We start from the raw sequence: 144,179 nt of genomic DNA, 5'->3' as shown, positions 1-144,179 counted from the left end.
TTTTGTTCTTTGAGTTTGTTTATGTAGTGGATTGTATTGATGGATTTCCGTATATTGAACCAACCCTGCATTCCCGGGATAAAGCCTACTTGATCATGGTGGATGATCATTTTGATGTGTTCTTGGATTCGGTTGGCAAGAATTTTATTGAGTATTTTTGCATCGATGTTCATAAGGGAAATTGGTCTGAAGTTCTCTTTCTTTATTGGATCTTTGTGTGGCTTTGGTATCAGCGTAATTGTGGCTTCGTAGAAGGAATTGGGTAGTGTTCCTTCTGTTTCTATTTTGTGGAATAGTTTGAAGAGTATTGGTGTTAACTCTTCTTTGAAGGTCTGATAGAATTCTGCATTGAAACCTTCTGGTCCTGTGCTTTTTTTGGTTGGAAGACTTTCTATGACTCCTTCTATTTCTTTAGGCATTATGGGACTGTTTAGATGGTCTAGTTGGTCCTGATTTAATTTTGGTATTTGGTATCTGTCAAGGAAATTGTCCATTTCCTCCAGATCCTCCAGTTTTGTTGAGTACAGGCTCTTGTAGTAGGATCTGATGATTTTTTGGATTTCCTCAGTTTCCGTTGTTATGTCTCCCTTTTCATTTCTAAGTTTGTTAATTTGGATACTTTCTCTGTGCCCTTTGGTCAGTCTGGCTAAGGGTTTATCTATCTTGTTGATTTTCTCAAAGAACCAGCTTCTGGTTTTGTTGATTTTTTGTATGGTTCTCTTTGTTTCTACTTGATTGATTTCGGCCCTGAGTTTGATGATTTCCTGCCTTCTACTCCTCCTGGGTGAAATAGCTTCTTTTTGTTCTAGGGCTTTCAGGTGTGTCATTAAGTTGGTAATGTATGCTCTCTCCATTTTCTTTTTGGAGGCACTCAGGGGTATGAGTTTTCCTCTTAGCACTGCTTTCATTGTATCCCATAGATTTGGGTATGTTGTGTTTTCATTTTCATTGTGTTCTGAAAAGTCTTTAATTTCTTTCTTTATTTCTTCCTTGACCAAGGTATCATTGAGTAGAGTATTGTTCAATTTCCACGTGTATGTGGGTTTTCTATTGTTTCTGTTGCTATTGAAGACCACTTTTATTCCATAGTGATCAGATAGGAGGCATGGGATTAGTTCGATCTTCTTATATTTGTTGAGGTCTGTCTTGTGACCAATTATATGGTCGATTTTGGAGAAGGTACCATGAGGTGCTGAAAAAAAGGTATATTCTTTTGTTTTAGGATAGAATGTTCTATATATATCGGTTAAATCTAATTGGTCCAAAGCTTCAATTAGTTTCATTGTGTCCATGTTTAGTTTCTGTTTTCCTGATCGGTCCATTGAGGAAAGTGCAGTGTTGAAGTCACCCACAATTATTGTGTTAGGTGCAATGTGTGCTTTGAGTTTTAATAAAGTTTCTTTTATGAAAGAGGGTGCCCTTGCATTTGGAGCATAGATGTTCAGGATTGAGAGTTCTTCTTGTTGTATTTTTCCTTTGACCAGCAAGAAGTGTCCCTCAGAGTCTCTTTTGATGACTTTGGGTTGAAGTCAATTTTATCTGATATTAAAATGGCTACTCCAGCTTGTTTCCTGAGACCATTTGCTTGTAAAATTGTCTTCCAGCCTTTTACTCTAAGGTAGTGTTTGTCTTTGACCCTGAGGTGTGTTTCCTGTAAGCAGCAAAATGTAGGGTCCTGTTTACGTATCCAGTCAGTTAGTCTGTGTCTTTTTATTGGGGCATTGAGTCCATTGATGTTAAGAGATATTAAGGAATAGTGATTGTTACTTCCTATCATTTTTGACGTTATTTTTTAAATTTGATTGCTTAACTTCTTTTGGGTTTGATGAAAGGTTACTATCTTGCTTTTTTCTGGGTGAAGTTTCCCTCCTTGTATTGGTGTTGTCCTCCTATTATCCTTTTTAGGGCTGGGTTTGTGGATAGATATTGGGTGAACTTGGTTTTGTCGTGAAATATCTTAGTTTCTCCATCTATGGTGATTGAGAGTTTTGCTGGATATAGTAGTTTTGGTTGGCATTTGTGTTCTCTTAGAGTCTGCATGAGATCTGCCCAGGACCTTCTAGCCTTCATAGTCTCAGGTGAAAAGTCTGCTGTGATTCTGATAGGTCTTCCTTTATATGTTACTTGGCCTTTTTCTCTTACTGCCTTTAATATTCTTTCTTTGTTTAGAACATTTGGTGTTTTGATTATTATGTGACGGGAAGTATTTCTGTTCTGGTCCAGTCTGTTTGGAGTTCTGTAGGCTTCTTGTATATTCATGGGCATCTCTCTCTTTAGGTTAGGGAAGTTTTCTTCCATAATTTTATTGAAGATATTTGCTGGCCCTTTAAGTTGTAAATCTTCACTCTCATCTATGCCTATAATCCTTAGGTTTGGTCTTCTCATTGTGTCCTGGATTTCCTGGATATTTTGGGTTACAAGCTTTTTGCATTTTGCATTTTCTTTAACTGTTGAGTCCATGGTTTCTATGGAATCTTCAGCATCTGAGATTCTTTCTTCTATTTCTTGTATTCTGTTGTTGATATTTGCATCTCTGTCCCCAGATTTCTTCCCAAGGCTTTCTATCTCCAAAGTTGTCTCCTTTTGAGTTTTCTTAGTTGTTTCTACTTCTGATTTTAGATCCTGGATGGTTTTGCTTAGTTCCTTCACTTGCTTGTTTGTGCTTTCCTGTAATTCTTTAAGAGATTTTTGTGTTTTGTCTTTCATGACCTCAACCTGTTGACCAAAGTTCTCCTGTATTTCTTTAAGTGTTTTTTGCATTTCCTCCTTGTTGGCTTTTGTATTCTCCTGGATTTCTTTCAATGATTTTTGTGTTTCCCTTGCAAGGGCTTCTAACTTTTGATCCATTTTCTCCTGAATTTCTTTAAGTATGTCCTTCATGTGTTCCTGTACCAGCATCATGACCAGTGATTTTAAATCCAAATCTTGTTTTACTGGTGTGATGGGGGTATCCAGGACATGCTGGTAGAGGAGAATTGGGTTCAGATGTTGCCATATTGCCTTGATTTCTGTTAGTGACGTTCCTGCGTTTGCCTTTTGCCATCTAGCTCTCACTGGTGTTACTTGGTCTTGTCAGTGCTGGACTCACCAGTGCAAGCTGCCCCTTCCCCGTTGGCCTCTGGTGCACAGCTTACACCCTGCACTGCCTGTAGACAGGGTGCTGCTGTCCAGGCTGTTCAGATCCCGAAGCAGGCACCTGAAGGCTCCCGCTGGGGCCCGCAGGATTTATTGGAGCACACCGACTTCTCCCACCTGGCCGCCCGGAAACCCCCATTAGCCTCTTGAGGGACCTGGAGATGTGGTGCGGCCACCCAGGCTGATCTGAAGGGGAGAGAGTTGACCTGAGGGCTTCTGCCTGAGGCCTTGCCCCAGATTGTGTCTGTGGACCAGATGGAACCCGTGTGCACCCCCAGGGAGCTCCGAAGGTGTATGCTGCTGTGACCTCCCCTGTGTTCCGCTCACTCCGCTGGGCAGCCGATTTCCCCAACAGTGCTGGCGCACACTAGGTTAGCCTTGTCGCCCAGGCCCTGAGACCAGGCAAAAGCCTGGGAGGCCAAGGTCCGAGCAAAGTTCCCCTAGGGCTATGACTGTTAATTGGGTCTGCCAGGTGACCCGGATGGCAGGCGTGCGCGTCCGCGCTCCCCGAAAGCACCGGGAGAGTCTGTTGTGCTAATAACCTCCTGGGCGGGTTGACACACAGATGGCCCACCAAGCCGCCCAGTTCTTGGGGTCAGTCTTGTGCCTTTTGGGGCATAGACCCCCGTTTTGTTAGCCTCAGGCTACGCTTGTTAGCAGTCTCTGCCCTCCCGAGCACTCTGGGTCCTGTAGGCAAAATGGCGGCGCGTGCGCTGGCCAGGGCAAAAAAAAAAAAAAAAAAAAAACTCCTGGCTGGGTTGGCGCCCCGATGGCCACTCGAACAGCCCAGGGCCTGGGTGCAGGCCAACGCCCGTCAGGCTCAGACCCCTGCGGTGTTGGGCCTAGGATTATGTTTGTGTACCTCAGTCTGTCCGATCTCTGGAGCCAGGAATCAAGATGGAGGTGAGTCTCTCCTGACTGGCGGGAAGCCGAGTTCTGAAGTGGCTTCCGTGCAGCGAAAGGCTCCGCAGAACCGCAGCTACTTGCCGCCCGGCTGGTCTGTGAAGGTCAGTGGTCGTGGGCGCAGGGCCTAACTGGACCCTGTGTCGCCTTGGTTCCACCGCTGATGGCCCTTCAGCTGGACCAGCTACTGCTGCTGCCGCCGCCGCCTCGCAAGAAAAATCCTGAATTTCTTTAAGTATGTCCTTCATGTGTTCCTGTACCAGCATCATGACCAGTGATTTTAAATCCAAATCTTGTTTTTCTGGTGTGTTGGGGTGTCCAGGACTTGCTAATGTTGTAGAATTGGGTTCAGATGCTGCCATAATGCCTTGGTTTCTGTTATTAACGTTCCTACGTTTGCCTTTAGCCATCTTGTTCTCCCAGGTGTTAGATGGTCTTATTGTCTCTGGCTGGAGCTTCAACCTATTGTGGATCTTTAAGGTTATTTCTGCAACACTGGATGACTGGGTTTCTTCTGGCACAGATTACTGATATGCTCCCTTCCTGTTTTGTGCCTTTGGAGCCCTTCTCTCTCTTGCCTCAAGCAACATTATACTTAGGTTGTCAAGGTCAACCAGTTGTTCTCTGTCTGCTCTATTATGGAGCTAAGATGTTGTGGTGGGGGTCACTCCCTCTGCTGATTCTCACATAGGACACAGGTCCTGCAATGGACTGGCTTGCAGATGAACCGCCTATGTGCTTAGTTCCTGAGTGCAGGCAGACCCCTGGCAGTTTGCACCACCAGAAATCTAAAGCTCAGGGTGATATAGTACCTAGTGATCCTTTTCTGTCCCGGCAGGCAGCAAATATGGTTGTGGGGCTTCTCCCCTTCCGCAGCTCCCTGGGCAGGACACGGGCCCCAAGCCTGGTGGGCTGGCAGCCAAAACCCGCCTATGTGCTCAGTTCCTGAGTGCAGGCAGACCCCTGGCGGTTTGCACCACCAGAAATCTAAAGCTCAGGGTGGTACAGTACCTAGTGATCCTTTGCCGTCCCCAGCAGGCAGCAAATATGTCTCCTGTATTTCGTTACGTAATTTTTGCATTTCCTCCTTATTGGCTTCTATCTTTTGACCCATATTCTCCTGAATTTCTTTTAATGATTTTTGTGTTTCCCTTGTAAGGGCTTCTAACTTTTGATCCATTTCCTCCTGTATTTCTTTAAGAGATTTATTTATGTCCTTCTTATGTTCCTCTAACTGCATAATGACCAGTGATTTTAAATCCAAATCTTGTTTTTCTGGTGTGTGGGTGTATCCTTGTAAGGGCTTCTAACTTTTGATCCATTTCCTCCTGTATTTCTTTAAGAGATTTATTTATGTCCTTCTTATGTTCCTTTAACTGCATAATGACCAGTGATTTTAAATCCAAATCTTGTTTTTCTGGTGTGTGGGTGTATCCAGGACTTGCTGTTGTTGGAAAATTCGGTTCAGATACTGCCATATTGCCTTGATTTCTGTTAGCAACATTCCTACATTTGCCTTTTGCCCTCCAGTTCTCACTGGTGTTAACTGGTCTTGTTGTCACTGGCTGGTACTTCAACCTCCTTTGAGCCTATAAGGCTATTTTCACAACACTGGATGACTGGGTTTCCCCTGGCACAGATTGCTGATGTGCTGCCCTCCTCTTGGGCGCTGTTGGTGCCCTGGTGCGTCCTGCCCCAAGCAATGTTATACTTGGGTTGTCTCTGTGCACCAAACCTGGTGCTGCCCGTCTGCTCTGTCAGGGAGTGAAGATGGCAGCGGGGATCCCACAGGGCACAGGCCCCACACCTGGCTGGCACACAGATGAACCACTGCTCTGCCCAGGTCCTAGGCACAGGCGGCAGTCAGCAGCTCGGCGGTCTGGGTTCCCAGAGGTCTTGGACTCAGGATATCTCAGTACCTGGGGTCGCCTGTTCCGACCAAGTGAGGACAAAAAAAGCAAACTTTTTACTTTAAATGATAACATAGACATCTTATTCAAATAAATGTTTATATTTGGACTAATACAAAGGGTGTTTTGTACCATTAAATCCAAGCATTTTATGCAACTGAAGACTCATGTTAAAACCAAACAAATCACATATTTTTAGTTAAGTCACAATAGTCTTACTATGCAAATGATGACTGTACATAAACAATCACAGTATTCTCCATTTAATCACTGTCATGATTAGACATTTTCTGAAAATGAAGGCTTGTATTTGGACCAATTATATTTCTCCCTTTTTAACCTCTAATAAGATACCTATTATGAAATTAAGGACTGTGTTTAGTACTGACATGGGATCTTATCCAAATGAGGTTTCTATTTGGAACAAGGTGAGAAGTATAAGATTTGTATAACCAAACTTCTTATGCATATGAAGCCTTGTGCTTGATCCAATTCAGGCACTCACTTTTCCAGCAGTCACTATAGTCCTAGTATGCAAATGAAGGACTGTATTTGTAGCAATCACAACATTTTCCATGTGGTCACTGAGAGATTGAGCATTTTATGCAAATGAAGTCTTGAGTTTGATTCAATCACAATATTCACTATTATATCAGTCACAAAAGAATATCTATGTAAATGACGGATCATATTTTCACCAATCATTGCATTATTCACTTTTTATTGTTGATTTAGACATCTAATTTATATTAAGGTTTATGAAGTTCTTCCTCAATCAGCCTATCCTTTTTTGAACTTGAAGCACCAGTCAAGATATGTGGTAACATCCATGGTTAGTACTATAATTTGCTCTGTCTGTTTGAATTTGGTGGCTCCCCTCAGGGACTATGTGGACAGGAGCAAACAGTCACTAAAGATGATCTGCCTCTTGCTGGCCTACAAAATCAAGTATCTGGAGATCTCTTTCTTCTCAGAGGCAACCATGAGTGTGCCAGCATCAATGGAATTTATGGATTTTATGATGACTGTAAAAGAAGTTACAACATTAAGGTGTGGAAAGCATTCACAGACTGTTTTATTTTATTCGATATATTTTTTTATTTACATTTCAAATGATTTCCCCTTTTCTAGCCCCCCACTCCCCGAAAGCCCCATAAGCCCTCTTCTCTCCCCCTGTCCTCCCACGCACCCCTTCCCACTTCCCCGTTATGGTTTTGCCGAATACTGCTTCACTGAGTCTTTCCAGAACAAGGGGCCACTCCTCCTTTCTTCTTGTACCTCATTTGATATGTGGATTATGTTTTGAGTATTCCAGTTTTCTAGGTTAATAACCACTTATTAGTGAGTGCATACCATGATTCACCTTTTGAGTCTGGGTTACCTCACTTAGTATGATGTTCTCTAGCTCCATCCATTTGCCTAAGAATTTCATGAATTCATTGTTTCTAATGGCTGAATAGTACTCCATTGTGTAGATATACCACATTTTTTGCATCCACTCTTCTGTTGAGGGATACCTGGGTTCTTTCCAGCTTCTGGCAATTATAAATAGGGCTGCTATGAACATAGTAGAGCATGTATCCTTATTACATGGTGGGGAATCCTCTGGGTATATGCCCAGGAGTGGTATAGCAGGATCTTCTGGAAGTGAGGTGCCCAGTTTTCAGAGGAACCGCCAGACTGATTTCCAGAGTGGTTGTACCAATTTGCAACCCCACCAGCAGTGGAGGAGTGTTCCTCTTTCTCCACACCCTCTCCAACACCTGCTGTCTCCTGAATTTTTAATCTTAGCCATTCTGACTGGTGTAAGGTGAAATCTTAGGGTTGTTTTGATTTGCATTTCCCTAATGACCAATGAAGTTGAGCATTTTTTAAGATATTTCTCCGCCATCCGAAGTTCTTCAGGTGAGAATTCTTTGTTTAGATCTGTACCCCATTTTTTAATAGGGTTGTTTGGTTTTCTGGAGTCTAACTTCTTGAGTTCTTTATATATATTGGATATTAGCCCTCTATCTGATGTAGGATTGGTGAAGATCTTTTCCCAATTTGTTGGTTGCCGATTTGTCCTCTTGATGGTGTCCTTTGCCTTACAGAAACTTTGTAATTTTATGAGGTCCCATTTGTCAATTCTTGATATTAGAACATACGCTATTGGTGTTCTGTTCAGAAACTTTCTCCCTGTACCGATGTCCTCAAGGGTCTTCCCCAGTTTCTTTTCTATTAGCTTCAGAGTGTCTGGCTTTAAGTGGAGGTCCTTGATCCATTTGGAGTTGAGCTTAGTACAAGGAGACAAGGATGGATCAATTCTCATTCTTCTGCATGCTGACCTCCAGTTGAACCAGCACCATTTATTGAAAAGGCTATCTTTTTTCCATTGGATGTTTTCAGCCTCTTTGTCGAGGATCAAGTGGCCATAGGTGTGTGGGTTCATTTCTGGATCTTCAATCCTGTTCCATTGATCCTCCTGCCTGTCACTGTACCAATACCATGCAGTTTTTAACACTATTGCTCTGTAGTATTGCTTGAGGTCAGGGATACTGATTCCCCCGACTTTCTTTTGTTGCTGAGAATAGTTTTAGCTATCCTGGGTTTTTTGTTATTCCAGATGAATTTGAGAATTGCTCTTTCTAACTCTGTGAAGAATTGAGTTGGGATTTTGATGGGTATTGCATTGAATCTGTATATTGCTTTTGGCAAAATGGCCATTTTAACTATATTGATTCTGCCGATCCATGAGCATTGGAGGTTTTCCCATTTTTTGAGGTCTTCTTCCATTTCCTTCTTCAGAGTCCTGAAGTTCTTGTCATACAGATCTTTCACATGTTTGGTAAGAGTCACCCCAAGATACTTTATACTGTTTGTGGCTATTGTGAAGGGTGTCATTTCCCTAATTTCTTTCTCAGCCTGCTTATCCTTTGAGTATAGGAAGGCAACTGATTTGCTTGAGTTGATTTTATAACCTGCCACTTTGCTGAAATTGTTTATCACCTGTAGGAGTTCTCTAGTGGAGTTTTTTGGGTCGCTTAGGTAGACTATCATGTCATCTGCAAATAATGATAGTTTGACTTCTTCCTTTCCAATTTGTATCCCTTTGACCTCCTTATGTTGTCGAATTGCCCGAGCTAGTACCTCAAGTACAATATTGAAAAGATAAGGAGAGACTAGGTACTGTAACACCCTGAGCCTTAGATTTCTGGTGGTGCAAACCGCCAGGGGTCTGCCTGCACTCAGGAACTGAGCACCTAGGCGGCTTTTGTCTGCCAGCCCGCCAAGCTCAGACCTTCAAAGAAGACTTAACACCGATGCAAAAATACTAAATAAAATTCTTGCCCACCGAATCCAAGAACACATCAAAACGATCATCCACCATGATCAAGTAGGCTTCATCCCAGGGATGCAGGGATGGTTCAATATACGGAAATCCATAAATGCTATCCACTACGTAAACAAACTCAAAGAAAAAAACCACATGATCATTTCATTAGATGCTAAAAAAGCATTTGACAAAATTCAACATCCTTTCATGCTAAAAGTCTTGGAAAGGACAGGAATTCAAGGCCCATATCTAAACATAGTAAAAGCAATATACAGCAAACCGGTAGCCAACATCAAACTAAATGGAGAGAAACTTGAAGCAATCCCACTAAAATCAGGGACTAGACAAGGCTGCCCCCTCTCTCCATATCTTTTCAATATAGTTCTTGAAGTCCTAGCTAGAGCAATTAGACAATAGAAGGAAGTCAAAGGGATACAAATTGGAAAGGAAGAAGTCAAATTATCACTATTTGCAGATGATATGATCGTATACTTAAGTGACCCTAAAAACTCTACTAGAGAACTCCTACAGCTGATAAACTACTTCAGCAAAGTGGCTGGCTACAAAATTAACGCAAGCAAATCAGTAGCCTTTATATATTCAAGGGATAAGCAGACTGAGAAAGAAATTAGGGAAATGACCCCTTTCACAATAGCTACAAACAACATAAAGTATCTTGGGGTGAATCTAATCAAACAAGTGAAAGACCTATATGACAAGAACTTCAGATCTCTGAAGAAGGAAATCGAAGAAGATCTCAGGAAATGGAAAAACCTTCCATGCTCATGGATTGGCAGGATTAATATAGTTAAAATGGCCATCTTGCCAAAGGCAATCTACAGATTCAATGCTATTCCCATAAAAATCCCAACCCATTTCTTCATAGAGCTAGAAAGAGCAATTCTCAAATTCATCTGGAATAACAAAAAACCCAGGATAGCTAAAACTATTCTCAACAGTAAAAGAACTTCAGGGGGATTCAATATTCCAGACTTTAAACTCTACTACAGAGCAATAGTGATAAAAACTGCATGTTATTGGTACAATATCAGGCAAGCTGATCAATGGAATAGGATTGAAGACCCAGAAATGAACCAACACACCTATGGTCACTTGGTCTTCGACAAAGGGGCTGAAAGCATCCAGTGGAAAAAAGATAGTCTTTTCAACAAATGGTGCTGGTTCAATTGGAGGTCAGCATGCAGACGAATGCACATCGATCCATTCTTATCTCCTTGTACCAAGCTTAACTCCAAATGGATCAAGGACCTCCACATAAAACCTGACACACTGAAACTAATTGAAAAAAAAAAAAACTGGGGAAGACTCTGGAGGACATGGGCACAGGGGAAATGTTCCTGAGTAGAACACCAATAGCTTATGCTCTAAGATCAAGAATTGACAAATGGGACCTCATAAAAGTACAAAGTTTCTGTAAGGCAAAGGACACCGTCAAAAGGACAAAATGTCAACCAACAGACTGGGAAAGAATCTTCTCCAACTCTAAATCCGACAGAGGGCTAATATCTAATATATACAAAGAACTCAAGAAAGTAGAACCCAGAGATACAAATAACCCCATTAAAAATGGGGTACGGAGCTAAACAAATAATTTTCACATGAAGAACTTCGTAGAGCTGAGAAACACCTTAAGAAATGTTCAACATCATTAATTATTAGGGAAATGCAAATCAAAACAACCCTGAGATTTCACCTCACACCAGTCAGAATGGCTAAGGTAAAAAATTCAGGAGACAGCAGGTGTTGGCAAGGATGTAGAGAAAGAGGAACACTCCTCCACTGCTGGTGGGATTGCAAGATGGTGCAACCACTTTGGAAATCAGTCTGGCGGTTCCTCAGAAAACTGGGCATGTCACTTCCTGAAGACCCTGTTATACCACTACTGGGCATATATCCAGAGGATTCTTCAGCATGCAATAAGGACACATGCTCCACTATGTTCATAGCAGCCCCTATTTGTAATAGCCAGAAGCTGGAAAGAACCTAGATGTCCTTCAACGGAGGAATGGATACAATAAATGTGGTATATTTATACAATGGAGTACTATTCAGCCATTAGAAACAATGAATTCATGAAATTCTTAGACAAATGGATGGAGCTGGAGAACATCATACTAAGTGAGGTAACCCAGTCTCAAAAGATCAATCATGGTATGCACTCACTGATAAGTGGATATTAGCCTAGAAACTTTGAACACCCAGGACATAATCCACAAATTAAATGATGTCCAAAAAGAATGGGGGAGTGGGCCCTGGTTCTGGAAAGACTCAGTGCAAGAGTATAGGGGAATTCCAGAACAGGGAAGTGGGAAGGGGTAGATGGAAGAATAGGGGGACGGAAGAGGGACTTGCGGGGAGTGGGGACCCAGAAAGGGGGAAATCATTTGCAATGTAAATAAAAATAAATAAATAAATAAATAAATAAATAAATAAATAAATAAATAAATAAATAATGGTTTGCGGAAAAGAACAGGCTGTATTTAGCATTAAGCCTGGTATGGTAATGTAATAGGTTACTGAACGATAGTTATGCTGAAAGAATCCCCAATAATGCTACAATTGTGAAACTAAGTTAGGTAAAAATTAGTCTGTGGTTATTAAGATCTATTAATGCCTATAGTAAACTGGTCACTCAGCCAGTTATACTTTCCTAAGGTAAACTGGTCTCTTTAAAAGCCATAAATTTCTAAACAGTGTTGCCCTGATCTAAAGGTTAACTGCCCAACAATTTAAGGCCTATCTCTCTGCTTTTGAAAACAATGGTTGCTTGTTGTGGATGTCCAGAGCTGCCTTTCTGTATATAATGCAATTATGCTTTTTCTCTTTAAAAAGTCAAGCAAACTGGATGTCAGAACTGTTTCCTAATATTCTGCATGGGACAGCTCGGTTGTTAACAATAAATTATAAAGAGTCCATATGATTTAAAAAAAATAATCAACTCACTCACATAGCATAACTTCTGAAATAAAAGTTATTTATTAGTGAGGAAAAAAAAAGATAAGGAGAAAGGGGGAAGCCCTATCTAGTCCCTGATTTTAGTGGGATTGCTTCAAGTTTCTCTCCATTTAGTTTGATGCTGGCTACCAGTTTGCTGTATATTGCTTTTACTATGTTTAGGTATGGGCCTTGAATTCCTGTTCTTTCCAAGACTTTAAGCATGAAAGGATGCTGAATTTTGTCAAATTCACAGACTGTTTTAACTGCTTAACAATAGCAGCCCTCATGGACGAGAAGATATTCTGCTGTCATGGAGATTTATCACCAAATCTTCAATCTATGGAGCAAATTATGAGACCAACTGATGTACCAGGTCAAGGTCTTCTTTGTGATCGAGGTCTAACCCTGATAAAGATGACTTAGACTAGGGTAAAAAATGACAGAGGAGTGTCCTTCACATTTGGTGCAGAAATGATTGCAAAATTTCTCCATAAGCATGACTTGGATCTTATATGTAGAGCCCATCAGGTGGTTGAAGATAGATATGAGTTTTTTTGCAAAGAAGCAGTTAATCACTCTGTTTTCTACACCCTACTACTGTGGCGAGTTTGACAATGCAGGCACCATGATGAGTGTGGATGAGACTCTCATGTGTTCTTTCCAGATTTCAAAGCCTGCAGAGCAAAAGAAGCCCAGAGGCATGAGACTTGTCACACTGCCACGGGGTATGATCACAAAGCAAGCAAAGAAATAGATGTCACTTGACACTGCCTGATTGCGACTTGTAACATACAGTACATAACCTTCCTTTTAAAACTGTGATGTGCTGGTCAGCTTGCCCAGGTAGACTTATCCTGTTAGGCTCTCCTCCATTTTGATCACTGCTGGCACTTGTGGGTTATAGCATTCTCAAGAAAGCATTTGTTGCAGGGCAGTGGTGGCACACGCCTTTAGTCCAAGCACTTGGGAGGCAGAGGCAGGTGGATTTTTGAGTTCAAGGCCAGCCTGGTCTACAGAGTGAGTTCCAGCACAGCCAAGGCTACACAGAGAAACCCTGTCTCAAACAAACAAACAAACAAACAAACAAAAAAGAAAGTGTTTTGTTTTGTTCATTTGTTTTTGTTTTTGTTTTTACCTCTGTTCCCTTTGTGAAAAACTCTGATGATGGTGTTAAGCTGTTCACCCTGGCAACGTATCCTGCCCAAGGTGAAAGTGTACAATTGATCTTTTAAAAATTTAGTATAAATCATAAATAATGTAAATGCTTGTTTTCTTTAGGATTTAAAGAGAGCCCTAGGGTACATGAGTTTGTACATGTAATTGCCATAAATGTATTCTGTTGACACAAACTACCACAAACAATTTTTTTCAAGTTTGTTTGAAAAGGACTGCTTTCCTTCATCGTCTTGGCATGTACAAAGAAGTATCTGCAGTCATTTGCAGCAGGAGTGATGTGCCCACTCTGCCCACACTATCTGAAGCACACTCCTTCCCACTGTACACTTGATGACGAATAAAGCTATTCTTTTCAATGTTTGTGATTCCTTCCTAAAGCCAATGTTTCTGTTGGACTGTATTGTCACACCCTGGACATGAGGTATCCAGGGCATTGAGGCTGCGTGCAGAGGCTCCCTCTGTGGGGACTCAGAAGCAGGTGATTTTAACTAGTAATAGTAGTGATATAATGCTAGATAAGCTGTTAATGATGGAATATGATGACACTTTGTCCAGTTCCCATGTAGTTTATTCACTAAGTAATCTTTTTACAGTTGGATCAGGCCTGAACCCATCCATTCAAATAGCTTCAAATTATAGAAACAGCACTGTCCTATATGAGTGACTGATAATGCTTTCTTTGACTATATTCTTTATTTTGCAGAGACAGTGAGGCTTATAAATCAAAAGGAACTAACGTACTGTTCACCAGTTTATACAGAACTCACAGTATCTATGACTTTTTAAAACTAGGACCTGTTAAAATGAGTCTGTTTCCACAGATGCCAGTGTACAATGCCATGTGCTAAAAATGATTTCAGACTTAATAAATATGACCTTGTTTTTTTTTTTTAAAAAAAAAATATTCCAGTACTGGCTGGGCTGCATGACAACCATCTGAGCATTGCAAAGCTGGATTGGTTGGCGCAAGCTGTATGGACAGAGCAGCTGCCTTGGCATCCGCCTGCTCAAGAACCTGTGTGTATATCCTGTCAGAAACAATGAGCTATAGGTAGCCATTTACATCAGAGGCAAGTGAAAGTTTCCTTACAAAAAAGTAAGGTTGGCATCACCACATTTCTACTAAGTTAGAAGACTTGAAAACCTTTCCTTTCTCTCTCAACTTTGAACAGATTTTGTTCAGATTGTGTCTTAGAAGGAGCTGAGAAATAGCTGCCAATGATATTTTTTACTATGGTGGTTCTTCTAGCAGAAGCTGAGCTGAACACAGTTACAGATTCATATTTCTTTGATGCTTATAAATCTACTGACAAAAAGACTGGAGAAATCATGAAGGAAGCCAAGGTACTTTGCCAAATAATGATCCATACCTCCATCTTTTACGATATCTAACAAAGAATATGTACATCCACCTTAAGAAAAATGTAATAAGGAATGGACATGCTGCCCACTTGTAAGTTTGTCTACTATGTCATGTTAACACATAGTGAGGGTCAACTAATCTTGTTTAAAACCATAATTTGTGCCAATAACAATACAATAAGGTATTTCCTGTCACACATATTGTGACAGGAACTCCACATTGTAGAGTTCTCTACCATCATACAAACTGCATGACGTGACACATGACAAGTATAGAATGTGTATTGTTTTTCTTGCAAATGAATTAAAGGCAATAACATAACAAGAAAAATTCCAGTACAAACTGTAACAGTCTTCTTCCTTATCAGCCATTTCAGTACAGTGTTTATTACTTACTATGAGCACCATGGAGACTTGATGTTTTTAATCTATTACCCAACTCAGGTGGAGTGAGAGCTATCAGGACTGGTTTCTCTACAGAGATAAAAGATCAGAATTAATAGTCCTTAATATTTCAGAAATATTGACTTCCTTTTACAGTGGAAACAACATATCAGCATTGATTGTGTTCCTAAAATTCCCCTGTATTGAGAGCTTTGTTTGGGTTCAATATTGCAACAGAAGCCAGTGAGGAGATTGATGTCAACAGAAAAAGGATTCAAGATGTCAAGCGTGAGTACTGTAAAGTAGTTTCACAGTATAACTTCTATTATATTGTATGACATTGGAAACTTTATTACCTATAACTCATTATCCTTCTGGCTATCATGTTCTGTAGTTAGACAAGAAATTTTGTCAGAATAAATTGCCATTCAAGTCTTCGCAGGAGGTGCTATTATAAAAAACAGGACCTCTGAAATCCAAGAGCAAGCTTAAATGGAAACTTTTTTTTTTTAAAATTTCCAAGGAAATTTTCTCTTATTTTGCCTTCAAGCAGAGAGTAAATGTACACTTTTTTGTGGCGGGTTATTACCTAGCTAAAAGCTGCTCTTTACTTGGAAGCATTGCCACTTTTGTCTATAATGTATTTCCCCATGTCTCACAAATGCACTGGGAAGTCTGGGGCTTTTTTCCTGCATGAAGTGTGGACCTGTCATTTCAGATAACAAAAGATAGTGTCATCTTATTTTCCAACCTACTCTGGGGGTTTCCATCAGTTCCTACTGCTTTGTGGCATAGATTAATCAGTGCTGCCTCTTTTCCCGGCAAGTGAGTGCTTACTTGCTAGGCCTCAGCTTTGGTTGCTTCCCAGCATGCCATGCCTTTATTTCAGGTAACTATGGCTCCTCATAATTTTCACACCTACCTTTCATGACCTCCAGTCTCACAGATGGAGAACCCTCATACTAATGGAGAAAAGCCATTTGACTAATTGACTAGCCATTGACATTGACTAATGTCAACATAGAGCCACATAATACCATAGCAGGGTAAGTTTCCTAGGGCTGATGCAGATCCTTTAATCAGTTATTGATGAGTGAAGGAACACAAACACCCCCTCTCTTGTACTTAGGGCTGTCCTTCTCTGGCATGTTCCCAATGCTACCTGGATGTTATGGTTTAGTTTATGTTGCTGTTGCAGTTATCCCAACAAAAAGCAGCAGCAGCAACAACAACAACAACAAAAAGATTTATTTGGCCTACAATTCCAGCTTACTACCCATCATTCCAGGAGAGTCAAGACAGCAACCCAGTTTAGGAATGTCACATTCACAGTCAAGAGCAAAAAGAGAAAGAATACATTCTGGATCTTTGACTGCTTGCCTTCATCTAGTTTTCCCAATTCTTACTCAGGTAATGCAGCTGCTTAGGTAATGCAGCTGGCCATGGTAAATTAGCTCATTCTACATAAGCCAACCAGTGTGCTGGTTATATTATATTATATTATATTATATTATATTATATTATATTATATTATATTATATTATATTATATTATATTTTTGGTTAGCTCTTTTTTGTTTGTTTTGTTTTGTCAAAGTAATACAAGGTAGGATCTTGGTAGAGGAATCTCAATAAAGAAAATAGTTCAATCACTTTGACATGTAAACAAATCTATGAAGCACTCTCCTGATTAATGCTTGGTGTAGAAAGGCCCCATTCACTCTGGGGCATGGAGCAGGTGGTCCTGCCTCGTATACAACAACAAGCTGAGAAAGACATGGTTTCAAGGAGGAAGCAATGTTCGCCCATGGTGTCTGCTTCAACTCCTTCCCTGGCCTCCTTTCATGGTGGACTGTGAGCTACAGGGGGAAATGAAGCCTTTTATTTGGCATTTGTGTCTATAAAACAGCAACAGAAAGCAAACTAGGACACCAATCAAAACCGTTTCCCACAAACATGCCCACAGGCCAATCTAGATAATGCCTTGTTGGAAACTCTTCGCTGGTGATTCTAGAACGTATCAAATTGACAGTTCCAACCCATTATCACTCTGGGACTGAGCAAAAGTTGTCCCCCCACTTTCAACTTGTTACACATTTTAAATGTTTTTTTCTTCCATATTCTTAGTGAAGACATTGGCATGAATTCTTGTTTTAAAGTCCTCAGAGAATTTAGAAAATATATTGTATTTACATACTTCCTGTTATCACTTTCCCATACAGTCATGTCCATACCTTGCTAAGCACATTCTACACAGGCCCTATCATATTTTGTTCACATTGCTTTCTCAATCCATTTAGACACAAAGTTTTTTCCTGTTGTACATATAGAATACATATCCACTACACATTCATCCATTGATATACACATGGCCTGGTTAGATTTTTTAGATATTATGGAAAGCATAACAATGAACAAGAGGGTACAAATGTCTGTTTGACACACTGTTTCTTTTCTTTTTCCATATAACCAATAAGACCATTGTTGAATCATATAGTAGTCCTATTTTTGATTAGCATCCATAGTACTATGTATGACAGTTGTATTAATTTATATTCCTAGTAACCATGTCCAATTATTCCCTTTTCTGTACATGTCCTTTGACAGTTGTAAATGTATCTTTCAAGTAGGAGCTATTCCAACAGTTCTGAGCATTAACTTCATGTGAATTTAATTTGTTCTTACCTAAGTATTGATAATATTTAACACTATTTATAAGCCTGTTGACCATCTGCATGTTTTCTTTGGAAAACATTGCCAATTCTTAACATTATCTGCTTTACTATTGAGTTGAGTTCTTTATATGGCTTGGTTACTTACGGCTTATTAGATGGAGATATTTTCTCCCATCACCTAGACTGTCTCCTTCACTGTTTGTTTCTATTGCTGTTCAGAGTGTTGATATTTTTGTGATCCCAGGTTATAAGATATGATCCCATATGTCTATTTTGGCTTTTGTTTCCTATACTATTGAGGTCATATCCTCTACCCCAAAATATGGTTAATAAATCAAGACCATTTAATTTTGCTATGAAAATGACAGACTGAGTATGTACCAATCATAGTATTCCTCCTTTAATCACAGACAAAAATAAGCATTTTATTTAAATGAAGGCTTGTATTTGGACCAATCAAAGCACATTTTTCAACGACTCACAATAGCCTTAATTTGCATATGAGGGGGCATGTTTTTATCAGTCACAGCTATATTTACTGTTACTGATGACATATGCATCATGTCCAAGTAAAGGTTTTTGTTTGGACCACTACAAAGAGTGTTTTGTACCAGTTTAAACCAATATTCTTATGCAAATGAAGGTTTGTGGTTAAACCAATCACAGCACTAATTTAAATTTTAATTTAACTTTTTTCCCCCTATCCCTGCTTGCCAACCCCCCTCCCACTCTCTTTTTTTTATTCAATATTTTTTCTTTTTTTTTTTTGGTTTTTTTTTATTTGATATATTTTTTATGTACATTTCAAATGATTTCCCCTTTTCTAGCCCCCCACTCCCCGAAAGTCCCATAAGCCCCCTTCTCTCCCCCTGTCCTCCCACCCACCCCTTCCCACTTCCCCGTTCTGGTTTTGCCGAATACTGCTTCACTGAGTCTTTCCAGAACAAGGGGCCACTCCTCCTTTCTTCTTGTACCTCATTTGATGTGTGGATTATGTTTTGGGTATTCCAGTTTTCTAGGTTAATAGCCACTTATTAGTGAGTGCATACCATGATTCACCTTTTGAGTCTGGGTTACCTCACTTAGTATGATGTTCTCTAGCTCCATCCATTTGCCTAAGAATTTCATGAATTCATTGTTTCTAATGGCTGAATAGCCATTGTGTAGATATACCACATTTTTTGCATCCACTCTTCTGTTGAGGGATACCTGGGTTCTTTCCAGCATCTGGCAATTGATTCCCATGAAGAAGGAAGAAGAGGGCCTAATCCTGGAAAGGCTTGATCCAGCATTGTAGGGGAGTACCAGGACAGAGAAAAGGGAGGGAGAAAGATAGGAGAATGGATGGGGAGAAGAGGACTTATGGGACATATGGGGGGGGGGGGGGCTGGGAAAGGGGAAGGCTTTTAGAATGTAAACAAAGAATATAGAAAATAAATTAAAAAATTTAAAAAAAAGAAAAAAAGAGTTCCATTTTCTACTACAGAAAAAAATTGAACCAATCAGAGTACTCACTTTTAAATCAGTCAAAATAACCTTACTATGCAAATGAAGGACTGTGTTTTACCAATGGTAGCAGTTTCATTTTACCTCTTTTGCTCTGAATTCTGCATATTGCTCTCCTAGTTTTTTGTTACCTTATAGTTTCTAAGTTATAATTATATTCTCTTTCTAATCTTGCTTTCTCCTCCTGCTCTGATGTCACAATAACACTCTTAATCTCAATGCTTTTTTGTTTGTTTGTTTGTTTGTTTTTTCCTAGACCAGGTTTTCTCTGTGTAGCCTTGGCTGTCCTGGAACTCACTATGTAGACCAGGCTGGCCTTGAACTCAGAAATCCTCCTACTTCTGCTTCCCAAGTGCTGGGATTAAAGGTGTGCACCACCACTGCAGCAATGCCTTTTATCCAAATGCTATGCCTATGCCTTTAAGTCTAAATTCTTGAGTTCAGTTCTGTCTAAAAAGTTCTCCTGTCTCCTATCTAAAAAGATTATCCTCCATTCTGTTCTAAAATGTTCTGCCCACATCTGTCTAAAAAGTGTTCTAACACGTTCTCAACTCAATTCTGTCTCTTCTCTTTGTCCCCAAAACTTATACATCTTTCAGGATACATGATCATATGGATAAAGTTCTTCACAAGTTTACACAAAAATTCAAATCATAAATTGAAATAGAAGTTTACAACAGAGAATGTTTCTATGCATATGTATTTGGAGTAACTATCTGGCTAAACATTCATCACCTGTTACAGCTCCACAGGTTCATGGAGAGTTAAAAACTATAACAACATTCCTAGTGAAGTTTTGTATAGATAAACCCAGTCAATATTTTATGTTCTGTCATAGCACTTATAATAAATCACCAGTTACCTTTTTATGGCTGTTGGTTAATGGTTTTACAACATTTTGGAATGTACTCTAAGTAGTAGAATGCCTGCTTACTATCTTAGAAGCAATTAACTTGTGTCACATAGAGACTGACAGAGTTCTCATTGCGGTTTTGACTATCAGAAAGGACCTAATAGCAGTACCACTATAAAAAGATCTAATTAAATACTGATATAATCTTAGGAATTCCTATAGGATCATCATGAAGAATTAAGAAGTCACCTATTTGTCTATATCACATCACTAAAAGACAACACATTTTCATAGGTCTACAGAGATCTGCTCAAAATAGTGGGCTAATACCTAGTGATTGTTACATATTTAATAATAACAAGAAAATTATATTAATAGTAGGAATCTTTTCTAAAAATGATTTTCTGCTGAGTTTTCTCCTGAGCCTTGACTATTGGAGCAAATCTGTAGTGATTTTTTAATACAATGTATACTGTCTCAGGAAAGTAAACTGCTAGGTATTAGCTTGTCCTATGATGGCTCCTGACATAAAAAGATTTCTATGCAAATTAAGGATGATATTTCAACAGCATTATCCATTTATACTGTTGATGTAGTTATCTTATGAAAATGAAGGTTTCTGTTTGGACCAATTTGATAAGTGAAAGTTTTGTATGAGGTACAAGCTTCTCATGCATATGAAGATTTCTGTTTGAACCAATCAATGCCATTACCTTTATACTGTAACAAAAGATCTCCTATGCAAATAAATGGCTGTGTTTGTACCAATCAGACCATTGTCCATTTTAACAGCAACCATTGGTGAGAATTTTTTTCCCTAATTACAAATACCAGGGACAGTAAAAGCAAACTGGTCATGGAATCACAGAGGTTCTTAGGATTGCATTGCTGACAGTGAATGAAAGAAGTTGAGAGAACAGCATAGGGGAGGAACTAAGGGGAGGCAAAGGAAAGAGCTGGCAGCCTCTGAAATTCCATTCTGCACAGCTAGGACTGCAGCAGTAAACAGGAAGTCTGTATCAGAATTTCCATACAAAGATGCTTAAAATGGACCACTAAGGATCCAACTTGTTTGTTTGTATTTTGTTTTTTGCCTTGTTTCTGGAAAATAACAAAAAATATCACAGGACTCCTAGTTATTATACCAGAAGGAAATATTAAAAGTTGATTGAGTTAATGATTACCATTTCTTAAGAACTAGAGCTTTTGTATACATTGGATATTAGCCCTCTATTGGATGTAGGGTTAGTAAAGATCTTTTCCCAATTTGTTGGTTGCCATTTTGTCCTATTCACAGTGTCCTTTGCCTTACAGAGCTTTGCAATTTTATGAGGTCCCATTTGTTGATTCTTGTTCTTAGAGCATAAGCCACTGGTGCTCTGTTCAGGAACTTTTCCCCTGTGCCCAAGTGTTCAATATTTGTCCCTACTTTCTCCTCTATAAGCTTCAGTATGTCTGGGTTTATGTGTAGATCCTTGATCCACTTGGACTTGAGCTTTGTACAAGGAGATAAGAATGGGTCAATTTGCATTTTTCTGCTTGCTGACCTCCAGTGATTCAGCACCATTTGTTAAAAATGCTTTTTTCCACTGGATGTTTTTAGCTCCTTTGTCAAATATCAAGTGACCATATGTGGGTTCTTTTCTGGGTCTTCAATTCTATTCCACTGATCTTGCTGCCTGTCTGCATACCAATAACAGTTTTTTATGTCACTATTGCTCTGTAGTAGAGCTTGAGGTCAGGGATGGTAATTCCCCCAGAAGATCTTTTGTTGTAGAGAATAGTTTTTACTATCCTGTTTTTTGTTTGTTTGTTTGTTTTGCTATTCCAGATGAATTTGAGAATTGCTCTTTCTAGATCTATGAAGAATTGATTTGGGATTTTGATGGGGATTGCATTGAATCAGTAGATTGCTTTCAGCAAGATGGCCATTTTTACAATATTGATCCTGCCAATCCATGAACATGGTAGATCTTTCCATCTTCTGAGAACTTCAATATTTTTTCTTCAGAATCTTGAAGTTCTTGTCATATAAATCTTTCACTTGCTTCGTTAGAGTCACACCTAGGTATGAAATATTATTTGGGACTATTATGAAGGGTGTCATTTCCCTAATTTATTTCTCATCTTGTTTATCCTTTGAGTATAGGAAGACTACTGATTTGCTTGAGTTAATTTTATATCCAGCTACTTTGCTGAAGTTGTTTATCAGCTTTAGGAGTTCTCTGGTGGAAGTCTTGGGGTTTCTTAAGTATACTATCATATCATCTGCAAATAGTGATATTTTGACTTCTTCCTTTCCAATTTGTATACCTTTGACTCCCTTTTGCTGCCTGATTGCTCTGGCTAGGACTTCAAGTACTATATTGAATAGATAGGGAGAGAGTAGGCAGCCTTGTCTGGTCCCTAATTTTAGTGGGATTGATTCAAGGTTCTCTCCATTTGGCTTGATGTTGGCTACCAGTTCAAGAAGTTAGTCTCCAGAGAATCAAATAACCCTATTAAAAATGGGGTACAGAGCTAAACAGGGAATTCTCACCTGAGGAAACTCAAATGGCTCTAAAACACTTAAAGAAATGTTCAGCATCCTTAGTTATCAGGGAAATGCAAATCAAAACAACCCTGAGATTCCACCTTATACCAGTCAGAATGGCTAAGATGAAAAACTCAGGAGACAGCAGATGCTGGAGAGGATGTGGGGAAAAAGGAACACTTCTCCATTGTTGGTGGGATTGCAAGCTTGTAAAACCACTCTGGAAATCAGTTTGGCAATTCCTCATAAAATTAAGACATAGTACTACCTGAGGACCCAGCTATACCACTCTTGGGCATATACCCAGAAGGTGCTCCTACATGTAATAAGGACACATGTTCCACTATGTTCATAGCTGCCTTATTTATAATAGCCAGAAGCTGGAAAGAACCCAGATGTCTCTCAACAGAGGAATGGATACAGAAACTGTGGTATATATCACAATGGAGTACTATTCAGCTATTAAAAACAATGAATTCATGAAATTCTTAGGCAAATGGATAGAACTAGAAAAGTGTCATCCTGAGCGAGGTAACCCAATCACAAAAGAACGCACATGGTATGCACTCACTAATAAGCAGATGTTAGTTCAAAAGCTCAGCATAAACAAGTTACAATTCACCCAGCAGAGGAAGCTCAAGAAGAAGGAGGACTTAAGGGAGAGTGCTTTGGTTCCTCTGAGAAAGGGAACAAAATACTCACAGGAGCAGTAAGGGAGATGATGTGTGGAACAGAGACTGAAGTAAAGGCCACCCAGAGACTGTCCTACCTGGGGATTTATCCTATAAACAGTCACAAAACCCTGACACTACAACAAGAAGCATATTACCAAAAGGACCATGCTATGGTTGTCTCTGGAGGGGCCGAGCCAGAGCCTTAGAAATACAGAGGCAGAAGTTAGCAACCAAATATTGGACTGGGCGTGGGGTCCCCAATGGTGGAGCTGGAGGGTTGTCTGGAGGAGCTGAAGGGGTTTACAGCCCCATGGGAAGAACAATGATTTTGGCCACCCAGATGCCCCAAGACTCCCAGGGACTGAACCATCAACCAAGGGGTACACATGGTTCCAGGCAAAAATGTGACAGAGGAAGGCCTTGTTGGGCATCAGTGAGAGGAGTGGTCTTGGTCAGGTAAAGGCTCAATAGAGGCCATAACAAAGGGAAATGGAGGGGGCAGAGGTGGGAGTGTGTCTGGTGGAGGGGCATTTATGTGGAGGCAGGGGGTGGGAGGACGGGTTGGCAGTCTTTGGGGAGGGGGGAAATCGGCAAAGGTTTTACCATTGTCAATGTAAATGAAGACGATATTAAAATTTAAAAAATGAACTAGAGCCTTGGGTTTTACTCTTACCTCCACCAGCTCACCATAGGACACATACATGCATTCACATGAGTACATGCAGATATTGAAGTAGAAAGTAATAATTTTAACAATGTTTGAAATGATAGAGAATAAATCCAAAAAATATAAAAACAAAACAAAACAAACAAAAAAGGAACTCATTCCAAAGCCAATGTTCCCAACTTTTCCTTTTTTTTTTTTTCTCGTAAAGTAGGCAGGACTGTGTAGGGGCCTGAACAAGCCATGTGTAAAAAACAGATGAGATTTCGAGAAGAGCAGCAGCAGCGGCGGTGGCAGCAGCAGCAGCAGCAGCAGCTGGTCCAGAGGAACGGCCATCAGCAGTAGAACCAAGTGGACAGGGTCCAGGCAGACCCTGCGCCCACGACCACTGGCCATCGCTGGCCAGCCAGGCTGCGAGCAGCAGAGGATTTACGGCGCCTTTCACCACACAGAAGCCACACCAGAACTCTGCCTCCTGCCAGTCAGATACGAGGCCTCCATATTGGTTCTCGGTCGCCAGAGAAATCAGACTGAGGTACGCAAATATAACCCGAGACCAACATCGCGGGGATCTAAGCCCGACGGGCGTTGGCCTGCACCCAGACCCTGGGCTGATCGGAGGCCACCAGGGTGCAAACCCGGCCAGGAGGTTCCCCCCTCCCCCTGCCAGCACGCGCGCACCACCGCCATTTTGCCTAAGGGAAGCCAGAGAGACCTAGCAGGCAAAACCAAACCAGCTAACAGGCATAGCCCGAGGCGGACATAGCAGGGGTCTCAGACGGTCAGGCCCTGGACTGCCCCCAGGCCCTGGGCTACTCGGTGGGCCACCTGTGTGCCGACCCGGCCAGGAGGTTGTTTATCCGGGCCGGTTTGCGCACCACCGCCATTTTGCCTACCGGAAGCCAGAGAGACCTAGCAGGCAAAACCAAACCAGCTAACAGGCATAGCCCGAGGCAGACATAGCAGGGGTCTCAGACAGTCAGGCCCTGGACTGCCCCCAGGCCCTGGGCTGCTCGGTGGGCCATTTGTGTGCTGACCCGGCCAGGAGGTTGTTAGCCCAGCAGGCTCTCCCAGCACTCTCAGGGAGCGCGCACACGCCACCATCCTAGCCACCTGACAGACCCAATTAACACTCACAGCTGAGGGGAACTTTGCTCAGACATTGGCTTGCCAGGCTTTTGCCTAGACTCAGGGCCTGAGCAGCTAGGCTAGCCTTGTGTGCACCAACCCGGTTGGGAGTTCTGCTGCCCAGCAGAGAGATCAGCACACAGAAAAGGTCCCTTCAGCATACAGCCTCAGCACTCCCTGAAGGAGCAAACAGGCACCTTCTGGCTCACAGACACAATCTGGGGCAAAGAACACTAGGGCTGCAAGGGCACCCAAGAGGAGGACAGCACATTAGCAATCTGCAACAGGGGAAACCCTGCCCTCCAGTGGTGCAGAAATAGCCCTAGAGCCTCTCAGGAGGCTGAAACACCAGCCAGAGACAAGACCAACCAGCTCCAGAGAAAAAGATGACAAAGGGCAAACGCAGGAACGCTACTAACAGAAATCTAGGCAATATGGCAGCATCTGAACCAAACTCTCCAACATCAGCAAGTCCTGGTTATGCCAACACACCAGAGAAACAAGATTTGGATTTAAAATCACTGTTCATGATGCTGCTAGAAGAACACAAAAAGGACATGAATGAATCTCTTAAAGAAATGCAGAGGAACATGAATAAGCTAGAAACCCGTATAATGGAAACACAAAAAACACTTAAAGAAATGCAGGAGAATAAGGCCCAAGAGATAGAAGCCAATGAAGAAGAAAAGCAAAAAAAAAACTTAAAGAAATGCAGGAGAACTTGAGTCAACAGGCAGAAGTCATGAAAGAGGAAACACAAAAATCTCTTAAAGAATTACAGGAAAACACAGACAAAAAAATGATGGAACTGAGAGAAACCATCCTGGACCTAAAAACAGAAGTAGAAACAACTAAGAAATCACAAAGGGAGACAGCTTTGGAGATAGAAAACCTTGAGAAGAAATCAAGGGCCATAGATGCAAATATAAACAACAGAATACAAGAGATGGAAGAAAGAATCTCAGATGCTGAAGATACCATAGAAACCATTGACTCAACTGTCAAAGAAAATACAAAATGCAAAAAGCTTGTATCCCAGAACATCCAGGAAATCCAGGATACAATGAGAAGACCAAACCTAAGGATTATAGGTATAGATGAGAGTGAAGATTTACAACAGAAAGGGCCAGCAAATATCTTCAACAAAATCATGGAAAAAAACTTTCCTAACTTAAAGAGAGAGATGCCTATGAATATACAAGAAGCTTACAGAACTCCAAACAGACTGGACCTGAGCAGAAATACCTCCCGTCACATAATAATCAAAACTCCAAATGCACTAAACAAAGAAAGAATATTAAAGGCAGTAAGAGAGAAAGGCCAAGTAACATATAAAGGAAGACCTATCAGAATCACACCAGACTTCTCACCAGAGACCATGAAAGCTAGACGATCCTGGGCAGATCTCATGCAGACTCTAAGAGAACACAAATGTCAGCCAAGACTACTATACCCAGCAAAACTCTCATTCACCATAGATGGAGAAACCAAGATATTCCATGACAAAACCAAATTTACACAATATCTTTCCACAAACCCAGCTCTACAAAGAATAATAGGTGGAAAACTCCAATACAAGGAGGGAAACTACACCCTGGAAAAAGCAAGATAGTTACCTTCCTTCATCAAACCCAAAAGAAGATAACCACTCAAATATAAAAAGAACATCAAAAATGACAGGAAGTAAAAATCACTATTCCCTAATATCTCTTAACATCAATGGTCTCAATTCCCCAATAAAAAGACATAGACTAACAGACTGGATAAGGAAACAGGACCCTACAATTTGCTGTATACAGGAGACACACCTCAGTGTCAAAGATAAAAGCTACCTTAGAGTAAAAGGCTGGATGACAATCTTACAAGCCAATGGTCACAGGAAATGAGCAGGAGTAGCCATTCTAATATCAGATAAAATTGACTTTCAACCTAAAGTCATCAAAAGAGACACAGAAGGACACTTCTTGCTGGTCAAAGGAAAAATCCACCAAGAACAACTTTCAATTCTGAACATCTATGCGCCAAATGCAAAGGCACCCTCATTCGTAAAAGAAACTTTACTAAAGCTCAAAGCACACATTGCACCTAACACAATAATTGTGGGGGACTTCAACACTCCACTTTCCTCAATGGACCGATCAGGAAAACAGAAACTAAACAGGGACACAGTAAAACTAATTGAAGCTTTGGACCAATTGGATTTGACTGATATTTATAGAACATTTCACCCTAAAGCAAAAGAATATACCTTTTTCTAAGCACCTCATGGTACCTTCTCCAAAATCGACCATATAATTGGTCACAAGGCAGACCTCAACAAATATAAGATGATCGAACTAATCCCATGCCTCCTATCAGATCACTATGGTGTAAGAGTGATTTTCAATAGCAACAAAAACAACAGAAAGCCCACATACACATGGAGGCTGAATAATACTCTACTCAATGACACCTTGACCAAAGAAGAAATAAAGAAAGAAATCAGAGACTTTTTAGAATTTAATGAAAATCAAGGCACAACATACCCAAATCTTTGGGACACAATGAAAGCAGTGCTAAGAGGTAAACTCATAGCCCTGAGTGCCTCCAAAAAGAAAATGGAGAGAGCATACACTAGCAGCTTAATGACACACCTGAAAGTCCTGGAACAAAAAGAAGCCAATTCACCCAGGAGGAGTAGAAGGCAGGAAATCATCAAACTCAGGGCTGAAATCAATCAATTGGAAACAAAGCGAACCGTACAAAGAATTAACGAATCGAGGAGCTGGTTCTTTGAGAAAATCAACAAGATAGATAAACCCTTAGCCAGACTGACCAAAGGGCACAGAGAAAGTATCCAAATTAACAAACTTAGAAACGAAAAGGGAGATATAACAACGGAAACTGAGGAAATCCAAAAAATCATCAGATCCTACTACAAGAGCCTGTACTCAACACAACTGGAGAATCTGGAGGAAATGGTCAATTTCCTTGACAGATACCAAATACCAAAATTAAATCAGGACCAAATAGATCATTTAAACAGTCCCATAACGCCTAAAGAAATAGAAGGAGTCATAGAAAGTCTTCCAACCAAAAAAAGCACAGGACCAGATGGTTTAAATGCAGAATTCTATCAGACCTTCAAAGAAGAGTTAACACCAATACTCTTCAAACTATTCCACAAAATAGAAACAGAAGGAACACTACCCAATTCCTTCTACGAAGCCACAATGACGCTGATACCAAAGCCACACAAAGATCCAACAAAGAAAGAGAACTTCAGACCAATTTTCCTTATGAACATCGATGCAAAAATACTCAATAAAATTCTTGCCAACCGAATCCAAGAACACATCAAAACGATCATCCACCATGATCAAGTAGGCTTTATCCCGGGAATGCAGGGTTGGTTTAATATACGGAAATCCATCAATGCAATCCACTACATAAACAAATTCAAAGAAAAAAACCACATGGTCATTTCATTGGATGCTGAAAAAGCATTTGACAAAATTCAGCATCCTTTCATGCTTAAAGTCTTGGAAAGAACGGGAATTCAAGGCCCATACCTAAACATAGTAAAAAGCAATATACAGCAAACCAGTAGCCAGCATCAAACTAAATGGAGAGAAACTTGAAGCAATCCCACTAAAATCAGGGACTAGACAGGGCTGCCCCCTCTCTCCTTATCTTTTCAATATTGTACTTGAGGTACTAGCTTGGGCAATTCGACAACATAAGGAGGTCAAAGGGATACAAATTGGAAAGGAAGAAGTCAAACTATCATTATTTGAAGATGACATGATAGTCTACCTAAGTGACCCAATAAACTCCACTAGAGAACTCCTACAGCTGATAAACAACTTCAGCAAAGTGGCAGGTTATAAAATCAACTCAAGCAAATCAGTGGCCTTCCTATACTCAAAGGATAAGCAGGCTGAGAAAAAAATTAGGGAAATGACCCCCTTCACAATAGCCACAAACAGTATAAAGTATCTTGGGGTGAATCTTACCAAACATGTGAAAGATCTGTATGACAAGAACTTCAAGACTCTGAAGAAAGAAATGGAAGAAGACCTCAAAAAATGGGAAAACCTCCCATGCTCATGGATCGGTAGAATCAATATAGTTAAAATGGCCATTTTGCCAAAAGCAATATACAGATTCAATGCAATACCCATCAAAATCCCAACTCAATTCTTCACAGAGTTAGAAAAAGCAATTAACAAATTCATCTGGAATAACAAAAAACCCAGGATAGCTAAAACTATTCTCAGCAACAAAAGAAATTCTGGGGGAATCAGTATCGCTGACCTCAAGCAATACTACAGAGCAATAGTGTTAAAAACTGCATGGTATTGGTACAGTGACAGGCAGGCAGATCAATGGAACAGGATTGAAGATCCAGAAATGAACCCACACACCTATGGCCACTTGATCCTCGACAAAGGGGCTGAAAACATCCAATGGAAAAAAGATAACCTTTTCAACAAATGGTGCTGGTTCAACTGGAGGTCAGCATGCAGAAGAATGCGAATTGATCCATCTTTATCGCCTTGTACTAAGCTCAAATACAAATGGATCAAGGACCTCCACATAAAGCCAGATACTCTGAAGCTAATAGAAAAGAAACTGGGGAAGACCCTTGAGGACATTGGTACATGGAGAAAATTTCTGAACAGAACACCAATAGCATATGCTCTAAGATCATGAATTGACAAATGGGACCTCATAAAATTACAAAGTTTCTGTACGGCAAAGGACACCATCAAAAGGACAAATTGGCAACCAACAAATTGGGAAAAGATCTTCACCAATCCTACATCAGATAGAGGGCTAATATCCAATATATATAAAGAACTTAAGAAGTTAGACTCCAGAAAACCAAACAACCCTATTAAAAAATGGGGTACAGAGTTAAACAGGGAATTCTCACCTGAAGAACTTCGGATGGCGGAGAAGCATCTTAAAAAATGCTCAACTTCATTAGTCATTAGGGAAATGCAAATCAAAACAACCCTGAGAGTTCACCTTAAGCCAGTCAGAATGGCTAAGATTAAAAATTCAGGAGACAGCAGGTGTTGTAGAGGATGTGGAGAAAGAGGAACACTCCTCCACTGCTGGTGGGGCTGCAAATTGGTACAACCACTCTGTAAAGCAATCTGGAGGTTCCTCCGAAAACTGGGCACCTCACTTCCAGAAGATCCTGCTATACCACTCCTGGGCATATACCCAGAGGATTCCCCACCATGTAATAAGGATACATGCTCTACTATGTTCATAGCAGCCCTATTTATAATTGCCAGATGCTGGAAAGAACCCAGGTATCCCTCAACAGAAGAGTGGATGCAAAAAATGTGGTATATCTTCACAATGGAGTACTATTCAGCCATTAGAAACAATGAATTCATGAAATTCTTAGGCAAATGGAGCTAGAAAACATCATACTAAGTGAGGTAACCCAGACTCAAAAGATGAATCATCGTATGCACTCACTAATAAGTGGATATTAACCTAGAAAACTGGCATACCCAAAACATAATCCACACATCAAATGAGGTACAAGAAGAAAGGAGGAGTGGCCCCTTGTTCTAGAAAGACTCAGTGAAGAAGTATAGGGCAAAACTAGATCGGGGAAGTGGGAAGGGGTGGGTGGGAGGACAGGGGGAGAAAAGGGGGCTTATGGGACTTTCGGGGAGTGGGGGGCTAGAAAAGGGGAAATCATTTGAAATGTAAATAAAAAATATATCGAATAAAAAAAAAACAGATGAAATCCTGAGTGAACAACATGGATTGTTTGGCATAGCTACAATCATGTCAAGGACTCCAATGCTTCCAAGGTAGTGGGCAAAGCCTTCTGCAGATAATACTCAGAGGGACAGCAAACTTTCCTCTGGTCTGAGTGTGAATGCTCACACTATGTACAAGTATGGGTGTTTTTGAATGATTGAGCAGTCTGTGCAAAAACTAGCCATTGCAGCTTCCTCCTCTCAAATGACTAAAACTGAAGACTGTTTTGCTAAGGAGACTGGCTAACTCCTTCTCCTGTGCTATGCATAATGAACATGCTGAGCTTCTGAACTGTGGAGTAGTAGGTGCCTCCATCAGAGTAAGCACATTCCACCTGATGCAAGCTTTTCTGTGTGTGTCTGCGTATCTGTCATGTCTTCATTCATTCATTGCCCCCGATGCCATCCCTGGTCAGATCAAGTCCTAGTCATACACTCCTGGGCATATACCCAAAAGATGCTCCACCACACCACAAGGACACGTGCTCCACTATGTTCATAGCAGCCTTATTTGTAATACCCAGAACCTGGAAACAATGCAGATGTCCCTCAACCAAAGAATAGATACAGAAAATGTGGTTCATTTACACAATGGAATACTACTTCATATTGTCTGTGGGGTTGTATCGTCAGTAGTCTGAGCTTTTGGAATAATATCCACTTATCAGTAAGTATATACCATGTATGTTCATTTTGGTCTGGGTTACCTTACTCCGGATGGTATTTTCTAGTTCCATCCATTTGCCTGCATTCATGAAGGTTAGGAAGAAGGAAGGGCCTCTTGAGTATGTTTCAATTCCACTTAGAAAGTGAACAAAATAATCATGGGAGGCAGAGGGGAGACTGTGTGAGAGAGGGGAGGGGGAAGGGAAAAGGGTGGCAAGATCAGGTATGGGGAGAAATAAGAGAGCAGCCCAGATGACTAGTAATTCCATCCAGTGACTGGCCAAACTTGGGATCCATCGCATGTGCAGGCAGCAAATCCTGACACTATTATTGATGCTATGTTGTGCTTGCAGACAGAAAGAAGACCAACATGTCTGTCCTTAGAGACACTATACTTGTAGCTGACTGAGACAGATGCAGATATGGCCAAGCATTGGACTGAAGTTGAGGATCCCTAAGGAAGAGTTAGGAGAAGGATTGAAGGAGCTGAAGGGGATGGCAACCCCATAGGAAGAACAACAGTATCAAATAACCAGGACCCCTCAGAGCTCCCAGAGACTAAGCCATAACCAAAGAGCATACATGGGCTGGTCTGTGGTCCCTGGCACATATGTATGAGAGGACTGCCTTGTATGACCTCAGTGAGAGAGAATGTGCCTAATCCTGTAGAGACTTGATCCCCCAGGGAAGAGGGATACTAGGGGATGGGGAAGAGGTAGGGGTAGGTGAGTGGGTGGGGGAGCATCCTCTCAGAGGAGGGGTGATGGGTGAAGAAATCTGGGAGGAGGGACTGGGAAGGGCAGGTCAACATTTAGAAGGTAAATAAATAAAATAATTTAATAAAAAGAAAGCTTTTCTATCAAAACTTCCAGTTGAACAATGTAATATTTATTGATATTTCTAATATGTGCTCTGAGACAAGCTCCATCAATTTTGCAGTTTTTAAAAATTGTATTTACTTATAAATATAATTTATATTTATAAATATAAATTATATACTTATATACTGGGCAGGTCATTGATATGCCAAGGCATAGCTGTGTAAGTTAAAAGATAACTTACAAGAATCATTCCTCTCCTTTCAACCTGTGAGAACACATGATTAAACTCTCTGGTTATTGGACTTGGTGAAATGCTCCTTTACCTGCTTAGACAGCTTACAGACCGATCTTATCTTGATGACCTATAACAAGTGGTTCAGGGACCAACAACAAATAGGATGATCAAATTGCAAGAAGCTTTTTTCTAGAGAGTCTTGGAACTCAGTGCTTTCAGAAGTCTATATTGCTGCCACCTAACATTTTCTCCCTTTCCAGTGTTCTAAAAAAGAGAGAGAGAGAAGTAAAAATTCCCCATGTGGGCTAAGCAGCAGTCCTATCCAGCATCCATCTCACTTCACCCCAAACAGTGGTTCCCACCACAGGCTACACATGAACATTCCATTGGAAGTTTTGTATATGGATGTGCTGTCTGCCTTTAGTATATGATATTGTCATCCCTGGGCATCAGTAGATTTCCAAGCATCTTGAGTCATTCCAATGAGCACCTAATGTTAACATAAAAAGGTATTGAGATGATTTCTAGGTCAAGGGGTTGTAGGTCTTGTGCCCACCTCTCTCTGTGGCAACACTTAGAGTGCTGCTATATTTCTTTTGCTTTAAATCACACTTCTAATGATGGTTAGAAAAAAGCAAGAAAATTTGAAGAGGAAATGTTCATAGTTTCTGATGCATTTTCACTATGTGTGCACTGTTAAGAGTTTAGATGTTTTGACAGTTTAAAAGAGTTCACACAGGCATGCTATCCATTTATGATCAATTTACTGAAGGGTGTAATAGGTGTCAAGAGATACAGAGAACAGGAACAGACACACCAAATTTGGAGGAATTTTCTCTTTCACTATGAATCTCTGCAGAACATCTAGCTACTAGGGATAGATTTTTCCAGTCTTCCCAGTTTTGATGGGGGAAATTCAAAGTTTTGTTCCAAATTTCTTTCCAATGTATCTTCACCACTACAGAACTGTGTGCACACTGTTGTGTAGTCTTAGAAGCCAATTTTTCTTCTGATACTTCAAACAAAATAAGTGCAGATTTTCTTCTCCTCTCTCCTCCTTCTCTTCCCCTCCTCCTCCCCTCCTCCCCTTCCTACTCTTATATATTCATTTATATTGCGAGATAAACAGTACTTCTATAAATGTACAGGAGTGATACATGCCCCCATCTAACATAACTAGATTTTATTTGAGTAGACAGACTTTTGAATACCAGTTCTCCGAGGACAGTTAATGGTGACCACGAGCAGGTATGATACATGAGCCTTTCAGAGATTTCCTTCTTTCACTGGCATACCTGATTTTACAATTGAATTCTTTTTTTTTTTTTTTTTTTTTTTGATTTGGATTTTTTCGAGACAGGGTTTCTCTGTATAGCCCTGGCTGTCCTGGAACTCACTCTGTAGACCAGGCTGGCCTCGAACTCAGAAATCCGCCTGCCTCTGCCTCCCAGAGTGCTGGGATTACAGGCGTGCGCCACCACCGCCCGGCTTACAATTGAATTTTTAAGCTCCGTCCCTCCCCAAATCTCTGTGTAAAGTTGGATATAATATACTTAAAAGGGATTTCAAGCATTGCTAAAAATGATTTAAACCCTCTTGCCATAGTGTCACCTATGAAGCCACACATGAACTCCACAACCTCCATCTTTGAAGCCAGACATCAAAGAGTCTTATAAATTAAAGTTAAAATGTTAACTGTCTCTCATTTTACATTCTTGTTTTGAAAGCATACTTCACCTTTCTCAAAAGTGTTATAAAGTAAAGATTTTCTGATTTCATCCCTACAGGCATTGTGTAAGCTTGGTTGCAGGCATTATTTTATCTATTTTGTTTCAAGTTATATTTTTATACATTGTTTTTATATATTTTGTTTCAATCCCAGGCTTAGTCTTTACTTTTGGGGGATGGACATTGATTTTCAGTGCATGCCTAATCTGTTCACCGAACCACTTTTACTTGACTTGAAATAAACTTTGAACTCTGTGTCTTTCTTTTTTTTTTCTTTTTTTTCTTTTTTTTTTCTTTTTCTTTTTTTCTTTTTTTTTATTCGATATAATTTATTTACATTTCAAATGATTTCCCCTTTTCTAGCCCCCCCACTCCCCGAAAGTCCCGTAAGCCCCTTCTCTACCCCTGTCCTCCCATCCACCCCTTCCCACTTCCCCGTTCTGGTTTTGCTGAATACTGTTTCACTGAGTCTTTCCAGAACCAGGGGCCACTCCTCCTTTCTTCTTGTACCTCATTTGATGTGTGGATTGTTTTGGGTATTCCAGTTTTCTAGGTTAATATCCACTTATTAGTGAGTGCATACCATGATTCACCTTTTGAGTCTGGGTTACCTCACTTAGTATGATATTCTCTAGCTCCATCCATTTGCCTAAGAATTTCATGAGTTCATTGTTTCTAATGGCTGAATAGTACTCCATTGTGTAGATATACCACATTTTTTGCATCCACTCTTCTGTTGAGGGATACCTGGGTTCTTTCCAGCATCTGGCAATTATAAATAGGGCTGCTATGAACATAGTAGAACATGTATCCTTATTACATGGTGGGGAGTCTTCTGGGTATATGCCCAGGAGTGGTATAGCAGGATCTTCTGGAAGTGAGGTGCCCAGTTTTCTGAGGAACCGCCAGACTGATTTCCAGAGTGGTTGTACCAATTTGCAACCCCACCAGCAGTGGAGGAGTGTTCCTCTTTCTCCACACCCTCTCCAACACCTGCTGTCTCCTGAATTTTTAATCTTAGCCATTCTGACTGGTGTAAGATGAAATCTTAGGGTTGTTTTGATTTGCATTTCCCTAATGACTAATGAAGTTGAGCATTTTTTAAGATGCTTCTCCGCCATCCGAAGTTCTTCAGGTGAGAATTCTTTGTTTAACTCTGTACCCCCATTTTTTAATAGGGTTGTTTGGTTTTTTGGAGTCTAACTTCTTGAGTTCTTTATATATATTGGATATTAACCCTCTATCTGATGTAGGATTGGTGAAGATCTTTTCCCAATTTGTTGGTTGCCGATTTGTCCTCTTGATGGTGTCCTTTGCCTTACAAAAACTTTGTAATTTTATGAGGTCCCATTTGTCAATTCTTGCTCTTAGAGCATACGCTATTGGTGTTCTGTTCAGAAACTTTCTCCCTGTACCGATGTCCTCAAGGGTCTGTGTCTTTCAACAATGAACAACTCCTGGATTCTGTACTGACTTCTTTGAGCCATCATTCCCCCCCCCCCAACCTTATCTATTTGGTGTCTCACTATTTGCTTGCATACCTTAAGAGTCACTTCAGGATATGAGTGGCATTTATATTCAGGCTTGGGCCCTCCTTATTCATGGACTATTCTATTTTTCTATCTTCATTTAAATTCTGAACATAACTGGCTACCCCATCTCTCCATCTTCTAATTACTCAACCCACTTAAGATTTCAAACTACTGTTGGAGTACCAGTGAGAACACTCAGTAAATGGAAGGGTCATCTGGTGAAACACCAAGTGAGCTTACTACAATGTGCTTTTATTTTCTTTCTTGGTAGTGATGCTGAGGATTGAACCCACAGCCTTGCACATGCTCAATAAATGTTCTACCACTGAGCAGGATCTTTAACTCTACACTTGCATTCTTTAAGTTCAAGAGTTCCTCTATTCTCTGCTTGCTTTTGATTGAACTCCAGTGCACTCAAATTATTTTATAAAATGTGGTTTTCAGGGATTATAATTGTTGTCTACAAGAGGATTTGAATACTACAGGTGTCCTTCTTTCTAAACGTTAAAGTTTGAAAGTTAATAGCAAGTCCATCCCAATTTTACACATACCTTTTGTCTTAGTCAGGATTTCTATTACTACACAAACATCATGACTAAGAAGCAAGTTGGGGAGGAAATGGTTTATTCAGCTTATATTTCCACATTGCTGTTCATCACCAAAGGAAGTCAGGACTGGAACTCAAGCAGGTCAGGAAGCAGGAACTGATGCAGGGGCCATGGAGGGATGTTTCTTACCGGCTTGCTTTCCCTGGCTTGCTCAGCCTGCTTTCTTATAGAACCCATGACTACCAGCCCAGGAATGGCACCACCCACAAGGGGCCCTCCTCCCTTGATCACTAATTGAGAAAATGCCCGGCCAGCTGAATCTCATGGAGGCATTTCCTCAACTGAAGTGATTTTCTCTGTGATAACTCCTGCCTGTGTCAAGTTGACACACAAAACCAGCCAGTACAATTGACCCCTTGTCATCTTGACACAGAAACACATCACTATTAAGCCTCAACCCTTACTTTTTATTCATCTCCAAGATCTAAATAACTTTAAAAGTCCCACAGTCTTTGCAAATTCTAACATATTAAAATTTCAATCACTTTAAATTATCCACTCTCTTTTAAAATGCAGTCTTTTTACAATTAAAATTCTCTTAACTGTGGGCTCCACTAGAATAGTTTCTTCCTTTAAAAGGGAAAGATCTCAGGGCACAGTCATAATCAAAAGTAAAATCAAACTCCAACTGTCCAATGTCTGGGATCCACTCATGATGTTCTGGGCTCCTCTGAGGGCTTGGGTCACTTCTCCAGCTCTGCCTGTTATAGGACATACCTTGTCTTCTAGGCTCCAGCTGCCTGTACTCAACTGCTGCTGCTGTTCTTGGTGGTCATCTCATGGTACTGTCATCTCCAAAACACTGCTGTCTTCCCCTATAACTAGGCTTCACCAATAGCCTCTCATAGGCTCTCTTCATGGTGCCAAGCCTTGACTCCTTTGTATGACCCCTCAGTCCTGTGTCATCAATTGCAACTAATGTCGCAACTTCACCAATGACCTTCTGCAGCCTCTCACGGTGCTGAGCCACAGCTGCAGTTCATGACCCCTTCATGCCTTCAAAACCAGTACCACCTGAGTGACTCTTACACATTAGCAAGTCCAGTCACAGCACAAGGTACAACCTTGGCTATCTCTAGAACACACCAACTATGCTCTTAGAAAACACTTCCCAGAAGATTTCACCTCAATGACGCTGGTCTCTTTTTAATCACCACTAGTTTCTAACCTCCAGCTAAACAGCATTAATAGTCCCCAGTAATGCAAAGTTTTTGCTTTAGTAGTTCTGGTATCTTGTTAATTCACAGCTGATTCTTCAGCCCCAGCTAGCCAAAACCACAGAATACGAGTCTTTAATCTTCCCTTTGAAATTTCACAAGCCAGGCAGTCCATCTTCTGCACTGTTCTCAACATTACCTGCCAAGCTCTTACACAGCATCCCATAGAGCTCTTAACACCAAGTGGATCTTCTAGCCCAAAGTTCCAAAGTCCTTCCACAGTCCTCCCCAAAACATGGTCAGATTGTCAAAGGAATACCACACTCCTGGTACCAATTTGTCTTAGTCAGGGTTTCTATTCCTGCACAAACATCATGACCAAGTTGGGGAGGAAAGGGTTTATTCAGCTTACATTTCCACATTGCTGTTCATCACTAAAGGAAGTCAAGACTCAAGCAGGTCAGGAAGCAGAGCTAATGCAGAGGCCCTGGAGGGATGTTAATTACTGGCTTGCTTCCCCTAGCTTGCTCAGATTCCTCTCTTATAGAACCCAAGACAACCAGCCCAGGGATGACACCACCCAAAATGGACCCTTTCCCCTTGATCGCTAATTGAGAAAATGCCCCACAGCTGCATCTCATGGAGGCATTTCCTCAACTGAAGCTCCTTTCCCTGTGGTAACTCCAGCCTGTGTCAAGTGGACACACCAAACCTACCAGTACACCTTTGTAATGTGTAGTTCTTTCCTTGTTCATGGAAAGCCTCTATTTTGATCATATGACTAATTTCCACTAGAAGAATCCAACTGTTGTGTTCTGAGATAACATACATTTTGTAATGAAGTCAATGTGGGCAAGATAAGAGGTACCTTCCAAAAATCAGTCATGTGATATCCACCATGGAAGTCGATCCCCCAGCCCAGCCAAGTCTTAAGACTGCCACAGCAGACAAAGTGACTGCAGCTTCATTACAGATTTCAATACAGACTTGGCAAGCTAAGTCTCCTATAAAAACTCTAGCCCACAGAAATTGTGAGATAATAAAGCGATAATTGCTTTAGGCCACTAACCTCAGGAGTAATGTAATTGCAATAATAAAGGACCAATCTGAATAGCTACACCCTGGACTTTGTCCAACAAGCTTTGAATGACTTTATTGCCTTTCTTCTCCATTATCCAGCAGTCTATGTTCAAATCCAATAGCTGAGGTTTGTAGTGGTCAAATCTGTAGTTCTGTGGCAATTACTGAGTTTCTCCACATCCTAAGTTCACTGTTCACTAACTTTCTGATAAAGGTTAAAAAAAAAAAACAAACTCCCATTTAACTAGTCTCCTATAGAAAATCACCATATTTGGATAAAAAAAATACAGCTTCTCAAAAGATTAAGGACTATCAAAAGATAGGCAAACTAGAAGATAGTCATCACTTATAAGATGCCAAAAATCAGATTTGGGGCCTTTACTTAAGGGCAAATTATCATACCTATGTGGGGTTAGAGGTGAGAGGAGGCTTAAATGAAGATATAAAATGTGTAGTCTTTTTACTTTAAAGGATGAAGAAGTCAGAAAAATCATAGCCAGATGGGGTGACCCAGATTCTGCAAACAAACTGTTTGCCTTTCACATTGATTGCTGAGACAGCAGGTGTGGTCTGTGAGTCATGACAGTTTCTAAACAGGCTGCTAACTTTAAGGAATTGAATTGGGATTTCAGCTGTCATCCACTAAGCAGATGCTGTTTTCTATTTGACCAGCTCATTTAACTTTCTAGTTGTTTTCCTGAACACATATGCTCAAGAGTGTATCTATGTGTCCTTTACCTCTCTGTCTCTGTTTCTGTCTCCGTCTCTGTCTCTCTCTCACACACACACAACATATGTACATGAGATAACATGTGACAACTAAATGTAAGGGGTGGGTGTGTTTGTAGATTCATGGTGTATGTTATTGTATACATGTAGATAAGTATCCCTGCATATGGAAAATAGAGGTTAAGAATTGTGCCTCTGCATAGATGCTGAAAGTTGAACTCAGATACTCAAGTTTACCAATTGATCTGATCTAACTCCCTTGTTCTAGCTGTTTCTTTCAAGGAGTTCAAAAAGTGTATAAAAAAAAAAAAACACTTGTGAACTGTTAATGGAGAAACCTGTATTCTAGAGATAGCAATTGATAATTTTGAAGTGTTTCCCCGTGCTTTCCTATAAAGTATTTAATTTTGAAACGTCACAGGTCATTCATACATCCATTTATCTTCAACTAATCTGTGTATTTTGGGTGGGGGTCAAAGTGCTCCAATAATTCAAAGTGACAAGAAAGAGTGCTTTGAATGAATTAGGTAAATTCCTTTAGTGCTATTATCCCGTGGGCACAGGGTAGTTTGTAAAGGTTATTATCACTTGACATTCCTCCTCCATTTGTGTTTTTTCCTTTAATCTGATACATATGAATGAAGCAGTAGTTAAAGAGTGGTTTTTACTATAAAAGAGGAAAACAGTAAATTTTTCTACATAGAATGTAAATCTATTTAAAGGTTGGCGTTTACTCTGTCTAAACTTCGATGAGAATATTGTTCACCCTACCTCCTGTTTTAAGGCACTACATGTTGGAACTTGAACTTACTATAATTTCCCTATTTTGTCTAAGAATAGATTATAGGCCAAAGTGATACCAAAAATGTTTAGAAATATTTGACTAGGAGGACAATCTAATTGTTTATTAAATGCCAAGGTGTGATTTTCTAGGCTCAGCCATTTAAAAATGCAAATGCAGGTCCCATAAGTAAAGCTGACCTCTCTGAAAAGGGATCTGATGTGAATCTCAGCCTCTCTGCATGGGGTGCAGTAAAGAATTCAGTCCTACTGGCCCATCATGCTTTTTCATTCATAAACTCAGGAATGATTGGTTCCAGGGCTCCATACATCATTCAACTTGTGATTTAAAAAAATAGAACAGTACTTACCTGTAATCTCTGTGCATCCCCTTTCATACTTTAAACCTCTCTGGATTACTTATAGTGCCTCATAAAAGGGAAGTGATTTGCAAATAGTTTTTGTATTACATTGGGGGAAAACTCCATACAATTTCAGCATGGACATCATGTAGCTTTGTCTGACTATTTTCAATTCGCTATTCTTCCACGTGGGAATGTAGCTCTCTCATCTTGGTTGATTCCTTGGACAGGATTACAGCTTCCTTTTCTTAAGATAAGCAAAGAATCATGGCTTGAAAACTAGTGATCATGCGCAGCAAAGCAGCCTGGTGCTTGATTACTTTTGAAAGGTGAGTTTTAGTAAGTTTGCTTCAAAATATTTTATTAACAAAAGACTTATATAAACAATAAAAGAAAAGGAAAACATGCTTCCCACTAAATAATATGCTGAGAGCATGGGCGTGGCTGTAGCTTCTAATTTCATCAGCAGCAATGGACTAAAGGGAGAGTTAGAATAGATATATTTGTATGTTTTTTTAAAAATGTTTCAAAGTTTAAAAAAAGTATTGTGCCAATGTGTAAGAGCAAAGAAAGCACATAATAAAATAGACTTTAAAAATTACAAATGAAAATCTGTACAACAAGGGTATTTTTAAGGCCATCCCACAGGCACTGTAGTATGCAATAAGAGATGAGGCACTGCCAGGAATGTAACAGCCCATCCATCAGGTGTGGCAAGTTTGGCCCATCTCAGCCTGCAGGACCATCTCTTCTTTTCTCAGCGGGAAAGTGTCAATGAGGTTAAAGAGTGCCATTGGTGTCACTAGGGAGACGTAACGTTCTTTATCCATGCCATGTTTATCCACTAGGACCATGCTGAAGGAGTAGAGTGGGATTCGAAGCAACAGCCTGGAAGAAACAAAAAGAAGACTTGTCTGTGTTCAACCCCAAATCCCAAGACATCAAGGGACCAAACATAGCCCTCTGAGAATACTATGCAGAGAAATACTTGATGCCATGAAGGACTGAATCATTTTTATGCCCTCACTCAAGCTACTCAAAGTGTAGACCTTGGACCCATAGTATCAGATGAGGACTTGCTCAGAAAGACACTTGCTCGCCGCATGCCTTTAATCCCAGCACTTGGGAGGCAGAGGCAGGCAGATTTCTGAGTACAAGGCCAACCTGGTCGAGAGAGTGAGTTCCAGGACAGCTGGGTCTACACAGAGAAACCCTGTCTCGAAAAACCAAAAGAAAGAAAGAAAGAAAGAAAGAAAGAAAGAAAGAAAGAAAGAAAGAAAGAAAGAAAGAAAGAAAGAAAGAAAGAAAGGAAGAAAGGAAGGAAGGAAGGAAGGAAGGAAGGAAGGAAGGAAGGAAGAAAGAAAGGAAGAAAGAAAGGAAGAAAGGGAAAGAAAGAAAGGAAAAGAAAGAAAGGAAAAGAAAGAAAGGAAAAGAAAAGAAAGGAAAAGAAAAGAAAGGAAAAGAAAAGAAAAACACTTGCTCATGTCTAACCTCTGACCTCATTACATAAAACAATCAGAATATGTAATATTAGTAATATCTCCAGATAATTGGCATTCAAAAGAAAGGCTGAGGCACTCTGCTTTACATTATTAAGGTCTGGAAGATCTCAGGCTGACTATGGTACTATAAACCAAAAGTGGTTATGAGGGGTCTAGAACAGTGATTATCATCAAGACTGTTCACCACTCAGAGGGCACACGTTTAGTTGTTATAAGAAGGGGCTAGATACTACTGGCATCTAACTGATTGATACTAGATATGTTGATATATTTATCCTACAATGTACAGGGCAACCTTGTAGCCAAACAATTTCAGCCCGAAATGTCAAAAGAGCCAAGGTAGAGGAAGCCTGGACAAGGTAAATTTGATTAAAGTAACATTCAAAAATGTATAGTGATGACCTATTCAGTGACTATTTCAGGAGTGTAATTAGAACTGTATGGGCTAGGTCTACAGTTAGACACTTTTACTTAATTTGCCTATAATTTGTACCACAAATAATTTTTAAAAATAGTCAGGTATGGTTTCAACTGTGTGGTGTTTTTTCTATATTTCAACATGTGGATTTAATCTATGCAGATGTTTTCTATCAATACCAGCATATTTAAATGAGAAAGCCAAGAGGAAAGTAAACAGACAGCTGAGCCCAGGGAAATAATAAGGCCACCCAATCTCCTCTCCTGGATTTTGTTCCTGTTGGAATGTCTCCAGGTTATATAAGAGGCACAACATGCACTGTTGTCTGAATTTAAAGTGTAAGTTTTCCTATCATGAATGATTGTGAGGTGGTTTGTTTGCATAAAAATGAGCTGGGCAGTCGTAGTGCATGCCTTTAATCCCAGCACTTAGGAGGCAAAGGAAGGTAGCTATCTGTGCGTTTGAGGAAAGACTGGTGTACAGAGAGAGTTCTAGGACAGCTACATACATAGAGGAGATCCTGTCTCGAAAAACAAAGGGGAGGTGCAGGTAGAACAAAAGAAACAAACAAACAAACAAAGATGGTGAGATGGGTAGGCCAGGGAAAGGTAGGGATGAATTAGAAGAATATATAATTTACATGTATGGAAATGCCATAAGGAAACCCACTCATTTTCATGCTAAGTTGAAAAACTAATAAAAATATCATTGCATAAAATAACAACCGAATACACATATTAAAAAGCAGTTTCATGGAAGGGAGGCGTAATTAATACTTTTCCCAGTGGTAAGCTGATGTGCTAATCCCTGTTAGTGACTAGAAGATGATTACACTGCCTCCATCAGGCAGCCACTGTCTAAGTGCTGGAGGTAAGTTCAACCTCAAGGGCTGCCCAGAAAAGTGGAGGAGTGAGAAACTAAGGAGGGTGGGAAGCAGAAAAGGGGCAAGGGATGCTGTGGCTGGAGCTTGCAGGTAAGGATAGCTAGATGAAGCAATGCAATAAGTGGTTCTATAACACTTATGAGGCCAGAATGATAACAGCCTGGAGGCTATTCTATATGTTCTTTGTGACTGTTGTACATTGACTAACACAGATTATACACACACACACACACACACACACACACACACACACACACACACACAAAAACCACCATGGAAAATAAGAAATGGTCACAACAGCAACAGCAACAGGAATGGGTCCCGCTGGAGCTGAGACTCTACAGACATCTCAGAGACAAGTGACAGGGCATCTCACAGATTGTGCTTTTGGCATGAGTGATGAGGATGGCAGTATTTCTGGGCTGCACAATGACTATCATCAGATTGCAGTTCTTCCTGAGTCACCTTCCTGGGAAGTCTAAGAATCATATCATTATTAAAGTGATGTTCTTCTTGGTCCCGGTCATCCTTAAGATAGAAAATTACTCTCAGTAGGGCATGACTTAACTTACACATTCAAATAGAAAAGAAGTGGGGGAAAAGAAGAAGGTGGGTGGTGACCTGGCAACAGCAGCCACCCAGCCTTTCATTTCTGTTAATTATCTTTAATACTATCTCAATGGCCTAACAAGTATTAGAAATCGTTACTCTAACTAGACTAGAAAATTTCTAGATTATCCAGGCATACTGATTCATTTTGCCTTTCTTCCTGTTTTCTATTCATTGAGTAAATCATGGCCCTTCATTTTTGTTGTAACACAAACAGAAAAATAGTATAACATCCATCTGCCAAGTACTTTGTGCCCCTCTGGAATGTCTTATGAAGATAACTGTAGCCGGACATGGAATTTACTAGGTGATAGAAGCTGCTCAGCAAACTTTTTTTTTTCAAAATTGACAATAAGCGAGTAGTTCTTGAAATGCAGTTCCTAGATAACTTGCCAGTTATACAAACTCTTAGGATCTACCTTAAACCTACCAAATCCAAAAACATAGGGAGCAAGCAAAAGAACAAAAATTTCACCCTGCAGAAAATCATGATGTCGGCTAAAATTTGATAACCATCACAAAATTCATTTAAGTAGCTCATTTGTAACAAATCATTATCAGCCTACAGAGCTCTATATTGGCCCCAATGTACAGGCTATAAAATAATAGATCTTTACCCTAATGTAGATTTCTCTGTTCTTCATTTTTAAACAGTTCAAAATTTCATCAAGACTTTATTAATGTTGTATCATATATCTGTGTATCTGTCTACCATCTTCTATTATCCTAAGAAAGTAATTTTACAAACTCTGAAGCAAGTGTGTATGTGGTACAGGTGTGTCTGTGTTTGTATGTGTGTACATATACCATACATGTTCAGGTACATGTGCATGTGTTGATGTCGCAGCCCAAGGTTGACATAAGGAGTCTGTCTCAATGACTTTCCATCTTATTTACCAAATTAGGATCTCTCAGTTCAACTCAGAGCTCACTGATAAGGCTAATCTTGATAGTCACCTTGCTCCAGAGATCCCTGCCTCTGTCTGCTAAGGCTGGAGTTACAGACAGGCCCATCATGTCTTCGTGACCTTTATTTGGGTTCTGAGCATCTGCTCTTATTTCATACTTATGAGGCAAGCATTTTATCTACTGAACCATCTTCTCAGTCCTCTGCAATAAGTTTTGGCTAAGTAACTGATAAATAGTATGATGGAAAAGGTTCTCTCTCTCCCTCCCTTCCTCCCTCCCTCCCTCCCTCCCTCCCTCCCTCTCTCCCTCTGTCTTTCTCTCTTCTCTCTTCTCTCTCTCTCTCTCTCTCTCTCTCTCTCTCTCTCTCTCTCTCTCTCTCTGTGTGTGTGTGTGTGTGTGTGATCTAGATCCAAGCTAGAATCATCCTAAAAAAGGTAACCTCAATAGAGAAAATGCATCCACCAGATCGGCTTGCCTGTGGGGGCAGTTTTTAAATTTATGACTGATGTGGGAAGGCCCAGGAGATTGACAGTAGTATCACCTTTGTGCCGGTGGTCCTGTATGTTATAAAAGTGCAAGCTGAGCAGGCCAGGGGTGACAGTCAAGAGTCAGTGCTCCACTATAGCCTCTGCTTTAGTTCCTGAATCCAGGTTTCATCTTGCCAAATGATGCTAGCTTGTAACTTGGTGGCATAAATCTAACCAGGGTATCTCACCATGATATACTCTTAGGAAATTTTTGTGAACTTTTTTGAACACATTGGGTGTTATTCACCAAATGCTATTTCATTGTTTTCATAAATATAAGTCACTGCATTTTACAAACTTCCTTGAAATTCAATTGTAATTATGTGATTAGTTCTGGCTAATGGACTGGTGGTATAGGTGATGTGCAACATTTCCAAGGATAGACACAAAAGATTAAGGTATAATTTGGGTGTAAATGTCCTCCAAAGGCCCATGTGTTGAAGTTTATTTCTTTACTACTGGGACACAGTACTGAGTACACTAGTGGCACTACTGGGATATGGTAGACTCTTTGAGAAATGAGGTCTACCATGACACTTTTAGGTCTTTTGGAGGCATCTTGAAAAGGATCATGAAACCCTGGTCTCCTTGTCTCGCTATCTCCTAGATCTTGATATAAACAATTTATGTGACTATGTGCTCCATACATGATGGGTAACCTTTACTGGAAACTCAAAGCAATTGGAATGGAGCTTCCCCATTTCCAATTATAGACTTTAGGATCATGACCAAAAGAAACATTTATATGAGTTACTTGTCTTGGGTATTCTGATAAAATAGCAAGAACCAGACTAACACCATTGTTTCCTTTTATTCTCTTTCTTCCTCATTTTAAGAAAATTGAAATGGCATGGGTGTCTCAGATGTTAATGTACAAGACAATGAACCCATATGGGAGTCTAAAGGATAATGAGGCATTTGGAACCTTGAAACCAGAGACTTGCTCTGTCTCCTGCATTGTACAAAAGAACAAAGTTATGCAGGAAAGGAAGATTTTAAGGAATGTTAGTTTGACTTAATTACCCATGTCACAGTGGTCAAGAGATACAAGAAAAAAAATGTTATTCTGAAATTGCCTTTTAACTATTGAATCTCACTTCAATACAACATTACTCAAGGTCTGGCTATTAGGGCTCTAGCGTTAGAAGTATGGCAGAAAAGAGATATAACTATTAAGACAGGGGTATGAATAAGTGCTCTGTATGGATGAAGCAAAAAGCCATTAAGCCCTGAACGGGCTGCTTAGTATCTGCCCTAATGCTAGAAGAAACTGGTGCTAAGTCATTTTATTTTCACATCCTCCTCTCCTTCTAAGTCACATACAAACACACACACACACACAAATACATATACAATATGCATACAGAAACACATACACACATATACACACATATACATATACCACATGACATACACACATACAGACACACATACACATACAAATATACTCTACACACATACCACAACATGTACACACATACAGACACACACAGTATACACACATGCCACACCACACATACAGCTATACACCACAAACAGGGATATATTTACACATACACACAGAGACATATACATACACACATATGCACACATACACACACATACCACACACTACACATACATACAGACTCAAATACACATACATATGCACACATACACCACACCACAATGCACATACAGAGACACACACATATGCACACACACACATATACCACATATACACAAATATACATGCATACTACACACCACACACATATACTCACATACACACACATCCTACACACCACACACATATACTTACATACACACACATCCTACACACCACATATACATATACACTCATACACACACATACCACACACATACACAGACACACACACACACACACCACCTACACACATACAGGCACCCATACATATACGTACATACATACACACATATGCGTGCATAATAATACACATACCACACAAGTATACACATATACATACATAAGCAAACATATACATACATACCACACACCACACACATACACACTTAAATCTACCACACACATATTATAGATAAGCATACAAACACAGACACACATATACATACACATACACATATACATACAAACACATACCACACACACATACATATGCACACAAACACATGCATACAGATATACTACACACATATAGATAAGCATACACACAGACACACATACATATACACACATACAAACACACACATACCACACCACACACACACATACAGACACACACACAACACCACATACACACACACATACAGACATACACCATACATGCATACATACCACACATTGAACCACACACATACACATACACACACACACACACAACACCACATACACACACACATACAGACATACACCATACATGCATACATACCATACATTGAACCACACACATACACACACACACACACACACACCACCACATACATACAGACATACACCATACATGCATACATACCACCCATTGAAACACACACACACACACACACATATTCACATATACCCGGCCACACACATACACACATATACCACACACCAGAGAGATAGGAAGAGGGAGAGGTAGAGGAAGAGGGAGGGTATGAGAGAGAGGAGAATAAATTTGTTAGAGGGGGAAGAAGAAAACACTAGCAATTTCCAGTTGCATAATTCAGTCAGACATGCAGGAACAGGCCAATTAGCATGATTATAATACTCCCAGAATAAAAGCAATTAAACACTGAAAGTTGCCTGAGCTAAATATTGAATAGAGAAAAAAAATCAGGAAAACTGACCAGCTACAAGAGCACCCATGGTGAGATGCAGACAATGAAATGTAAGGACAAAATGCTCCCTACCTGAGCTGCAGAGCTAGAGCTGGAGGCATAATCTTTGCTCTGATCCTGCCGATGAGGGTTGGGAAGACTCCTACCAGCTCCACCACGGTGACATGTCGGAGATCCAGGCCACACTGTGCTTGCTGAAGGAACAACAAACGGGAGGTATGAGTGGAACTAAGGAACTGCAGAGGCACCCCAGCAATGGGCTTCTTGTGGGTGCTTCTTTGCCAATGCCAAATTGTTCTGACAACAGTTGAGAAACTAAGGCTAAGTGAGTGCCTAGAAAACCTAAGTAACTTCCTAGAGGAATTATACAAAATAGCCTGGCAATGGGAGAGAATGTAGCAAGTCCTACAGTGTCTTGATGTGTATATGTGCTAGGGTGAGGGGAACGATAACCTGGGAGGGTTCCCCCTTCTCAGATAAGAAGGAGAGGGGGAATGGGAAAGGATCTGAGTGAGAGGGGACTGAGAAGAGAAGGGGCACTGATATTGGGATGTAAAGTGAATAAATAAATATATTTAAAGAAAACAATCTAGATCCAAAATACCATAACCAGCCAAATAATCAGCAATTTAGCAAGGGCCTGAGGAAGCTGGGATGGTCTAAGACTGAGGGCTACAAAAACTTCTCCAAAAGAGGCACATAATAAATAGTCATGTTCACAGTGATGCAATGGCTTTTAACCTAATGATTCAATTCTATCACTACAATCTATAAACAGATAAAAAACAAATGTACAGATGAATAAATGTTATTGTGGCTATTAAAATCTAACTTGCGGGCTGGAGAGATGGCTCAGCAGTTAAGAGCACTGACTGCTCTTCTGAAGGTCCTGAGTTCAAATACTAGCAACCACATAGTGGCTCACAACCATCAGTAATGGAGATCTGATGCCCTCTTCTGGGGTGTCTGAAGACAGCTACAGTGTACTTACATATAATAAATAAATAAATAAATAAATAAATAAATAAATAAATAAATAAATCTTAATAAAAAATCTAACTTGCAAAACACAGCAACAATAGGCCAATTTTGGTGCATGAGCCAAGGTTTACCTGTGTAGAAGAAAGGCAAGTTTCTTGGCTTATTCTTTTTGTACAGATAAAAAGAGCTCAAGAAATGTGTGGCCATGCCAGGCTGCTATGTTAAGGCCCATAAAACCAGGTAAACAAATACATTTGCATTTAATGAGGAGCAAGGTGGTTGTGCTGGATAGTTTCATCTCACCTTCACATAAGCTAAAGTCATCCGAGAGGAGGGAACCTCAATTGAAAAAAATGCCTCCATGAGATCCAGCTTTAGGGTATATTTTTAATTAGTGATTGATGGGAGAGGGCCCAGCCTATTGTAAGTGATGCCATGCCTGGCCTGGCAGTGCTGGGTTCTATAAGGGAGCAGGCTGAGCCAACCATGAGAAGCAAGTCAGTGAGCAGCATCTCCCATGGCCTCTGCGTCAGCTCCTGTCCCCAGGTTCCAGCCCTGCTTGAGTTCCATTCCTGACTTCCTTCAGTAATGGATTATGATCTTGAAGTGTAAGCCAAATAAACACTTTCCTTGCCAAATGGGTTTGGTCATGGTGTTTCATTAGATCAGTAGTGGCCCTAACTAAGACATAGGTATACAAGGGCATGTAGGGTGAAGGGGCTTTAGTAAACAGATTTAGTAAATTTGGTTCTTATCAAGGTAGCCCATACATTTCATATAATTCTTCCTAGTTCACGGGCAACCTGTTCAGATGACCAAAAAAAAGTGAAAGACTCATTATTCACTTTATTTATGCTGATGTGTGTAGTAAATCTCTGCCTTTGATTAAACCAAGAATGTTCTAACAGGAATAGAGATCCTACAAAAGAAGTAAGTGTAGCACATCCTGCTTCTTTGGTGTTTGGTAACATTGACCATTCATTGCTAAGCAACTTGAAGACTAAATCAGGCAACTTCTAGTGTGATGCTTACAGTTTCTACCCTTCCCTGACATGTAGCAACAAAATTCACCTCCATTTGAGTTGGGGATGTTCCCAGGAAGGGATATGGTGCCTAGAGGCCCTTGGATGCCTTTCATCTCCTTGGCCAGTCTACTAGGAAGATACTTGATGGATCACCTTCAGTCTATGAATGTGCTGGACAGGATCAGCAAAGACAATTGTTCTTTGGCTGGGCCTGGACAACATGTCAATTAAGCCTATTAGCAAAGACAGAGAAACCTCACTGGTTGGAGAATGATTAGGTTAGCTCTGGGAAGTCAATGTTAATAAGATTATGCACCAGCACCAGAAATGAATGACTGCCTCTAAAGTGCTGGTCCCTTCTGGCCTTTGCTTTTAGTGAAGTGCCTGTCTTCATCCTGTCAGAGGTTTCCCTCCCACCTTGGCTCTGCCTTCAGGTCTCACCTGTAGCATTCCCAGCTGCAGTCTGTAGAGGAGGTTTCGAGCTGTGGGTGTAGACACAATGAGGAGTCGCCTTTTCTCATAAAACTGATCCAGAAGTGCAGCTGCTGTTCTGACACCAACATTGACATTCATCGCTGTAATCAGAAATGGCCACATGAGTTCCAAAGCTCTCTCTAAGTTCTGGCTTGATCTAGCCAGTCCCATATGAAACCAAGTTATACCCTTAGATGAGACTTCAAAGGTAAGTACTTGATTTGAAAAGTGAATTTGTGAAGCTGGTGCAAAGGATGGGCAAATGTTGGGCACTAGTTTTCTCTTTCTGCTTTAACAAATTGTATTAAAGTTAGTGGCTTAACCTAACATAAATTCATTGTTCTTTCAATATGGCCATGGAGAACATGGGTTAAGGTGTTTTTTTTTAAATTATAGTTCTGACATATAAACTTATGATAAGCTCTCGGCTCCTCCCTGTTCCAGAGACAGACGCATCTTTTTGTGCAGTGCCAGCATCGTCCTGTAGACAAAATGGTGAAGGTCGGTGTGAACTGATTTGGCCGTACTGGGTGCCTGGTTACCAGGGCTATCTTCTGCTCTACATCTGGCAAAGTGGAGATTGTTGCCATCAATGACCCCTTCATTGACCTCAACTACATGGTCTACATGCTCCAGTCTGACTCCACCCATGGCAAAATTCAACAGCACAGTCAAGGCTGAGAATGGGAAGCTTGTCATTAACAGGAAGACCATCACCATCTTCCAGGAGCAAGATCCTGCTAACATAAAATGGGGTGATGCTTGTGCTGGGTACGTTGTGGTGTCTACTGGCATCTTCACCACCATGGAGAAGGCTGGGCCAACTTGAAGGGTGGGGACAAAAGGGTCATCATCTCTGCCCCTTCTGCCGATGCCCACATGTTCATGGTGGGTGTGAACCACGAGAAATATGACAACTCACTCAAGATTGTCAGCAATGCATCCTGCACCACCAACTGCTTAGCTCCCCTGGCCAAGGTCATCCATGGCAACTTTGGTATTGTGGAAGGTCTCATGACCACTGTCCATGCCATCACTGCCACTTAGAAGACTGTGGATGGCTCCTCTGGGAAGCTGTGGCATGATGGCCATGGGGCTGCCCAGAATATCATCTCTGCATCCACTGGTGCTGCCAAGGCTGTGGGCAAGGTCATCCCAGAGCTGAACAGGAAGCTCATTGGCATGGCCTTCTGTGTTCCTACCCTCAATGTGGATCTGGAGAAACCTGCCAAGTATGATGACATACTTGGTGGCGAAGCAGGCATCTGAGGGCCCACTGAAGGGCATCCTGGGCTACACTGAGGACCAGGTTGTCTCCTGTGACTTCAACAGCAACTCCCACTCTTCCACCTTTGATGCTTGGGATGGCATTGCTCTCAATGACAACTTTGTAAAGCTCATTTCCTGGCATGACAATGAATATGGCTACAGCAACAGGGTGGTGGACCTCATGGCCTCCATGGCCTCCAAGGAGTCAGAAGCCCTGGCCCGCCCACCCCAGCAAGAGAGCAAGAGAGAGGCCCTCGATTCTGAGGAGTCCCTGTCCCAACTGCGGCAGAGATTTACTTAGCACCTTTGTTCACTTTATGTACTTTACAACATAGAGGATCTAAAGCTGCTTTTGACCTGCCCTGGAATCAGGGGGGTTCCAAGTCTGCTCCTATCTGGAGAAAGAACTGCACACATACCTGCACAGCTGGGCTCTGTGCCAGACCAAGCCAGATTGGATTGGCATACTCGGGCAGGACTACCCTGAAGCTCATAGCCGCCAATACAGGAGAACTCACAGGTGGCTCCATAATTGTCACCATCGCTGGAACACTTCATGTAACCATTCTCTGGGGCATTGAGCTTGCCACAGCGTCTGACTGTAGGAAACACAAATCCAAAGTAACCCTGAGCATGCTTCCATAAAGTAACCAGAGAAGGTGAGGTCTCAACTTTGTTATGAAGTTATACATTGTCTAGTGAAATGAGTTCCAGGCAGTGATGGCTATTCTCTAATGCCCCATAATGGTCACAACCCATACCAATGAGACCTTTGAGATAGTGGCATTAGCTCCCTCATGACATAGATGAGGAGACTGGGCTCTGACTAATAAATTATACTGACAAGCTGCCTAAACCATGAAAAATAAAATTTTTTAAAATATTTTTCTCAAAAGATCTTCACCAATCCTACATCAGATAGAGGGCTAATATCCAATATACATAAAGAACTCAAGAAATTAGACTCCAGAAAACCAAACAACCCTATTAAAATATGGGGTACAGAGTTAAACAAAGAATTCTCACCTGAAGAACTTCGGATGGCGGAGAAGCATCTTAAAAAATGCTCAACTTCATTAGTCATTAGGGAAATGCAAATCAAAACAACCCTGAGATTTCACCTTACACCAGTCAGAATGGGTAAGATTAAATATTCAGGAGACAGCAGGTGTTGGAGAGGGTGTGGAGAAAGAGGAACACTCCTCCACTGCTGGTGGGGTTGCAAATTGGTACAACCACTCTGGAAATCAGTCTGGCGGTTCCTCCGAAAACTGGGCACCTCACTTCCAGAAGATCCTGCTATACCACTCCTGGGCATATACCCAGAGGATTCCCCACCATGTAATAAGGATACATGCTCTACTATGTTCATAGCAGCCCTATTTATAATTGCCAGATGCTGGAAAGAACCCAGGTATCCCTCAACAGAAGAGTGGATGCAAAAAATGTGGTATATCTACACAATGGAGTACTATTCAGCCATTAGAAACAATGAATCCATGAAATTCTTAGGCAAATGGATGGAGCTAGAGAACATCATACTAAGTGAGGTAACCCAGACTGAAAAGGTGAATCATGGTATGCACTCACTAATAAGTGGATATTAACCTAGAAAACTGGAATACCCAAAACATAATTCACACATCAAATGAGGTACAAGAAGAAAAGGAGGAGTGGCCCCTGGTTCTGGAAAGACTCGGTGAAGCAGTATTCGACAAAACCAGAACGGGGAAGTGGGAAGGGGTGGGTGGGAGGACAGGGGAAGAGAAGGGGGCTTATGGGACTTTCAGGGAGTAGGGGGCTAGAAAAGGGGAAATCATTTGAAATGTAAATAAATTATATCGAATAAAAAAAATTAAAAAAAAAGAAAAAAATATTTTTCTCAGGTAGACCAAAGGTTTGAAAGACAAAAAGCATGACCTTTAAGTGGCCTAAAGGAAGGGACTTCATACTACTCTGGTCATTGCCAGCAATTGAGCTATTATCTCAGTGATGGAAAAATCATTTTTCTTGAATAGGTAGCTATGGGCCCCTGTCAAACTAGTCCTATTCCCGACATAACCTACTCACATTGAAATCCAGGCGTTTAGATGGTTCAGCTTCATGAAAACCTAATTCATAGCAGGCAGTAGTCCTACTACTGGGGCATTCAGAGTGATCTGGCTTGAGAATCTATCCCCTCTCTCTTTTTGACTTTCCAGTAACTCAACAAGCATCAGGAAGCAGCAGTCTCACCTCTTACTTTAACTCGAAACTTGCAAGTTCCCTTGTTCTCGGCTCTGTCATAGACTGTATACTCAATCTTGTGGTCTCCTTCTGGAAAATTCGAGCCTGGAGGAAGGCCTTTCAGAATAACACTTGAGGAAGAAAGCAGAAATATCCAGGATTACGCTTGTGTACCTAACAAGTAGGTATTGAGTTCTGAGTCTATACAAGACAGAGAGGAGAGTTCTGATAAAGGGCGGCTTCTGGGCCCTTTAGCCAGAACAGAGGTCCTGAGAGGAATGGGGTCCCCTGTATCATGAGAACAATTTGTGGTCAGAAAAATAGAAGTCTTCAGCTAAGGGGCGATTCAATTTGTTTGTTTGTTTGTTTTATTCGTTTGTTGCTATGTCACAGAACAGAGGCCAAGGGCCCTTATTTCAAGCTGAGCCTGTATATTTTACCTGTTGGGCAGATAACTCAATGCTTTGTGAGGAAAATTACTTTGGAGTACATTTTCATTGGCCATTTGGCAATTTTGGCCTGTAACAGGTACTAGAGTGTTCTTTGCTTTAGCTCATCAGCATCAGTGATGACATTTCTGAGCAAATGGTAAAAAAGTCTCTCGGAACCCTTGACTATCCGAATACTGTAATAGTAAGAGCAAAATCTGTTGTTTGCTTTATATAAATCTCACACATGTCAGGCATGATTTTATTATTTATTATTTAATTTAATCCTCATGGAACTCCCTTTAGGTAGAAAAAAAGCCTCTGTCTCACAAATAAGGAAACTAAGCCAACAGAAGGCTAAAGGACTTGGCCAAAATTGCATAACAAGGGGTGACTATGGCATCTATCCTAGCAATTTGACAACAATCCCAGCAGATATAACATAATCAATGACAGCTTTTGGCTAATTTTTAAGATATAAAAAACTCCCCTTCCCATTCCTGTTCCTAGGAATTATGATATTTGATAATAATGGGCATGCAGAAGTATCATTGTCACCATTAAGGAAAACTATTCACATAGGTGTGACATGATTACAAGGCTTATGAACTCAGAAGTCCCACACTTTTGACTTTAATGGCCTTAAGATCCTTAGAGAGCAAAGGTAATTCAGATAAACCCAAAAAGAGTAATCACTCAAATATGAGTGGCTGCTAATTTCTCTGAGACTCCATTTCATTATGAAAATAACAGGAGTCACTAAGGGGACTGAAAAAGAAGCATCCATGATAGAGCTTGCCAGTACATCCTTCCCTTTGGAAGCAGACTATAGAAAGATGCTGAGGAGGAGAGTCCCAGAACATGTCCAGGAAAGCAAGGAGCCCAAGAATGAGTTAAACATGGGACATGTCAGCTTTCCCTGAACACATGCTATCACAGACTACATCTAAGCTGCTAAACAGAGGGTCAGGGGCCACCATGGTACTTTTGTTAAATGTCATCATTTGAACCCTAATAACAGGTCCTCTCCAAAACGGCAAAGGTTTTAGGTAAATGAAGAGTCATATGGTAACCTGACATTTTAGATTTTGAATTTATTATATAAGACTGCAACTGTTGTAGAAATCTAAGAACTGGTTATATTCCAGGGGCTGAGTCAGGATGTGTACAAGACTGTCACAAGTTAAGGATAAACAGCGGCTAACCCCTCCTCCATTTTGCCAACTCTGACTTGATTTTCTACATTTTATGTGTATGTGTGTGTGTATGAGTGTGTGTATGAGTGTGTATTATATTGTATAGGAATGTTGATGTGTGTATAGTGAGTTGCTTTATTCCTATGACTTATCTTTTAAACTCAATTCTATAAAGTTTCTCCTAGAGGTTTTATGATCTGTATATGTAGGAAGAGTAAATATTTTTAATGATTGAACTCTATCTCTGAGAAACTACAGTTGAAAAATATCCTAATCCTGTTATTTTAAGTAGATGACATGCTGGGGGGGGGATTGCTAGAGTGTGGGAATAAAATGTGAATAAGAGACTTAACTTCTCTACTAGTAAATGATATGCAATTGCTAATAATTGTGAACAAAACTCTTTTGTCTTGAGCCTCTCAAGGTTGACAAGATTCTAGAAACTGTCCCTGCCTCATGGCCCAAAATGATATAAGTCAGAAGCTTATTGTCTAGGTATGTGACCTGTGTCAGAAGATCTAAGCGAGCCGTGAACTTCAATTGATACATCGGCATGCTGACATGAAGTCGAGGTCTCCGGGGAAATAGTTAGGGTACAGGTCCAAATGGTATGTTAGAACAATGTGTGGGTAACTCACTAACTGTGACTACCCAGTTACTCAGCTGGACACTAAACTCTGAATGCAGTGGGACTGGAAAACAGACTTGGGGCAGGGAAGAAACCAAAGGACATCTTCACTTGGATAACAAGCATTTGATGTGCTCAAAAGGTTAAAAACAAAAGTGAAAAGTTTCGAAGCAGGAATAGACAATAGACACAGAACGGAAAAGTACTGCATCAAAGTCCAGCACTTGGCTTAGCATGGGATACACAGAAGCCTCACCAATATGTCTGAGGGCTTAGGAAGGCCTTGGGACATGAGAAGGAGCCCTTTTTATAAACAGCAGGAGAAAGTAGATCCTGGAATTAACCAGTTACCTTCTTTCTCATTTGCTTCCTTTCTTTCTTCCTTCCCTCTACCCCTTCTTACTTGTCTCCCTGTCTTCTATCAATAAATATTAGCTGAGTGCTATGTGCCAAGTCCAGTTCTTGCCTTTAGGAATGATACTGAAGACAGATAATAAAAATCATAGCAACAAACTTCATAGTACATTAGATGGTGACCAGAGGGTACTCTGTCTGAAACATAGATTGGCATAGATACATCCCGCTCTTGGTAGTAAGCATTTCATATTCAGGAAATGTTCTGACTTTCCTAAAAGACAACATAGGTTGGTGATGTAGCTCAGCACCAGTGCTTATCTAAAATGTATAAGGCTTCAAGGAGGGAGAGGGAGAAAGGGAGGGGGATACAGAGAGGGAAGGGAGGATGGAAAGGGAGAGGGAGAGGGAGAGGGAGGGAGAGAGGGAGAGAGAGAAAGGGAGAGGGAACATTCCAGATGCCAAGTTTCATGTTTAACTTACTCAGTAAGAATCCCATCTGCTGTATCTCTTCCCTCCGGGGTGTCCCAGGTCACCCGGACTGTCAGCTTATTGGGCTCAGCTATACGCTCTTTCACACTTGGGCACTTGATTCTAGGAGGTTCCATATCTTGAAAACATAACCCAATCAAGAAATATATTAAACTGGTGGCCTACACTCCCAGTCTAAAAAGCCGAGACCTCTAGATACTTGCCCTTTCTGAAGAGACAGTTCACTCTGGATTTCTCTTCTATCCTTTCATCCTGCCCTTTCTAGACTGCTGGGTTTTAAAGAACATTTAGGACTTACCTGCACAAACAGGCCTGCCATCCTATGCCCTTGCAACATGTACTGTGTGTACACTTCCTAACTCTGCACACTGAATTGGCAACAGCACAATTACTTAGCTAAAGCCAGAAGCCATTTAGCTTTAGGGACTGATTTAAAGATACTGTTGTAGAATAGCAGGCAAAGGCATTATCACCTGCTTAGATTCAATTGAGTGCAACAAATCTTTCATGAATGCCAACTTTATCCAAGTGTGTCATTCCAAATGCTGGCATTGGAGGTGGAAATGTATCTGATGCTAAAAACTTATCTGAGTTTATAGCGTATTTCATCATAAATCACATATAGCAGGAGACAGAACAGCACTGTTCTGGATGAGGCAAACTTGAATGGCATGAATTTTGTAATGGAGATCACCTCTCTCAGCTTATATATGTTCACACTGAGGCTCACCAGGGTTTAGGTGCTGTATTTGAGTTACTCCACCCCCTCCATAACAAGATGGGTTGATAATGAGGGCTGGGAATGACTGAGATGTTAATTATACATTGGGTTGTTGCCTGTAATCAAAGCTGAAGTGAAATCACAGGAGGAAATTATAAAGTTTGCCGCTCGGTCCTTGATGCCAAGAAGACAGGAATATATTTAAAGACAGTGAGCAGCAGTCAGTTTTGCATTGCCTCCAGATCACCCAATAATTATCTAAATGCTATTACAACCTGGGTGAAAGTTAAACGTCCCTTCTGATACGGAATCACTCGTCCCAGAGACTAAAGGCGTCGAGTAAATGTCTCCATATGCCTTCCTCGGTATCTTATCTACGGATTTCTCATTTTATGTAGTGTAAAAACACACTTATGAATATTGAATATTTTCTCAAACAGTTTTACCTTTACTTATTTCAGTTTGCTTTCACCCAATGTCATGCTTCAATGGACTATGAATTTTCAGCCTTATTACACTGATCTGAAACTAAGTAACTATCATATTTCATTGAATTTAAGTCATGATCAAGTATAAGAAGCATCCCAACACTAATGACATTAAAATGTGAAAGTTATAACTTACAAATTAATAAAATAATTATGTATGTGCTGAAATATATCTGAAGTATACATTTGCAGTTACTAGGTTCTTTATAATAATCCCTTTGGTTTTTTTTTTTTTTTACTATGCTAGGTAATACAAGGCATGCTTTCATAATTCAGGTGAGTGTTCCAAAGTCTTGGGTGAACCAGAAAAATAAGTGTTGAATGTCTGCTTCCCATTGGTCAGAGATAGCTGACAACTGCTTTCTAGAAAATATGTTTACGTAAAAGGTAAAATAGAGACAGGGAGGCTGAGGACAGGTTATTGATTTCCATGTGTAATTACATTGTGTTAGCATGTATGAGAGTGAAGAAAGCGTCTTGCTCTCTGCAGCAGGTAAAATAAATGTGACTGATACACTGTCTGTTTTCCCTGTGTCAACTAGGTGAAATGACAGTGCAAACAAATACACTCCAAAGTAGGTTATCTGGGGGAAGAATCTCAGAGGTTCCCAAAGACGGCTTGTGTCTGTTTAACAATGAACAGTCAAAAGGGACCTAGTTGTTTAGAAAGAGAGCTTCTCCAAACACAAAATAAATAAAAGCCACACCAGAGAGGAAGTAATTTTTTCTGAACCCTATGTGCCCAATCCATGCATCCAAAGTGCTCCTTTTACATCTGCTCATTGAATTTTCACACCTAATGTTAAGTCCAAGTAAACTACTAAAAACTATTATTAACATTCATATTTATACACTGGAAAGCATGTCTTCTCTTTTGGAATTTCCTTGGTCTGGCATTTAAATACACTATTCTACGTCTCAAAAGAAATTTAAGAACTCAAGTGCTCCTTCGTGTGTGTGTGTGTGTGTGTGTGTGTGTGTGTGTGTGTGTGTGTGTTGTGTGTGTGTGTTGTTGTTGTTGTTGTTGATGATGATGATGATGATGACTTGGTATTTGCATCCAACCTTTATGTGCATATACTTTTGAAATTACTTACCACAGCTTTCCTATAAGCCCTTAGAGAAATCAGAAAGGCTGGATTCTAAAGCCTCCTAAAACAACTGCCTTCTTTCTCAATTGATAGGACCAGCCCATGAAACAGTTGATGCTCCAGAGAGCTAAGGTTTTTATTCCCCAGTTACCCGTGGCCACCATAGCTTTTTTTAAGTTAGGATAGATTTCCATGCATGAAATAGAGAAAGTTACTATAGAAACATAATTACTATTCCCTTTGAAGTCCAGATGCGTGCAAAGACAGTTATTGTGTGGAAATCCTGAAGTCCCCGTGAAACTCATTCTCTGTTCTATGTCCCATTCATTGGAGATTTTTTGACAAATGATGTCCTGTCTCTGTAGTCCCCTTTCCTTTCTGAGTTAGAAAGTACAATAATCAAATACATTGTAGTGTATCAAACTTGGCAGCAGAACTATTTACCCAGGAATCTTTAACATGTTTAACCAGACAGGCACTTGCAATAGGGAAGAGCTTCTAGGGAATGTCTTGGTCAACAACTAACAATAAACTCAAAGATCCTCAGTCAGCCTCAGACCTAGGTTATTGTTACAGAATCTGGCAACTTTAGATTTCACAGGTTTAGAGGCAGTTGCTATGAAAAGCAATTCAAATGGTGTTAGTTCATGGAGGGAGGCAAGAAAACAGAGGGTTGTTGGGAGAGAAGAGGGAAAGATTGAAATTTAGTCAGACTCTAGTCAACTTTGCTTTCCTGAGTCAAAGTGCTTTATATGTTCAGGAAGGCTATCCTGCATCCCTTAGTCCCGTAATCATTATCACCTGAGCTATTATTATGACTAGCAGCGGGCAGCTGACCCCACAGAATGCTACCTAAATTTCTACCTCACAGTGTTTCTTTAATCAGTAAGTTAGCTGTATGAAATCACTAAGTTCTGGTCTGTTGCAAGGCAACAAACGAAGGAAACAAACATATGAGTTTGAGGGTGGGAGGGAAGAAAAGGAGAGGAAAATAATACAATTGCATTTTAATTAGAAGTATAGTTTTTTTTAAAAAAGAACTTGAGAGTGATGATGGGGGTCAGAGTCATCGATCTCCTGGGGCCACAAGGAGTGCCTGGCTGCCATAGACAAAACAAAACTTCTCTTTGAAAACTTGCCTAATTGTTTCCTTGCTCCAGCCAGAGGATAGTCCCTGCAGATGGCTCTGGGAAATGGCTCCGTTTCTTTGGCACTAAACGACCTCAAGGAACTTTCCAGAAACAACAAAAGAAACAAGAAGGGAAAGCAATGAGCAAGCACCACAATTAATGATGCCCAACCACAGAGTCATTAATATTAGAGTCAGCCACTCCAAGTTTGACTGTTCAGTTATAGTGGTAAGTCATGAGAAGCAGAAATGTGACCAGGATTTCCATCAATCAAATGGTTTTAAGCCTGAAATTAGATTCCTGATGGAATGTGTATTTGCAAGCCTGGAGAAAATTTATATAAGATCATCTGTAACAATGCACTTGTGCATTTATTCTTAGCTCTGCTAGTATTTGTAGCAATGAAAAATGAATCGTAGCCCAACAAAAATCCCCGTGGGGCACTGGTTAAACTGAGACATTAGACAGCCAAATGTCTGCCATAAATTTCAGTATCTTCTCTTTCAAAGATTTTTTTTTTTATTCCAGGATTTAACTTGCGATGCTGAATCCCTGACTACTTTACTCTGTAGGAAATAGTTTTTAAAAAGAGAGGAATTTCAACAACCAAATTGGTTTGTACATTGTCCTTTGTTAAAGAAAATAGGTACTCTCTTCACGCCAAAAGGCATTTGCTAATTTTTCTTTATCCACGTTTTTAAAACTGTCTTTAATTTTTTCTTCCTGTTTTGGAGTAGGAAAATGTTCCAGTTCACAGTAGAAAGGTGTGTCTACTTAAAATGTGGTCTTTAAATTAAGATTTGTGTTCATTCTTGCTGCCCATTGTTCTGTAGAACCAAATTAATGAAATTTGACAGAAATTAAAATGCCTTAAACAATGCTAGCTCCAGTCAGTGTGGGGAAGGTCTTCTCAACTTCTTCACCCCATTGTAGCTTACACTATGCCTTTCTTCCACCCACATGATCCTACTCACTTCTTATATGGCTGAATTTGACTTTAGTCTGAGTGAGAGAATTAATTTGACTTGTGGCACTTACAAATTAGCCAGACCTCAGAACTGAACATCTTGGAGTCAAAGTAAGCCCAGTGTCCTTATTCCTTCCCAGTTTGGAAGAGAACTGGGTTAACTTTCTCAGGACTCAGCACAGTTCTGGCCAAAATGTGCTGTTTAAGGTTGTGTGGAAACCTGGGAACAACTCAAGCACCATGTGTCAGCTCCTAAAATAGGCAAGCCTCTAAGTTATGCTCAAGGAAGCCTTGTTCCTGCCAGCACACAAGCAAACTTATTAATAAAGCCAAAGGAGTAAATGATAGCTTTGGAGTACAACTCTTTGGTGACAAACTCCAGCTTGTCTGTCACCAAAATCACATTGCCAGCATACGTCTTCTGTTTTTGTCATTTAGTGCAAAGCTCTTGGGTACCCGCACCCCCTTTCCATTTCCACCTTGTTGTTTACCCAATTTCCATTTCTGCCATATACTTGAACCTTGTCTCAGTAAATGGAAAGATAAATTGCCTGAAATTGGGGTTCATTTCTTCCTTTCTTCCCTCTCCCTCTGGGCAAGTTCCAGGGCCATCTGGTCTGGCTTTAGACATGCTTGCTGCTTTTTGAGAACAATCAGCATTTTCTTTCCATTGTTGTGCACAATCTGGAAATCTGAACAGTATGTCCCTGGAGTACCCTGCCAAAGCTTACTTAGCAGAAAGAGTTTGGGGCTTCTCCTCTCCAGCACCATAATCTCTGCTCCTTTCCTCCCAATATGAGGGAACCAAGATATGATTGGCTTCTTTTGGTTTGTTTTCAAGAGCTAGTTTGCACACAGGGAGCAAAGCACTGGGAGATACCAGAGGCAGCATCTGTGAAGTGCCCTTCTCCGCTGAACACATGGACTTAGTGGTGGGCATGTCTAGATCTCACCCCTCAGCATACTCTATCTATCCTCACTGAGCAGGGGTTCACAGGAAAGGTACACTAGGATTCAGGAGACACTGCCTAACCAGAGAAAGGTGATTCTGCCATTGTGTTGGCACTTAGCTTTGTCATATCATCCCCTTTAGGGTCAGGACTATATCTGAACACAATACTGTGTATATTCCTTTGCCAACTGGGTACCACATTGGTCTCACTGACATGAGAAAGAGAGCAGAAAGGCAGTAGAAGATATTGTATTTCTATAATGACCATAAATGAATATTTCCTGAGCTCTTCCTTCTCATCCATCGTGATGTTAAATCACTGGGGCATGAAGAGCTGTGGCCGACTCAACCATTTTACTATTACTCTTCTAGCCTGTACTAAATAGTGGATTCTGCCTGTAAAGAGCTGTCAATAATAACATTGCAATGGTCAATCTTGGCTGCCAAATCCAATAATTTGATAATTGACTAGGGAGTTGATGGGACACCCCACTGCTTATGCCTATGTGGGTATTTCCAATGGTGATTAACTATGGGAAAGAGACATCCTAAATATAGGTGGCCCCATCCCATACTCTGGAGCCTAGATGAAATAAAATGTGGAAAAGGAGAAATCTAACAAATGTACTAAGCCTTTCATTTTCCTCTTTCTCTCCCACACTCCCCTGTCTATGAGACTCTCTCCTAGATGCCCCCTCTCCTAGACACCATGAGGTGATCTCTGCCCTTCCCAGCATGATGAACTGAAGGTAGCCATGAGCCAAAATAGATCTTCCTGGGAGTTATCAAAGTCAAGTATTTTATCATAGTAATGAAAAACTGATACAGAATACAGTTGTGGCTTTACTCTTTCATTTTCATTAATGTACTTTTACTTTGAGTTTTTAAATTATTTTTTATAATTTTTATTATGTGTGTGTGTGTGTGTGTATTAAGTATGTATATGCCATGTGTATGTGGTTGCCATCAGAGGACAGAAAAGGACACCAGATCACCCTGGAGCAGAGTTGCAGGCAGATAAGCCTACCAACTTGGGTGCTGGGAACTAAATTCAAGTCTACTGTAAGAACAGTGTATGTACATATATTCTCAATCACTGAAGCATATCTCTTGCTTTTCTTATGCTTTTGTAACCAGGTCCCTCTGATATATTTCCTTGTGTTTGAAAAACTTAAAATGACTTTTGTCCTGACCATTGCCCAATAAAAAAAGTAAAAAATAATTTGGGTTTATTGTTTTCAAGTGGATTAAACTATGGTATAGGCTATAACAGTTAAAGCAGGGTATGGATTACATCTTCAACTGATTTCTTGTTATAACATCAGAGTAATAACAACATGTTACTAATAATGACAATGGACAGTGATAACATCATGGAAAACCTCCCAAGCTCCAGCCAGAGATGCTGTCTCATATTGGTTCCCAGAGGACATCATCAGATTCAAATCTTGATCTTGAAGTAACTACCCCTGCCTCCTAGAACATTGAGCAATCAAGGAATTGCTGTGTTAAAATATATTAGGAGACTGAACTAGTCCGTTTCCTGCAGAATGGGCAGACACAGGCAGGACAGGATGAAGGTTCCTATAGGCAGGACAGGATGCAGGTTCCTATAACCAGCTGCTTTTGGCATCCTAGGACCAAATCAATCCCTTGATTTAGCAACTTCAGCACAGAGAATTTGGGGACATAATCTCAGGCATGGCTCTGTGCAACCTCAAGCAAGTCAAGTGAGGTCTCAGCTTTCCTTCACAGAAAAGATGGGTGGGGAGGAGTTAGGGATGAATATGTTGAAAGTACATTGTATGAAAATTTCAAAGAATAGATAAAATTCTATTTTGAAACAATGTGAAGTTGGGTGTTAATGTTCCTTAAGAGCAGGGCCTGACATCTCTCACAGTGTAAGAGTAAATGACCCTCTGCAACAGTGGTGCCCAAGCACTTGCACAGGAACTTGAGAACAATATCAGTACTTCAGAGATTCAGGCTCTAGCATCTGTCAGTGCAGAATACACTGCCCTAGGTATGCTAGGTACCCCAATGTCTAAAGAGAGAGCAGAATTCAAAGGTACGATTTGGCTTTAGGTCTGCTGGATCTCATGGTTCTACCATCTAAGTATTTTCCTCCTAGTGCTGATGCTTCTGCTCTGAGAACAGTGGCTTTGAGTAAAAAGATACTACACTCCTTCCTATTTTAATTCCTGAATCCAGCTTTCCATCTTCAGCTCACTCCAGAATTACATCCCCTGTTTTTTATAGAAGTAGATTGTTGGGCTCAACTCTGGTGTTTCTAAGCTTGCCAGTCTCAGATCAGGCAGGAAATTTGTAATTTTGCTAATGCTGCTTCCAGACAGTGATCCTGGATCTCCAGCAGGAAAATCATCTGAGATGCTTTTAGAATTCTGTTGGCCTCCTCTAGATGCTTCTTTTTCCGGCTAGTTGAATCAGAATCTCTAAGGTAAGCTACTGAAAGGTATCCAGGTGGCAATTACACGTAGCTATGGTGAAGATGTACTGTCCCTAGGCAAGTGGTCATCAACAGAGGGGCTAATTTTCTTCCTCAGGGCCACTGAAAAATGCCTAAAGATATTTCTGATAGCTACAACTAGACTGGGGCCAGGGTGAGAAGATATTGTCGCTAAACACTCAGTGGGTAAAATCCAAGAACACTGTTAAAAATTGCAAAGGGTATAGGATCACAACAAAAATTATCTGGCCGCAAACATCTGTTGTGTCAATGTTCAGAAACCTTCTCTTATAGGATAAATACCCAGCCTCAATCCCAAAACCTGCTGAGTTCAAGTCTGTATTTTTCTCAAGGTCCCAGAGAAACTGAGAAAATTTGAAAGGCAGTACCTGAGGTTGGTGGCCTTGTATTTGAAGACTTTAAAATTCCCAGGGGGCCTATGGAGATGCAAAGTGCTAGGCTCCACTTCCAGGATTTTAAATTCAGGAAGCAGAGGGGATATGAGAATTCACAGTTCTAGTAAGGTCCCAAGAGAGGCAGAAGTGGGTCAAGAAACTGACAACAGTCAGCTGGAAGCTGGTTGCATTGAAGTCAGCTAAGATAGAGACTGAGGTCTAGGGCTATTGGATTTAGAACCTGAGGAGCTACTGAATGCAATGCTGTCTATTTAGGTTGTGAACGTAGGACAGTGTTGTTTCCTTTAATGTGTGTTATACTGACAAAGACCCATTGTTTCTCTCCAAAAATGGGGCCCCAGAAGACTGTGATATTTTCTTACCTACACAGGAGGCTGGACGGCCACTCCAGGCCTTGTTGTCCATACATGTGACTGTCCGTTCCCCTTTCAGTGTATATCCTGGTGAGCAATAGTACTCACATCGAGAGTTAAAGTAGGCACCATCGACACACTTAAACCCTCCATTTGCCGGCATGGTAAGTGTAGGACATCTCTTTTCTGTAAAGGATAGAATCAGACATCCAGTAATTCTTAATTTTTTTTGTCCAACAGTTCAAAAGCCAGATACTTGGAAGATATACAGTGAACAGTATGCTTCAATAAAATATGTGGCAATAAAAATATAGCATGTAGCATTACAGTATAACATGTGGCATCTGCCTATGTGCCACAAAGGAGACATGATGTTTCATATCACAATAGGTTACTTTGGCATTCCAGCCACAACAGTGTCCTAGACTGAATTGCCTGGAAGCAAACCGTGAGAGAAGGAAGAAAGGGTTGTCAGGGGGAGACCAGTAAAAAAAAGAGACAAAGAGGACAATGTTGATTAGAGCACCACCAAGGGGTGATGGAGAGCAGAGTCAGTTTCTGCTTGCTCCATCAAGAACACCCTGGAGGAAAGGTGACAATTCCGGTTCAAACTCCACACCCGGGTCCACCCTTTACCAAACTCATTGGACAGAACTGCCTATGGAAGAGCTTTTATATGGGGGGGGGGGGAAAGTTGGGCGAATGGTTCACATTTGTAATTCTAAGGTGCAGGAGACTGAGATAGGATTTCTTAGACTACAATAAACAAACGAAATAAAGAAGAAGTAGGTAGGGAAGCAGCAACAGGAAAGTTTTCTGAAAGAGGTTTTCTCCTTTCTCTGAAGAAAGCTGATGAGGGCAAGTGCGACCATATCTGGTGACACCAGCCTGCAATCCCAGCTACTTAGGAGACTGAGGCAGGAAGAAGGCAAGTTAAGAATCAGCATGGGCTACGAACTTAGTTTCCATGAGCCTTTTGACTTAGTGAGACCCTGCCTTAACATAAAGCTTTTGTTTTGTTTTTGTTCTTAAAGCTAGGAATACAAAAGATTTTCTCAGCATTTGCTGGGCCCTGGGCTCACATCCCAGTTCTATGGGAAAATGAAAACAAGAAATCCAACAACAAGGCCCTCAGACGATACCAGGAACTAGGAACAGGTCACAGGGAAATGTGACAAAACATTGCTAAGTGTGTACTACATAGATTCAGTTATATCATCTACATATTCTGGACCACATGCCTATAGTCCCGAGCAGCAGTTTGCCCAATCCTATCGATCATGTACTATGCAAAACTTGAATGTATGTTGAAGACTTAGAAAACATTGGGTGATCAATAAGGCGTGGCAACTTTGGATAATAAAGGTATGCAAAATAGGCTTCACCAATGCTATACCATCTACAGTCTTAATACAGGAGAACTTGCCATGAAGGAGAACATGTCATTAGTCTACCTGCTTCTGGAGTTAGCCAGCAAGCATGGAATTACACAGAGAAGCTTTGAGACATTGCCCCTGAAATGCACCATCAACTTCTTCCCAGGCCCACTCCATTACACAGACTTAGAATCACTTCTTCAGTGACTTCCCCTTGTATCCCTAAATCCTGCTCTTCAGGAGATCTATTTTTCGTGATTTTCTTTTTCTTTAGTCTCCTATCCAGGAGCCCCTAGTTTAGAGCCCTTCCTGTACTCATATCATATCTTTCACCTCTACCTACTTACCTGTACAAGCTCTGGAAGTTTATTTGCTACTAAATCACCAGCAACTCTTTGGAACCTTGTATTTACTGAACAAATATCACTGGTGTGCTGGAAAAACTATCTACTCTTTCCCCCAAACAGTATAGCATGCCCTTCTTTGGAAAAGGAACACACACCCACTCTCTTATATGATAGAAATTGACTGGCTTTAAATTACCGCTTGGTGAAAAGCTTCATCTCAAAGCAAGACAGTTTTGTCGTGAAGACTCAGCACAAGTCTAGTCTACTCACGTTTGCAGATGACCTTATCCGACCAGCGCTTGTTTGACTGGCAGATGAGTTGGGAAGAGCCATGAAGCTCATAGCCCTTCCTGCAGCGAATGTCACATCTGGTCCCCAAGGCTGTTTTGTAGTATCCCCCAGGAGGTGCCCTGCAGTACACATCCCCATACTTCACCTTGATAGGAGAGCACCATGGAGTGTCTACAGGCAGAAACAAAGGGAAAAATAAGAAGTGCAGGTTTAGATAATGCAGTCCTTCACGCTGCGCTCCCAGATTGGTTACATTCCAGATTCTGAACCTCCAATGCTGTCCTGTGTTTTAGGTACCTCTAGATAAGAAAGTTATGGCTATGAGACTGAGTACCAGACATAATTAAGTATGAATCCAAATTCCTTTAAATAGTTGTTTGATGTGGGCAAGCTACCTCAACTCTCTGAGTCAATACAGGCAAATGTTATAAGGGATAAAGACTGTATATCTGTCACCTAGCACAATGCAGAGGACAAAGTAAATATTCAATAAGCTTCTGTTCTTTCTAGTATTTCCCTTAATATGATATCCTGATCTATTGAGACTAATTGATGCCACAGTGAATTTTCACCCTAGCTGTCTATATATAACAGAGCCAATTAACTGTGTTTTCCTCCCAGCTACATGCATATTTCTCTCTAAAGAAAATCACAGTACTCTTGTTTACTAATTTCAACTAAGCTATACCAGTGTTCATGATAGAGTGTCATTTTGGCTTACACTCATGGAACAACTGCCCCAAGTAAGAAAACCATCCCCCTTTTCAGATGTCTGCAGTTATACCCCCATTTAGGTAAGAGTGATATGCCCTCAGATGGAAAACTTGATTTTGGTGTTATAGTTGCTATGTTGTCTAGTTTTTGTGACCTTGACACAAACTGGAGTCACCCAGAAAGATGAAACTTTAATTGAGGAATTGTCTCCATCAGATTGGCCTATGCGCACGTCTATAGGGTATTTTCTTGAATAATTATTGATGGCCCAAATAATGGATGCAGGTGGTGCCAACTCTGAGCAGGTGATCCTGGATGTTATGCTGGGCTTGCTGGGAGAACAAGCCAGTTAGCAGCATTCCCTGCAGCATCTCTGCTTGAGATCCTGCTTTGGCTTCCCCTCTTGGTGGACTATAATCTGGAAGCTCTCAAAAAGAGCCTTGTCCTCCCCTAGTTGTTTTGGTCAGTGCTTTATCATGGTGACAGAGAAGCCAACTAGGACAACTACCTAAAGCATACCTAGGATGTCACTAATAAAGCTGAACTTCTGCCCTAGCTTTGGAATACACCATGTAAAGGAACCTACCATGCAAAGGAAGGGCAAGACTACCTTCTTAGTGGAGGAGTTCCTGAAGCGGCCAGTCCATGCATCACTATGCTATCTAGGGGTAGGGACAAGTCCCCTGAAGTCGGGGCCGGGTGGGGGGTGAGTGTAGAGTTAATACATTGAACCAGAGCTATGGTCCTTCAGCTGCCCAGCAATTCCTTCCCCACCAGCACCTGTGCTACCAGTATATGGAGTAAGTTCGCCATCGTGTGGTCACAATGGAACACAGGCCTCCTTTCAAATCTCCCAGGAATGCTCTCCTAAGGATGTGCTCCCTTATCAGCCCTGCTGATAAGCAAAACCTGGTCATGTCCAGGTTTTGGCATTAGAACACTTTTTTACTCTGATGCTTCCAGGTTCCCTTTGGCTAGTACTTATATTATATAATGGCTTTCCGAAAGTTGTGAGTGGATTGGAAATTTATGACTCAAGTAACATGCCCTAGATGTCCTGGGTAGAGATGATAAGGATTCACCCTAGAGTTTATTTATTCACAGCCACCACGTGGATTCAGATGTGCAGAGCATACATCAGGCCTACAAGCCTTCCTGGAACACTTCCTTTCTGGAAGATTTTATACATGCAGTCTACACGTGCTATGTATATTTATGGTCGATGTGAATAATATTCGTGTGTGTTTTCATATATAACAAATTCACATATTTGAATGCAGCATGCAATTAGCAGATTTTATCCTTTATTTGGACTCTTCAAATTCTTCTGTCAGTGGTGACTACATATCCAAAAGCTGTGCTGTTGCCACCATGGGGAGGGAAAATCCTTATTTATTTGCAAAAGGCATTTCATTTATTTATTATCTTCCAAAACAACACTTTGGATGGTATTTGAACAGTTTATCAGTTCTTTAGTAAAGACGGTGGGAGTGGGAATGATTTGAATTTAAAGTGCAAAGGAGAAGCATGGGTGAGTCAAAGTGAATTAACAAAATGTTTAACATAGAGGCTTGCAGGAAGGAAGCTCTTGTACTGTTAAGACAAGGCTTGTCAAGTAGACATCCAAACTGATTAATCAGGAAAGCCTTTGCATCCCCCAGGGCCAATATGATAAGCACTCTAATTAAAGGGAGCCTGTGGAGCTGGCAGCATGGTGCAGCAGGCTAATGAGGAACTACTAGTGCATCATGGATGTGAGGCAACACCTGTTCAGACTCAAGTGCAGCCTGAGGGAGGACAAGGACGGGACTCACTCCCTACTCTCTCTAACTCTTGCTGTCTTCTTCTATAAACACAGGGTAATTCTGACACATCTCTATGTGCCCTCCCCTTCCCTCAAGTAGTGTGAATATACTATGGTATCCCAAGTAAAACCATCAACCTTTATTCTGTCGCAAGCCCTCAATAAGTAAACAAATACAATCAAATAAGTAAATAAGATGTCACATACTGGGAACTTAATGTATGTTATTTAATCTATCTTTCTCCTTTTAAATTTGACTCAGTTCAACTCAGTTATTGATAATATACAATATGCCAGATCCTTGGAGGTGCTTAATATTCCATAGCTAAAGTTGCAGTTAATCATGGTTGACCTCTAAATTTTAAAATGAATGACTCTTAAAAACTGAGGTGTAGCTCTTGAATAGAGCACTTGTCTTGCATGAATACGGCCCCAGGTTCAATCTTATCATAACAGCAATAACAAGAAGAAAAAGAAAGCCTTAACTCTCTATTGTAAACTTTTAAGGTATATAACATGTTTTGATATGTGTGTATGTACATATAAAATGTACAGTGTGGTGATTCCTTCAGGCAAGCCATCTATTTGACAAGAGAAATAATTTATCATGAAAAAAAGTATTCTTAGACATTCAGGTCAGGTTCTGGGATAGGCATACTTTTAGATATATTATTAACTTTCTAGCTTGTAAGGCTATGAGGTGAGGAGAGGACACCAAGCACTGTGAATTAAGGACACATGAGGTGACCACTACTGTATAGGAGTCTCTTTACACTGAATGTGTGTTAGGACTCCTTTTAAACTAGGGACTCACAAAGGGTTTTAAAAGATCTTCCAGGAGGTCTTATGAATCAGAGCATCTCCTTACCTCAAACATCTGAGTAGAAATTTGTGATTGGATTGCTTAATACCCATGACAATGAAGTAATGCCCACTACTGCATTCAGAAATCAAAGCAAATATGGGAACACACCTAGGCACAGGCACCAGTCATTGTTTAGAAAGACTCCCCGCCCCCCTTTCTTGGGAAAACAACTGAAGGACAGTCTTTAGGCAAAGGCTGACCAGAACTTTTCCAATTCTCTGATAGCTCAGAAACGTCACAACAGTCTGGGGTAGCATTTTCCTGCCAGAGTATGAATGCATTTCTTGGGCCAAATATCAAAATGAGATTTTACCAGACTGTTTTCCTTGAGTGTTTTCCTCTGCAGTGGGAGGAAGCTGTTCCAGACAAAACGCATTTAAATTTTCCTTCGTTTCTGTGCTGAGCTACCTGGCTCCCAGGGAAGCAGTCACAGGTGCAGTTGCCTTAGTAGACTTACCTGAGCCAGTATGGAAGCTTGTTCCTTAGGCTTTAGATACCTGCTGGGAGTGGATACTAGGGGAACTGTGGAGAGTTGGATTTTTGTTAAGTTAAAATTCATCTTAGCAACAGCACATTTTACTTATCATCTCAGGAGCCAGGCCAGGCTCAGAGAGAACATGGGCTAAGCGCATGAAAATCAAGGTTTCCCCTTCTCTGTGCAGTCAGTACATTAGCAGCACAGGGCGCAGCACCCACCTTGGACGGTTTGCTCTGCACACTTCTGGCTGTAATGTATGAATCAGGCTTGATTTTCACTATCATCAGCTACAGCTTGCCTTGGCAGAAGTGAGGACAGTAAAGAAATTTAGGAGAATAAAATGACCATGGGGTGCTGAAAGGCAGCACTCCTGACATTTCTTTTTTTCCTTCCCTTTGTTTTCCTATTGGAAGGATGAGTGACTATGCACATTTATTTTTAAATATTTATTTTCCTGGACAGGCAATTAGAATGCCAATGTGTTGTCTGGTCACTTTATTACAGTCTGCACTGCGAAGCTTTAAAGAACTATCTCCTGGCATCAGCAGGTCCTTGTCGGCACACAAGCAAAGCATTCACCTTTATAGAGAGAGTGTGAATACCAGACTCCATCGTCTTCTAGTGGTGAGTCTCCAGATCCTACAATAAAAAAAAAGAACAGAAACTGCAGCAAGAAAAGCCACACAGAATGGGCGCATATTTCAAAGCGTTGCTTTGGCATCATCCATGCAAGGGGTGCTATTAGATTGCAGAGCCAAGAGCAAAAGCTTCTGTGGCCATTCATGGAGGGACAGGGACCTCTCAGAGTGAACCTGGCTTGGCTGTAGTGTCTAGAGCCAATCAAAATGAGCCTCAGACTGTTTTTGGAATCATCACAGGGCCATATGAAATTCTGGAGTCGGGAAAGAGAACGAAAGTCAACTTCACTCTGAGACGATGCCAATGAATATGAAGCTCATGCCAGAGCAGACACCATAAAATGTGTGTGACTCAGACCCAACCCACAGTTCCTCCAGTAGACAAGGATAACCCAGTAGAACCAGTGTTTGTAATACCTAAAATAAGTCCATCTACTGAAATGAATTTGGATGGGAACCAAGAAGGGAAATCAAATGTCTTATCATAATGACAAAAGAAATATACAGCTGCCCTGGGAAATCTGTATTGAAATTGAGGACTTGGTGTTTATGCAGAGATCCTCACCTAGCTGAGGCCAAAGTGAAATTTCTCAAGCAGTCTTATTACCCTCAAATCCCATAGGCTGGGGGTAGGGAGAGACAGGATGATTTGAAATGAACTCATTCGGAAGTTAAAGTCATTTTGAGGATCTTAGATATGAATTCCCATGGGGGTGGTGGTGGACCTTTAACCCTTGAGGCAGTCAGCAAGTCTCAAGCTTCAACATAGCAATCCTAAATGCAGATATTTCATTCTGATCACCAACCATCAGCACCATTTAGGCAACAGATTTGCTTCCTAGGTACCTTCCACTGAAATCGAAAAGGAAAGGCTCTCCAATGAGCTTATTCAAACCTCCATCGGGGTAAGCTTATAATCAATGGCCCCCATTTCACTGATGTTCTTCAAGAGAGACGGAGGACACCGAAACAAAAAACAAGATGAGGAGAGCAGCTGCAATGTAGCCATTTGGAGAAATTTCCCAACCAAAGGAAGTCATTCCTGCATTCTGCTTCGTAACTGAATTTTGTACCTGAGCCCTTGGTTACCTAGGCTGTAAGAAGTTACAGTCAAATAGTACAGTCCAATAGTTATATGTCAAATAGGAAACATGTGGATGAGAAACTTAGGAATGCAGCCTAGGAACCTAAATCAAAATCCTGCTATCAGATCCCTTGATACAGCAGTATTTCAGTGCTGCAAGTCTATCCCAAGGAAATGACAAAATTCCATGTGAGTCTTTAATCGTGCACATTTTAAAAAGAACATCATGAGCAGTGATCTCTCTCTCTCTCTCTCTCTCTCTCTCTCTCTCTCTCACACACACACACACACACACACACACAATCTTCTCAGAACCCCAGTTTAATGGTCCAGAGGATTCAACATAAACTGGTACCCACCCATTCCATAAACTTTTTGTCCACACTGGCTTTCTTAGGTTTTTTTCTTTCTTTCTGTTTTTAACAATCTCTGGGCACAGCTTTTCCATTAGTCTGCCATTTAGACATAATTGTTTCTTGGAGCTACAGATTACATCCTTTTCTCCACACTCTCCCCCAATCCAGTCATATTCATGTAGCTCATTTTAACTGTCCCTTGAGCTTAGGAAACATCCATTATTTCCAGCTTCAAACTTGCAAAGGCTAGAACTTCAACGGTGTATGTGGCTCCAAAACACAATAAGAATGTAGCCCCCAAAGCACAGATGAACTATATTTCCTATTAAGAGCAATTCCTTTTAATTTCACATACCCAAGGTTCTGAACCAAAACTGAAGAAGTCAATCATTTGCACAAATTCTGAGACATGGGTGTCTGGGATGTAACTGACAATTGGCCTGAACAACCATAGAAGTGTACATCTTGTAATCAAATATGGCCTGCAGGGTTGATCTTTTCTACTGTAAAACACGTCAACAGTGAAGCCAAGTATTCCCAGTTCTTACTATTCTATGGGTCCTGAGAAAAGAGACCTCAACTCCCCAGCAACTCCATATTTCATGAGCTCTGTAACACCCAGCCCACAGTTCTTAAAACTAATTGTCTGGTGCCATGGTTACATTTCTTGGTGCCTATGTCTAATCTCTGTCCAATCTTAGCTGGATTGGATTTGAAAAACCTTTATCAAAGGCACTTTTGTCATGTATATCATAATAATATAGCCAGTTGTTCAAGGCTTAGAGTGCCAGGAACCACAAAGAGGTATTTCATAGTGGCCTGTTTTTAACCACAAATACCTTGTGTAATAAATGATCACACTGTAAATATCTGTGAATACCAAACATTGTTCAGGGGATCCCATTTACAGGATCTTTTGTTTCACTGTTTCTTGGTGCATTGGAAGTAGAAAGTTCATAAAGCATAGTTCCTAGATTCCCCTACTCATGGACTGTGAACAAGTCTGCATTTTAGAGATTTGAAAGATGAAAGGGAAGGGGCATTACTCTTTGTGATTATTGATAATTTTTAGTATTTGAGAATTTTAAATATGCAATTTTGATAAGATCCACCCCATTCCTTCTGTTTCAATCCATTCTATATTTTCACTACCATTTCCCTTCCATCTTCATGTGATCTCCACCCCCCATCCACCTACTCCTCCTGGAGCTGCAACCCTGAAGAAAACTGTCTCTCTCACACAGAGAGAAGTCATCAACTGCAATAGCACTACAGCTAGGGGATGGGACTTGCCTCATCAATGCTGGAATTTTGGCTTGCTTGAACTTGTACATGTAGACCAACTGCACTGAGTTTATGTGTATGGAGTTTCTCATGTTTCACCAATATTCCTTCACTGTAGACCTCAACTGCCTCAGGCTCTTACACTCTTTCTGCCCCTCTTCTGGGATGATCCCCGAGCCTTGCAGGGCTGTGTGATATATATGTCCCATTTAGGAATGACTATTCCACAGTGCATGTGGACCAGTAGTGGGTTTATGTGTTCATCGCCATCTACTGCAGAAAGAAGCTTCTTAGGTGAACATTGAAAGATGTACTATGAGTATAAAGATGACACTTAGGAGGCAGTTTACTATTATCCATTTAGATTCTCCCCCAAGAACCTGTGACCTAACCAGCCACGGATTTTGGCCCAGTTGATGTTAACTATATTAGGTGTTAATTGAGCTTTAAATACAACCAGAAAATATCTGGTTGCTCCCATAACATTTGTGCCACTACTTGCCCCAATAGGCATATCTTGACAGACCAGTCATTGCTATAGTTCATAGGGTTTATAGATGGGTAAAACGGTGGATTAGCCCACCCAAAGGGCTGTCTGTGCATTAGATCCTCCAGCAGTATGCTTGCCATCCAGTAGAGATGAAATACCCACATCAATACCAGCTTGCTTTCTCCGTGCCCTGTGACTCAAATATCTGCTGTCTTCAACAATAGAGTCTTATCATCAGTTCCTAGACAATAAGAGCAATAGCAATGCCTTGTAATGTTTGGATGTCTATAGGTCCATACTGGCTAATACATCCAAAAGAGGTAACTCATTCCTGTGGTATTGTGGGGGTATTGTCAAATTGACACAAACTAAAGTCATCAGAGAAGAGGGAGCCTCAAGTGAGAAAAGATCAGGTGGTAGGCAAGACTGTAAGGCATTTTTCTTAATTAGTGACCAGTGTGGGAGGGCTCAGACTATAACTTTCTGTCAGATATAAATATTTCTTTCCTCCCATTCCATAGTCTGCCTTTTTGCTTCAATAGGGTCCTTTGCTGTAAGTAGCTTTTAAGTTTTATGAAATCCTATTAGTCAATTATTGGTCTTAGGGAAAGTCTTAGTCATTTTCTCAGTTGTTTGTGCAGAAAATATGCTTTAGTGGCTGTGTTGGCAGCAATGAGATGCCATGCCCACTGTTCCCTGTCCAATATTGTAGGGTAGACAGAATGTAACATTGGCAGTGGTGGTAGTCAAAGAAACAGCACTTTGATAACCTTGGAGTGACAGGAGCAGAGTGATACTGACCACTGATACAGACTTCCTCACTTCCCTTGTTAGGGTCCATTGGATTTTGCAAGTCTTGTTATTTCTTCCATTTAATTTCCTCTTGCCCCAAATGCCTAGTGATGGTTATATTTTCTACACTAAAACCTAGCAAAGATTTAAGTGAATCAACTCACAGATGAGTGTGTATATTTTCTGCTGTTATAGTTAGGTTCTGAAATGTCCTCCAAGGTTTGTGTGTCAAAAACCTGATCCTCGGGGTGGCGATACTGGAAAGTTGTGAAACTGTTAAGAAATGACATTGAATGGGAGGGTCCTTAGGGCATTGGTCGTGAGCCCTTGACGAAGATAATAGGGCTGTTGGACTCCAGCCACGCCTCCCATGATATCCTCTCATGGATATCATGAAGTGAGCAGCCTTCTCTGGCCCATACACTTCAATAATGCTCTGTCTTGCTGTGGGTCCCCAATCAATCAAGACAGATGGCCAGAAACTGAAACCGTGAGCCAAGAGAATTCTTTCATTCTTTAAACTGTTTTTCTTTTTCTTTCTTTCTTTTCTTTTTTTTTTTTTTTTTTGGTCATTTGTTTGTTTGTTTTCCTCACAGAGAGAAAACTGAGCAGCTTTCTCTTTATACCTGCACCTACAAGTCTTTGGACATTGTGAGAGGGGGCTTTTATGTGGCTTGGTGAATGGGGCTCTTAAAGGCACTACATTTGAACTTTTCTTCTATTCCCTAACTAGTTTATACTTTCACTTAACAGCAAGATGTTTTCTGATCAAGTGAATCCTCTTGGGAAGAGAAAGAAAACACACTGAGTCTATTACAGGCACTGCTTAGACTCCTTTTTGAAGTTTTACAGCAAATGAATGGTGAAGTGGGGCTCAAGTCTAGTTTTTCTTACCTCCACACCCATCATGCTATGTTCCTTAAGCCTTATTGCCTTTTGCTCCAGCATTTCCACACATGGGATAACAAGCTTTGGGATCACTGACCGGTAAGTGGCCCCTTGAGTAGTGCTAGAGCAAATATGGAAGGCCAAGATAAAGGGTCTATAGTATGGCAGAATCTGCTATTCCAATATCCAGAAGCCCCATTCTCCTTGCTTTTGTTTCTTGAGTTCTGAGGACCAAATCCAAAAGCTCTTGCTCAGTAGTTGATTCATTCATTTATGATATTTGAGACTGAGCCCAGGACCTTATGTATGCCAGGGAAGCACTCCACCTTACTAAACTGCCTAGGTAAGCCTTGAACTTGCACAGACCTTGAACTTACAGTCTTCTGGCTTCTGCTGCTTATCAAGTTGCTGGAGTTAGAGACTGGAACAACCAGATCTGGGTAGTCATTTCTTAACAACAGGTCAGAGGATGGGTTAGCTCTAAGCTTCCCTTGTTATAGGGAAGAAATCACTGCTCTGTGTTCAAACAGATTGTCCTTTCCAAAAATTGCTTCAGGAATAGTCATGGAAACTAGTATTAGGCAGAGGAAAATACTCTTGTTTATGAACTGTGAAGGTCAGAAGGACAAGACTCTTCCCTTTTTCTCCCTCCGTGTTTTGAAGGGTATTATATATGTGTAATGATTAAGATCCATTTTGTTAGCCTGAGGTACAAATTCTTAGGATTATTTCAGCTGAGGATAGTTAGAATGGATGGATTTAAAAATAACCCTGGGGTCTTTGATGATCTCATTTGGCAACTAAATAACCTTTAGATATCAGTTACCTCTGTGCTTATTTTATCAACAATAAATGTCTTTTCAGTTTAAGCTACTGTTTGTTTCTTGAATTTGAATACATCCAAGCTGATATAAACATGAATGGAGACATCCTATCTGTTTTTAATTTCAAAAATGGCTCAAAGAAAATAAATGGGTTTTTAGTTGCTACTCTAAGAACATTTTCAGTTTATATTTGACCTGAATACATAGATCAACCCCTATAAAACATCTGGTAACTAGTTTACAAAATAGATATCCCAAGGGAGACAATAAAGTAAAAGACAGATTCAATGTGTTCAGGAAGTTGGGCTTTGTGAAGCAAAGAAGAATCATACATATTAGCTAAAAGTTTTCCACAGAATAAGAAGCGGTGGAAAAAGCAGTCAGGGGCAGAGAGAAAGAGGGCTTTTCTCATAAGGTCTCTCTATAAGAGGTGATCCCTTAACCACTCTGGAAATCAGTCTGGCGGTTCCTCCAAAAACTGGGCACCTCACTTCCAGAAGATCCTGCTATACCACTCCTGGGCATATACCCAGAGGATTCCCCAGCATGTAATAAGGATACATGCTCTACTATGTTCATAGCAGCCCTATTTATAATTGTCAGATGCTGGAAAGAACCCAGGTATCCCTCAACAGAAGAGTGGATGCAAAAAACGTGGTATGTCTACACAATGGAGTACTATTCAGCCATTAGAAACAATGAATTCATGAAATTCTTAGGCAAATGGATGGAGCTAGAGAACATCATACTAAGTGAGGTAACCCAGACTCAAAAGGTGAATCATGGTATGCACTCACTAATAAGTGGATATTAACCTAGAAAACTGGAATACCCAAAACATAATCCACACATCAAATGAGGTACAAGAAGAAAGGAGGAGTGGCCCCTGGTTCTGGAAAGACTCAGTGAAGCAGTATTCGGCAAAACCAGAACGGGGAAGAGGAAAGGGGTGGGTGGGAGGACAGGGGAAGAGAAGGGTGCTTACGGGACTTTCGGGGAGTGGGGGGGCTAGAAAAGGGGAAATAATTTGAAATGTAAATAAATTATATCGAATTTAAAAAAAAAGAGGTGATCCCTTTAGAAGTCTCTTACTTAAGGGTTAATTTGACATAATCACCTCAGCCTGCATATGGTTTGGATTACCCCTCTATGCTTCTTCTACATAAAGGCAAATGTTACATTGGCTCAGGAATCAGGAATTCTAAGCCATGGATGACTCTGTCCCTTAGCCAGACCCAAAGCCCATTCCATTTGTAATTCTGCTCTCCTTGCAGGAAGTTCTAATTCAAAAGATGTTTTCAAATTAACCACTCACAACTTTCCCACCGTTCAAAGAAGGGGTTTCCTGGGCTCCCTTTCACTTGGGATCCCTACAGTGATAAAACCACCGAGGCCTCAAAGTAATATGCATTATTTGTATTGAAATTTCACGAGGGATCTAGTTTGGAAGATGATTATAGTGCTCCTTTCCTCATGCCATAACTTTCCTTAGCATTCGGCAGGGAGTGGAGAGACATTCAAGACCAATGAAAAACTTAGCCACTGGCTGATATATTGGTTTTGTGTTACATCATCAGCCACAAGGATTGGGTCGATTTTGTTTGTTTGTTGTTTTTGTTTGGTTTTTTAGTGTTTTTATACTTAGTTCTGCAGTTAATATTTTATCAGGAATTTTTCCTCTTGTGACCTTATTCTAAACATAATTTAACAGTATCAGATATCAGTATATTTAATCAAAAGTCATAAAATCAATTTTATACTAAAGTCACTGAGAAAGTGGATAGAACTCACTATGGATACCTTGTCTGAGTGCCATCGCCTACTCCATCATCATTCTGAATGCATTTTTACTATATGAACTCACTTTCCTGGAAGAAAAGATGATAGCATCGAGTAGCTTTTAAAAAGGCTCTGTGACAAAAAAAAAAAAAAAAAATTAGGAGTCTTGCTTTTATAGCATTCCTTACCACATCCCATGCTAACATATTTTGTAAAGAAATGTGTGATACCCCCTTAATACTGGATTCTTTTTTAGTGTGGGATAAGAGAGAAAACACATTTAAAGCACAAGAAAAAGCTGGACATTGTGACTTCTTGAATTCAAGCATCTGGGATGCTGAGACAGGAGAGTGTCCATAAGTTCAAGGCCAGCCTAGACAATGCACTGAGACCATGTGTCAAAAACCAACCACCCAAACAAAACAAAACAAAGCCAAAGGAAACACTTATCTACATTAGATCAGATTGACTTTTTACTAGACTAGTGAAGTCCAGTGACACATTCTACAGCGATGGGAAATGACCTGTACCTGCAGGATCTAGGAAGCAATACCCTCATGTGAATCCTGGGCACTTTTAAACATGATCATTATAACCAAGGAAATGAACATTTTACCTTCTGCAGTTTGTCAGCCATGCATAGCTGAGATTCAGTAATATCAAATGGAACATTCCAGGAATATTTAACCCACAGGCTTTACAATACATATCATCCTAAGTAGCAGGATGAAATAACATGTTCTGACCTGCGACCTAAATCACCTTTATCCACAGTATATCAAGTTGTTTATAATATTAACCTATTCATCATTTAGGAGCTATTTTCATTAAGATCAATTGTTATTGTATCATAGTGTCTGTGTTCATGTAATCTTATTTTACTTAATGATGGCTTCAAAGTACTGGAGCCAGCAACTCAAATATGCAAGGGAGAAGGTGTAAGTTTTTTTTTTTTTTTGAGTTAAAAGAAAGTCAAAATTCCTAAGGTAGAAAAGGGAAAAGCTCACATGCTGAGGTTGCTGTCATCTATAATAGACTCAGATCTTCTAGTGACAAGACTGTAATGCTTGTCCTACCTCCAAATGCAGAAGCCAAACTATAGCATAAGTGCTTAATCATTAGTCTCACTTCATCTCATCATATAGGCACTGTATTGACTCACGTCTCACTAGAAGGAAGAACACCATATTAAATGTGTGTTTACAAGAGACCATATTTTCATAACTTAGTGTAATATAGTGATGATTATTTTCATAATTTATCATACTTGTGATTATTCAACTCTAAAATTGTCAATCTCTTTGCATGATTTATAAATTAAAAACTTATCACACGGGCAGCAGCAGCAGCAGCAGCGGCTGGTCCAGAGAAAGGGCCATCAGCAGTAGAACCAAGCGGACAGGGTCCAGGAAGACCCGGCGCCCACGACAACTGGCCATCGCTGGCCAGCCAGGCTGCAAGCAGCGGCGGATTTACGGTGCCCTTCACCACACAGAAGCCACATCAGAACTCTGCCTCCCGCCAGTCAGTTACGAGGGCTCCATATTGGTTCTCGGTCGCCAGAGAAATCAGACTGAGGTACTCAAATATAACCCGAGACCAACATCGCAGGGGTCTAAGCCCGACGGGCGTTGGCTTGCACCCAGGCCCTGGGCTGATCTGGGGGCCACCGGGGTGCAAACCCGGCCAAGAGGTTTTTTCCTCCCGGGCCGGCGCGCGCACCACCACCATTTTGCCTAAGGGAAGCCAGGGAGACCTAGCAGGCAAAACCAAACCGGCTAACAGGCATAGCCCTAGGCGGACATAGCAGGGGTCTCAGACGGTCAGGCCCTGGACTGCCCCCAGGCCCTGGGCTACTCGGTGGGCCATCTGTGTGCCAACCCAGCCAGGAGCTTGTTTGCCTGGGCCAGCGTGCACCGCCGCCATTTTGCCTACGGGAAGCCACAGAGACTAGCAGACAAAACCAAACCGGCTAACAGGCATAGCCCGAGGCGGACATAGCAGGGGTCTCAGACGGTCAGGCCCTGGACTGCCCCCAGGCCCTGGGCTGCTCGGTGGGCCATCTGTGTACCGACCCGGCCAGGAGGTTGTTTACCCGGGCCATTTGCGCACCACCGCCATTTTGCCTACAGGAAGCCAGAGAGACCTAGCAGGCAAAACCAAACCGGCTAACAGGCATAGCCCTAGGCGGACATAGCTGGGGTCTCAGACGGTCAGGCCCTGGACTTCCCCCAGGCCCTGGGCTGCTCGGTGGGCCATCTGTGTGCTGACCCAGCCAGGAGGTTGTTAGCCCAGCAGACTCTCCCAGCACTCTCAGGGAACTCGCGCAGGCCACCATCCTAGCCACCTGACACACCCAATTAACACCCACAGCTGAGGGGAACTTTGCTCAGACATTGGCCTGCCAGGCTTTTGCCTAGACTCAGGGCCTGAGCAGCTAGGCTAGCCTTGTGTGCACCAACCCGGGTGGGAGTTCTGCTGCCCAGCAGAGAGATCAGCACGCAGAAAAGGTCCCTGCAGCATACATCCTCAGCACTCCCTGAAGGAGCAAACGGGCACCTCCTGGCTCACAAAAGCAATCTGGGGCAAAGAACACTAGGGCTGCAAGGGCACCCAAGAAGAGGAAAGCACATCAGCAATCAGCAACAGGGGAAACCCTGCCCTCCAGTGTTGCAGAAATAGCCCTAGAGCCTCTCAGGAGGCTGAAACACCAGCCGGAGTCAAGACCAATTAGCTCCAGAGAACAAGATGGCAAAGGGCAAATGCAGGAATGCTACTAACAGAAATCTAGGCAATATGGCAGCATCTGAACCAAACTCTCCAACATCAGCAAGTCCTGGTTATGCCAACACACCAGAGAAACAAGATTTGGATTTAAAATCACTGTTCATGATGCTGCTAGAAGAACACAAAAAGGACGTGAATGAATCTCTTAAAGCAATACAGGGGAACATGAGTAAGCTAGAAACCCGTTTAATGGAAACACAAAAAACACTTAAAGAAATGCAGGAGAATAAGGCCCAAGAGATAGAAGCCAATAAAGAAGAAAGGCAAAAAAAAAACTTAAAGAAATGCAGGAGAACTTGAGTCAACAGGCAGAAGTCATGAAAGAGGAAACACAAAAATCTCTTAAAGAAATACAGGAAAACACAGACAAACAAATGATGGAACTGAGCAAAACCATCCTGGACCTAAAAACAGAAGTAGAAACAACTAAGAAATCACAAAGGGAAACAACTTTGGAGATAGAAAACCTTGAGAAGAAATCAGGGGCCATAGATGCAAATATAAACAACAGAATACAAGAGATGGAAGAAAGAATCTCAGATGCTGAAGATACCATAGAAACCATTGACTCAACTATCAAAGAAAATGCAAAATGCAAAAAGCTTGTATCCCAGAACATCCAGGAAATCCAGGATACAATGAGAAGACCAAACCTAAGGATTATAGGTATAGATGAGAGTGAAGATTTACAACAGAAGGGGCCAGCAAATATCTTCAACAAAATTATGGAAGAAAACTTTCCTAACTTAAAGAGAGAGATGCCTATGAATATACAAGAAGCCTACAGAACTCCAAACAGACTGGACCTAAGCAGAAATACCTCTCGTCACATAATAATCAAAACCCCAAATGCACTAAACAAAGAAAGAATATTAAAGGCAGTAAGAGAGAAAGGCCAAGTAACATATAAAGGAAGACCTATCAGAATCACACCAGACTTCTCACCAGAGACCATGAAAGCTAGAAGATCCTGGGCAGATCTCATGCAGAGTCTAAGAGAACACAAATGTCAGCCAAGACTACTATACCCAGCAAAACTCTCATTCACCATAGATGGAGAAACCAAGATATTCCATGACAAAACCAAATTTACACAATATCTTTCCACAAACCCAGCTCTGCAAAGAATAATAGGAGGAAAACTCCAATACAAGGAGGGAAACTACACCCTGGAAAAAGCAAGATAGTTACCTTCCTTCATCAAACCCAAAAGAAGATAACCACTCAAATATAAAAAGAACATCAAAAATGACAGGAAGTAATAATCACTATTCCCTAATATCTCTTAACATCAATGGTCTCAATTCCCCAATAAAAAGACATAGACTAACAGACTGGATAAGGAAACAGGACCCTACAATTTGCTGTATACAGGAGACACATCTCAGTGTCAAAGATAAAAACTACCTTAGAGTAAAAGGCTGGAAGACAATCTTACAAGCCAATGGTCACAGGAAACGAGCAGGAGAAGCCATTCTAATATCAGATAAAATTGACTTTCAACCTAAAGTCATCAAAAGAGACACAGAAGGACATTTCTTGCTGGTCAAAGGAAAAATCCACCAAGAAGAACTTTCAATTCTGAACATCTATGCGCCAAATGCAAGGGCACCCTCATTCGTAAAAGAAACTTTACTAAAGCTCAAAGCACACATTGCACCTAACACAATAATTGTGGGGGACTTCAACACTCCACTTTCCTCAATGGACCGATCGGGAAAACAGAAACTAAACAGGGACACAGTAAAACTAATTGAAGCTTTGGACCAATTGGATTTGACTGATATTTATAGAACATTTCACCCTAAAGCAAAAGAATATACCTTTTTCTCAGCACCTCATGGTACCTTCTCCAAAATCGACCATATAATTGGACACAAGGCAGACCTCAACAAATATAAGAAGATCGAACTAATCCCATGCCTCCTATCAGATCACTATGGAGTAAAAGTGATCTTCAATAGCAACAAAAACAACAGAAAACCCACATACACGTGGAAACTGAACAATATTCTACTCAATGATACCTTGGTCAAGGAAGAAATAAAGAAAGAAATTAAAGACTTTTTAGAACACAATGAAAATGAAAACACAACATACCCAAACCTATGGGACACAATGAAAGCAGTGCTAAGAAGAAAACTCATAACCCTGAGTGCCTCCAAAAAGAAAATGGAGAGAGCATACATTACCAGCTTAATGACACACCTGAAAGCCCTGGAACAAAAAGAAGCTATTTCGCCCAGGAGGAGTAGAAGGCAGGAAATCATCAAGCTCAGGGCCGAAATCAATCAAGTAGAAACAAAGAGAACCATACAAAAAATCAACAAAACTAGGAGCTGGTTCTTTGAGAAAATCAACAAGATAGATAAACCCTTAGCCAGACTGACCAAAGGGCACAGAGAAAGTATCCAAATTAACAAACTTAGAAATGAAAAGGGAGATATAACAACGGAAACTGAGGAAATCCAAAAAATCATCAGATCCTACTACAAGGGACTGTATTCAACACAACTGGAGAATCTGGAGGAAATGGACAATTTTCTTGACAGATACCAAATACCAAAATTAAATCAGGACCAACTAGACCATCTAAACAGTCCCATAATGCCTAAAGAAATAGAAGGAGTCATAGAAAGTCTTCCAACCAAAAAAAAAAAGCACAGGACCAGATGGTTTCAGTGCAGAATTCTATCAGACCTTCAAAGAAGAGTTAACACCAATACTCTTCAAACTATTCCACAAAATAGAAACAGAAGGAACATTACCCAATTCCTTCTACGAAGCCACAATTACGCTGATACCAAAGCCACACAAAGATCCAACAAAGAAAGAGAACTGCAGACCAATTTTCCTTATGAACATCGATGCAAAAATACTCAATAAAATTCTTGCCAACCGAATCCAAGAACACATCAAAACGATCATCCACCATGATCAAGTAGGCTTTATCCCGGGAATGCAGGGTTGGTTCAATATACGGAAATCCATCAATGCAATCCACTACATAAACAAACTCAAAGAACAAAACCACATGGTCATTTCATTGGATGCTGAAAAAGCATTTGACAAAATTCAGCATCCTTTCATGCTTAAAGTCTTGGAGAGAACAGGAATTCAAGGCCCATACCTAAACATAGTAAAAGCAATATACAGCAAACCGGTAGCCAGCATCAAACTAAATGGAGAGAAACTTGAAGCAATCCCACTAAAATCAGGGACTGGACAGGGCTGCCCCCTTTCTCCTTATCTTTTCAATATTGTACTTGAAGTACTAGCTCGGGCAATTCGACAACATAAGGAGGTCAAAGGGATACAAATTGGAAAGGAAGAAGTCAAACTATCATTATTTGCAGACGACATGATAGTCTACCTAAGTGACCCAAAAAACTCCACTAGAGAGCTCCTACAGCTGATAAACAACTTCAGCAAAGTGGCAGGTTATAAAATCAACACAAGCAAATCAGTGGCCTTCCTATACTCAAAGGATAAGCAGGCTGAGAAAGACATTAGGGAAATGACCCCCTTCACAATAGCCACAAACAGTATAAAGTATCTTGGGGTGACTCTTACCAAACATGTGAAAGATCTGTATGACAAGAACTTCAAGACTCTGAAGAAGGAAATGGAAGAAGACCTCAAAAAATGGGAAAACCTCCCATGCTCATGGATTGGTAGAATCAATATAGTTAAAATGGCCATTTTGCCAAAAGCAATATACAGATTCAATGCAATACCCATCAAAATCCCAACTCAATTCTTCACAGAGTTAGAAAGAGCAATTATCAAATTCATCTGGAACAACAAAAAACCCAGGATAGCTAAAACTATTCTCAGCAACAAAAGAAAATCTGGGGGAATCAGTATCCCTGACCTCAAGCAATACTACAGAGCAATAGTGTTAAAAACTGCATGGTATTGGTACAGTGACAGGCAGGAGGATCAATGGAACAGGATTGAAGATACAGAAATGAACCCACACACCTATGGCCACTTGATCCTCGACAAAGAGGCTAAAAACATCCAATGGAAAAAAGATAGCCTTTTCAACAAATGGTGCTGGTTCAACTGGAGGGCAGCATGCAGAAGAATGCGAATTGATCCATTCTTGTCTCCTTGTACTAAACTCAAATCCAAATGGATCAAGGACCTCCACATAAAGCCAGACACTCTGATGCTAATAGAAAAGAAACTGGGGAAGACCCTTGAGGACATCGGTACAGGGAGAAAATTTCTGAACAGAACACCAATAGCGTATGCTCTAAGAGCAAGAATTGACAAATGGGACCTCATAAAATTACAAAGTTTCTGTAAGGCAAAGGACACCATCAAGAGGACAAATCAGCAACCAACACATTGGGAAAAGATCTTCACCAATCCTACATCAGTTAGAGGGCTAATATCCAATATATATAAAGAACTCAAGAAGTTAGACTCCAGAAAACCGAACAACCCTATTAAAAAATGGGGTACAGAGTTAAACAAAGAATTCTCACCTGAAGAACTTCGGGTGGCGGAGAAGCATCTTAAAAAATGCTCAACTTCATTAGTCATTAGGGAAATGCAAATCAAAACAACCCTGAGATTTCATCTTACACCAGTCAGAATGGCTAAGATTAAAAATTCAGGAGACAGCAGGTGTTGGAGAGGGTGTGGAGAAAGAGGAACACTCCTCCACTGCTGGTGGGGTTGCAAATTGGTACAACCACTCTGGAAAGCAATCTGGCGGTTCCTCGGAAAACTGGGCACCTCACTTCCAGAAGATCCTGCTATACCACTCCTGGGCATATACCCAGAGGATTCCCCACCATGTTCATAGCAGCCCTATTTATAATTGCCAGATGCTGGAAAGAACCCAGGTATCCCTCAACAGAAGAGTGGATGCAAAAAATGTGGTATATCTACACAATGGAGTACTATTCAGCCATTAGAAACAATGAATTCATGAAATTCTTAGGCAAATGGATGGAGCTAGAGAACATCATACTAAGTGAGGTAACCCAGACACAAAAGGTGAATCATGGTATGCACTCACTAATAAGTGGATATTAACCTAGAAAACTGGAATACCCAAAACATAATCCACACATCAAATGAGATACAAGAAGAAAGGAGGAGTGGCCCCTGGTTCTGGAAAGACTCAGTGAAGCAGTATTCGACAAAACCAGAACGGGGAAGTGGGAAGGGGTGGGTGGGAGGACAGGGGAAGAGAAGGGTGCTTACGGGACTTTCGGGGAGTGGGGGGCTAGAAAAGGGGAAATCATTTGAAATGTAAATAAATTATATAGATTAAAAAAAATTAAAAAAAAACTTATCACACATATGAATATACATGTAAAAACAGTATATACAGAGTTTGGTGCAATTCAAAGATTCAGGCAACCCCTGGAACCATGCTCTCTGCTGATTAGGGGGAAAGATATTTGGTTAGCTTCTGAAAAAAGATGAAATACAGGGCACTGACAAGGAAATGTTATCTAAAGATGAAGCCAAGGATGTGGTTGTAGAATTCTTTATTAAACTAAGAGGGTAGCACAGTACACCTTCTGTCATACAAAAGTCTCTTAAGGGGATTAAAGGTAGGCCTCAGAATCCTAAAAAACACCATATTTTGTGACATTTTCCTCCAAATCTCTCCTTCCAAGAACCAAATAAGATAGACATGGTATTTGTCTAAATCTCAGCTACTCCAACAATATTCCATTATGCAATATGTACTTAAAATACTATATTAAAATCAAAGCAGTTATTTTATCTTTGGTTTGTTTACCAGCTTCTAATTTGATGAGTCATAATCACATTTTCTACTTAATTTAGTGAATGTATATTAAATGCTTCTATTTCCTTGTGCTTACAAAGGAGCTTCTGGGGACAATAGGAAAATGTGAGGATTATACATTATGGTCATGAAATTTGAAGTATTGCATGTTGCATAAGCATCTCAGCACTATCAAACTCTTCTGTGTATTTTCAAAAATTCCTGTCTAAACAATTTTATGTGATTTATGAGTCAGAAAATCATCTGTATTTACTCAATTTAAGAGCCACCAGGAAAAGCCATAAATTTAATCTTCTCTAGTTAAATAAACTGCTGTCAAGTTTAGTCTCTAAATTCAATGATAAAATTTGTATTAGGGAAAAATGTCTTTCTGGCTCAAGGTATTGTAATAGTTTATGTTTTGAGACAGTGGTTTGCTATGCACTTTCATAACTTAAAAGTCCTTCTGAAATGGTTGCCATGGAACGATACTGTTGCTTACTTTCTTGAATTCTTCTGGATGTTTATAATGCCTGTAAGCATACAAACATATGTAGTGACATCAATCAAGGGCCAATACATAAGATGTGTGGACGGCAGAACAGTAACCTTTCTTTCATACATGGGTAAAACTGCAGGAGATTCTAATACATGGGGGAATACATGCAATATTTACATTCTATTTTTTTTCTCTCCAAAAATACTGCTGTTGAGTGCATACTACTGTGGTTGATGCTATCATATGAAAGGAGTGTGGGATGGTAACAGGAGACAAAGGGTAATTCATCAATCAAGGGCCAATCTATAAGATGGGTGGACGGAGGGCAGCAAAGTTATTGGAGGAGCAGTGCTTGAAAGAAATCTAAGCTTTACAGAGTGTTTGCGTCAGTCTCAAGAAACAGACCCTAGACAAGTGTTCACAGCAGCAGAAACTGTAAAGAAAACACTCTTCTTTGTACAACTTGTTTTTCAAAATCCATGGCAAGTAACAGATGAAACCCTGAAGGTAAGGAAACAGAAGGATGCATATGGAGGAAGATCCGTGTTATACAGAGAATGAAAGCATCCAGAAAAAGGCATCCAGACAACCTTCTGCCCTGCAGGAGGTGTAAGGGAAGAAAGTGTTTACTGACAATGTTTCCATTGAGGGTAGAAGATCTGCAACAATGTTCCAGTGGAACAGGCTGATATGCCTCCTGTTACCATCCCAGGCTCCCTTCACGGGATAGCATCAATCACAGTAGTATGCATTCGAAAGTAGTATTTTTGGAGAGAAGAAAAGTAGAATTGAACATGTCAAAGTACATCACACATAACTAGAAAAAAAAATACTGATTCTTCCATTTTGGGTTGATTTATATATCTGTGTGCACACCACAGTTCTGTCTTAGGCCTTTATTTGCAACATCATATTTTCCAGCTTTAACAAGTTAAACATCAATATAAATGTGTGTATTCAAGGTGGATATATTGTTGAAAAAAACACCATAACTGAGTTTTAATTAACATGTCCATCAGCTCCTATAGTTATCATTCAGCATTATGACTAAAGCCACTCGAATTTTTCATTCAAAACTTTTCTCATTTGAACTATTAATAATGTAGTCAACCTGAAAAAGAATCCCCCAGTAGCAATTCCTCCTTTCTCTGTGTCTGGGTGAAATGAACTACCAAGATGGTTATTTCCAGGATTTTGTTATTTTGTCTTTTTTTTTTTTTTTTCTAACAGAGCTAAGGACCGAACCCAGGGCCTTGTGCTTGCTAGGCAAGTGCTCTACCACTGAGCTAAATCCCCCAACCCCCAGAATTTTGAAATCTACAGATTTGTCTAGGTAATTCTTTCTTTGTTCATAATGGAAGAGTAAAACCTTAGGGGCTTCTGGAGGCTGACTTGGAATGTCTTTGTTTCCCCTGACCGAGTCAAGACCTAAATGTTATATCTCATGCAACTTACAGCTGATACTATGGTTTCTTGTCTATCCTTGGGAAGTCTCTCAAGTAGGAAGCGCGGTTGAGAGTTATGGTATTAAGTTAATATACCTGAGTAAATATACGTCCCAGACTGACAAAGCCTTCCATTTATGAGCTTCAGTAAGCTTCAAAATGCAATGCAATACACAGGCTGGACCTGCCCCCCTACAGATATGTAGCAGCTGTGTAGCTTGTCTTTATGTGGGTCCACTAACAACTGGAACAGGGGCACCCTAACTCTGTTATCTGTATGTGGATCCTGTTCCCCTAACTGGGCAACCTTGTCTTGTCTGGGAGAGGATGTGCTTAGTGACTTGATGTGCCAAGGAGGTTGGTACCCAGGAAGGACCTCCCCTTTCTCAGAGGAGAAGGGGAGGGGGAGGGGCTTGTGAAGGGGTACTGGGAGAAGAGGGAAGAGCAATTGGGATGTAAAGTGAATACATGAATAAATTGAAGAACAATGCAATGCAACAGTAGGTATAAGAGTGTAGTGTATTTTTCAAATTATATTTTCTCATAACACCCTCACTCTGAGCTTTTGCATTTGGGGTAACTGCAGTCAAATGAATCAACTTGAGCGCCCCCTTCCCAACATGCAATAAGTAACTGGCACGGTGTGAATTTTTCAAATTTACAAGGTTCTTTCATTTCTGTTGCCTCTAAGACTCCAGTGCAACCTTGTTCAATGATTTGGATGTTATCCTGAGAGAGCAATGCCTCTTGGCTACTTTGTTCATAAAAAAAAAAAATTCTCAGCTCAGAGAATATCAGCGTCAATTAAATGGATTTATTTTATTTATTTTATGATATTTTTCAAGTATAAGTGGGTTCATCATTATCTAACGCCATTGCACATCAAGGAGTGCCTGGCTTTGTTTCTTTGTCCTTTAGTATGACCCACATGAAAGCCACCATCCACCCTTTAGATTCCTCTCAATTATATGTGTGTGATTGTTTTCCCTGTATGCATGTATTTATGTGATTGACATGCACACCTGGTGTGCATAGAAGTTATACAGGACATGGACTCCATAAATGCTCAAGCATGTTTTCACTTACTATGTAGCTCAAGCTGGTCTCAAATTCATGATCCCTCTGCTACAGGTGGGGGCCTCCATACCCTCCGCTCTCCCCAGTCTTTCAAATTCAGTTCTCTTGAGTTTCCATTTCCTTGAGGTTCTCTGTTTACAGTTTTACATCAGCACTGAGTTTACTTTGTTTGGAATTTTCAGAAATCATTTAAAATGTATATAGGTTCTGCCTCCACAGAACTCCAACACTTCATGAAATAAGACAGGTTTTTTTTTTTTCTCTTACTGTCCTGCTGGAATGAGTGAAGTACCCCTCTCTATAAGACCCCTTTGAAATGGTTATTCCTCTTAAGATGTTAGTGGACACACTACTAATTTGCTTACACCATTAGGCCAGTAGCAGAGAGAGAGAGAGAGAGAGAGACAGAGACAGAGAGACAGAGAGAGACAGAGAAACAGAGATAGACAGAGAGACAGAGAGAGACAGAGAAACAGAGAGAGACAGAGAGACAGAGAGAGACAGAGAGAGAGACAGAGACAGAGAGACAGAGACAGAGAGAGACAGAGAGAGACAGAGACAGAGAGATAGATAGAGACAGAGAGACAGAGACAAAGACAGAGACAGCTGTCTCTCTCATGAAGGTTGTACTTACAGAAACAGATACTGTATTTAAGGTTCAAAAACACTGTCCAAATAAAGCTGTGATGGGTACATAGTTCTTGGCAGTCAATCAGTGCTATAATTTACAAAATTCTGGCAGATCATGGCAAAACTGAGAATAACTGGATTCAAGAAATGAAAGGTACTAAGAAAGTAAAATAAAATCGTTGCACTGTGTGCAGAGAGTGGAAGGCAGCAATCCTTAATTGCCAGCTACAAAGTGATATTTTAATGCAGTAGATGAAATGGTACAGAGTAAAAGAAGGGACTGTGTGGAAAGATGCTTCCTCCAAATCCCTAAAATGAGCATTATGAAATGCCTGTGACTGGTTACAGCCTCCTCAGCTAAAAGACATCTAAGATTTTTTTTTAATCCGAAAATATTTTCTGCTTCCCCAACAGAGGTCCTAAGAACACGTACACTTCATTTGAAGTCCGGTAGCAAGAGGTAGATGGTTTCTTTTCTGGAAAGTTTCTCTCTTTTGAAAGCATCCAGGATTTTATTCCATGTTGTCAAACTGACAGTCACATACTGCCTGCTGACTGTCACTGGCTATCTGTTAGACTCTGTTACACAGTCTGTCAAGTAAGGTGGAACATAGTGTACAATGCCTGGGGCTTCTGTGTCTAGGCATCTACTGTGTGTTCCCAAGGGAACAAAACTCTTCTTTTGGAGAACGGTGTTTACTCACATATCATTCAAAGAGCGCTTATAAGAGTTTTTTTTTTTTTTTTTTCTAAATCCCTTGACCATAGGGATGATCGCAAGAGCCCAAATGAAACAATCAGATCCTTCAGAAGGTATCTTTTGGGCTATAAAATGAGGAAGCTGTGAACCACGGTGATGCTAATGGCCGAGGCCAAGTCTCAGGGAACACTATTCTTGGGAAAATGAAACAATCGGAGAAGATCAAAACAGAAAAAGTAGGAGAGAGGGAGGGAGGAAGAGAGGGAGAGGAAAGAAGATGAGAGGAGAGGAAAGGAGAGGAGAGGAAAGGAGAGGAGAGGAGAGGGGAAGGGAGGAGAGAGAGAGAGCGAGAGACAGAGAGAGAGAGAGAGAGAGAGAGAGAGAGAGAGAGAGAGAGAGAGAGAGCAGAACCTTTGAACCCTTGGTTTCAGTAACCCTTGACTCTGTCAACATTATCCAGACAGAACAATAAATCTGCCCCCTTCCCCAAAGTTAGTTCAATGTCATGTGCCATCAAGAGTTGTGTCTTAAACAAGTCTATTAATCAGAATGATACAATTATCTAAAAACATACAGCACTGAGATCTGCTTTGGGATTAGAAGTTGTTCTTAGTGGTTACTTCCAATACTCTATTTTCAAACTGATAATACTGAGACTGAAATTTAAAGCACTTGCAGTGGGTTCTATACTTTAGTGGGACTAGCTTTCTTCTTTTATCTCTTTCATTTTTTACAATTAATTAATTATGTTTTTTTTTTGAGATATAGTCTCACTGTAGCCTTGGCTGCCCAGAAGCTCACTATGTAGACCAGGATGACAGCAAATTCAGAGATCTATTGACCTATGACTCTTAAGTGACAAATTTAAAGACATGCAACACCGCACCCAGTAACCAGCCTTATTCTCGATAAAGTTCATTATTTGGAATTGGAAAAGTACATTAAGTACTCATTACCCCCTGAAAATATATAACTTACAGTAGACTTTCTACATAGTAAAAGAACATGCATGTTGTTTCATAAAACTTGTTTCACACTCACACAACCATGCACACACACACAAACACACATACACACACAATTCACAGACTATAAAAGCACTTTTACATTTTAATTACTCTGAACTCTAGATGAAGTCTACAGTCAGCAGCATGACATAATTTAATTATTAACTGATAACCTTTCTTATTATCTGGTCTTTGTGGTGATAGATTAAAAGCTTGCTTGTTAGCGTGAAACTTTATTGATTAGTAGGATTGTGGTCCCCTTCTCTCACTATCTATCTATCTATCTATCTATCTATCTATCTATCTATCTATCTATCTCTCTGTCTATCATCTATCTATCTATCTATCTATCTATCATATATATATATATGATATCATATATATATATATACCTATTTCTCTTATATGTGTGTGTGTGCGCCTGTCTCTATTACCCTCTACATCTCTTTCTCTCCCTCCTTCCCTCCCTTCCTATCTACTGTATGATATAAAGTAATCTCTCTGCCAATCACTGTTGCCATAATGTACTGTACCTGTACCATCCCAGACTCAAATAAAAAGGGCCAAGTCAGCATACATGGACTTATGAGACTATTAATACAAACAAGCTTTCATCCTGGTAGTTTTCCTCTAAGACATTTGTCACACTAGCATAGAACTGATGGACATGTCTTTGAAACCATATTGTCAATGCAGTCAGGTCCCCTGGGTACTTCATCAGAGTTGTTTTTAGCCATAATTCAGTTGAACTCCAGACGTACCTTAGGAGGTTCTGTGACCCTTAAACATGGGGGACACTCTCCTAACTTCCCACATCTGTAAGCCCCTGCCCTGGACACAACACTCAAGCTCATTTTGTTTCTACTAAAGCCATCCCACTAGTTACCAATTTCATTCTCCAAAGATTTCAACGAAGACCTGACTGTGGAGATGGATGCTTCTATGTGTGTCTTGACTTTCCTGTCGGAGAATCCAGTGAGCAAAGCTTTCAAAGTTTAGAAATGCCAGATGCAAACATAGATTTTGCATCTTTTGTTTTTAACTGCTCCCAAGGCAACATGTCAATACAAAAGCCCCATGGACCAGTTGGCCTTTTCTCATCCCCTTGCTGGAGAAGGGCCTAGAGTGCCAAGTATATACCTTGTCCTTTGTCCAGCACCTTAGATCATCAGTGAGCACCAAAATCAAGACAAGACTCCATGTAAGGAAGATCCTGGTGGGGCTGGTAAAATGTTCATTTGCAGGAATGTGGCCTGTTGTCAGAAAACATGAGCCACTGAAAAAGGAAGCATTCTAAACTGACTTTTCTAAAACTGAGTCTTTCTGAAAAAATGCCCTTATATCCTAGTGAGCAGATATAAGCCCAGGGTAAGAGAGAAGCGACAAGTGGAGTGAAATGGAAGGTGTTCCTCACATTTCACCATGGAGTGGCCACTTCGAGCAGCACCACCAGCCGATTCAGATTTGTTGGCCAAAATCAAGTCCAGTAGCCAGGCATGGTGGTATACATCTATGATCTCAGCATTCAGAAAACAGAAGTGGGAGGGTCACCAGTTCAAGGACAACATGACCTGCATAGTAGTACCATGTTTCACTAAACACACACACACACACACACACACAAGTTCAAATTGTTCCCAGCTGATGTTTTTTCAGAAAATGGTAAAAACTTGAGAGGTATGGCCTGCTGCAAGAAAGATTACTGGAAGCTTAGCTTTGAAGGCTATACAAGGCCTGTTGTCTTTTCCTTCCCTTGTCTATGTCCTGCCTACCATAAAGTGAACATTCTCTACCACAGGCTCCTACCATCATGACATGTAGCCAAGTAACCATGGACTGAACCATCTGAAACTATGAGCTAATGCTCCTTCCTCCTTATAAATTGTTCTTTCGGACATGGTAAGGCAGCGGAGACAAAAAGAGATAACATAGGCCATGTACGAAATCATTGAATGCAGTCAGTGTAGTCAATGAAAGTTATCCAAAGGAAAAGAAATGTACACGGAATGTTTTCATCCCTCACAAAAGTTGTCCATGATTGTTTTGTACGTATGACTTGTAAAATGATTTTTCTAGTGTAAAGTCTATAATGGTCGCACCATATTTAAATTTTACATAGTCAAATGGGATATTTGAGCTTTTTGTTATTAAGAAAAGTTTATAATGCCCTGGTAGGGCATTTTAAGAGTATGAATGTTTCCAAGACCCACTCACTTCAATGAAACCCTGAGCAAGGAATTTTGAGTAAGAAATTAAAGCAGGTGGTGAATGGTAACCATCGTAAGCATGACTTTTATCTACTGATAGATATATACACAAAAAGATTCCCAACTATTAACAAAATAGCAACTTGAATTTTATTTTTAATTAATTTATTTATGTATGTATTTGCATCCCAAACGATGCTCCCTCCTGGTTCCCTGCTCACGGAGTCCCTACACCCATCCACCCTCCCCTTCACCTCTGAGAGAGTGGTCCCTCAAGTATCTGCAGGACAAGACAGTCCTCTCCTACATATATGCCCCGGGTGGGAGTTGGGGGGAGGCTTCAGTCTAAAAGAAATGCAGGGACAAAGATGGAGCATTTTATTATAAGTTCTTGATGAAAAATTCTAGCTGAAATTTATCTAGCTGATAAATTTCTAGCTTATGAAGCGGAGGTAATGTGCCATTCAAACTACTTGAGTACTCTCACCCAATTTCATGAAATGCAATGAAAAGGAACCATAACCTAAACAGAAAATCAACACTTTAGAAGTCTATTTCAGGTAGTGTAATGAACTACTTGGCCTGTCCTCACAGGAAAAGTCAATAAACATCCTAAATACAAAAAAAAAAAAAAAAAAAAAAAAAAAAAAAAAAAAAAAAAAGCAAAGGTGTTTCAATTTTTACTTTGAGCTTACAATAATGCAGAGGACACACAGGGTCCAAATCTTCTAAAGCAGCAGGCATCTGCCCAGGGTAGCTAGTATTGAGGCTCCCTTTCATTCTGATGACAACTGCCAAAACAGAGGTTGATTCTCATGCACTGGTAAGCTCTGGATTATGGAAGACAAACTCAAGAGACTACTCGATTAGAGAGAAGATTTTCCTCCTTCTCTGGCTTCCCACAGATGCCCATACTATTTCACACTTAGTAGCTCAGAAAATGACGTTAAAATCTTGTCAAGTGTTGACAACAGGTGTCAAGCACAGGAAACACAAATTCAAGGTAATATAATCTCTTTTGTAAACAACTTGGCATTACTAGAAAAAAAATCAAAGATGGGTATGCACTATGGTCGAGGAAATCCACTACTGGGTATTACTTCTGAAAAAAAAATTCTGTACATTTTACCAAGAAAATAGATTTTTATTCTACCAATAGCACTGTTTATAAGTTCGTAAAACCAGAGGAGTAACATAGATGAACTATGACATATTTACACAATGAAATCTCTCCAAGTAAAGTGAATACTGTCTTTTGTCTAAGTCATAACCTCATGCAACACTATGAGTAAATTCCAAGAATAGGATATTAAATGAAAATCAAAGTAAATTGTAAAAAAAAAATCATACACTCAGTATGAGTCCAATTATACTAAGTTCAAAAGCATGTTTTTAATCATACTATCAGAAATATAAATATATTTGGCAATAATATAAAGACAATAAATGAATGGTAAGTGTAGAATCTAGGATTTTGGTTATATCTGAGGAGGCAGTGGAAAGCACAGCTTCTGGCCAGGACTAACAGGCACCACAAAGTCATACTTCATGTTCTTTGGGAGCCTGTGTTCTCATTAAATTACCAAATAAACATAGCAATAGTTGCTGTGTTTTTACCTTATTCATGTTATGTAAATAATGTATAGCTAAGAACATAGGTCAAAGGTAGTTTAGTTGTCTAGCAAGTGTGAGGTCCATGGTCAAATCCCTGGTGCGACAAACAAAATAAAGACATAAATATTCTGTTCTGCTTCATGTTTAATTTAAAAACTTAAACCATAACCATTAAAATTCCTTTGATTCAAAGAGCTTGTTTGTTAGGTTTGTTTATCATTTGTTTGCAATTATCAGAATGTGTTTCTCTCAGAAGTACTTAAGAAGAACCATTCGGGCTTCCAACCAGCAGTCGTGCTTGCCAATAAACTTAGAGTCTTAGCTCTGGAAATGCTTTGGGAGATCATCTGATACAGGCGCCAACATCAAGGACTGACAGCGTCCTGATGCAAAGGCAAAGTTTGGAAACACAGCCAATACTGAAAACTCACAAGCTATTATCAACAGTTTTCCTCTGGGACAATCAAAAGTTCTTCCTAAAAATGCATCCCTAAATTTTCTTCGTTTAACATACATTCTAGAAAATGGCACTAATCAAGAAAAACACAATAGCACTGAGACCACAGATGCTGACTTTACATGGACCCCAAGTTCTAGTTCCAGGGAAAATATGTCTGTAGGCCTGAACATTCGAGAGTGCACAGTAAAATACTTCCTCAAATCACAGAAAAATTAAGGGTATTCAAGGATGCATCAAAGACTATGAGTGGCTACTACCCCAAAACTGTTAAAACACGGTGTATGGAAACTATAGGCATAAAAATGTCAGTTGTACCCTTGGACGTAACCTGAAAATATCTTCTTAATTCCAAAATTAAAAGATATTTTTAGAATGACTGATTTTGAATTTGTATTGGTTTGAAAAGAACACGAGTAATAAACATACATATATATAACACTTCACAGACTGAGCAGGTTGCATTTATGTATTTAGGAATATATATATATATACATATATATATATATACTTAAACATATAAAGAGCATAACAATTAGTAAACAAAAAGAAACCATGAATTTGAAATGAGAGTAAGGAAGGTATATTTGAGGGTTTAGAGAGATAATATAATCTCAAAAATAAGAGAAATAAAAACAGAAAAGGAAAAACCTCACCAAAGTCATTTCACTGCTTTGGTTTCCCCTACAGAATGCAGGGTTTGCAATGTGTATAAACATAGACTGGTCTTTTAAAGAAGTACCAATTGCTAAATTATATTAGCAAAGAACAATGATTTATTTTTAGCTTTTTATTGTAAATCACAGTTCGAAATATGTTTTATCTTGTGAACCCCCCCCCAATACATAAAGATTTATGCAATGGAAATTTAAGCTTTTCAGGACAATATACAGGCAGTATCGTGCACTTTTACATTGTCTATTCTATTCTATTTTGTTTTGGAAAATACTGATAAATACTGACTGAACAAAATGCACAACTCATAAACAGGCGCTATCTTCTCGGGAGATATTCTGTAGATCTCTGTGTAGTTTTATGAATGGAAAAAAAAAGAACTAGAAAAATAAATTAAGTAAACTGAACTGGATATTTTCATGGTTTTTATTTCTCCCAAAGTAGACCCTACATAAGAGAAGAAATTGAATGCTGGTCGTCCCTTGGGAGGTGATTCTTGGAAGCATAACAATAAATTAGAGGATGGGATAAAAGAAAAAGGAGGAAGCTCACGAAAGTAGTCTTGGGAGCAGGATACTTCCAGAGATAACCTGGACTCCTCTCCACTGAGGAAATGCAGGCGATACAACCCAGGCAAGGCCATGGGAGCTGAGGGATCTGTCCACAGACTCCCTCCCCTTCGTGGCTTAGTTATATTAATCACCTGCTATTCCAGAACTTGGTGCTGAACCAGGTCTCATGGTACTGAGTAGAGCTGAGGAAGAAAGCCTCAGAGTCTAGACTTGCAGACACATGACGGAGAACCATACGCAATGTGTGGGAACTGCCCATCTCAGCTAAGGGAAGATGGTGCAAGGTGTCTTCAGCACTGGCTACAGATGTTCTAAACTGACACACAAACAAATCATCAATGCTGGTAGTTCCTTTCAAATACACAGGAAGGAGCTGAATAGAAATACAAATCTGAAGACTTGTGTCTTTTCATGTTCACCTTAATGCAGAGAGCGTTACCTTCATAGACTTTGCAAAGAGCAGCCAGGGAGCTGCCCACATCATGAAGGTACAGAAGCTTCCAGAGGGGGCGGGGAGTGGGGGGAAGAAAACAAAGCAACAAACAGTGATCTGCAATAGGACAGAGGCTAAACTACTGAAGTCTGACTTTTCCTGGGCAGAATCAACCGCACCGAATATGAGACTATGTAAGCAAGTTTTTGGAGCCATGCCTTAAGAAGGACAGAGACGCTATGAAAGATGCTGTAAAGAAATCAAGAGCAAACAAACAAACAAACAAACAAAATCAAAGGTAGCAGGTGCCCCAGTTACTAGGAAGGCTGAGGTAAAATAAAAAAAAAAAAATGAGCTAGAGTTTGGGATTGTCTAGACAGGATACTAAGAGTTTGACCAAAAATCAATAAATAAATGGAAACAAATGCTTTTTTAAAAAAAAAATCTATGGACTAGATTTTGTAATAAGTAAGAAAATAAGCATCTCATTAAATGTTAAGGATACTTTGGATTTATACCTTGCAGAAAATTAAACTAAAGAGAAATATAATCACTGTGCTCTGGCTACTGACCAGCCATACCACAAATAAAATGAAAACAAAAGGAAATTAATTTTGTTCAGCTTGAGGAGGAAAGAGAGGAAGATGCTTAGTTTTCGATCTGCTGATGGTCATAAACGGGTGTCTGCCCCTTCTGTGCTGTGAAGACAGGGAGCGGAGAGAGAAGAGGGCATCAGAGGATGCTAATTTGATGTATCATAGAATTAGTGTGTGTGTGTGTGTGTGTGTGTGTGTGTCTGTGTGTGTGTGTGTATAAGAGAGAGAGACAGAGACAGAGACAGACAGAGACAGACAGACACACACACAGACACACACACACAGACACACACACACACACACAGAGAGAGAGAGAGAGAGAGAGAGAGAGAGAGAGAGAGAGAGAGAGAGAACTAAGAGTTTGGGGAGCTATCATATCATCTGGAAAATTAGCTTCATTCTCTTCATTGCACATGTTCTTTGGAAGCCTGGAGTTCAGACATGCAGGAATGATACAGATCCAGATGTGCCCTGGCTTGTGGAAGCACAGATAGTGAATATTAAACAAGCTAAAGCAAGCATTGTGGGGTGGTGGCCAAAATTGCCAGATGATGAGGACTTCATCTCTGCTCTGTGACAGATGCCTCCTCTTAAGACCCTGTTCCACTCATGACATAGACATCATGTAGGCACCAGAAGAGAATAGTGCTGTGGAGAGCAGAATAAAAGGCTTCAGGAGAAAAGAGAATCTGTTTTGTATTTTTTGGATTTGGTTTTTTCGAGACAGGGTTTCTCTGTGTAGCCCTGGCTGTCCTGGAACTCACTCTGTAGACCAGGCTGGCCTCAAACTCAGAAATCTGCCTGCCTCTGCCTCCCAAGTGCTGGGATTACAGGCATGTGCCACCACCGCCCCATCGGCAAAACCAGAACGGGGAAGGGGAAGGGGTGGGTGGGAGGACAGGGGAAGAGAAGGGGGCTTACGGGACTTTCGGGGAGTGGGGCGGCTAGAAAAGGGAAATCATTTGAAATGTAAATAAATTATATCGAATAAAAAATTAAAAAAAAAAAGAAAAGAAAAGAGAATCTGTATGGAGGAGAGAGATCACTTGTTGATCTGCCCAGGGCATTAGTAAATATTTCAATGAAGTCCAAGGAAAGATGGGGAGTCAGTTCCCCAAACACATCCACTACTGAAATGAGCCATTTTATGTATGCCTTTTCTTTCTCCTTCATCCTCCACAGGGTCTTTCAGTGTAGCGTAGACCTCAAACCTGCTAGGCTCAAACCTGCAATCCCCCTGCCTCACCCTCCAGAGTGCTAGTGTTATAGATTTAACTCACCATGTTCAGTTGATACACTTTTAAACACCTTTTTGTGCTGTGCTGGAGATGGAATCCAGGGCTTTGGACAGTTCAGGTGTGTCAGTTACTTTTCCCCTTGCTGTGATAGGACACTTGACAGACAACTTAAGGAAAGAGAAGTATATTCTGACTCACAATTCCACAAGGAGCAATCCATTCCATGACGACAGTAAAGGTAATATATCTTTCCTGGCAGTGGCTCCACTGTGCAGAAGGCATGTTACTGCTGCTTCTCAGATTATAGTTGGTTAGGAAGCAGAGATAAGAAGGGATCCAGGGCTGGGGTATAATTTCTAAAGTTTCTACCAATTTCATTCCACTCCCATCTCCCTCTTGAAGGTCCCTTGACCTAAAGCCATGCTATTAGCTAAAGAGCTCCTCATTGAAAGGCTGCATCAATGAATAAGGCAGACAACATATACACTCAGGCACCACACATGCCACACATGCACACACACACACACACACACATACACGCACATGCACACCCACACATGCACACACATGTATGCACAAACATAAGAACACGAGGGGCATTTTACATTCAAATCTCATAACACCATGCAAGAACTCTACAAGTGAAGTACACCCACAGTTCGAAACATTCTATTTTTTTAAATAAATATACAAGTCTATAGATTAATTTCTAAAAACTGAACATACCCATGTAACACCACTGAAATCAATAAATAGAACATGACCAGATCCCATGACCATCCTGATTTTTAGCAGAACAAATTGGTTTTCATGCACATACTTGTGAAGTATGGAAAGAGAGTTATGAGTGAAACACAAGTTCATTAAGCAGTTGGGAAATGGCTCAGTAATTAAAGGGCTTGCTGTGTGAACAGGAAGTAGAAAGTTTAGCTCCCCAGAACTCAGCTGAGTGCCAGGTTGATGTGGTGAACTTCCTGTAATTCCAGGAGGCAGAGACAGTGTTGTGTTTTATAAAAATAAAGAGAGAAGGAATATGTTTGGTGGAGGTGTGGTAAGGTGTGGGGAAAGGGGGTCCCTCTTTGAGGGGGAGGGGGGCATGCTGAGCCATCCCTTCCCCCTGAGGGATCAGCCACAGTATAGAATTCAGTATAGAATTCAGGGCATGGGGAGGGGATTTGAGAGGGTAGTAGAGACAGAGAAAGGCAGAGAGAGGGGGGGAGGGGAGGGAGGGAGAGTATAGAGGAGCAGAGGCTGTCCATGAGCAAGTGGAGAGAGGGGGGAGGGGAATGGGGAGAGAGGGAGAGTGGGAAGGGAGGATGGAATGAGAACAAGAAGACAAGAGGGAGCAGCTTGGAGGGGGAAGGCAGCCCCTTTCATACTGAGTCAGACACACCTGGCTGTTGCCAGGTAACTGTGCAGCATAGCCTAGAAAATGCTGACAGGGTTATCTCTCCAGGGAGCAGGCTACTAAGCTTATCAGCAAGCTCTGGGTTCAGCTGATAGGCTGCATAAATAAAGCAGAGAACAACATACACACACATACAGTCATACACCACACACACACACACACACACACACCAATGGGAAAAATACTTCATTGTGTTAAACTCTGAAGAGTCTGAGAATTCCACACGTTTTCTATAAAAATCAAGAGAATGAAATGGTACGAATCAAATCTCCCCTATCACCTGGCTATATGACTTTGGCTAACCCACCAGCTTTTAGAATGCTATTTGCATATGAAATTGGTCTGTCTTATTGAATATCTTTACAATTAAGATACAGTCATAGCAAAGCATAGCAAAGGAGGAAACAGCTAAGGAGAAAAATAATACGAGAAAAAGTCTTAGATAGGAGGTTAGATGCTCTCTTAGTTCCTGTTCTCTTCCTGGAGAAAGACACCAAGACCAAGGCAACATTTAAAAGCACTATCAGGAAGGGGAGCAGGGAGCACGGTGGCATCCTTACTTACACAGGTAGTAGTAGGGAGAGAGAGGGGGGGGTCACTGGGAATGGTATGGTCTTTGGAAACTTCAAAGGCCACCCCCAGTGACACATCATCTCCAATAAGGCCACCCCTCCTAATTCTCCCTAAATACTTCACCATCTGGAAACCAAACATTCAAATATGTTCGCCTATGGGTATGGCATCCATGTCGAATACTCACGAATGTGGAGGCAAAATACTCAGGCATGTGCTATAAATATAAATATAAATAATATAAATATAAATATAAATATAAATATAAATATAAATATAAATATAAATATAAATATAAATACATACATGCATACATACATGCATACATACATTTTAAAGAAAAAAAAAAACAGCTGATTCATTCCGGATTTAAAATGGCTTAGACTGAATAAAAAGTTCAGTAAAACACTTGAAGTAACACCACTTAGCACATGACCTGCCTGGTCTTAGGCAGACAGTGCCATTACTTGGCTACACTACAAAAGGAAACTGCCTTGTTCTTCATAGATGAGTCTTTCATAAACAAGTAAAGGATTTAAGTTGCATTGAGAAGCTGTCTAATATGGGATTATACCAATACAGGGGCCCCAAAAGCAATTAATGAAAGAGTTTAATTTAAAAAACTGGCATAAAAGATTTTACTAAATTTCTTACTGAATTCTCCCAGTTTGCTAATTTCCTTTCCACAGGCTACAGGTAGGATTGCTTGTCCACTGTTCAGATGAGATATCTAATGGATTAGAAGCACATCTGCATTTTCTATACAGTTAAATCATTTTATGTTTCTTTCATTATTCAAATATATTGACATTGTCTTGAGAAAAAATGTTTTGGTTGGAACTATGTTTTTTTTTAAAGACATTTAATGTGTGTGTGTATGTGTGTGTGTGTGTGTGTGTGTCCATCATGTGCATAAAATAACCAGGAAAGCTAGAAGTGGGGACAGTGTCCTGAAACTGGAATTACAGATGGCTGTAACTTGCCTTATGTAAGTGCTGAGAACTGAACCTGGGTCCCCTGTAAGAGGAGCAAAAGGATATTCACTACTGAGTGCCCTCTCCAGCCCCCAAGACTATATTTATTTTGAGGACCAAATGTAATTTGTGTCTATGCTAGGGACAGACATCATCCTCTGGAACTGTGATTCCAGAAAACCATCATTTCCCACCTTTGGGACTTTTTTTAACCTCTCACCCTAATAGATATCTCTTTAAATAGCACAGCTTTCTAACGATGAGAAGTCCAGTCATCTCTCTACATTATAAAATGCATTAAACTTCAAGACAAAGACTTTGACATCTGAAACATAAGTCATTTATCAAAGGCTAATCATCTTTCATAGGCAATGATACAAGAATGGCAATGAACACCTGATCTAACTCCATTGCTAGGAAGGTCACCAGCCCTAGTAAGGAATCTACTACTGTTGTTTTGCTAAGTGGGAATGCTGTCAAATACTTCCTTCTAAAGATTTTGTTTAGACCCTTGGATTAGTTCTGCTTTCAACCTTGACCAGAGAAGCTTCTTCTGCAGTGGACAGCAGTTAATGCAGAGACTCACAACTGGTAGCAAGTGCTGAGACTAAGAGACAGTTGAGAGCTCAGCCCTAAACAGGACATCTAGAGCAACACCTCCAAAACTTAGATAACAGAACCAGCGGTGATAGAAAAAAACATAAGAGCTTGAGGATGAGAAGGAGCACTATGAGATGCTGTCTTCTAAACATGAAATGCTTACTGCACTATTTAATGCACTACAATTGTACTACCTGCACAATACCCAACCTGAATAGGATCAAGCCAGCAAGATAAGTAAGTGTCCTAACAGATATCACTAAATGGACTCAATAGGGTAAAAAGAGGAAGAGTGAGATTATGGAACAAGCAAGGTGGTGTGCTGGAGAACTCAAGAGGAGTGAGAGGGGAGAGTTGGGCTGCATATGATCCAAGACAAATTGTAGACATAAATGAAATTGTCAGTAAATAGGCAAAAGACATTCAAAAAGGAAAAATGAAGAAACACAAATTTAAAATGAAATACTTACAAATCCAATAAAATATGTGCTTTTATCTCCTTACTGAAAACAACAAAAGTTAGTAAACAAAGTCAAATAAGACCCAAAGAAATAGAGTTGAATTGTGTTCATAGGTTTAAATTTTCAAATAGAAAAAAGACATCAATTCACTCCCCAAGTTCATCAATAGAATTAAAATAATACCAATGATAATCTCAGCAAGATTTTTGTTGGAATGTATGTCTAGAGTGAGTTCATGAAGTCAGAGTAAATTTGAAGGAATCACACTTGCAAAGCTACAGTAATCAAGATGTTACAGACAACATCACTGCAGGGATAGGCATGCAGACCAACATATCAGGAGAAGTAACACAGAGTTGCTCTAAACCCTAAGTCATCTTTTGAAAAAGCTACTAAGGTAATAGATTTAAAACAAAGCCATGAAATTCATAGGCATATGGATGATGAATCTGGAAAATACTTTATCTAGTGGGGTCATCCAGACTCAGGCAGATGAAGATGGTATCTCTCATATGTGAATCTTAACTGAAATTGTTATTGTACATATGCGTATGGGAGAATGGTCATTGGTCATAAAACCAGGAACATGAGAGGAGAGGTTTAAAGCAGAAAGAGGGTGATACAAATGACATCGAAGTGGAAAAGGGACTAGTGGGATGCAGGAGACTGGTAGTCAGAGGTGAATCTGGAAGAGAAGTATAGGAGAAAGATCAACCAAAACAAAGGATGTACAAAATATGTCATAGTCAAATGAAACCTGTTACTTTGTATGTTTATTAAAAAGAAACAATATACACATATACATACACACACATACATACATACATACATATCAAAATAAAATAAAACTTCTGCATGGTCTCCTTTTTCTCATTCTAGGAATTTCTGGAATGTTAAGTGCATGAAGTGCCTTTGGAACTCACAGAAATGGAAATGAGCAATGGAAAAAATTGTTTGGGACATTGCAGCTGTTCATCCAAGATTCTTATTCCAAATTTAGAAACTAGATGAAAAATGTTGTTTCTTACTCGTCATAAAATCGGTGTCCTTACTGAACACTGGGTATATTATTTAGCATTTGTTCCTAGAAAAAAAAGTAAAAATATTTTAACACCAAGTATAAATGAATTCAAAGAAAAAAAAACAAGGTGATTTTAAATCTTTTAGGTACTAGTAGTACCAAGGACACTAAAGCCCTGTGTCATGAGGCCAAATGATGCCAATTCCTTGAAATGAGAGGACATCATGTACTTGAGAACAGAAGTAGATGAAGGGAGGTTTTTAGGGAGCCCTAGCAGCCCAAATGGGCTTGGAAAAGCATGGTGGAAGACACCCACGTCCTCTTGAACTTACAGTAAATGGTGTGCTTCAAATTGCTGGTGGCCAGTGGTTTCTTAAAGTTCCTGGCTAGCAATTTGTGGATGTGTGTCACATAAATTCTAGTACGGGAAACATAAAATAGCCAGTCAGCTCTCTACAAGGATCATAAATGTGTGCAAATCCCTTCTTGATAGGAATACTCACACGTTGTATTTGCACTGTACAGTGAAAGTCAGATTCCAAAAAGAGAAGGTGACTATATTCCCATTTTTGGTAGATGAAATCGACAGTTATATCAGCCGTGTTGATCCAGTTGTTAGCAGGTGAATCCGGATGTTAAGCATCTTCTTATTTATCTCTTTTTGTGTCTGTGCAAATATTTCAACCTCTTTATAATGGGGTTGCTTATTTTCTTGTTATTGAGTTCAGAGTGTTCTCTATATATTTGGAGTAATAGTTCTTTAATCAGACATGCCATTTAAAGATATTTTTCTCCATTCTGATTTTTCTCTTCATTCCCTTAATAGTATGTTCTAAAGAGTAAACAATTTTAATTTGGATGAAGCACAATTCATTCCCTATACCCTTTGTAGACCATGTTTTAGTTACTATATCTAAATATATATTTATTCAAGCTTACAAACACTTTCTGTGATGTTATTATCAAGAATTCTTACAGGCTTCATATTTAGGTCTAGGGTGTATATTTAGCTAGTGTTCACATAATAATGTTTTCACATTGATGGAGGAAGAGAGAAAATTTGAAGGGAAAGTAGGTGCTTCTAGTATTAGTAAGCAATGGAAAATGAGTTTTGCACATTTACAGAGATGTCAGTTGAGTCAGTTACATGAACTGTCCATGAATATATTCTCTGTCTTTACGATGCTGTCTACCTAATGAGTTAAATACCATTGGTGTGCTAGCTACATTTCATCACTGTGACAAAATGTGTTGAGATAAACTATATAATGATTTATTTTGGCTCATAGTCTCAGAAGTTTCAGTCCATGGCTGTTTGGCCTCACAATGTATGACCGTTGTAAGGCAGAGCATCCTGGCAGAGAGAGCATAGTAGACTTGAGCTGCTCACTTCATGGTGGTCAGGAGACAGAGTAACCCAGTGAGGAAGGATATAGAAATGAGATATACCATTGAAAGTATGTTTTCAGTGGTCCATTTACTCAGATAATAGCCCATCTAGTTTCTATCACCTCTTAATGCCACCACATTATGAACTTTCAATGAATTATTCTATTGACTATGTTAGAGGCTTCATGGTTGGATCACTTCCTAAAATGCCTACCTGTGAATATTGCACTGAGAATCAAGCTTCTCATGACCTACACGGAACATTTCATACCTAAGCCATAACAGTTGGATAACTAGCTTAGGGCCTATCACTGAATCAGAACATATCCAGAAAACAACCTAAACTCATATCTCTAACTTCCATTCCCAAACCAGTTTCTGGAGTGGAGTTCTTTCCAAGTTAACTACCATCAATCCACCCCCCACACTTGTACTATTATTCCAATTTATTAAGCTATTACTTCCAGCCTAAAACTTAGGCTGCCTTGCCATTTCTTTTTAAATTTTCAGCACAAAGTGGTGCTGTGTCAGTTCCAGACCTAGGCCTGGCTTTTACTCTATTGGGAATCTACTCAAATACAAATATGACCATTTAGTCTGCTGGACAGAGATACTGGTCTGATCACTGAGGGGCTGAAAGACATGGGGGTAGAGATATAGCCATTGCAGATGAAAGACCAAATATGTGAATAAAGTCATCTTGGATCCAGCAGCCCTAGATAAAGGCACAGAACCAACAGTATGTGGATCAGAAATTAGCCTTCCACATCTAGGCCCTGACCAAACTTTCAGGAGCATGAAATTGGTTACTACTGATTTGAACTACCAAATTTCAGGTAGTTTCATGACTACCTAAACAACTTCCAAGCTCCTATCTCAGAACCCCTCATTATACATCTCTATCCAGCAGGTATCAGTTTATCAGTTAAAATGAATAACTTTAGGGGGGAACCTAAAACCCTGGGTTAGATTCCATCATAGCCAATGTTCGTCGTCTCCCAAAGCAGCTCTTAAGACAGGATACAGTAGTTTATTTGGGGAAGGCCACCCAAAAACTATAACAATAGGCAGACAAAGGTGGGGCAAAGAAGGAAGGGTGGGCCACAGTTTACTGAACAACTGCCAGGGGTCACCACTGTGGGTGACTGGGGTTCCATCTTACTGAGGAATGTTACCTCTTATACCCAACTACAGTCCTTATGTTATTTTTTTTCCTGTCAAGAATGCTCCTATATGCCTGTTGTAACTTGATTTCATCAAGAAAAAAATGGCAATAGAGTGGGTAGAGGGTGGGAAAGTGAACCTTGTGAAACACAAACTCAGCATTAGCCTTGCTTCTATAGCTGCTTCATTCAGGACAACATTGTGCCCTCAGTTCAAACACTTCTGCAGAAAAATCCCCAGAGGAAAGTTCTGGGCAGAGGAGATGGTGCTCTTAGTCTCCAAGTGCTCTGCTTTTAATTAGCAAAGACAATGAAGACAGCATGTGGCTTGTGAAATTTTAATTGTGGCCATATTTCAGGTCTTTAAAAAAAAGCTGAAAGGATAACTTTATAAATGAAAGCATAGCTCTGGTCTAAAGGAAAAGAACACTTTTTTTTTTCCAGGATAGCCTCCTATTGCTTAACAGTTTGAAGAACCAAGGCCATTGTTTAATAATTAGAGACAGAGGAAGGACAGGAAAAATACAGGTACCTAAAACCAAGGGTATCAGCACAAAGCAGGGGCCCTTAACTAATGCCAACTCCTGTTTCCACTGAGGACCATTTCCAAAGCTCTGAAACCTTACTGTTCCCACTCAACACAGACAGAAGGAAGAAGGCTACCCTTTAAAGTGAAACCAGATGATGGAACAAAAGCAATTTGTGGTGCGTCATATGGGCCTCCAAAAAGGTTAACTGTCCACATAGATTGCCTGGGACACAACAAAAATTGAAGAAAGGAAGGGAGGCTGCAGCCAGGCTTTGAGCAAGGCCACAGACCAAGGCACTGTCTGAGGATGCATGGTATCTGACAGCTAGTGAGCATGGGAGAGAGCCGCAGAGAAATTTCTTGGACCACACTTACCTCTAAGGTCATCTATCTCATGGGCCTCTGTTTCCTGGCAAAGGAGATAACTCCATGTATTTACCATTATTGTTGCTTTACGTGGTAACACATTATGTTTTTAACAACTTGTGTCTTGATAAAAATTCACACAGAGAGAAAAAATTCTAGGAGTTTATACCAAACTGTTCAGTGCAGTGATTTTAGGGAGACAATAGAGTGTAGAGGAAAATGAGCCGCAAACCCACCTCCTTCCATCTTGCCAGGTCTCTAAGTGCTTTTACAATAAATGTTATTTTACTTTTAAACTATTTTTTTCTGTGCTGGAAGCTTATACTTGGGGCCTTGGAACTGCTAAGTGCTCTTGCACTGAGCTACACCCCCTACCCCCCACCCCCTGACTTCGTTTTTTACCATTTTAAAAAGCATCATGAGAGTGTGGTTAGCAGAGCTGCAGCTTATTCCTGCATCAAGGGGCCCATTTTTAAAGATGAGCACAAGTTTTCAGATTGCAGGGCAGACAAAGTCAGGTGCTGCAGAGGATTTTATTTTCGTTGCCAAAAGAAGTGTAAGAATCAAAGTTGTCAGTTGTCTCATCCATTCCCGATGAAAATCATGGTCAGAGTAGGTTCCTCATCCTGAACTCCTTTCGATTGCTTGCCCCCAGCAGTCTGCTCTCAAAGGAAGCACAATAACTTAAGTAGCTCCAACTTCACCCAGTCTCCCAAATGACTCAGTGTCACTGGGACTCTGAGTCTAAGTGACAATGAGGCAGATGCAAACCTACTGGGAACAAAGAAGAAAGAACGTTTACATGAAGGTCTAAGGCTGTAATACTTCTGTTCCTCATAGAGACCCCGAGGGAGAAGTTCTGGAATGAGAAGAAACCGCATGAGCTCTAAATCGCAGGGACAACCATCTGTACTAAGAGTCACTGCCTGCAGACTAGCAGTCTCCCACAACTCAGTATTCTGAAAGGATGAATCATGCATAGGAGAAGAAATAGCCCAAGGGCTGTTCCCGAGCCTTCTGCACATTTAATATACAGAAACACACTGTGAAGAATGTGTGTTTGCATCCGCCAGCTGTTGCTGCCTTTTGACCTGGAGAAACTTTTCTCAAACCAAGTGTGCATACAAACTGCTTCTCTGGGAGACAAATCTCCAGGAGATGATTTCGCCTCAGGGGTTATTCCTGAAGCCTGCTGTGCTCATTCCTACTTAGTAAGTTCACTGTGGTATTACCCAAGGTCCGTCCTAAAATTTAAAGCAAATAAATGGTTCTCATTAAAACCGGCATGTGAAACACAGTCTCTTTCGCTAGATGTTCTGAAAAATTGATTTGAAATTGTCCACACGAATGATCCTCATACCTGACTGTGTGAGAAGAACTTAGAGTGTCTGTTACAACACTGGGCCCAACTTTACCAGGACCCTAGTTGTGGTTCATTGGTCCAAGGGTGGAGTCTGAGAATGTATTTACCTCAAATGTTCTTGAGTGATCCTATTATTGGTATTGGTTTATGAATCATGAGATGAGATTCTTCTCCCCAGTCCTCTCCCAGGGGGTTACAGACTGATGATCCCTAGCAGCCCCGTATACTAACTAAAGAAACACTTAATCTTGTGTTTGGGGCCATTTTCTGTTGCTACACATGACTGCAAGATTGAAACCAGACTTATTTTGAGTGGCAGTTCTGGAGGCTGAGAAGTTCAAGGGAGAAAAGTTACAGATGGTGACAGCCTCTTATTACAACTCCTAGTGAAAAAGAGAAGGCCAGGCCTGTGTATATGGATGCCAAACAAGAAAGGTGGCCTTGCTTTATAATAATCCACAATCACCATACCTGATCCGGTCCTATGAAAGGCGTTAAGCCTTCCTGGTGTTCCAATAATCTCTTTAAAGTCACCAGCACAATTGTAAGCATAGTTCATGTTGAGATTTGTAGGAAGGCCAACTGTATTCAGATCTTAGTACCCAGCATGTCTCAACTTAATGACAATGCAACCTACATAAACTGGGGACATCTGTGCATCTCTGGGAAGCAGTGCTTCAAAGAAGTGTATAGAAGATGTTAGAGGGCACTGAGCCATATAAATGTAGTAAGATCCTGGCAGGGCGATGGAGCCCGAGAAACCAGAGTCTGCAGCCTCCAAACCCTGGCAACATCAAGTAAATCTGTCAGCAGTTTGCAAAGGCCAGACCACTTCCAACTTGGGTTAGAACATGGAAATTTCGCTAAGGACTACAAAGACTAAAATGAGAACTTAGTTTCTAGAGAGTGTGAGATAGCTGGGTATTACAGTCCCCAAACCTAGAACACTAGATATACACTTATGTGCCATATAAATTAAGACCAGAGAGTACAGAGTCAGTTATAGTACGCTTGCCTAGACCTCCAAGATGAGTCTTGAGTTGGGTCTACTGATGGGGAAGAAGCATTTCCAAATACCCAGGCATCTCCTGTTAAAAGGCAGGCTGCAACTTCATAGCTCCGGAGTGCTGTTCAAACTCTAAAATCCATCTAAAGCTACCAGGAAAAGCTGAGACTCAAGTTACACTTTCAGAAGCAAGACCTTACATTAGGGGTTGGCAGATTTTGGACACAAACTTTTTAGTTTCATAAGCCCTATGGTCTCCATCGAAACTATTCAATATTATCTTTATATCACCACATAGGCACATACTGTACTTAAATAAATTAACAAAGCGGTGTTCAAATGATAAGAAAGTAATTATTAATCTCCTTTGGAATACTTTTACTATTTAAAACTTGAAACTGTTTGATCAACTGATGATATGAAAATAGGAAGTGGCCAAATACAGCCTGTCTGAACTAATTTGCAGACTGCACCCAATTTAACTATTCCCTATGCTAGATCTATCAAATTAAAATTCATCAGACTCCCCAAATGATCCCAATTCTCTCTTTCCAAAGACCATTTCTGGGTTCATAACCACATGCCCACTCCAACATAACCCACAAATAACCCTTTTAGATGCCATTGAGCAACTCAATCATCTGAGTCTTCCCAATTTGTAGAACTTTCAGGGCCTAATGGGAGACACTGATACATTCTCCTGGCCTCGCCATTGGCTCACTCTCACCCATTCTCCATGCTCCCACCTCCTTGCTAACCTCTCTCACATTGGTTTCTCATTTGAAGACAGATAATTCCCCTTCCTCTTCCTCCTCTTCCTCCTTGTCCTTTTTATAAAATTTCTTTTCTTTTCCTTTCTTTCTCTTTTTTTCTTTTTTACTTTTCGGGATGGACTTTCTCTGTGTAACCCTAGCTGTCCTACAACACACTGTGTAGCTAGCACAGGCTGGCCTTGAACTCAGAGATCTGCCTACCTCTGCTTCCCCAATGCTGGGATCAAAGGTGAGCACCACCACCACCCACATTGTCTTTGTCCTTTTCAATCCTAGGGGTTAAACTTAGGACATTGCATGTGATAGGGAAGCACTCTTTCCCTGAACCATATCTCCAATTTCTTTTTTGTTTTTTAGAGTCAGGATCTCACTAAGTTACCCTTGGATTCCCAAGCAGGTCTTAAATTAAATAATACCCTTTCCTTAGCCTCCCAGATAGCTGAGGATACAGAGCTGTTCGATTAGATTCAACATGATCTTCTCCTTCTCCTCCTCTTCTTAACTAGCTAAAATTATTCAACTAAAATTATTAGGTGCGAGGGAAAGCTACTTGAAGCCCCTGTTACTAGTCAATCTGAAGATATGCTTTGCTGTTATTCTGGGTTAGGTCAGGCAGGGGCTGTACTATTGCTCAGAAGACTTTTAAAAATAGTTTAGGTTAAGGAAGGAAGGAAGGAAGGAAGAAAGAAAGAAAGACAGACAGACAGACAGACAGAAAGAAAGAAAGAAAGAAAGAAAGAAAGAAAGAAAGAAAGAAAGAAGTTGAGGGCCTGAAGGATTGTGTTTGTGTGTTGAGTTAGAGAAGGGCTAGGAACTTAAAGATGCACATGTTTATCTCTGCAATATAAGGGGTTTGCAATGGAAATTCAAGATTTCCATTCATTCAGTGGTGAAGTCAAAACCAACCACAAAAGGGAGAGGAGGGGGAAGTGAGCCACTGTGTAGCAATTCTAAATAGGCAAGCCGCTTTGTTTTGGCAAAGGGCTGCACTCATTCTTCAGACCAGTATACAAATATCCTTATCTACAATTCCTCAGCAGGATCTTGGTAAAAAGTAGATGCTGATTCAGCAGGTCTTGGGCGGAGCCTGCACGTCTGAATTTTTGACTTGGTTCCAGAAGTTCCAAGGGTGCAAGGATCATGTAGAAATGCAAGCACAGCTTTTTTTCCTTTGTTTTCCTTTTAAATACTCACAGGCTTTAAAAGAATACCAGATCCACAGCTTTGTCTCATTTGAGGCTAAGCCACTATCATTCAGCATTGCTTTACATGCCTGTCCAGGGAGGTTCTATCCCACACCATAACACCCACCAAAAGAGCAACCAGGCTCACCACACTAGTCAGCCCTTCCTTTCCTAGTCTTGAAGCTTGGACTTGCCCCTATTTCTGAATTAGCCCAAAATATGTCTCCAGATAGAATTCTCTGCCCATCTAACTAAACATATAGAGACTGGGCATTTTTTTTTTTCTTATTCATTGAGAAGTGCATTGTGGGCTAGCAGTACTCCTCCAGCCAACAATGAAAGAGCAGATACCACTGACTTTCTCTGGCATAGCCCTTCATTATTTGCAGAAAAGACACAGTTTTGTCCCTGAATACTTGAGAGTAAATTATGAATGAGTGAGGATCATATATGATGGTACTTAATAGAAAAGACAGTCAGTGTAAGGGTTGATGATGCCGAGGCTATACCGATGTTAGGACATATTACTAGTGGGAATGTAAAAAGATGTAGTCTTTCTGGGAAAGGGGTTTGGTAGTTTCCTAGATGTTTCATTCTAGAGTGAGCATATGACTGGGAAGTTCCATTCCTAGGTAGCTGGCCAAGAAAAATAAAAGTATATGTCCCCACAAAAAACCTGTACAAGAATGTTCACTGCAACACTATTCCTAATAGACTTAAAGTGGAGGCAACCCATACGTGTAATAACTGATCAACGGGTAAATATAGTGGAACGTATCCATAGAATGGAATAATTACAGGATGGAATTGACAACAGGGATGACCCTTGAAAACCTTGGCCTAACGGAAAGTCATAAATCACAAAAAGACAAGTTTCATGTACCTTAACTTATAGAGAATGTAAAGAACAGGCAAATAGATAGAGGCAGAGAATAAGCTAGTAGTGAAAAGGGATTGGGCAGTGACAGCCAAAGGTTATAAGTTTCATTGGAGGATAATAAAAGTGTCCTAAAATTGATTGCAATGATGGATACAGAATTCTATCAATATACTACAAGCACTCAAGTGCACAGTTTCAATGGGCAAATGCTGGAGTGTGTGAATTATGTCTCAGTAAAGCTGTTAAACTGTCACCACAAATTAGGTGTGCAACTCCAAACAAGCAGTGTGGAGACAAAGCTTATGGGATCCTAATGTCCCCAAAAGAGATCGAGAGCTGACCCTTGGTCAGCAGCTTCTCAAAACCACTGAGAAATGCCCAAGTAGCCCAGACCTAACATGAATGAGAAGGCACAGAATGATTCATATAAATAGTGATGCTACAGAATAGTTTATCCTAGTTTGTCTTGCTCTTGAGCCCAGGAAAGAGCTTAATACATAGTAGTCATTACAGAGGCAAATCCTAACACAGGCTGACAGGAGTGCAGGGGATTCACTTCACTAAGCTGCAGCTGTAGCTCAACTACAGCTCCCTATGTGATTCCAGACATCCCAACTGGCAAGACATGAGAGGCTCCTCCCTAAAATGCATGAAAAGTTCATGTCTGAGGCATCCTCACTGTACAAGATTCCCCAGTAGAAAAAAATAAGCTGCTTGCTTAGAGCAACCTGGGTATGAAAGAAAGAAACTCCCACAGCAATCTAGATAGAGCCTGAGACACCCATCCAGGCAGGTGGCTTAAAGCTGGCTAGAAGCATCCCCTCCTGGTATGACATTATCCTCTTGGAGCCAGGTTCCCTGTTAAGTTATGGAATAGAAAAATTTAAAAGACCATATATTTGGCTCACATGGGTGAGAACATTAGATTTATACATAGCTAATACTGAAAGAGTATGATTCTACTACTTAAAAAGCTGAGATAAAATCTAAGTCAAAACAGCATTTTAACTTTGGCCCTTAAGAGGAACCGGAGACTTGGTCAGGCAAATGAGTCAGAGACAATGTGTCTGGAGACTTCCTATAAGGAATGGCCCTGTGGGAGCTGAGTTCCAGAAAATCGGGGCCATGAACACCACCAGTGCTTCTGCAATGTTCCACTGTGGGCCTGAAAAACTGTTGGCTTAATTCTTGCCCCGTGGCTCCAATTTAACTAATGTGCTTGAATATTCTTGGAAACTTGTACCAGGCAGGGTTATTCAACCCAGCCACCCACATGAGGCACAGACCAAGACAGATCATTAGAGAATGCTAGGGTGAAGCCGCATTGAAGATGTGCTCATTAAACACATCTGGAACGACATTGTGATGGCAGCAGCAGCAAACAAGTTGCTGGTACATGGGGCTAAGCACACTATAGGTCCTTATAAGAGCATGACAGAAAAACTATTGCGAAAGAAATATTTGAAAGCCAAGCAAAAACTCTGCCAATCTAACTCATTGAAAAGGGTTTTAAATAAATATATGCAATGTATAACTCCAAGTTTCTGAGATAATCTGAATCAGTGGATCCAAACCCATTTATTTGTCTTCTTCCTGAAGAACAATGCACAGAGAGAAACATCCACTATGAGCTAAAAATTATGAGTGAGTGCATCATTTCTCTAAGGAATGCATACTCAGGAGCTTTCTGAAGCCAGATTGCTCCATGCGCTCATAAGATCCAGGTGTAACCAATTATTACTTTGGGAACTTGGCTGCATAGCAGTACTGCTAAGAACATTTGGTGCGAGCCTTCCTTTTAAATCTTTATCTGCAAACCTTACCCCCAGAATGTGTAAACTTCCCAGAGTCTCTAAATCACTTAGAATAATGTCCTAGGGCAATTTGATAGCCAAAGGTCTCATCAGTTAAGTATGCCCAGACTTGCTTCCTATCCAATTGGCTCTTTTATTCAGAGGATTGTAAATATTCACTGATATTTTATCTTCCATTCCTTTGTCTCTGGGAAGTAGTCTTGGAAATTCTGCTACAAGTTACAAAGAGATTTGAATTGAATACTTTGGGTCTTATTCACAACTACTTCAGACAATGAATACCCTGAATATCCTTCCCCAGATCTCAGACTCAATATCCTTCCCCAGATCTCAGACTTTGTGCTAATCAAGAACAGGCACAATTTCAATCCATGTTTATATCTACTTTGTTTGAGTTTTTTTCTTTATCACTTACTTTTACTTTGAGGGAGGGGTGCTGAATGCAGAACTTAAGGAATTCAATGTGGTCTACCCTTTTGAGCTACACTTAACCCACAGTTGCTTCGGAAATGGGGAGAACTGGAAATTCTATACCTGGGGTTAACTAGAGAGACTACCTCCACTCATTGGTTGAACCAAAGTTCTATTATCACAGTTTTGTCTTTTGTGTATTTATCTATTTGTTTGTTTATTTATTTATTATTTTGCTTGTTAAGTCCATACATTTTTTTCCTCATTCAAGAAGACAGAAAAATCATCTAGTGAATAGTGGATTTGGATTGGAATAGGGACTTTTCCCCACGGGAGGAAATAGCTGCCCAGAATTCTGTTTCCAAGTTCAAAACATTCTTAGTGAAGCCCAAAGACATTCTAATGCAATCTTGGACCTTTAGCATCAGTGTCTTGGCAGTAGCATCTCCAAACATCAGCCTTCAACATGCAGGACAAGTTCCTGCATGACTCCCTCAGAGTCTACAGAGTCCATCACACATTTACAATACAGTATTGGCCACTGGAGGTAACTGTATCCAGTTCCCCCAGGAGACAGGAAACTACTGAAAAGAAGGAACTCCATACCTTGCCCACTCCCCTTTTCCAAGCACAGAGCCTCTTCACCATTCATGGTCACTTGATAAAGTAAGTCTCTGGGTAAAGCTCAGAATTCATTAGAAAACGCAGAAAGAAATCAATTTTATTCTGGAGCAGAATGTAAATATACGAGGAAAAGAGCAGCCCTTCTTCAAGCAAAAGGCCCACTAAAGCTGTCAGTCCCAACATCTTACAATTAAAGATGGAGAGACTGGCTGGAAGATCTCCCCACAAACTAGAACTTGAGAGACAATTATTCATACTGCTGTTATGTAAGGGAATCTTCAGTCTGAATGTTAATCATAACTTGACTGCTACAAACTCCATACTATGTTATAACTTGGCAACAGCAAACCTATATTGAAACTCTTTGCTTTCAATTGCTACTTTTAGTTGTGTTCACTGAAAGAGGAATTGTTACAGTACATGTATGTGTGTTTACTAAGGAAACCATTCAACTACTTTGGGAGGACATGGAATGAAGTGGCCAACAAAAATAAATCCAAGCTCCAGCTTGTGGCTGCACTCAGTCTCTCATCTTACAGCCCCCAGCAGAGACAGTCATTGCTCAAACAGGGGGGACTCGTAGATTTAAAATGAGCCACTGTGGCCAGCAAGTCATAGTTTCTATTTATGTAGATTCATGGTGTCACAAGATCCCATTTACTCATGCACCTCTCTTACAGACCATCAGAGTTTGAGGGTAAATTAAATTCCATAAGCACCAGATATTCTGCTAAGCATTCTCAGAAACACACATAAGGGTAAAACATGGTACAACCATACATTTTTAAGGGCTCAGAATCTAGGAGTGTATAACTTAGAGTGTGTGAAATGTGTGATAAAATAAGTCCATGAAACAGCCACAGAGCCGTGCTGGTGTAAAGAAAGACACGAGGCTTCCCTTTCAGTGATCCAGAAATAATTTCAAGAGCTGCCGTGCAGCTCAACCTCAGAGCATACAGATAGCATGTGCAAGGCCATGTGTCCCATTCCCATAACTGGGCAGGAAGAAAGGGAGGGGTGAGGAAGGGAGGGAGGATCAGTGAGCTGATTTCATCAAAGTGTGGATGTCATTAGATAATGGGGAGAATTTTGAACAAAGGGCTCAGTGGGTCACTCCAAGGTTCAGGTGATGACATGTACAAAGAAGGAAAATGTAACTAAACTGCTGAAGGGCCATGTCATGCATATGGTCTAGGTTTTAGGAAGCCATGGGTGAAGCATTTGAGAATTGTGCTGGAACGATCTGGCTCCTGAATATAATGGAGAGCCTTCCACATGAGAGTGGATACGGGGAGCTACTGCTTTAGGTTTTTGAATAGACAAATATGGGACACAAATTAGTCCAATCTAGAGGCTGGGAAGAGTGCTTAATCAGTAAAGTGCTTGCTATATACACATGAGAATTTGAGTTCAGATCCCTGGCATCCACATGAAAAGCTGGGTATGGTGGCATACAGTTGTAATTCCAGAACTGGATAAGAGGAGACAGGAGGACATCTGTTACTCTCCAGTCAGGTAGTTTTGCTCCATTGACCATCTTCCAATTTAGTGAGGGAGCCTGCCTCAGAAATGAAGGTAGAAAGAAACAAAAGAAGACACCACATGCTGACTACTAGCTTCTACATGAATACATACATGTGCAGGCTCATGGACATACACACACACATGCATGATCACACATATTTACATACCCACACACACAAACACACACATGCACACACGAACACACACATACACACACACACTATTCCACTTAAAAGACGTGTATTTGGCTTAAAAAAAAAAAAGACAATGAGTTAGCCTCAGAGACACTAATCCTACAGTAATCATCTAGAAGGGAAGGGATGTACTTTGATTATGGTGCAAGAACTGAGGAGGCAGGAAGGTCTGAAATTGGTGCCTTACTGATGGTTTCTAGCCCTGTGTTCAACTCACAAATCTGTGAAATGAGAAGTGGTAACAATTTACTGACTGGAAGTGTTCTCAACAAAGACAATGCCAGACAAGAAAGACCTCCTCTCTCTAGAAGATCCTCTTTTATATTGCAGAGTAATTTTGTCAGCTGATTATATGTCTTAGGCACAAATAGAAATTTCTAGCTAGTTTCTGCTGAGACCTTAATTGTAGAGCCTGAGCCAGGTGCTCCACTCCTAATACTTATCTCCAAATGTGGCAGTTCCGAAGCCTGCTTTGACAGCCGTGGTCTGATTTAACTTTAAGGTTTCCCTAATGAACAAAACCAAACCACTTTACCTGCTTTCTCCAGTACTAGGAGGATTCACAAAGACTTTGTCCATGGCCACAGCATTCATCCTCCACCTTCAGCTTTGTTTGCAGGGGGTAGAGTGAACTTCCAAAGACATACAGAAGCTTGCGAGAATTCACTTAAGAATAGAATTAATGAAGAGGCCCATTTCTTAAAAGGATCCAAACACAGACACAGGCAACTTTGCTAGGAGCACTCCATATACTTCCTGTGGGCTTCTGTAGACACACGGTCTTTGATAGACTGGGAATAATAAATTGGGAGCCCAGAAAAGCTACATCAAATTCAGGTTTAGAAGAACTCCAGAGAGCTTCTCTAGGTGGGAAGAGGAAAGATTTGCCATTTTTCTGACAGAGTTGCTCTAAGAGCTCAGAAGGTTACATAATTAGGATACTGATGGGATCCTAAAGCCCTAGCTCCCTCTTTATAAAATTCCAGATCCAAATCTTCTTTCAAGGGCTCTTCCTGGAGACATGATGTTCACATTACTAGGAGTGCCTCTGAGACAACCTTTAAAACATGTCACCCCACGACTAATAGTGAACCCAGCTGATTCCATATGCCTCCAGATATACAAGTCTAGAGCATTTTCCCTTCCCAGACTTTTACAATCTCTGGCTCAAACTAAACTTTCCTCTGTTGGATCCAACAGCCCCAGCAGAGCTCACTTCCCAAGATACTCCTCTGATATGTGCCAAGACAGGACTCCAATTGGAATAGTATTCTGTGGTTTAGAAAGCAAGGGGGTGGGATACAGGGGGGACTTGGAGGGCAGAAAGAAAAGGGGAAATGGTATAAATATAATATCAACAAGTAAAATAAATATTTCTTAAAGAAACAGGCTAAAAATGGACTAGAGAAAGTGGGAGTGGGGCCTCCAGGGAAGTGCTTCTGCAAAGCTTCTGTTTATCTCAGTGGAGCCGGAAGGCAGGTGAGGAATCAGCAGGAATGGATGGTGGCAAAGAGAAACCTGGTGGCTGTCTGGCTGACTGAAGGACGGACCGACCGACCGACTGGCAGGCTAGCAGACTGAGCCAAGAAACCCAGGGGCAACTCCAAAAACATAGGCAGTAGTAAGTGCTTGAGCTGGCAAATCTAGGACTCTGTGGGTGTCTGAGGCTTGGCAGCAAGCTATACTATATAAGGGTAGAGACAGAGAGAAAGCAGCAGGGAGGGGAGAGAAGGAGAGGGGAGGAGAGCAAATGAAAAGGGAGCCTCCTTGGGACAGGCTCAACCTGAGGTTGAGATTCTTTCATTTAGACTGTCCCTCCTTCCCTTCTAAACTCCCTTTAACACAGTTATTGCCAAGGGGGTAAGTGGGGACATCAACATCCTAAAATGACATTTCTCTAGCAACTAAGGTAAAGCCTCCTCAGCACATTGCCCCTAACCAGTTCCTACAAAACTTCAAACCTTTAAGCATTAGCACAAAAACACAAATGTTCCTGTCTTTTAACTCACATGTAATCCATCCATCCATCCATCCATCCATCCATCGACTCATTTGGAACACTCAAAAACCAAAAGCCATCTCTACCTACATCTACCCAGCTCCGTTCCTGGAGGATTCTTCCCAAGCCTGATTTCAACTGTCCATAGTGGTGTCTAACACAAAGGCAACTATTCATATACATTAGAATGCATGGCACTGCTTTCCATGAACAGAAAGTTAAATTGCCTGCAAAGATTGGCTCTTCATTCCAAGGCCACAGGGGTGCATAGCAAATAGCCCTGCCTCTCTAACACTCTCTGTAAGCCTAAGATTTCATTGTGAGGATGTTAACTACATATGTTTAAAAGAGGCACTTCCAAAGAGAATTTTTCCCTGTGAAAACCCAGTAAATACCAGGGTCCCCTTAGATGTTGGAGACCACGCCCTCCAGCACAATTCAGTGCCTTTCCTGCTTTCCCTGGTGCTAACCAAGTGCATGCCACATGTCACCACTCTCAGCTGGCACTTCTCCCTTAGAGAAGCAAACTTTCTCGGAATCTCAGAGTTTGGCGGCGGGGGCAGGGGGCGGGACAGGGGGTGGGGGACAGACTGGACAGGACGACTGGACAAGAGGATGCACGAAGGCTCTTGGGCTAGGCTAGTAAAGCCCACGAGAGTTTTGGAGCTGCTCAGCTCCAGAGGGCAGCCAAGATTTGGGGCTTCTTCCAAAAATAAGCTGCCAGGCCCAGAGCGCTGTGAGGGGGTGGGGTGGGGAGCAAAAGAAGTGTGGTGAGAAAGAAGCAAAAGAGCCCGTAGCCAAACTTTCTCTTCTTAGCCATAGCCTTCTATGCCCAGAGGGTTTGATATAAACCTTGGAGCCCTAGGAGCGGAAGGTGCTCAGGCTCAGGCTCCAGGCGCTGTGATAGAACTCAGTTCCTTGTACCTAAATCAGGAACCACAATCTTTTAGACCTGCTTCCTGGGACTGCGAAAGCCGAGTTCAGAGTAAACAAAGGGAGACCCCACACATCTCCTGCTGTTCCAAGCCAGGGGGTTTAGCAAACGGTTCCAAGGTTCCTAGATGACTGACTGAGCAAACACCCCCCGATCCCTAGCTCCTACCTGGGAAGCCCTGGCTCGGCGGGAAGTGCAGCAGCACCAGCAACAGCAGCAGTACTTGAGGCAGCAGCAGGGCGGGCTGGAGTCCCGGGCTCCCCATGGCGAGCCGGCTCTTCCCCCACCGGGCAGGCAGAGCAGCGCACTTAAAGGGCTGGAAGAGGCCAAGAGACCGAGGGGCTGTGTAGTGAGCCAGAGCCTCTAAAGCCAGGCTGGAAAACTCCTCCTTGGCGGCTTCCTTCTTTCCCTCCCTCCAGTCAGAGCCTGCCCTCCTTCTTCCTCCTCCCTGGAAAGCAGAGCGGTTCAGGGCTCCCCGCCCCACCATTTGCCCACCCCCTCTTTTTGTGCCACCCCTTCTTTCTGGAAACCGGGCTGTTCTCCCTCGGAGGTCTCCAGCTAGAGGTCCTAGAAACCCATTACATCCAAAAGTATTTTCTGCTCCATTTGCATCCCCCTCAGCTCCAAGACACAAACTAGTGGCTCCAGGATTTCAGGGATCGTGGGCACTAGGAAAGAATCTGTGCTTGCTGAAGACAGAAGCCCTTGTGTGTCACATAGAAAAAGAGGCAACCTAGGAGTTTAGAGTTTCCCTCTGAAGCTGGATATCATGGCCTCATAGCATTGACACTCAAGACTATGCCCAAAGTTCATAATTATTATGCCCATTGTACTAGGAAAAAAGTCAGTCAGAAACTTGATTTGGATAGCCCCAGGATTGGAAGCAAGATACACCAGCTCCAAGGTCCATTCTACAATTTTGTTTGTTTGTTTCTCTTTTACATAAGGCTAGACCTGGTGCATACTTGCTGTGCTGCAGTTTCGAATGGGATTTAAGAGCCAGCTGATGGGGAACACAAGAGACAGCAAGTCCTCTGCCTACCCACAGCCTCATAGATTCAGCTGTAGTTTCCTGCAGCCAGATCAATCACTTGGGTTGTTCTCAACCACCCCAAGAACAGCAGAACCAGCCAGAGCTATGGGCTGGCATGGCTACTGGCATCAGGATAAGTTTTCTAGGCTACCCCCAGGATGGATCTGGTTTCTTACAGGCATTTGTGGAAGACAAAACCCAGCCAGTTACCAGTGGGTTCACAAAGCCCCGGTGACTAGACAGGAATCTTATTTGCTGCAGAACTACATCTTTTTCCTTGCCACAGTGTTCCCTTACATAGGCCAAGATCTTTGAGACCAATGACCCAGAAGATTTTAAGTCATTTATTCAAACAGGCCTTTTCCATTTCTAACTAAACCCCCAAACTTAGACTTCCATATAACCCTTTTCAGCATTTAAGAAAACTTCTTTCTAACTCCTCCAGTTGTGAAATATGGGGAAGGCTAGGCCCTTCTGTGGCCTCCCTCAGATCAGACTTTTCAGAGAATAATGGTCGATTTTGTCACAAACAGGCCAGGACTCCAAAGGAGCTTCATGACAAAGAACTAGAAAAGATCATTCCGAGTGAGGTAACACAGACTCTAAAAGACAAGCATGGTAGGCATTCACTTATAAGTCATATTAACCACAAATCGGCAAACCCAAAAGAGCTAAGTAACAAGGAGGGTTCAAGGGGGAATGCATGAATCTCACTGTAAAGGGGAAATAGAATAGACATCACGGGAGAGGGGTCTTGAGGGGGGATTGGGAACAGGATGGATCAAATGTAGGGAGGACAGATGGAGGAAGAACTGGGAGAGACAACTAGAATCAGGGCACAGGGTAGGGATTACTTCTGGGAAGAGCTAGAAACCCAGTGCAATGGAAACTCCCAGGAATTTATGAGGGTGACCCTAGTGAAGTCTCCTAGCAAAGGGGGACACAGGGCCTGAACCAATTGGCTCCTCTCAACAGACAAGACTAACAATGGAGAGATTGGGACACCAACCCAGCCACAGAACCTTTGACCTATAATATGTCCTGCCTATAAGATGTGCTGGGGTAAAGGTGGCACAGAACATATGGGGGTGGCTAATGACTGGCCCAGCTTGAGTGAGACCCATGCCAGAGAGAGAGAGTCCACTCCTGACACTTCCTGGATGGCCAGGATCCAGAGGCTAGAGAGCCCAGAGACCTAGAATAGAATCAAAATGACTGACAACAAAAGCCAATGAAATGATTCCTAATGGTGTTCTACTCTACTCATAGACTGGGGCTTAGCACAAGTGCCGTCAGAGAGGCTTCACCCAGCAAGTGATGGGAACACAGCTGAACATTAGGAGGAGCTTGGGGAAGGAGGTGTGGGGAAGACTGAAGGAGCTGGAGAGATCAAGGACACTACAAGAAAGCCCACAGACTCAAGTAATCTGGGCTCATAGGGGCTCACAGAGACCGAACCTTCAAAGTTCATGAGCCTGTAAAAAGTTAATTAATTAATTAAAGTGGTTTAATAAAAAATTAAAAGACTAAAATGTAAAAAAGCTATGCAAAGCAATAGGTCATTATTTAGAATAACGGTATTGGGGCGGGGTTGGATTTGATTTTTTTGAGACAGGGTTTCTCTGTTTAGCCCTGGCTGTCCTGGAACTCACTCTGTAGACCAGGCTGGCCTCGAACTCAGAAATCCGCCTGCCTCTGCCTCCCAGAGTGCTGGGATTACAGGCGTGAGCCACCACTACCTGGCTAGAGTAACTGTATTAAAAACAAAAGATACTAGCCTGGACCAATGAAATTAAAATCCGTAGGGATGCGATATAATGCTGGAACTGATGGAACCTTTTACTCTTCACTGCTCAGTGGTATTGGTTTTAGATTCTATACCAATTTCATGACTAGACTTTCTCAAGCTGGGCGCTATTGACTTTGGGGGGGCTGAAGGCTTCTTCTCTGGCGAAGGGCTTCATTGAACATGAAATATGTTTAGTAGCAGACTCAGCACTTATACAGCAGATACCAAGAGCAACTCCCGATGCCTAGTTTTGACAACTAACCATTGTCTTGAGACATTACTGAATGTCCCACATATCAAAAATTGCTCTCAGTTAAGAACAATTATTCTTGGTCCCTAAACAAGTGTTAATGTACACTTTCCAAGTCTGTTAGTCTTGTCTAGTGGCCTTCTTTTCCTATATGGCCTCTAAAGTGACGTCTCTCGTGAAAATCAGCACTCATTGAGAAGGAACATCTGGCTCTCTCCTATAGCCTGAAACTGTCTTAACTATAGGAAATGAAAGAGTAAGTATTAAGTCAGTTGGGCCTGAGAACAGTGGCACACCCATTTAATCCCAGCACTTAGGAGGCAGAGGCAGGCAGGTCAGTATGAGTTTGAAGCCAACCTGGTCTACAGAGTGAGTTCCAGGACAGCCAGGGCTACACAGAGAAACCCTGTCTCAAAAGATTTTAAAAAAAATCCCTTAGTTTAGCCAGATGTAGTAATGCACATCTCCAATTGCAGAAAGATTTCAAGTGTGAGGCTACCATGGGGAGACTCTGTCTCTCACATTGTTATCCAGACCAAATTGTAATTGGATTCTCATTTAGTGTTGTTGTTGTTGTTGTTGTTGTTGATGATGATGATGATGATGATGATGATGATGATGTTATTCCTCTGATACCTTCGAAGGTATCAGGGCAAAGCAATGGGTCATTATACCTCTGATACCTTCGAAGGTATCAGAGCAGAAAGAAGGTAAGGAAATAAAGTTAAAAACCCATACTACTCTATCTTGATAGACAACACAATATTTAAGTAGGTACATAACCTGTCAAATAAACTAAAACGTAAAGAGTCGATTGAAATGAAAATGAGTCAGCCAGAGAGTGTCATGTGGACCCTGATCTTAGCTCTGCATTGCTTGCCTGCATTACTATTAGTAAACATGGACAACGATTCTGGTTTGCAACAGGAAGCCAGGAAAGTAACAAATAATTTCCAAATATCTGCCCAGCAGAGATGCTGCACTGACTGACTTGAAACATCAAAACATAAAAGGATAAATATGATGCCGTTTGAGATTTCAAAACTCAAGCATACTTGAAAAAAACAAGGATCTTTAGAAATCAAGTGTTTTTCTCCCTCCACGAAGCATATAAAGATGTGTCATATAAAGTGTTTATTTAGCAATATACATAGTAGCAAAATGTGAGTGGTTTCTATACATATCAATATTCTTTAATAGAAGAATCATTTTATTAATTATCTATACATATATGTGATTAAATACTATGTGGCCTTTAAAATGAATGAACAAGATGCCAATGTGCTTATAAGAAATGCATTCCAAGATCTCCTACACAAGGAGCAAAAAAAAAAAAAAATGATTCTATTAGGCTGACCTTTGTGGTTTGGAGAAAGCAAGGTAACAGTACAGTATGGGGAAGACAGAGTAGAAAAAGTTGATATTATAAAATCCTTTGTACTGTTGAAATGCTTAGGCATGTGATATTTCCTTTTTATTATTACAAAAATACATCATTGGAAATGTTTTTGAAAACACACAGCTGAAATGAAAACACACTCAGGACACCGAGGTAAGAAGATTTTGAGTATAGTGCCAGCCTGGGCTACATATGGACCCTATCAAGAAAGGGAAAAAAAGTATCTTCACAGCATACCAGCAATATTATAGCAGAGTTGCTCACAAAAAATTTCAAGATCTCTCAAGTTTATGCAGCTGTCTCTCCAGCACTATGAATAATTGTTTACTCTGGGCAAAGTGGCAGTGAGAAAAGATCACAGACATCACAGTCTTGCAGTCCTGACAGTCATCTGCAGAGCTAGCTGCAGAAATCAACAATAGTCTAATCCCCTGGACCAAAGCAGAGTGGGCTTCAGTGGGAAAAAAAAAGGAATGGATTCCTAGAATTTACTTGTTCTTTCTTCCTTGAATATGTTCACTCAAAGCCAGCACTGGAGGAGAGTCATCCACAGACTACGGGAAAGGGAGGGTCTAAGAAAGTCAAAGGCAAGGCCAGCTCCTCTCTACTCTGTCCAGTCTTCCACATCTCTTTATTCTCCTATCCTCTTAAACCAGATCTCTGGTTCATCCCTTTCCACATCTTCTCATGATAAATGGATGGGAAGGGGAACTTTAAATGACCCACTCATCATTCCTTAGAAAATGAGTCCTCCTGGTGGTAAAATCCAGGAACCTCTCCTTGGTTTTCACCATGTTCAGATGTACTGTGATGATGCCAGGTTTTGTTTTGCACTATCTCTTTGTATAGGTATATCCAAAACATTGACTCCTATTGAAACAAATTGAAAAACCAAAGCCATAAGCAGACTTTGGCAAGATGTATTACATTAATATTTGGTTAAATTTGTTGAGCATGATTAACTGGGAAATAATGTGTTCTGGGTATAGTAGATCAATTTCTTGCTAGATAAGATAGTGTTTACTGCACAAGTCATAGAAGTTTCCTGTTAACTGATAAAAGGCTTTAACTTTTTAATTTTACTATGTTTTATCATATATACATCCATGGCCAGATTCTACAACTGAATACATCTGAGAAACAAATTGTTTAATTGATCTAATATAAATAGATCTGACATACAGTTAAAAATGAATATTTTTAAATTAGATTTTTCAGATATCAAGTGACTATCAAATTATCATATCAGTTTCTTTTTTAATTTTTTATGTTATCAAAGTGCCTCTTATTCATGATGAAATTACCAAGATGAAATTAAACAAATAACTTCAACTCACAGAAAGATACTATATCAGTTTCTAAAGTCTTATTCTATGCATGTGTACTGATTGCAGTTAGTACCAAACACTTCAGAGAGTAACATTTATACAAGCTACAAAGTCTATTAGATATTCTAAGAAAAAAGAATAGAAGTACAAGGCGATTTGACATGCATTTATTGGACAGGGGATGAAATAATACAAGATCGGGGTGAGTTTGGTTATTGGTTATTGGATGCTACTTTAAAAAGTAACTCTAATGTACTTTGTACATGAAGTACAAAGTAACTAAAGACAGTCTAAGAGTAAAATGTGCTTACAATCTTTCAGTTTAGAGACTTCTCTTCCTATGCTACTTAGAATGATTCAATGTAAGAAATAGAGAATGTATACACTGTGAAGATGCAAAGAAAAACATCTGTGGTGTGAAAAAAATATACTAAAGAAAAGCAGAGGCAATTTCCACAAAAGTTGATGTGTGTATGCAGTGAAGATACAGGAAAAAATGTTTGTATAAAGGATGAAGAGGAAAACATAAGGAGAATACAGAAATGCCAGAAGGTAAAATTTAAGAAACAAAAGAAAATTGTGGTGATAGCTCTCTTTTGCTTAGAAGCCTTACAACCAAAGTGGGCTGAATACCCTGAAAAAGGACACCTTTCTTTCTACTCCAAAGAGAACTGAGTTTTCAGGGCAAATTGCCATCTTCCAACATCTGGAAAGACAGCCAAGTCTGTGAATCCCAGCTGAGATCTGAAACAGAAGACACATTGTGACTATAATTTATATAACAAATCAAAAACGTGCTGGAAGCTTAGTGTGGAATAATGTGAGAATATAGAGCTCCTGACAAGGAACCAGAGTCCTAGCAATTGGCCTCACACTGCTGTGGGCTTTACCTTCAGGAGTCCTACCAAAGTTTCCTGATGAAGGTCCAAGAAACACCCTTTCAGCTCTGGCAGGGGGAAAAAGAAGACTGATAGTTTCAGAGATAACTTTACATAAAAGACGGAAGACTCAATCAATCAACTACAGCTTTATTCCATCTAGGTAATGGCATGTTTCTGCTTCCAGGTTTTTTTTTCCTGAGAACTTTTTATTATTTTTTTAATTCGGTATATTCTTTATTTACATTTCAAATGATTTCCCCTTTTCTGGCTCCCCATTCCCCAAAAGTCACATAAACCCTCTTCCCTCCTCCTGTTCCCCCATCCACCCCTTCCCACTTCCCTGTTCTGATTTTGCCCTATACTGCTGCACTGAGTCTTTCCAGAACCAGGGGCCACTCCTCTGTTCTTCTTGGACATCATTTGATGTGTGGATTATGTCTTGGGTATTCAAAGTTTCTAGGCTAATATCCACTTATTAGTGAGTGCATACCATGATTGATCTTTTGAGACTGGGTTACCTCACTTAGTATGATGTTCTCCAGCTCCATCCATTTGCCTAAGAATTTCATTAATTCATTGTTTCTAATGGCTGAATAGTACTCCATTGTGCATATATACCACATTTTTTGTATCCATTACTCCGTTGAGGGACACCTGGATTCTTTCTAGCTTCTGGCTACTACAAATAGGACTGCTGTGAACATAGTGGAGCGTGTGTCCTTATTGCATGCCAGGGAATGGGTTACAGAGCTAAACAAAGAATTTTCACATGAAGAACTTCGAATGGCTGAAAAGCACCTTAAAAAATGTTCAACATCATTAATCATTAGGGAAATGCAAATCAAAAAACCCCTCAGATTTCACCTCACACCGGTCAGAATGGCTAAGGTCAAAAACTCAGAAGACAGCAGGTGTTGGCGAGGATGTGGAGAAAGAGGAACACTCCTCCACTGCTGGTGGGTTGCAAGATGGTGCAACCACTTTGGAAATCAGTCTGGCGGTTCCTCAGAAATCTGGGCATGACACTTCCGGAGGATCCTGCTATACCACTCCTGGGCATATACTCAGGTTTCTTAACAACATCTTATATTACCTATGAGAGGACCTTTTTTTTTTTTTTTTTTTTTTTTGGTTTTTTGAGACAGGGTTTCTCTGTGCAGCTGTCCTGGAACTTACTCTGTAGACCAGGCTGGCCTCAAACTCAGAAATCTGCCTAAGTCTGCCTCCCAAGTGCTAGGATTAAAGGCGTGCACCACCACTGCCTGATTGAAAAGACTTAGAAAGAAAGAAAGAAAGAATGAAAGAACGAAAGAAAGAAAGAAAGAAAATGCTTGAGAAGGTTATATCCCATAACAAAAGAACAGCAGCACAATGTGTATGGATTTCAGCTGAGCTGAGAAAACAGACAATGAGAAGGCTTTGGGAGGCACAAAATCAAGAAAGGAGACAGAAAATGAAAACTCAAAAGAAAAAAGCATCCGGCATCAGTGGCTGCAGCAAATATTGACCATGTGATAGCGGTCAGGTTCTTTCAATTTAAAGACTGACATTGGGACCTCTGTTAGTGAGGAGTCTCCACCCCCACAAATTTTGTAGACTGCTTCCTCTCTACTGCACAGAATTTGCTTCCTAATATTAATTATACAGAAATATTTTGTACTATCTTTTTCCCCCACTAGGGTCCATCTTTTTTTTTTTAATATTTTTTATTTTCTATATTCTTTGTTTATATTCCAAATGATTTCCCCTTTCCCGGATCCCCCCTCCCCATATGTCCCATAAACCTTCTTCTCTCCATCCATTATCCAATCACCTCCCTCCTTTTTCTCTGTCCTTATATTCCCCTCCAATGCTAGATCAATCCTTTCCAGGATCAGGAACCTCTCCATACTTCTTCATGGGAGTCATTTGTTATGCGATTTGTGCCTTGGGTATTCAGGGCTTCTGGGCTAATTAATATCCACTTATCAGAGATTGCATTCCATGTGTATTCTTTTGTGATTGGGTTACCTCACTTAGGGTGATATTTTCCAGATCAAACCATTTGCCTAAAAATTTTGTGAATTCATTGTTTCTAATTACTGAGTAGTATTCCATTGTATATGTAAACCACATTTTCTTTTCTTTTTTTAAATTTTTTTTATTCGATATAATTTATTTACATTTCAAATGATTTCCCCTTTTCTAGCCCACCCACTCCCCGAAAGTCCCGTAAGCCCCCTTCTCTTCCCCTGTCCTCCCTCCCACCCCTTCCCACTTCCCCGTTCTGGTTTTGCCGAATAATGTTTCACTGAGTCTTTCCAGAACCAGGGGCCACTCCTCCTTTCTTCTTGTATCTCATTTGATGTGTGGATTATGTTTTGGGTATTCCAGTTTTCTAGGTTAATAACCACTTATTAGTGAGTGCATACCATGATTCACCTTTTGAGTCTGGGTTACCTCACTTAGTATGATGTTCTCTAGCTCCATCCACTTGCCTAAGAATTTCATGAATTCATTGTTTCTAATGGCTGAATAGTACTCCATTGTGTAGATATACCACATTTTTTGCATCCACTCTTCTGTTGAGGGATACCTGGATTCTTTCCAGCATCTGGAAATTATAAATAGGACTGCTATGAACATAGTAGAGTATGTATCCTTATTACATGGTGGGGAATCCTCTGGATATATGCCCAGGAGTGGTATAGCAGGATCTTCTGGAAGTGAGGTGCCCAGTTTTCGAAGGAACCGCCAGACTGATTTCCAGAGTGGTTGTACCAATTTGCAACCCCACCAGCAGTGGAGGAGTGTTCCTCTTTCTCCACACCCTCTCCAACACCTGCTGTCTCCTGAATTTTTAATCTTAGCCATTCTGACTGGTGTAAGATGAAATCTTAGGGTTGTTTTGATTTGCATTTCCCTAATGACTAATGAAGTTGAGCATTTTTTAAGATGCTTCTCCGCCATCCGAAGTTCTTCAGGTGAGAATTCTTTGTTTAACTATGTACCCCATTTTTTAATAGGGTTGTTCGGTTTTCTGGAGTCTAACTTCTTGAGTTCTTTATATATATTGGATATTAGCCCTCTATCTGATGTAGGATTGGTGAAGATCTTTTCCCAATTTGTTGGTTGCCGATCTGTCCTCTTGATGGTGTCCTTTGCCTTACAGAAACTTTGTAACCTTATGAGGTCCCATTTGTCAATTCTTGCTCTTAGAGCATACGCTATTGGTGTTCTGTTCAGAAACTTTCTCCCTGTACCGATGTCCTCAAGGGTCTTCCCCAGTTTCTTTTCTATTAGCTTCAGGGTGTCTGGCTTTATGTGGAGGTCCTTGATCCATTTGGATTTGAGCTTAGTACAAGGAGACAAGGATGGATCAATTCGCATTCTTCTGCATGCTGACCTCCAGTTGAACCAGCACCATTTGTTGAAAAGGCTATCTTTTTTCCATTGGATGTTTTCAGCCTCTTTGTCGAGGATCAAGTGGCCATAGGTGTGTGGGTTCATTTCTGGATCTTCAATCCTGTTCCATTGATCCTCCTGCCTGTCACTGTACCAATACTATGCAGTTTTTAACACTATTGCTCTGTAGTATTGCTTGAGGTCAGGGATACTGATTCCCCCAGATTTTCTTTTGTTGCTGAGAATAGTTTTAGCTATCCTGGGTTTTTTGTTGTTCCAGATGAATTTGATAATTGCTCTTTCTAACTCTGTGAAGAATTGAGTTGGGATTTTGATGGGTATTGCATTGAATCTGTATATTGCTTTTAGCAAAATGCCCATTTTAACTATATTGATTCTACCGATCCATGAGCATGGGAGGTTTTCCCATTTTTTGAGGTCTTCTTCCATTTCCTTCTTCAGAGTCTTGAAGTTCTTGTCATACAGATCTTTCACATGTTTGGTAAGAGTCACTCCAAGATACTTTATACTGTTTGTGGCTATTGTGAAGGGGGTCATTTCCCTAATTTCTTTCTCAGCCTGCTTATCCTTTGAGTATAGGAAGGCCACTGATTTGCTTGAGTTGATTTTATAACCTGCCACTTTGCTGAAGTTGTTTATCAGCTGTAGGAGCTCCCTAGTGGAGTTTTTTGGGTCACTTAGGTAGACTATCATGTCGTCTGCAAATAATGATAGTTTGACTTCTTCCTTTCCAATTTGTATCCCTTTGACCTCCTTATGTTGTCGAATTGCCCGAGCTAGTACCTCAAGTACAATATTGAAAAGATAAGGAGAAAGGGGGCAGCCTTGTCTGCTCCCTGATTTCAGTGGGATTGCTTCAAGTTTCTCTCCATTTAGTTTGATGCTGGCTACCGGTTTGCTGTATATTGCTTTTACTATGTTTAGGTATGGGCCTTGAATTCCTGTTCTCTCCAAGACTTTAAGCATGAAAGGATGCTGAATTTTGTCAAATGCTTTTTCAGCATCCAATGAAATGACCATGTTGATCGGTAGAATCAATATAGTTAAAATGCCCATTTTGCCAAAAGCAATATACAGATTCAATGCAATACCCATCAAAATCCCAACTCAATTCTTCACAGAGTTAGAAAGAGCAATTATCAAATTCATCTGGAACAACAAAAAACCCAGGATAGCTAAAACTATTCTCAGCAACAAAAGAAAATCTGGGGGAATCAATATCCCTGACCTCAAGCTATACTACAGAGCAATAGTGTTAAAAACTGCATGGTATTGGTACAGTGACAGGCAGGAGGATCAATGGAACAGGATTGAAGATCCAGAAATGAACCCACACACCTATGGCCACTTGATCCTCGACAAAGAGGCTGAAAACATCCAATGGAAAAAAGATAGCCTTTTCAACAAATGGTGCTGGTTCAACTGGAAGTCAGCATGCAGAAGAATGCGAATTGATCCATCCTTGTCTCCTTGTACTAAGCTCAAATCCAAATGGATCAAGGACCTCCACATAAAGCCAGACACTCTGAAGCTAATAGAAAAGAAACTGGGGAAGACCCTTGAGGACATCGGTACAGGGAGAAAGTTTCTGAACAGAACACCAATAGTGTATGCTCTAAGAGCAAGAATTGACAAATGGGACCTCATAAGGTTACAGAGTTTCTGTAAGGCAAAGGACACCATCAAGAGGACAGATCGGCAATCAACAAATTGGGAAAAGATCTTTACCAATCCTACATCAGATAGAGGGCTAATATCCAATATATATAAAGAACTGAAGAAGTTAGACTCCAGAAAACCGAACAACCCTATTAAAAAATGGGATACAGAGTTAAACAAAGAATTCTCACCTGAAGAACTTCGGATGGCGGAGAAGCATCTTTTTTTTTTTTTAATTTTTTTTATTCGATATAATTTATTTACATTTCAAATGATTTCCCCTTTTCTAGCCCCCCCCCACTCCCCGAAAGTCCCGTAAGCCCCCTTCTCTTCCCCTGTCCTCCCACCCACCCCTTCCCACTTCCCCGTTCTGGTTTTGCTGAATACTGTTTCACTGAGTCTTTCCAGAACCAGGGGCCACTCCTCCTTTCTTCTTGTACCTCATTTGATGTGTGGATTATGTTTTGGGTATTCCAGTTTTCTAGGTTAATATCCACTTATTAGTGAGTGCATACCATGATTCACCTTTTGAGTCTGGGTTACCTCACTGAGTATGATATTCTCTAGCTCCATCTTAAAAAATGCTCAACTTCATTAGTCATTAGGGAAATGCAAATCAAAACAACCCTAAGATTTCATCTTACACCAGTCAGAATGGCTAAGATTAAAAATTCAGGAGACAGCAGGTATTGGAGAGGATGTGGAGAAAGAGGAACACTCCTCCACTGCTGGTGGGGTTGCAAATTGGTACAACCACTCTGGAAATCAGTCTGGCGGTTCCTTCGAAAACTGGGCACCTCACTTCCAGAAGATCCTGCTATACCACTCCTGAGCATATATCCAGAGGATTCCCCACCATGTAATAAGGATACATGCTCTACTATGTTCATAGCAGCCCTATTTATAGTTGCCAGATGCTGGAAAGAACCCAGGTATCCCTCGACAGAAGAGTGGATGCAAAAAATGTGGTATATCTACACAATGGAGTACTATTCAGCCATTAGAAACAATGAATTCATGAAATTCTTAGGCAAATGGATGGAGCTAGAGAACATCATACTAAGTGAGGTAACCCAGACTCAAAAGGTGAATCATGGTATGCACTCACTAATAAGTGGATATTAACCTAGAAAACTGGAATACCCAAAACATAATCTACACATCAAATGAGGTACAAGAAGAACGGAGGAGTGGCCCCTGGTTCTAGAAAGACTCAGTGAAACAGTATTCAGCAAAACCAGAACTGGGAACTGGGAAGGGGTGGGAGGGAGGACAGGGGAAGAGAAGGGGGCTTACGGGACTTTCGGGGAGTGGGGGGGCTAGAAAAGGGGAAATCATTTGAAATGTAAATAAATTATATCGAATAAAAAAAAAAGTCTGTGGCTTGGCCAAAAGATGTTTACCACAAACAGAATATTGTTCAACTGCACAAGCCATAACACTAGCATCACTGCATCACTCTATCATTAAATGGAAGAGGCAGAGAGGCCTGAGACTTTAGGGCCTTAAAGGCACAAGTAAAATGATATGAGCCTCCAGCAGGCCAAAGGCCAAAGTAAGTTGCATAAAGAAGTAGTTCTATGCTCTTGGTCTCTATTTCTGCTACATAGAGTTCAAGTGATAAATTGGCTGGAGATGAGAACCACAGGCCAGGTTTATAGGTAGTTATACATGACTTTGAGAGCACTTACCTAAAAGTATATAGTAGCAGCATTTATATGCCTATATAGCATCTCTAAGAGGAGACACAAGAAGAAATCTCAATAAGCAAAATTCTGAGTACTTGCTTGGTTACTTGAAAGGACACTAGATATGGATTAGCCTTCTCTGCCCATAGTACTTCTGTCAAAACAACCATTTAGACCTTGTCCACTGTCATCCTCCTTTGCAGAACAGAACTTTCAAACCAAACTCAAACCACAAACAAATGAGATTCAGCAATGGGCCCATATTTGTATAATCTCTTTTTAAAAATCCTGTTCTTCATTATTCTTGATTCATAGATGTGGACTTATCTTCTGAAGACAGTTTTGGCATCAGATAGCAGCTATCACTTTACAGGCCTGGACAATGTCCTCTCAGATGTTTTGAGTCAGACCGCTATGCCGTTTCTCAGCCAAAATTCATAAATCCCGGAGATCAGGGCTGAAAGTAGAAAGGTTACTACTTATGGCAGTGCATGGTACATTCCATGAAGTTGAGAGATAGAAGCAAGATGGCTTTTGAGTTGTAGGCCAGACTGAGCTACATAGAGGAACATTCTCAAGAAAACAGAAGAAAAGGAAAGGAAGGAAGCAGATGGGAGGGGAGAGGAGGGGAGGGGAGGAAGTGTAAGGAGAGGAAAGGGAAAGAGAATTGGAGCAACATCATTCACTATCATCTTTAGTGATCCATTAGCAAAATGTAGTTTCCCACATCTGTTGGTCAAGTGGTTATAGTACCAAAGGGACCCAACACAGATTCCATTTAGTGAAACTGTTGGCTGGACACTCTAGGTACAGCATACCATTAACTTAACAAGCAGAAAAGGGTTGCTGTCTGGGTAGGGCGATTAAGGCTACCATAAATATATTGGACTGCAATTATAACTTAATAGGTGTATAATATAGCATGCCTGGAAAATAGGAAATTCTCAAGTGTGTCTCTCAACAGTTTCATGTCACATAATAAAATGAATAGAAAATTATAATTCAACTCAGGTAAGACTGTTAATATGCCCAGAGATTTCAGGAATGATGTTTTGTGCTGACCCATCAAAAAAAGAGCAATGAACAACTGAGGTACTTGGAGTAAAAAAGAATTGCAGCAAGGGAAATATTGGGGAAAAAAGCACTTACTGATATCATCTATGACCATATGAGCATTGTAGAAATGAGGACTATTATGCTTATGTTTCTTCCCTATTTTAATGCAAACATTTACTGTACACCAGCCAGAAATTTTCACCTTATTATCTAGCACCAAATACAATCTTAGTGCGTTTACTTAAGACATTACAACTTGGGCCAGGCGTGGTGGGGCACACCTTTAATCCCATTACTAGAGAGTCAGAGATAAATAGACCTCTGTGAGTTCTAAGCCATTCTGGTCTGCAAAGTGAGTTCCCAGACAACCAATGTTACACAGAGAAACTATCTCGAAAAACCAAAAAAGACATCACAACTTAAATATGCAAGTGACAAGATATCAAAGGAAGAGTGTGAATCAGCTTGGAAGAAAAATGAACATGACTCAAAGATAAAAATGAGCTGTGTAATCTCTTTTGGGGAAAGAACATTTTTCTCAGTTGTACATGGCAACAGAAGGCCTTGATATGTCTTTATTCAGAGACTAAGTACATGTTTAGGAGATGTGTATTGATTCCAAATTGGCTGGGAGTAAACTTTAATGGTTTTCTAACCTATCAACTTGCCTAGGCTGAGGTACATTTCCACGAATTCACTCTCTTGTTTGTTTCCAGTTAGGATCAGCCACGGAGGAGATTTTGGGGGTTTTTTGAGTCTGGAAGAGACGCAATGGACATTCTCAAACACATATGTTCATGCTCTGCTAAGTCACCTCATTGGTGTGAAACAACAGGGCTTGCAAATAACCTGCCTTCCCCAGAAGGGGAAGCTCCTGACTCTTAAGCCCTGCTGTGCTTAATGGTGACTAACGTCAGAATTGAGAAATCACATGGTTTCCAGTTCTTTCTTGTGGGGTTTTAGCTCATCCTTGTTGGTTCTGGTCTGCTCTTGATTTCCTCTATTTTGTATCTCTTTCTTCCCTTATTGTTTGTCTCACTTTCTTCAAGCTCCAGCAGCAAACAGATTAAGAGACAATGGCCATAGAGAGCCTGCTCAGCCAGTTCCCACAGTTCCACAGAAGCAGTTGCCTTTAACCTATCCATGATGCATATAATTTTGAGCATGTCAAGATTACAATGGAAGTTGAACAACCATATGGGGCTATCAATTCAGTGGAAAAATGAGGGAAGGGGGTAGATTCAAAATGTTAGCTATGAAGGTTTCAGCTGTCTCCACTACAGTGCACAAGATCCTTGAAACTTGAAAACAGTAGAGAAAAAGAAAGGGGAACAGTAGAATAGCCAAATAGGGAAGCTATAGTGAGCACTGACATCTGTATGTCAATGGTGGTGGGACATCTGACTCCCATAACAGTTTGGCTTCAGCTGTAAGCTGAAGAAATATATAGAAGGGAACATGACTCAGGACAAAGGATATATGGAAGTATGATCTGGAGCCAGGAGATAAAAGAAAAATGGAACAAGGTGAAGAAGTTAGGGTTAATTGCTTTTTAAAAGATTTGTTTTATTTTTACTTGTATGTGTCTGTCTATGTTAGGGTGTCTGATCCCCTAGACCTGGAGTTACAGAAAGCTGTGAGCTGACATGTGGGTTTTGGGAATTGAACCTGAGTCCTCTGGAAGAGCAGCTAGTGCTCTTAACTGCTAATCCATCTCTCCAGAACCTCCTTTAATATTTTATTTATTTTATATATGTGGATGGTTTAGTTGCACATACATCAATCTATCTGTACACGAGAAGAGGTCATCTGATCCCATGAAACTACAGTTATAGATGGTTGAGAGCTATAGATGGTGCTGGGAATTGAACTCAGGACCTCTGAAAGAGCACCTAGTCCTCTTAACCACTGAGCCATCTTTCTAGCCCATTTTTTAAAGATTTATTCTAATTTTATGTGCATTGTTGTTTTCCCATATATGTATATTTGTGTGAGGATGTCAGATCATCTGGAACTAGGATTACAGACAGTCGTAAACTTCCATGTGGGTGCTAGGATTTGAACCAAGGCCCTCAAGAAGAGCAGCCATTGCTCTAACCATTGAGCAATCTCTCCAGTCCTGTTTTTTTTTTTTTAACACATTAACTATTGATTCTTTGTGAGTTTCACATTACATATTCCAATCCTGTTTATATCCTTATCGCCTCATATCTACCCTTTGCCCTTGCAACCTTAACACACACACACACACACAAACCCAAAGTATAGAAAACATCAGATCATGGAAGCTGTGGTATGTCACAGTGTGTCCCACAGTTTGTCCCTCTGTCTACACATCTTCACTTGCAAATGTTCATTGCAATGAGTCATTGGTCTGCTTCAAGATTTCTGGCTTCTGTGATACTATCAATATCGGATCTTCACTGGGACTTTTTCTAGTTATCTCATTGCTACCCTGGGTTATGGAGCTCCTGCAGCTTTGGGGCAGCAGGACAGGCCCTTTCACATGTCCCAACCATTTGTAGATGATACAAATTTTGGGATAGATCAACTCAGAACCCTGGATTTGGGACTGGGTGGTAGCTAAGTTCGTCTAATTTGCTCTCTGACCTGCACCACCAGGGTGAGCTCTCCAGCACTGCTCCAGCTAGGCCACGCAATGCCACCATCAGCAGAAGGCAGGGGCAGCTCTCCTGCTGTCATGCCATGGGGCCAGTTTCTTAATGATCGAGCCCCATAACTTCAAAGACCTCATTCAGCCTACCATGTAATTTGGTTTATAGCATATAAGGTTTGAATATGCTTTGCCTAGGGAGTGGCACTATTAGGAAGTGTGGCCTTGTTGGAGTAGATGTATCCTTGGTAGAAGTGCGTCACTGTGGTATGGGTCTTAAGACCCATTTCCTAGCTACCTGGAAGCCAGTCTTCTCCGAGTGGCCTTCAGAAGAATATGTAGAACTCCCAGCTTCTCCTGCACCATGCCTGCCTGGATGCTGCCATGTTCCTGCCTTGGGGATACTGGACTGAACCTCTGAACCTGTAAGCCAGCCCCAATTAAATGTTGCCTTGGGACAGGATCCTTCCAGCTTCCATCTGTGCCCAGAGCTGACCCTGTGCCACTGCTCTCCATACCCAAATTCTGCCCGGAGCCTTCAGTGGGGACAAGCCACAGTCAGAGACAACAAGATCAGCTAATATGACAGATAACCAGAATGTGAGAGGCAAATGCAAAAACATAAGCAACAGAAACCAAGACTATTTGGCACCATCAGAACCCAGTTCTTCCATCACAGCAATCCCTGGATACCCAAACTCACTGGAAAAGTTCTCTATCATGATGATGATAGGGAACTTTAAGAAGGACATAAATAACTCCCTTAAGGAAATACAGGAGAACCCTGGTAACCATGTAGAAGCCTTTAAAGAGGAAACACAAAAAATCCTTAAAATATTAGAGGAAAACACTACCAAACAGGTAAAGGAATTGAACAAAACCATCCAGGATCCAAAAATAGAAATAGAATCAATAAAGAAATCACAAAGGGAGACAACTTTTGAAATAGAAAACCTAGAAAAGTGATCAGGAGCCATAGATGCAAGCATCACCAACAGAATACAAGAAATAGAAGAGAGAATCTCAGGTGCAGAAGATACCATAGAAAACATTGACACAACAGTCAATGAAAACGCAAAATGCAAAAAGCTTCTAACCCAAAACATCCAGGAAATCCAGGACACAATGAGAAGACCAAATCTAAGCATAATAGGTATAGAACAAAGTGAAGATTCCCAACTTAAAGGGCCAGTAAATATCTCCAACAAAATTATAGAAGAAAACTTGCTTAACTTAAAGAAAGAGATGCCCATAAACATAAAAGAGGCCTACAGAACTCTAAACAGATTGGACCAAAAAAGAAATTCCTCCTCTCGCATAATAATTAAAACATCAAATGCACAAAACAAAGAAAGTGAAAAAGGGCAAGTAACATATAAAGGAAGACCTATCAGAATTACACCAGACTTCTCACCAGAGACTATGAAAGCTAGAAGATCCTGGGAAGATCTCAAGCAGACCCTGAGAGACTCTGAACCTGTAGGCCAGCCATATACTCCAATCTTGTTCACAAATGCCAGCTCAGACTACTATACCCAGCAAAACTCTCAATTACCATAGATGGAGAAATCAAGATATTCCATGACAAAGCCAAATTTACACAATATGTCTCTACAAAAATCCAGCCCTACAAAGAATAATAGATAGAAAACATCAACACAAGGAAGGAAACTACACCCTAGAAAAAGCAAGAAAGTAATCTTCTTTCAACAACCCCAAAAGAAGATAGCCACACAAACATAAAGATAACATAAAAAATAACAGGAAGCAACAATCACTATTCCTTAATATTGTTTAATATCAATAGACTCAATTCCCCAATAAAAAGATATAGACTAGCAGACTGGATATGTAAACAGAACCTAGCATTTTTCTATATACAGGAAACTGCACCTCAGTGACAAATATTACCTCAGAGTAAAAGGCTGGAAAAAAATTTTCCAAGCAAATGGTCCCAAGAGACAAGCTGGAGTAGCCATTCTAATATCAAATAAAATAGACTTTCAACCAAAAGCTTTCAAAAAAGATAAGGAAAGACACTTCATACTCATCAAAGAAAAAAAATCTACCAAGATGAATTCTCTGAACATCTGTGCTCCAAGTGCAAGGGCGCCCACAATCATAAAAGAAACTTTACTAAAGCTCAAAACACACATTGCATCTCATGTAATAAAATTTAGAAACTTCAACACCCCACTCTGATCAGTGGACAGATCCGGGAAACAGAAACTAAACAGAGACACAGTGAAAACAAAATTTGTAGGCAAATGGATGGATCTAAAAACTATCATCCTGAGGTAATACATAAAAGAAAACACATGTACTCACTGACAAGAGCGTGGAATACCCACGATACAACTCATGGACCTGAAACTCAAGAGGAAGGAAGTCCAAAGAGTGGATGCTTTGGTCCTACTTAGAAGGGGGAACAATATAATCAAGAGAAGTAGAGGGTGGGAGGGACTTGGGAGGAAGAAAGGAGGGGGAGGGGAAGGGGGAAAAGAGGGGGAAGAATCAGCTATGGGAGGAGATGGAGGAGATGTATAGAGGGTCAGGAAATTGAACAGAGATGTGTAGCAATGGGGGACAGGGAACTGGGGGTAGCAACTCCAGTAAGTCCCAGATTCCAGAAAATCAAAAGCCTCCTGGAACTCCACAAGGATGGCATTAGCTGAAATACTCCACAAAGGAGACAGAGAACCTGCCGAGACCATATCCAGAGGCTAGGGATGGCTCCCCAGTTGAGGGATGGGGCCACCCACCTATCTTCAAATTTTTAACCCAGAATTGCTCCTGTCTAAAGAAAATACAGGGACAAAGAGTGGAGCAGAGACTGAAGGAAAGGCCATCCAGAGACTGCCCCACCTGGGATCCATCCCAAATAAAGTCACCAAACTCAAGACATTATTGCTGATGCTCAGAAGTGCTTGCTGACAGGATCCTGATACAGGTGTCTCCTGAGAGGCATTGCCATACCCTGACCAATACAGATGTGGATGCTTGCAGCCAACCATCAGATTGAGCACAGGGACCTCAAGAAAGGAACTAGGGGAAGGACTGATGGAGCTGAAGGGGCCTTATCTGGCATCAATGGAGTGGGAGGCCCTTGGTCCTGTGAAGGCTCAATGCCCCAGTGTAGAGGAATGCTAGGGCATTGAGGTGGGAGTGGATGGGTGGGTAGGAGTGGATGGGTGTGTGTGTGGGGGGGGGAGCATCCTCATAGAATCAGGGGGAGGGGTATGGGTTAGGGGGTTTACAGAGGGGAAACCAGGAAGGGGAATAGCATTTGAAATGCAAACAAATAAAATATCCAATTAAAAAAAGGTTTTTTAATTTAGGCATTTTTTTTATCAAGTATATGGAAACAAAACATGTATATGGAAACAAAAAACTTGCTTATTGTGTAAACAATATGACTAAGATGAGAAAAAATGTTCTTGATACATAGTCAAATTTTCCTCTATGCTTTTATCTACCTCTAATTCTATGCCACTAGTATCTATATTCCTGCCGGAGGGGCAGGGGAGAGGTGCCTTCATCATAGTGTCTGTTCACAGCAGTAAAACTCTAAGACAGAAGTTGGTAGGGATTGAGGTATTGCTGTGATAGGCCTGACCATGTGTTAGTTTGGAAGAATGTGGATTTTGTGATTTTGGATTTGGAAAGCAATGGAATGCTTTCAATGGGGGCTTAAGGGCCCATTCTAGTAGGAATATGGAAGACTTTGCTGCTGAGAGTGATTTGAACTGTGCAGACCTGGCCCAAGAGGTTTCAGAGGAGAGAAATTTCAGTATGTGACATAGAGACTGGTTTTGTGGTATTTTGGTGAAGCATGTGGCTGCTTTGCTATTATCTGAAGAATATTCCTGAGACTTATTTAGGTGAAGAGATTTAGATTAATTGCTTTCACAAAAGTTCCAAAACAGCTTGGTATAAATTCTGGTTTATGGTTATTAAAGTTCGCTCTTAGAAAAGTGTTTTAATAAGAAGGAGGAAGCTAAAAAAAAAAAAAAAAGGAAAAATATAAAATGTATGGTTCAAGTAGCAGAGGGGCACCAGGAAGTGAGATGGAGCTGAATCCTGTGTTCAGGAATATCAAGTTGAATTAAAGAAGTGGTGAGTTTGGGGCCATATCCCACCCAGTTTAGATCTAGGCGTGGTAGTTGAAGCCTTTAATCCCAGGCAAAGGCAAGCAGATCTCTGAGTTCAAGGCCAGCCTGGGAAAGAGCAAG

The 144,179-nt window shown here is 40.8% G+C and overlaps 1 protein-coding gene and 2 pseudogenes across 2 annotated transcripts; 2 read left to right on the top strand and 1 right to left on the bottom strand.

The window, feature by feature from the left end:
- Positions 1-6,706: 6,706 nt before the first annotated feature.
- On the top strand, positions 6,707-14,062 carry LOC127675512 (serine/threonine-protein phosphatase PP1-gamma catalytic subunit B-like; annotated as a pseudogene).
- Positions 14,063-40,989: 26,927 nt separating this feature from the next.
- Positions 40,990-123,269, bottom strand: Srpx (sushi repeat containing protein X-linked). Of its 2 annotated transcripts, XM_052171406.1 has the most exons (10): positions 123,014-123,269; positions 72,405-72,464; positions 67,944-68,135; positions 65,960-66,136; positions 57,357-57,483; positions 54,277-54,398; positions 52,461-52,640; positions 50,740-50,873; positions 48,365-48,486; positions 40,990-41,533 (listed from the first exon to the last, which is right to left on the bottom strand). In XM_052171406.1, the coding sequence occupies exons 1-10, from the start codon at positions 123,108-123,110 to the stop codon at positions 41,350-41,352; spliced, it is 1,395 nt and encodes a 464-aa protein (XP_052027366.1). In that variant the 5' UTR covers positions 123,111-123,269; the 3' UTR covers positions 40,990-41,349. The 2 variants fall into 2 exon arrangements, with proteins under 2 accessions (XP_052027366.1, XP_052027367.1); XM_052171407.1 differs by lacking the exon at positions 72,405-72,464.
- Positions 51,256-52,342, top strand: LOC127675424 (glyceraldehyde-3-phosphate dehydrogenase-like; annotated as a pseudogene).
- Positions 123,270-144,179: the final 20,910 nt, after the last annotated feature.

Source organism: Apodemus sylvaticus, chromosome X (genome assembly GCF_947179515.1).
Source record: "Apodemus sylvaticus chromosome X, mApoSyl1.1, whole genome shotgun sequence".
Lineage (NCBI taxonomy): Eukaryota > Metazoa > Chordata > Mammalia > Rodentia > Muridae > Apodemus > Apodemus sylvaticus.
This window is presented reverse-complemented; position numbering and strand designations above follow the sequence as displayed.

Excerpts from the sequence above, each read along its gene's own strand:
- Srpx (XM_052171406.1), bottom strand. The coding sequence starts at position 123,110 with ATGGGGAGCCCGGGACTCCAGCCCGCCCTGCTGCTGCCTCAAGTACTG. Across the intron at positions 52,641-54,276 it reads GTTTCGAGTTAAAGTAAGAG|TCAGACGCTGTGGCAAGCTC; the intron begins GTGAGACTGCTG and ends TGTTTCCTACAG. Across the intron at positions 50,874-52,460 it reads CACAGAGCCCAGCTGTGCAG|CGATGAATGTCAATGTTGGT; the intron begins GTATGTGTGCAG and ends TTCTGATTACAG.